Raw genomic sequence first — 137,768 nt, forward strand, 5'->3', positions numbered from 1 at the left:
TAAGATTTAGAAAAAAGAAAAAGAATATAACTTTTAGTTTTTTAATAAAAAATATTTAAAATTATTTTTTTTCCTTTTTGTTATATTCTTATCGGAGTCCTTTTAATCAAATTAACACAATATTAATTGATAAATTAAATTCCACAATAATATATATTATCACTAGTGCATAAAGAACTTTAGATGTGTTATTTTGGACTTTTAATGTTAAATCTCGATTCGACGTCTTTACGGGTGACGTTAATGGGATGTCGGACTCTATAGAGTCTAACGTCTATAAAAGACGTCAGATTACACAAAAACCGACGTCTAAGGGCACTATAGACGTCAGACATGTCATTATCCGACGTCTACTGCAGCTCGTGTCTTTGGGTAGCGTAGTAGTACCTTCTTCCTTTGCTAGTTTCGTCATAGAAAAGGTTGCGTCTTTTGGACCTCTTATGACATTTCAACCGAAAACTGAATCTAGGTCCTAGCCTAGTTCCATTCCAACCAGCAATGAAAACGAATACGGTGACTTGAGAACTAGGCAATGACCCAGGTTCGGTTTTAGGTTGAAACGCTATAAGACATCCAAAAGAAACAAGCTTTTTTTTACGAGGAAACTGGCAAAGGAAGAATGTGCTACTATGCTACCCAAAGACACGAGAAAAACTACACCAATACACAACAAAAACTCATTTTAATCGGTTAAAATGGAAGATAATCAAAATAAAGACTAATTTAATCAAAGTAAAAGTAAGTTTAAACGGTTCAAAAGAGATAAAACGCACCTGGAAATGCAATGCCACGGAGAGAAAAGGCGAGGAGAGAGACGATGAAGTGTGCGTAACTGCGGGTTCGCGATTTCTGATTTAACAGGAATCTAGACGTCGGTGCCCTAGTGCTCGACGTTTATTCTCGACTAGACGTTAGATGTGGCGGATCCGACGTCTAAACGGCGAAAAAAAAATGACTTTTTACATTCTAACGCATATAGACGTCGGTTAGGAGGGTGCCTGACCTATAAGGTAACTTTTCACCTACCTTGTCAGCCATATAGACGTCTGTTACAGGGGGCGATGTCTATAGTCGTATATAGACGTCAGACTGACGGGATCAGACGTCTATATGGCAGAAAAAAATGACTTTTCACCTACCTGTCAGGCATATAGACGTCGGGTAGGGGGATCCCGACGTCTATAATATTATAGACGTCGGGGCCCCTCCTAACCGACGTCTATATGCCCAACTTATTTACGAAAATGCCACCGATAAATAATTTACGTTTGTTATTTTGTGATCCGACGTTTACGAGGTGACGTTAAAAGCCAATTCTGCATTAGTGCACATTGATGACATGGATTATTTATAAAAATATTAGTTTTAAATTATTTAAATTTAACTTAATTTTATAAAATTAATCTGTAAGATGTTATCGTTATTTATAGGCTTAAATGCTTACTTTGTCCTCATGTTAAGAGGTGAATTTTTGTTTAGTACCCGATTTTAAAAATGCATCTGGTGAGTCCCAAAGTTGTAAAAATTGTATAAATGAAGTCCCCTCTGTTAAATTGGCTTAAACGGAATTAAGTCCACGCTAACGTGGCTATAAAATCTGACTTTTTTTATTCTCTCTCGTCTGTTCTTTCTGCAACTCCGTTTAAGTCAATCTAACGGAGGGGACTTCATTTATACAATTTTTACAACTTTGGGACTCAATAGATACATTTTTAAAACCGGATACTAAACAGAAATTCATCTCTTAACATAACATGGGGATGAAATAAGTATTTAAGCTTTATTTATATTTTGTTTTAGTCATATTTATATATAATATAAGATCTTCAAGACATTGAACATGTGATTACCTATATTTGTGAATGATATGTGACAAACTTCAAAAAGGCTTTCTATTATAAACTCTAATATCATACTAAAATAGGAATTGTGAGTCCATCACATTTATGCTAACAAACATTATCAAGATAAATTAGCCTTTTTACTTTAACTTATAAGAGCATAATAGAGACACGATCTTTTTAATAAGTGGGCCTATTGTTCTAAAGGAAATTTTTTTATGCACTTCATAGTACATATCTGGTTCATTTACTCTATAATCTGCTATAAAAAATATACAATTTGATGAGATGTATGAATGATATGTGTATACACATTTCCTTTTTAAATAGGGTTGATCGATATGATCTTATATTCATGTGTGTATATATATATATATATATATATATATATATATATATATATATATATATATATATATATATATATATATATATATATATATAATGTTTTACTTTGATTTAATGGTTTGTATAATTTTTTTATGGGTGAAGGTGAGATATTTAGAATAATATTATAATTTAGATAATAACTCACAGTATTTTGACTTCAATGATGATTCATTAGTGCAAGGTAAAAAGTTGGAAGAAATTTTTATTTGATTGATGGCATGTATACTTTTTGATTTAGTAGTGAACACTTTGTGTTACCATGAAATCGAAAATATAGGTCAAAGTGTTAATATTCCGTGAGGCTTATTTATCATTTTATTAGTATATTCGATAAAATACCTTACATTTAATTAAGATATAATTTGTATTTAAATAAAAATTCACAACATTTATGTTATAATGCATGATTGTTGATCATAATGTATAATTATTTATAGTGACGTGATATTATTTATTTTTTCGGGACAGCCCTAGCGGATAGTAGGATTTGGCAATCCCTTGAGCGGATGAGATATACTTGAATCAATTGATAAGAGAAAACCAAACACCTAGCCTAATCTATTATACCACAATTAATTACGTTATTAAAAAGGGACATAGTTTAAAATGTTTTTTTTTATATATATAATCGATTAAAAAATGAAAAGTAAATAAAATTGATTTGTTTTAATGAGTGATGATAATCGAAAGACGAGGGACAGAGGTGGATTAAAGGGGGCCAATGAAAGAAGGTTACGTTGCAGTAAGGCATTTGTAATTTATTTCTTATCGAGTGAGAATCTCACTGAGACAGTGTTCTACATGTACGTACGGCCTACACTCACTGACACTACCTACACCATCATGCACCCACATGCTCAAATCACTTCACTTCACACACTCCAAACTTCATCCTTTCGCTTATCTCTCTCTCTCTCTACTCTCCTCTTTTGTTCCTTTCCCGGCTCTTCTTGGAAAAGAAAACTCTTTCTGCACTGCACCTACCTAATACTCCAACTCTTCTCTGCACTTTCCTCTGTCATTTTCATATTTACCTTCTTATTAATCTCCAAACCCTTTCAAACTCAGCTCTTTTCGTTTATCTCAGTAATGCACTGTTCATCCACTTTCACTACACTATTCACTGGTTACCCTACTTACACAGCTCCCTCTCCATAATAACTTGGATCATATATGCTCTAATTACAAAACCTCATGTATCATATCTCTACTTGAACTCTGCTTTCTCCTAAGAAACTTACTTGCTTGGGTGTAATATACGTCATATCCAGACCCCACTTAAGTTCACCAAGTCATGGAAGCAGTTTACAGGTTGAAACCCCTTTTGCCTTGTGTTGAGGATGTGCTTAGAGTTGGGAACGCTGCCGTTACTACTACTTCTGATATGCGTCTAGGAACAACAGCTAATTGTTACCTGCAGCTAGAAGCACCTGAACCCAACGTAACCGAGTTAGATATGACGGATCGGATGGTCAAGATCCAGATCGCCGATCACCCTCTTTATCCAGATTTACTCTCTGCATACATAGAATGCCGAAAGGTACTGTTTCTTGCGCCTAACTATCGGGAGAAAACAACCAAATTTATGTATAATGACGGTAAATGGTAATTCTTTTGAAAGGTCGGAGCGCCGCCGGAACTGGCGTGCCTTCTTGAAGAAATAGGCCGAGAAAGCCACCGCATGAATGTTCGCCGTGAGAAAGGGGACGGTTCTGAACTTGACCAGTTCATGGTATGTTTTAAATTTTCTCTTTGGATGTATTTATTTTGCTTGGTTTCCAAATTCACTGGAGGGAAAGTCGAGAGATTGAAAGCAAATCAAGGATGAAATCGTTGTGACGGTTTATTTATTTTGGTTAAATTTCTGGAAATCAATCGGAGGGGATACTTGTTCTTATTTTTCCTATAGATAGATATATAGATACATGCATACATGCATTGCCGAGGTGTTTCTGTGGTATCTTTGAATTAAGATTTGAATTGTTGATGTTGTCGTTACCCGAAAGGAAACGTACTGCGAAGTGCTTCATAGATACAAGGAGGAGTTGTCCAGGCCCTTCAATGAAGCGACTTTGTTTTTGGGAAACATGGAATCACAACTGAGCAACCTTTGTAATGGAACACTGATAAAGTCACCCGATAACAACCGCTCCGGTAAATACTCCATTCATTTTCATGCTTATTCCTTTGTGCTGTGTTGTGTGCTTGGTTAATGTTATCAGTGTGACTGCTGAGTCATGGATGAAACTCTATAATTCTCAAAAACTAACAAATAGCTAGATTAAGGAGCCTAGTGTATTGTGGATTTGACTCCGTTATCTTTCTTTGTTCTAAGTTGTTATTATTGATTATTCTGAAGTCTGAACATAGATGGTCCCTTTTTGTACGTTAAAGATAGAGTCAGAAATGTTTAATTTGAACACATCCACTCCCCGCTCCCACTGCTAATTCAGAGACATGCTAAAAGAGAACTTACTATACTCATCTCACGAAAGAAGACAAATTTCGTTTTTGCAACGGTAAGATCTGATGAATGATGCGATTTAGAGAGATATAAGAAAGAAAAATAATAGTTCTATAAAAGTGTCATCTGTATGGCGTATATTTATTATTAGTTTTGGAAAACAACGGTGGAGTTATTCAAGGCATTTCGTAATTCACAGCTACCAATCTATAGATGGCTTGCAGTCTATAAATTAATTTTATATACATACTTATAAATTCTTTTTTAACTTTGACCTTTAACCTGTATATGATGTAGTTAATTTTAATTGAATAGATAAATCATTTTATTTTATTTAGATATTCTTATAGAGAAATGGATATGTATTATTAATTTTTGAATGACATTAGTTTTTTCGAAAATTAAAAATATTTTACTAGAATTAAAAATTTTCGTACTCTGTGTGAATTTTTTCGTGAATATTTTGTGGGATTATATGTAATTCATAGAAAAATACACAGAAAATGTTTCACAAAGTGAGAAAAGTATTTAATCTCACTGAAATTTTATAAAACTGAAATTTCAAGGTCACATTTAATTTTTAAGGAATTCTTACTATGAGTGGTCGTGAATATTATAAAGTGATTCTGGGGTGTTACATTACATAGGGTCTTGATCCTTAGTTTGTTATTATTAGCATCTGAAATAGAAGTTCCACATATAACGGTGATATTTTACCTTCGAAAAGTATTTTGAGAATCAGAAAAAGAGAAGAAAAATGTGAAAAGGAGCATACAAATTAGTTTTTTTGGCTAAGGAAGAATAGAGAAGAAACAGTTGAAAAGTAAAAGAAAAAAAAATTGTAAAGGTTTTTTCATATTCTTTAAAAAAAAAGGAAAAAAAAAAGAGTTTACTCACAAGTTAAAACTTGTGAGTGAATCATTCTGTAAAAGCTTTTTCATGTAACTTTTATACTTATTTTTAATGTGTATAAACTAAGTTTAGTGTAGAACGAAACCCATATTTTCTGTAAAAAAATTAGGAAGAAACTTGTCCAAATTCACTCCTTATATATTATTATGTTATATTCCGCATGTTGTAATCAAACAATCTCCACACAAATATGTTTGATTCTGCAATGAAATAAAAAAATTAACGTTCTTTCTGAGCACACTATCTTCTGTCCATACCATTTGGTTGTTTTGTTCCCTCATTACAACCTTGCTATATTAAAACACAGTAAAAGATTTTAGATTGAGAGATAAGAGATCTTGTAGGTTAAATGAAAATGCTGTTCAAGAAGCTAATTTAAAACGAGATGAGTAAAGTTTCTAACAGTAACAAATTTTTTTTAGTATTTTTCTTATAATTTTTTTATCGAGATCTTAAGATAAAGGATGGAAAATGTAAGCTATATAAGTATGTAATAATAAAAAAGAACATTAAAAGATTTGAATAAAGTAATACGCATTAAAGATGAACACAATTTTTGATTATATAGATGAACGTATCAAAGAGAGACCAAAGAATAGATATATTTATATGTATCTATTTAGGTAAAGATAGATAAATAGAAGTAGTAGATATCCATGAAGACAGAATTGCGATTTTGCTTGAAAATGAAGTATTTTTTAGGGTAACCAAGTGGAGTTGGAGTTGTATTCTAGCGAAAGAGGTTAAAGCGTTACTTTAGCATCTAATAATAATAGGGTTTATACGTACATGGTCATCTCTTTCAACAACGGTATGTTCTCTTCAGCAATATATAGTTGTATGTGTTGTGAATGAGAAAAGTCATTTGAATTTAATTTGTGAGATGAAGTAGGTGGTGGGGCATCAGAGGAAGAATTAAGTTGTGGAGAGATGGAAGAAGTTGAAGGTCGTATATCTTCTTCTTTAAGTTGCCCAGGTGATCAAAATCTCAAGGAGATGCTCCTTCGCAAATACAGTGGCCATTTTAGCACTTTGAGAAAGGAATTTCTAAAACGAAGAAAAAAGGGTAAGCTACCAAAGGATTCAAAGATGGCACTCATGGACTGGTGGAACACCCATCATCGATGGCCATATCCTACGGTAATTTCCATCATCTATCAGTCCAAATTTATGTCTTCATCCAATTCTTAATCTTGATTTACGCCTTTTCTTATCTTTTATCGTATATTAGCCTTTTCTTATCTTTTATGATACGCTGCTTGCTTCAGAAAACGGGATGGAATGATTTTGGGGAATTGGATAGTAGCCTTTTTCAGTACTTGTTCATCTGAACCATGTCTTTCTGTCACTTTTACTTATCTAACTCTATAACATGCATGAAATTTTATGACCGGCCGCACAAAGTCACTTGTCTATAATTGAGCAAGCATGGGTACTATTTTAAATTACAGAAATAATAGTTCATTTACCTGTTTGGTTCATGTACCTCTTTACATTACGAAATTTCTTGTTTCAGTCCTTACTCCTACCCTTTTTAACTTGTTCTAGCTTCTACACATCATCATGTTAATCTGATTGGGTTTCCCATTTTGGACAGCAAAACAGATTAAAAATGCATGTTTAGACTACAATGCTGTAATGCACTGAAAGCTCCCATGGAAAAATAAATCAAAAGGACAATTAGTTACTATTTTGATGAACATATGGTGGATATAAGTTACAGGAATTGCATGATTTAGCGGTATGAATTGTTTGAAAGTTTATGAATGATACAGGAGGAGGAGAAAGTGAAGTTATCAGAAGTGACTGGACTGGACCAAAAGCAGATAAATAATTGGTTCATCAATCAGAGAAAACGGCATTGGAAACCAACTGAGGACATGCGATTTGCCGTCATGGATGGGTTAAGTGGTGTTGGTGGAGGAGCTATGTTCATTTAGTTCTGCAACTTGCAAGAGTTCTTCAACCATCTCACTTCACAATGTGCTAAATTTTGGACTTTTTGAAGTATACGTTTACATAATATAATTATCAAAGTTGTAGTTATGTCAGTGTAATGCATCATTGTTGTCCAGCATTCCGGAGTTGTTCTTTATTTTATGCCAATATGGCGCTGAAGAAAATGTCTCTTTTCGCTAGAAATTACTGAGCTTAGTGACTGTTAATTCTTATGTATGTATGAATGGCGATAAATATTATACTACAGAAATGTTATTCTTGATTGAAAGAGAAATTATTGCTATAGCTAGTTCTGAACTACAATTTTCAGGTATGTAAACTGATAATTTCTTTACATGTGGAGAATTTGTCATCTCATAGACACCATCTCACGGATTGTCTCATAACACCAACTTAAAGAAAACAGTAAAAGCAACGCCTTTTTAATTCTCATCGTTAAAAGTAAGAAAAAAAGTTTGTTAGAGTTATGATGAGCTGACAAAATCTTTGGATATCAAGAGTTATTGGTTGTAAACGGGACGGAGATGGTAGCCCAATTGTAAAATAGTTCTATGACGATGCAAACACTGGGCTAAAATTTCCCAAATTTTTAGAATTGTTTTAGTAGGCTTTTACTATTTTTGCTAAAAAGTGAGGCCCAAGCCCAATCCAATAATCACATTAACAGTCACGTTTTAGACCTCACTTTTAAAAACCATAGAAGTAGGACAATCGATGAAGAGAAGTTGCAACCCATTTCTTGAATTTCTATGGGCATATTTACAGTGAAATCATCAAACAGGTGGTGGTCTACCTACTATAGTTCGAAATTTAGGCATCTTCGTTTTGTGTTCAGTTGTTAAATTGATCTTATTTAATTGGTACAAAGGCATAAATCTCAAATAACTAGATAGAACAGGGGATATTTGTGCCTGTATATCAACTTTCAACTACACAACTAATAGTTTACAGGTAATGTATTTATAACGAATAAGAGTATTTAGTGAGTTTATTTCAGCGAGTAATTTATTTTTTATATATTATGGTTAATATATCTGAATATGTATTCAATGTAAGTTGTTTTAAAATGAAACGAGTGTTTTTTTTTTATCAATTCGCCGTGAGGAGTTGTTGTAACTTCTCCACGTACAAAATGATCTGTATTAAAAATCGTCACATAACTAAAATATTTGAAGGTTTTTATAAGTGGGTAATCTCTTAGAATTAATGAGTGTGCCCTTGTTTTTATTGTTTTTAATCGCATGACAAAATAATTAACTAATAAAAAAATTAAATTATTCCCGTAAATAAGTTCATTTCAGTAGTTCATGGACTATACTTGACCAAAACCAATTAATAAATTAGTTAAAATCTGAAAGATCATTTTTATCAACTAAAATTTTAAAATTAATGCTTTTGTTGAGTTCTTTTTCTTAGGCGAGTTGAACAAAATTAACCATTTATGTTAGATGTGAACTTTCATGGAAAATTAGACAGAAAATATTTTTATATTTAGCTATATCATTATTTTTTTGTGGTTAATTATATATTCTTCTTATTACTTAAAATATTTTAATACAAATTAAAATAAAATATAAACCATATAATAGTTAAAGTAAATACTACTGCATATGTATAATATATATATATATATATATATATATATATATATATATATATATATATATATATATATATATATATGTATGTATGTATATGATAAAGATTATTTTAGTTGTTTTTAAAATGATGTTTTAGTGAAAAGAATTCAATAAAGATTTGCAATCGACATTAAGATAACCAAATGATTATCTAAATGTATAAATGTGAATGTGTATTTTCAAGGATTCACAATAGAAAAGAAAATTCAATCAAGAAAAATAAAACACACAAATAAACAAATTGAAACATGATCGTGAAACTTTTCGTATATGAGGAGTCACGAAATGTATATTTCTTATATTTTTTTAGCTTTGTAATCTAGTATTCTCTTCCTCCACTCTATCACTACTAGAGTTATTCTCCTTTGTCGTCATACCACCATTGTTCATCTCTCATTTTATTATTAATTAGTTTCATCATTTTAAGTAACATTGTCTTTATATACTTTTGTCATCATTTTCTTTCTCTCTTTATTTGCTCTCTCTCACTTTTTTCATTGGGTGCTCTATTGATAAACTTTGTTTGAAATATCCTTATATCTAACTTGCATACGGAATTTTGGTTCAACTAGGTTCTGGATGATGGTTGATGGTGGCTTGTTAGTTTGCTTTGGTTTCTATTTGGGTGGTTGAGATGGAAAAGACAAAATAAAATGTATTTCTCACTGTCACAAAAATGATACTACATTGATTCTCTAACAAGTGATATAGTTCATACAACTTATAGTTCCATCAACCAATTAGAATATAAAAGCATCTTACAACATCAAAATCTACATCGGTTAAATAATTTTTAATTGGTGTTATATATATCCATTGTGTAATAATGAAAAAAATGAGTGACTGAAGTAATGAATATGATAAGAAAAAGAGGTGATTAACCCTAAAATCAATAATTCACGATGAAGAATCAAATAAAGAGAAGTCTATAAAAGAAAGTGATAGTTACAATTTACCTTTGTTAGTAAAAAAACTTGAATTTATGTTAAAAAAGAAAATAAGGAAAAAGAAAGTGTCCCATAAAAGACAGAGGTACAATTGTAAAAAAAATATAATTATTTTTCATTTAATTTAAAACTTGTTTGAATGTAGTAAACATTGACAAATCAATATAAAAAATATCCAAGTTATCAAAAGAATGGACTAAAGAAAAAATAATTTTGTATTTATTTTAAGTAATCAAGATATTGTTATAAAATTTTAAAATTGTAAGTTATTTTAAAATTTTATATTGAGGCAATATCCTTTATAATACAATATTATAAATGTTTTGATAGAATAAATCATTGTGATGGAGATCCTTCTGGCTCTTGCATGTTTAATGGAGGAGGGATGTAGGAGATGTTGCGGAAGCTTGTCGAACAAGAAGAAGAGTGACAGAAATGAAATTGGTGGAAAGGTTTCCCTAAGACAGAGGAGAGGTTAATTCTCAAGGAAACATGCGTCACTCTCCCAAACCCAATTGAAACCCTAACTAGGTTGCTCTAACCCTAAAAAAGTTTACACTACTTAACCCGAATGTCTTATATTACTTGACCCGAATACTACTTTGTACATATATCTCACACTAGAGTTGTCTCTTGTTCATAATAGTTTGAACTTTATCAGATGAGACCCAATTTTCTTATATTCTCCTAACTATAACCTTAATTATTGATCCCTTAACTAGAGGTCTTCCATAACATTATGTACAAAACTTTCCATTTAAATAGACTATAAATGAGTTTTTATATATATGAGTTATTGTTATATTTTAAATGGTTTCCATTAAATGACTTGTCATATAATTTCACACGGTATCTTAGAGTGACTTTATTTCTTTTCATGACTACCTACATGAATTTTTGTCCTTATACAAGAACACATTCTTTGATTTACACGTTTATAACTTATTTGCACAAAACGATGTTTATATATCTATTGAGTGAATCCACACGACTCTCTAAATGGAACCAAAAAGCAACTGATAAAAATGAATGAATAGAACTCTTTATTTTGAATATAAAACAAAACAACTCTTTTAATTTAAATGAAACTGTACAACTATTTCACATATTGGCACAACCATGTCGCTTGTCATCAAAGTTTGACTATGTATATGTAAAGCAATGAAACATTAATAATAATTTTTAAACTTATATCCGAAGTTTTCACATTTCAATATGGAAGTCCTGAAAGTTTTGTATTTAGCATTGACATAAAACATTGCCATCAGCTGGCTAGATTTTTGTTAAAAACTGAGAAAATATCATCAAGATTCACCTGTGAAGTATATAGGCCAATATGAACAACTTAGGGATCGTATATTCTAATTCTACTAATTAATAGACCAAACAGACAAAAGGAGACAGTTACAAAAAGAATAACTTTCAGAATTGTCTTCTGATAAACTCAAGGCATACAAGATTAAAACCCAATAAAAGTATTCTGTCTTTCCATTTAAGTGGACATCTTTTCATTCTTCGTTGATTTTCTTTTCAATTAGCATTGACATAATAGATCATCATTAGTATAAGACTAAATAGTGAATGAATCGAGTAATCCTTGAGATTATGATTATATTCAAACTTATTGCAGTCACCCCACTCCCACCACAGAAAAAAGCATTAATTCGCATCTTAATTATGAATATATGCTTGGGTAATTAGTGATCAGGTACAGCGATGTGAAGATATATGCTTGTATATCTTTTACTCTCTTCAACTTTTCTGAGGTCAAAGACAAAGTGGTATCTCAACATGTCATCATCAGCATATGTAAGTATTAGACCAAAGACAAACATTGATAGATCTAGGAAAAAGGCAGATAAGTTGGCATCCTTTAAAAGCAAAGTAATCTTTGATTTGAAAGGCAATATGTCTGCTAATATCAAAGAGAGGAATTTTTTAGGACTTCTCTTTTTGAGTGATTGCGATTTAGTGGATAATGAAGTACACGCAGCCAAACCAGCTCTGTGATATTCAGAAGAGAAAAAAATTACCTAAGAATCTAGTACAATTAAGCACCAATCAATACAATTTAAAGTTAGGAAAACAATTTTCAAATCAGGGACTGCATTGGAGTTATTTCATTTGAATATTTTGATGTTTAAGTTCAGCATGTCACATATTTTCATGAAGAAAATGCCTGTATCTTAAAAACAACATATTTCATGCTTTCAAGTAAAATACTTTCATTCTATTAGTTTTCACATATTTCAATCAATTTTAATGATTCAAAATTGATTTCACTGTACTGTTTTGGGATGGAAATACATATAAAGAAGAAACAGAAACCTCTAAAAAAATTAGTCCAGGTCATATCAATTCTTACATCATGAATGGTAGAATCCAGAACAACATCAAATACTTGAAAAATGAAGATAATCCCAAGTTTGTCAAATTGTGACCACCTTCACCAGTTTCCATCATATTTTAAATCAAACTAACATTACTTGTGTGTTTGAATTTACATTCAAGCTGGCATTCTGATGTGAGTTCATCCAATCATATATCAAGAGAGAAACTTTTCTGTTTGAACGCCTTGAAAATTTATAAGAACAGCTATTCAATCACACTCTCCAGCAGTTCAGTGTCTTTCGAAGTGATTCAGATTAAATTAAATGTACATTTCAAACTCACCAGCAGATTCAAAATTAATTTAAGTAAAGTTTAAACAAGACTAACCCCAAGTTAAGCAGCTCCTGTAGCAATTCCATGAGCATCCTTTGATATCAATGCATCGTTACATACGCATGTTAATTTTCCTTAATTAGAATATGAAGATGAGCAAAAAAGTGTAGAGGAAAGCGTAAACACAGTATGCTAGCATGCATGTGGTTATGGCTCGGTTGAGGAAGATAAGATCTAAAACACAGAATCTCTTTCATATAATTTATTGCAAATTCAAGAACAACAATATGTAAAACACTTAAGTTTTGGTGGATGAGATACAAAACAGTGGGACATATAAGTGAAAATATTAAGTAAGTAACTTAGTTGCTATACCACATGACCCAATCTTCATCTTAAGCAGAAATAGATAACATGAAATTAGTTGGTTGACTAGAGCTGTTCCTCAATGGCAAATTCCTCGATCATGTTCCCATGGTTGAGGGGGTTGAAGGCTTGAATCTCGGAACATTTGTTGGGAAGGATCTTGGAAGCAAGGCCTTGATCCAGTGAGTGCATAGGGACAGGATATTTACGTGCGATGACAACCGAGTTGATGACCTCATCGGTGGGGTGGAAGACGGTGAGGACCTCAAAGCCTCGAAGATCGCAAGGCTCAATGACAGGGTAGAGAAAAGCCCTTGCCCCATGAGCGCTCCTTAGCATGAGAAGTGCTCCAGGGTTCATGTGCTTGTCCAAGTGATCGATGATGCGGTTTTTGCTCTCCTTGTCCATGCCCACAAGGGCTGCCAAGTAAACAACCTCGTACTCCTTCAAAGCGTTGGAGACATCCAATATGTCAGTGGTGTGAAAAACCATGCGGTTGGACAAGTCAGGGTGAGAGGAAACCAAGCGCATAGCGTTGGAATTGGCTAAAGGGTCCATGTCATAGTTGTGAAATGTGGTGGAAGGTAAGTGGTTTGATGCCAAAACAATCGAGGTGAGAGGGAGGGGTCCAGAACCCACGAAGGCGATTTTGCTGGGGACATGGGTGCAGTGTTGGGTGAGGATAGTGAACTCAAGGAGACCGAGTTTGAGGTAGTTTGAATAATAAGGAAAAATATGAAGGTTTTGAAGAGGGTTGTCGTATGAGCCTAGGAGGGTTGAGTAGTGGGTCTCTAAATGGCCTTCGGCTTCACCACAGAGTTTTATAAGGTGAGATCTAATCTCTTGCACGTTTTTGTTTAGGTTTGTGACATCTATTGGGCTAGGGGGTATGCATGTGAGGACTAGTTGGGTGAAAAGCATGTCGACATTTTTGCAAGGTTTCAGACTCTCGAGGCTCGAGATTTGTTCATACAGCCCGCAGACTTTTTCAATCAGCAACTCTTCCTCGCAAACCATGTCGACACTATGAGGTTATTGTGATGCTGTGTTATGGACAGACTCAATCTCAAGATAGATAGATAGATAACACAACAAGCACACCCTTTGCAAAAGCTCAATGGGGTGATCATATTTAAGCCCAACTGTGGGGTCCACTCACTTCACCCTTTGGAATTGCCTTGCTTTTTTATTCTATTTTTCGGATATTGTTATGCCACCAAATATGTTGCTTCTCCTCTGCTCTATCATTTTTCTCAACATTATCATTCCCATTTTATAGGTCTTGTAAACACGAACTCATATCTTTTATTAAATATGCCTGTAATTAATCACCTGTAAAAATGGCTTCCTAGTTTTCTTCAGTTTTTTTACTAACTATTATTTCATACACTCCACGACAAATGATGTGATTTTTGTTTATATCTTCACCAGATATAAGAGAGGGTAACACTTCAGTTGAAACTGGAAACAACTTCTAAGGTCTCATACACACAACTATATGGTCTTATCTATATTTCAATAATAAGGCAGTGCCGCAGCAACTTATACTCTTCTTCTTGTTTCCTATAATTAAGAGGATAGGCCAAAAAAGCACACAAAAAAGAGAGAAGATACGCAAAAGAAAATATTTAAATCAAATGCAAGTATGCTGTTTTGAACCTTTCCATACCGCGACAGGGATGGGGTATAATGACAAAAATACAATGCACTTTCTAAACTAAATTTTAAGAGAAAACTCTTCAGACTACATAAATTTGTATGTTCATTCAAGACTTCAGAAAATTTAGATAAGATTGAAAGATAATATTAATAACATAAAAAAAGTATAATAATATTGTTGTTGAAAGGTTAGTAACAAATATCAATAAGATATAAGTCCAATAAGTCGAATTATATAAGTGATTGATATCATTATCTATTCAAAATCTAAATACAATGAGTTTTTCATTTTTATATAATGTTTTATTTTCTTATTTCTATCTAACGTGAGATTTAAACTCACACTTAAAGGTGTGTCAAATATCAAAGTTTAACAAGAAATAGTTTAAATTGAGTCAATACTTTTTTTTGTATATTTATTTTGTACAAGTAATCATCAATAGTAAACAATATTTGAAAGCATTTGACATTTTTGAAGTAGATTTATAATTTATTTTGTCATCCTTCTCACAATTATGATTATGTCATGATTTTGAGGACTATTTAAACAACATTTTGTATGCAGACATTTTTTTTATCAGTAAAAGATTTAAATTACTCATTACTATAAATAAATAACATATACTCTTATAAGTGTGTCAAAATATGAAAAAAAAAAGTATGGGTAGGGTATGGAGAGGTACAGTTTCGATAAGTGACTCAGTCTATGATTCCAAAATGTTTTTGTTTTCACACTGTCACGTTTGCATTTTGGTTCATTACAAGGAATCCATCCCCTTATAAAAGTTTGAGTACATGTATGGTTGTCATTATAAACACTCAATTCTATTAATTTTCTCTATAATAAATATATATTGTCTCTGTCAATGTTGATTGGTAACATAAAAGAAAGATTTAATATATTTTTATAAATGATCAAACTATGCCAGTAAACTCTGTCTATATCTTTAAATGGTCTGATATATTTCAAAAATGTCAAAGAAAATCTTGAATACTTTAAATTCGTTTTTCTGATGATGATTTCCATCAGTAGGGACAAAAATTGTCAGATACAGCAACTATCATATAGAGGTATAACTCTTCTCATTCGATCATCGCTATTTAAAAGCTGTTGGAAGAGTTTTTATTTCATATGCAAAGTGATTGCGTCTTCATGACAAGACATTTTCAATAGATTATTACAATAATCTTTTGTTAATTTGTACGAAAGAGGACTATTTGCAATGAAAGCGGTAAGTGATAGTTACTACCACCGCCATATGTTTTTAACAATAAGAAATAACACACACATATATTATATTATATTATATTATATTATATATATATATATATATATATATATATATATAATATTAAATATATTTCAAATATATTTTAATAAAGATATAATAATTAAAATAAATCTAATAAGACTTGAATATAAAAATTTATATTATACTAAAATGAAAATGAACTATTAATTCTAATAAATTCTTTCAAAAAAAAATTTACTAAAAAAATTAATACCACAAAGACATAGGTTCAAACCCGCATAACAAATTCAAAATTTTAAAATAATAAATTTTAAAATCTTCTTATTTATATGTTAATTAAAATAAGTGTTTTGATTTAATGTTCGACCCAAGTTTATCATAATGGTTTTCAAATTTTAAATATAAGTAAGTTTTTATTCATTTCACACACGTTGTTCAATTGAATTGGGGTGTTACTTGCAAAAAACACTCTAATGCTAAAGTAAGTAAATGTCTGACAATGGTGGTTGTTGGAGTGACGGTGGTGGCTCTATGTGCTATTGGGTGATGTGGCCACTGCGTTACAGTGGCTGCTGGCAGTGGACAGTTCGTGGTTGTCCAAAAGTCATAAACTAATGATGGGTCTGCTAGAGGTAAGCTTGTGTTGAATGAATTGTCTTCTTGTTTTGGTTTCGTAATGGATTACCTTATAATGATGCTTGTTGCCAATGATGCTTGCTGCCAATTTGAAATTGTTTTTGTTTAGATATGATATTACAATGATACTTGCAACCAAATTGGAATTGTTTTAATACTTGCTGCCAAATTAGAATTGGTTTAATGGATTGTCTTAGCTTACATGTGTTTTAGTAGTTCTTATAGGTTTGGTTTTCATAGCTTTCTGTATTTTGGTGCACATCATATGATGACATTGTTCATTCTAGGATTATCATTCCATGCATTGCTTCAGTTTTCTCATGAATTCAAATTTGTTTTGCACTAGCTATCATTTCAATTTTCATTTCAACATTTTAGTTATCATTAGCCATTATAATTGTAATCTAAACCCATTTCTCATGAGTTTTTCTGTTGTCGAGGGTCTATGCATGTTATAACTTCACCGAGGGAGAGTTTGTGGTTGTGCAGAAGTCCTAAATTGTTAACTGCCGCACGGATTATCGAGGTAAATTCTGAGTCATTCTTTGTTTGTATTTGAGTTCTTTTATTTAAGTACTCAAGGTCTAGGTTTCTATTTAAATGCTTACACTGAAACAATATAAGGAAAATTAAATTTGAATTTTGTATAAAGATGGATCTCCATATATGCCTAATTATCTAATTATCTAGATATGGATTGTTTATTGTGTTATGCAGGTCTGATAATTATGTGAATGTTGAATACATAAAATACAAATTGCATTGGTCTTTGTCTAGCACTTACTGGTGAATAAACTAATGGATATATATTTCGGTAATTATCGACAGTGAAATTACTAACAGATTTTTGATCGTCGGTAAATCGTCGAAAATTATCTATTACTGATGGATATTGGTAGTTTTCGATAGATTTTGTCCGTCGATATTTTATGTTTTTTTAATAAATGTGAAATCAATGTAACCAATTACTTGAAGACCATAAACCTGTATTAATAAATTTCGAGATAAACTTCTGATTAACACTAATCTAATTATGACCTAACTGGTAATAGTCTAATTTAATATTAACATAATTATCCTTAACGTTATCTCCGTTTTTAATCACCATTTAATCTTTTGACCGATTTCTATTAATCGTGGACTAATTAATTATCTGATTATTAGGGTAACCTAACCATTATACTATATCTTATACCTTAATATTTGAACTTATACTTAATTTTTTTTATCATTGTAATAACAAGTTATTTATCTTTGGAAATAATCTAGATTTGGTGTACAATTTTATTAAAAATGACTTAGGGTATTTCGCTCTTACACTATTATATTTTTTTCTCATTATATTCACTTTGCCTCTAATTTATAAGGACATTCTGATTGTCATTTTCTTACATCATATATATAGTTCCAGTTATGCAAATCATGAATAACGAAATTTTGTTTTAAGTATTTTTTTTTTCTTTGTTCATGTTTTGGACATGCTTTAAAGGATACTGTTTATATTATTATTGTTTTTTATTTGTGTATTCATCATTATATTTTGGCTCTTTTTTTTTATATCTTTGACTTATATTAATTGTGTAGTTAAAGTGTTTCTTGTGCTTCCAAAACTCAACTTAAAATTAGATTGTAATCTAACGGAACGTGTACACTGGCTCATTACAAAGCAAAATTATTTAATTTTTTAAAATAGTTATACTACTCTATACAAAATTAGAATTCAGTCACAATTATAATTCTGAAACTTGCGAATAACTTATTGACATTATCTTTGTTCTATCAGCACTTGTTTGATAGTCCGACACAACATGATAACCAATCATATTTTATTTTAATTTAATATTTATTTGACCATAAAAATGAAAAATTTATCCAATAAATAATAATTGTGATTTCTCTAATCAATCAAATGAAATTTATCACCGTAGAAAAGTTTACTTTCGTAAATTTCTTTATTTTTCAAATATTCAAAAATTTTATTTTAGTTGCACATGTTTTTTAATACTTATATTGTTAAAGTACATTTGTTCGCTTTGGAATTTATACGATTTTCTCTTTTAAATTTTTTTAGATGATTGAAGGAAAAACAATATTTAAACTGATTTTAACTTTGACTTCTACTTTAAGTTCGTTAAAGTATTATTTGTTTTTGAGTTTGAAACTTTTACCACAGTTTTATTCTTGTCTCACACGATTGAAAAAAAAAAGTATTTAAATTAACCTCAAATCCTAAACTCTTTTCTTATAAGAACAAGTTGTTCATGTGTTTAATAACATTTAAATGTACGGTGAAAAATACCCTGTGATGAAGTTAATCGTATTCAATTTGTAAAATTGTTAATATAGAAATTTTGTAAAGATGAATTATTTTATTTGAGTGCGTGTCTTGAGATTTATAATACATGTTACAGGTTATTTTATTTGAGTGCGTGTCTTGAGTTTTTATAATGCATGTTACAAGTTTTTAAAAGTGTATTTGTCATTACAAGTGGTTAATTAAAATATGAGGGAACATTTTTCTTATATATGTTATTAAAAGATAAAGGATTAAATTTGTTTATATTAGTTATTCTTATACTTACAAGTGAAATTGGAATCCAGTCTTATTTTAAATTTTGATATATTTTGGTTTCAAGTTTTAAAAATTAATAAATACAATTATTTTAATCTAACTGTGTTATTTTTTTATTTGTTAAACGAGGTTGCATATTGATATTTGAGTTAAACAATTAAAGTGTTATTAGGAAAAAACGTTTGACATGTACAAAAAATTAATACAGTTAAATTAGAAGATTATATTTATTAATTTTTAAAATTTGAAGAACAAACTATATATATCAAAATTTGAGAGATTGATAAATTTAATATTTAAGAATTAAAAACATATTTAACTAAAAAAAAAATCAATTTTACTCACTTTTATTTGGTCAAATAATACCTTTTAATGTAATTTATTGCTTTTCAACCATGTCAATGTTATGAATATTTTATCTAAGAGAACTTACTCTTGATATTTACTTGAAATAATTTTAATACGTATACAATTTTTTTTATATAATTTTAGTGAAAAAAATAGCATTATCATTTAAGCATAAAATATAAAATATACCATATCATATTACTATACAGTACATGTTAAAGATAGGAGAAAATAACACGATGTTATTTTATATTTATTTTTTTGTTCAATTATTAATTTTACTAAACAAACCAAATTGAATTAGCTAGCCCATATATTTTTAAGAGCATGTTGGATGAAATTTTAAATAAATTCCTTATTACAGAAAAAAAATGAAATTAATTCTCCAACATCTAAAGGTAAATTGTGTATAGATTAATTTGAAGAAGTTTTCTTGACTTCTCTAAATTTGTATTTCTTTACTTGTTAATTTTATAATTTATGTATAGATTAATTTGTAGACATTTTCTTGAGATGTCTAATTTTTTTTATTATTTTACTTGTTAATTTTAGTTTATAAAGAAACTTATTTCATTTTTTTTTCATCTTTTCCCCCTAAAATAATTCAGAGAAAACTCATCCAATTCCTTCATCCGTCATCTTCGATATGTTCATCCATTATGGATTAGCCTTTCCTAAACAAAACATAATAGAGATTTAAGGGTTATACAATAATTTAAAATACTTTTTTTTTCCAAAAAATACAAATAAGTAGAAAAAGAATCAAAGAGTAATTTTAACATAATTATTTTCATCAGTTTTTAAAATCTAATGGTTAAAACTATCAAATAAGAAAATAAAAGTAACACAAACTATGCAATAATGAAAAGTATATATTAACAGAAAAATTTGTACCGTAAAATATTATCCTATAATAGAGTTTCTATTTTATTTATTCAACTGAATTAATTATGTTGTTAATTTTTTTTTTAATATTTTATCTCGTCATGTTACTTATCACTATAAATTAAGAAATGTATAATTTTGTATAATAACACATTTTTTCAATAATTAGTCAAAATAAAATATTCAAACTACTTTTAACTTTAATGTATAATGACTAATTTTTATGTAAAGTTATTAAACCATTTTTTACATGTTGTAATAAGGTAAAAATGAACATTTCTTATTGCATCACTTTTATATGAACACCTATGTAATTACCATTAACACTTATCTCTGACTTTGGCACATTAAATGATGATAGGATTTGGTACATTAACTATAATATTGTTTAATATTGATAGCAAAACTTTATCTCAAATATATTAGCCTATAGACACAATTAAAACGATGGGAAAACATGTCACTCAGATAATAAAACAAATTAAACAACATGAACTTAATTAAAAAAAATTAAATACACAAAATTTAATTAAAATTACTGAAATACCCAAAGTTGTAGGAAACTTTAAACTTAATTAAGTCTAAAAATACATATTGGTTAAAATAATTTAAAATCTTGAGTAATAGTTGAAATTCAAATATTGATCGAGTAGTGTATGAGAGTTGTTGTAAAGATTCAATTTTTTTTTTTAAAATAAAAGAAGTTGAAAATCAAATTTCATAAATTCTAAAAGAATATATTGTATCATAAAAGAGCTCCGTCATGTTGATTCATAAATATCTTATTGAAGAATTAATATATTGGTCCAGATTTTAGAGCAACCCATGATGTGAAAAATACTTCAAACTTTAGTTGAATTACTTTTCATTATAATTAATGCAGTCAATTCATAAGTGTTATTTTTGCATGATTTTAAAACGACTAATATTAAAATTAAAAAGTTATCATGCATAATATGCAAGATAAATATAAAAAACTTTTATATTCTTTTCCCTTTTTACCTGTCTTTAATTTTGCCATATTCCTATAGAATGTTGCATATTAGCTTGATGACTTTATACTATTAAATTTCTGGCTTTTTATGTCGTGTGATAATCGAATTTTGTGTCTTCTTTCATTTGTTGGACACGCGTGTCATGATTTGCATTTTTTTTTCTTTTACTCGATCACTTGATTTGATCCATATAAAATGTGTTCATAAGATAAATATTTAATTTGAATTCAGTAGAAAAATAAACAAATAAACCTAAAAGTACCTATTCTACACTTTAATATTCGGTTTCCATTACTTTTTTTTTTCATTTCTTGTCAATATTTTTGCCACTTATACAGAAAATGTCGTTACGAACGCTGTAAGGACACAGTATGGGCACTAACAAAAAAAATAAATGAATCTGATAATGTTGACATTATGATAAATATTTATATATATATATATTAATATATTAATTTATCGTAATCTCGATTCCTTCGCTTTTCCCCCTCCATTTGAATGGTGCGAATGAGACGTTTTCATTCCCTTTATTTCGTGCAAGCAAGTTTCATTAATAACGCATTGCCTTGTACGGTTGAAGATGAATTTCTCTCGTATTGCCTTCCTTACACGAAATAAACAAATGGTTTTTTCTCTTTTACTTTAAACAATGAATGACGCAAATGAAATAATAAAAATGTACCAACTGAGTTATTGGAGAATTAGCAAAAGGTAGTAATTTTTTATATGATAGATTGGATCTAAATTCAAGTACATGATTAGTGATGCATGATGACGCACGATGGTTATATTCTTCCCCAGCCGTCCATGGGTTTTGGGGACCTCTGTGGCTGAGAAATTGAAAACTGAAGGAAGTGGCTCCTCAGATATAGACATCAGATATAGATGTCTGGGGTGGGAATAGGGTTTGGGAATGTGCATGAGTGAGAGATATTACATAAATCTATATTCTTTATTGCTATTTTAAAAATGTTATGGCTGCCAAATTGGCCACTTCCACTTCCACTGTAACGGCACCAAATGCGATTACTCGACGCTGAAACTAAAGCGGAATAGTGGAAATGCTTTTGTTTGTTCTTTTTTAGTGTGATTGGTGAGTTGAGGTAGCTTTCGGTTGGTGGGGCATGAAGAAAGTCAAATATACTTGATAATTTGTTTTATACAGTGAGATGTGTGGCAGCCACGAGAAGGCGTGTGGCTGAAGGAGCCACGCAACACTGCTTCTGCTTCATTCGTTCCTTTCATCATCAACTACCCACGCAACCTCTCACCAAAAATTAAACGTAGAGCTTTCAAATTCTTTCTCTCAGCATCACAGATTCCATAATTATATAGATATTTTTTTATGGTTTGAATATTTTGCTTCTATCAACCCATGAAGGTGCATGCACTGTAGCTATAGAGTGGTAAGGAGGAGCGGATGCACGTTCGACGAAGGAGGAAGAGACTGCTCGGCTTTCAACTGTGGAGCAGAGTGATTTCCAAACTACAGTGACGACGTTGACCAGGGAATCAATATTATTCACAAACAAATTTATTTAAATACATGTGTACTGTATAATTCAAAGTAACTTAATTATTTGCTAATTTATTATCTTAAAATAATTTTAATTCAACAATAATTTATACTAGTTTATAATTAAGAAAAGAGGATATATTCAATTTCAAAATAATGACATTATATAATTCATATAAATATTACTATAACACAATAAAAAATCATTTTTCAAGTTGTTTTTTATTTTGTTTTATTTTTGTTAAAGAGTAGTATAAACTGTTACAAAAATAAAATAAAAGTATAACGTAATTTCAAAATGTTTTAATTCTTATTTATAGATTTGTTGCCACTTAAGTGATGGCTTGAACAAGGAGAATCACCATTATATTTTTTAATTGGTTTTTCGTTTATCAATGCGATGGACTTAATTGGAATTTCTCGCTCAAGCTTCGTTTGGTCGTTTGAGTGATCATTTTGAGTAGCATATAAATGAGAAATTGTTTAAGATTAGAAAAACTTTGTTTCTGTTTAATTGAAATCAAAAACTTGATTTGTATTGTTCATCTTACTCAAGCAAGTGATATATATTTTCATCAAGTATGACCATAAGTTCATGAGATTTTGTTAAAATATTATTAATTAGTAATATATAATTTTAAATAATTAGATTTTAATAATTAGTAATGCTATAATTATTATTTTCTTAATTATTTTAGGCCAATGAGGTAAAAGTTGAAAGAGAATTACAATTCAACTTTAACAACTTTAACAACTTTAACAACTTTAACAGACAATCTTGTCATTATTGAAGAAACATGACCTGATAATTTTTCTCTCTCATGTAATTAAATCTTATCATTCAAGAAGATGAAAGAATGCGAGTCAAATACTATCATTTCTTTACATAAATTATCTACCCTTAAGAAACCTTATATTCAATGTTAACAAATATGATCGAAGGTTGACCAAGAAGTTAGAAGGGAGAAGCATAGTGCAATGCAATATAGAGGAAATACATTTTATAAAGTGAAACAAGTGCACAACATGTTCGACAGTTGGGCCTGCTTTATACAGTGCTATTTTTTCTTGTTCAATCATGTTTTGAAACATAAGATTGGAGCATAAACGTTGAAGAAAATCCAATTTAACAATGTTGTAAACTTACGACTTTCATTTCACTTGAGAAAATGTAGATATTTAGAAGTTTTGGTAGAAAGTAGATTCAAACATTGTAAGCTTTCCATCTAAAAACATAAACCGAATACGTTTGACGTAAAAAGAAAATATTGTATGTTCATAATTAATGTTGTTGTTGGTTAGTTAACTGAAGCCACTTAAACTTTTCTTTCTAGAGTCGAAGAGAATGCAACAAGAAATGAAGTCCATTAACGACATCGTATAGCATTAGCCCTACTTTACCTCCAAACCAACTACCGGTGTGACTTCCGACAAGGTAACCAAGTCTCCCAAGCTTTTGCTCCCCAAGGAAGCCTCCAGCATAAGTTCCAAACAAAGTGCCACTTCCCCTAAAGAAACCCTCCATGAAAGTACCACCATAGTACACAGATTCAAAAAAATCCCATCCTGAAGAGATCATAGGACCCAATCTGTGTTTGGCGTTACGAGAAGCCAATTTTGCTGCCTTTTCACCTTCTTTCTTGGCATATTTCACAGAAGCACTTTGTGACAATCCCTTCTTCACAACATCAACAAGTGCAGATTGAATTGCACCTTGCTTTGCTTTTTCAACACGAGCAGCTCTGATATTGTAAAAGTAGAGCTTTGCACCTTCCTTCACTGTACATGCTAACGTTCCAGAAGTCATGTCAAAGCAATTTAAGATCGTAAACTTCCCACTATGGGATGATGCATTCTCACCAACAAGTTGTCTGCATTGTTTAGCTAAAACAAGGAGCACCTGGATATTAGTAAATAATGAGCAACAAGCTCAACCTTAGCAATTATTTGTTACTACTGATGAGTAAGTAGTAAGAAACTGGTTAAGGATGAAAACAAGTGTACTTAAACTGGTTAACCATGGAGATTACATATTGTATCTCTCCAAAATCCACCACATTAATGATCACATATAAAATTAACATATGCACATAATACTCAAAAAAATCCATGATTAAGAAGACATTTTGTCTCAATTTGTAAACTTTCCAAATTTGTAAGAAAAACTAATTATGCAAACTCTGCCAGATTAAGATCAGAACCAAATTGTTCACGAAAAATTAGTAAGCAATAAATATTCACTGTCCAATCGTGCCAGATGCAAGATTACGAGTAATTCACATGAAATTAATATAAAGGGATCCGAATTTTTTTTCTGTTTTCCTTCCTTTATTCTCTACACATTAAAACAAAGTAGAGATGCAATGATCATTGATGTCTGATACATTTTTGAATCTCATTGATGTCTGTGACATTTTTTAATCTCATTGATGTCTATAATTAGATAACATCAATCTCAAATGCTTCAAAAAAAAGAAGAAAAGGAAAATCAATTCTAGTCACATAAACAGAATACATAGAATAGGAAATGAAAAATTCGGTACCTGTGACGCTAAAAGCAACGATGGCAGTCACTATGGTTAGAAATCGAACTTTCTTCTTCTGGAAAGCCAACGGCATGGCAGTAACGGAAAACGAAATGTAACGAATTATTTGGAAATTACTATAAAGTAAACAATGATAAATTAAAGAGGCCTTCAAATGAAAGCTTCCAAGAGAGAGAAAATCTTAACGATAGATTCTTGGTTAGTTCAGGTAAATTATTGTTAGCAAGAGAAAAAGGCTTTTGCGGAAGTGCACAAGGTTAATGATAACGGGCTGTCTAATCGGCCCAATTACACTGTTGAAAGCGGGCTTGCTTTAGGTCCAGTCTTAATTATTAGGACAACATTAATGTAAAATGCACTAAACAATATAAGTCTCGTTTTTTGTTTAATGGGGTCTGTAAAAGGTTTATGTAATAATAAAATGATACTAAATTAAAACTCTGTTTAATTATATTAACCTTACAATTATCCTTGTTTTATTTTTTTTCTATCACAATATCATTAAAATTGTTTCATTTTTAGCCTATAATTTTATTTTATTTTATTTAAAAAATTATTGAATGCCAACCACATGTTATATTCTCTTCTAGAAGCTTTACCTTCATCCTTTAACATTCAATCAATTAAACTTCCATAATGTAGCACCAATACCACAGGATATAGTGATTGTAATATCTAAGAACAGGATTAGCAAAAATATTATTGCAACTTAAAATTTCGAAACATCGAAAGAAAGAAAAAGAACACCGAAGGAATTATTTGTTACAAATTTGTCGAAAATAACTTCCTCCAACTGAGATTAAATAAACAAAAGGTACTTGCAGTTAACACGGTTAGACTCATCAGTATGGCAAGAGAAAAAACACAAATTCCAGTAAAAAAAATCATACTATATTCCCAGGAGATAAGGATGCAAATCTCACGTACCATCTGCTAGTGTCATGTGTAAATAAATGAATCTTAAAAATAATCATGGTTTACTGCATCAAAGGTCATTGGGAAGTTATCCGACTCCGCAAGGCAAATAATATCATGCTTTTAGCTTCATACTTGCACATTCATAATTCAGTGGCATTTGTCACGGAAATTTGTCACGGAAAGTATACCATAGGAAGCCAAATATGCTTCCTTACATTCTAGGATAAACCTTAATGAGGAACGACAGTTACCGAAAGGACAGAGGACTTAACCTCGGTCTCGGAAAAATTACAGACTGAAAATGCACAAGCATATATACCCATTTCAGAACTGAGTAGGCAAATGTTGCCATAGCTGAGAATTTAATTGATTTAAGCATCATTATCTTTATCCAAAGAAGCTGATAGATAGCTCAAGATGAATCCGTCTAGGTCGCCCTCAAGGACGGAGTCAGGGTCTGAAACCTCATAGTTAGTTCTAAGATCTTTCACCACACGGTAAGGCTGCATTATATACATAATATAATATTAGTTACAATTATAATTAAGACAGAATGCCTAGATCATGACAGACTGCTAAAAAAATGGGAAGGGGGAGACATGTACAATCTCCAACCTACATGGAGAACATAACTGCGAATCTGACTGCCCCACGTTATGTCAGTGAGAGACTGTGTATGTTGTGCATTCAACTGTGCTTGCCGTGCCATCTCCAGTTGGTCTAACCTTGACTGAAGCACAGCCATGGCTGAAGCCTTGTTCTGATGCTGCGATCTGTTTTTAAATCATACCCAAAATCAAAACCTAAGAACACAACACAATCAATGCGTGAATATGAGGACTAATTTCTTACCTTTCGTTCTGACAAGTTGCAGTAACTCCGGTGGGAATATGAACTATTCTTACAGCGCTCTCAGTTGTGTTAGCATGCTGGCCACCAGGACCACCAGCCCGAAATCGTTCGATTCGAAGATCAGATTCATTAATCTGTACATGGGTAGATCCATCACCTAGGATTGGAATCACTGCCACAGCAGCAAATGAAGTATGTCGTCGCTTATTGCTATCAAAAGGTGATATGCGCACCAGCCTGTGCACCCCTATTTCTGCTTTGGCATATCCAAATGCAAACTCACCATCTACTTTAATGGTAGCTCGCTGAAAAGGCAAGTAGACCCATATATTCAGAAACTAGCAATCCCCTTCAATAGAAAATATAACATAAGGCAAGAAATGTCAGAGGCAAAATCTATGTTGAACTAGAGGCTATAAATGGAAATGGACTCCAATTGGGAATCTTGCTTGTAGTTTAAATGCTATCCAAATTAAGCAACACAGAACATGACGGTTGAAAATCAGAAATAATAGTCACATTAGAGGGAGGTGGTCATGGGTCATGCATGCAAGACTTTGTGGAAAATTGCAAAATAATTTTAAAGTAAATAATTCTGAAGATGGTATGAAGAAGAACCTTGATTCCTGCAATCTCACCAGGCATTTCATCCATTAAAGTTACTTTATATCCACGCCGCTGTGCCCATGACTTATACATCTGCATGACCATTGATGCCCAGTCCATACTTTCCGTACCCCCAGCCCCAGCTTGAACCTATATTAATTATATAATAGTAAGCTTCAAAAGGCACACTGATTCACAACCACAGCCCAAGTTCACTTCTTTATAATGAATAAGGAAAAAAATGTTAGGAGTCTAGGATATATTGTATTGCAGCATATCAACATCATGCTCTTAGACCTAGATTGATGGCTTGGGCATGAATAATAATAAAAACAGCAAGGCAGTAATAGAACATTTTAATTCTATGACAGCAACCTCAATGTAACAAGAACAAGAATCTTGCTCCCCAGCAAGCAACGCCTCTAGCTCTTTCTCTTTTGCATCTCTTCTCATGTTAAGCAACACTTTTAATGATTCCTGAAAAGGGAATACTCAATGCATGAATATATAAATCTGCATGTACTAGTAAGAAATGATCAATCTAACTCTTCTCAACAAACCTTGAAAGAGAATAAACTAGTTTTCAACATCAATATATGTTTCCTACAAATTAGATCTACCACATAAGACGTTCAGCCCTATAGATTTTCAGACATTGCAGTATGCTGTTAAACAATAGTGTCTACTTAAGTTTTCTTTCTTGAGATAATAAATTACCAAGTCCTCACCGGCTTAAATTTAGTTCTTTTATTCTCCTTATCGCCACTCTACTTTGCACACCAAATCAAAGGAACACAGGTCAGATTATTGAGCATCACAGCCTTTTGTATGTAAGACTATTACAAAAAAAAAAAAAGGCGAATACATGCCTAGGATAAGATGAAGCGAGTCCCCACCAATTCCAAATCCGCATCATTCTCTTCGCGGGCAAGCTTTATCATGTCGATATGCTCAAGTAGTTCTTGTTCCAATGCATTTACTTCTTTCATTTTCCCCAGGAGCGAACCATGCTCTCGGCTTATTTTACCTGCGCGCACCGGATCATCCCAAAGGTCCTCCTTACCCAGCTGGAATGATAACATATCCAACCTCACCTTCAATTTTTCCCACTGCCACAACAACACATACGATCAAGTTCTAACAACCCAAGATAAAAAAAAAATTGGAAAACAAAACAATCACACTTATGCCCTAAAACAAAGACCAATCAATAATAATTAGTACATAACTACTTAATAAGTTACTAAGCGGTGATTAAACAAAAGCACGTTTAATTTAAGAGAAAACAGGGTAGTTACCTGCAAGCGGCGTTTGATCAAATCAATAGATTGAGCTATAGCGGTGGCATGACTCTTCCAATTGCCTTCGTTTTCGTCTAGAATGTTCCAATTATTGGCCAGAATTTGTTGGACCGTGAGCCCATCAGAGGTTGAGGCCTCAGAGGCGGCGGCCTCAGAGGCCCAAAAGCGAATTTGGAGAAGCGCGTTAGAAAAGCTGAAACTTGGGATCGAATTTGAAGCGAAGCAAGGAGTGGGCTTCTGTGGAAGGGAATGTGATGATTGGCGACACCAAAACCAGCTTGAGTAAGCCAGAGTGTGATGCGACTCGAACGAGTTTCCGACTTGTTTGTGCAGAAACAGGGATAAGGCCTTAGTCCTAAGGGATTTTCGCAATAAACGTGACATGTTGTAGCCCTTGTGTATTACAAAACAATGTAAACAGTGAAACTAACAAGTCTAAGAGGAGAAGAAAAGAAACAGTACCCCACCTTTCAGCTTCGGGAGCACTCTACGAAGATGATGAAGATGCTAATGCCAACGGGCCTGACCCGTTTAACACCTTGATTTGTATTTTCATCATTATGGGCCTACCATAGCGATGTGAGTGTTTCTTTCTGCACAACCCCACATTTTTTCCTACACACACATATTTTAAAAATCTCAAAATTATTTTCTATATTTCAAAAAAATTTATACTCCACTTCTTCTTCTTTTTTCAACAGAATTAAATTTTTTTTCTTCATTTTTTGAAAACTTTAACAGATTTCAAATTCCGTAAAAAAATTATTTTTAGAATATGGAAATGCAGGAAAAAAAAATATGAAGTACAGAAAAAAAAACACTAACGATTTATGTCAAGTAAACCCAATTATTGGGAGTAAATGATTGTTGTTTACGCTCATTCTTTTGTTGATATACTCATTTTTGCATTTCCAAAAAAATTCTAAATATTCTCTTTCAGAAACTAACCTCAGGGAATAATTAATAATACCTTCTAAAAAGTAATCTCTTTTCACTTGTGAAAACTAATTATTTGATCTCTTTGTCTCGTTACTGCAGTGCTTAATTTTTTCAAAAATTATAACATTTTAATGGTTTTTTTTAACAAATTTCAAAATTGTTTAGTGCCTAAAACTCATTCTAGAAAAAGAATTTTTTGATGATTTTGCTTTAAAAAAGAAGCCAAACATCAACGTATTTACAATGCCGTATTTTAGAGAACTGTAAACCCCCTTGTATTAAATACCTCCTAAAATTTAGGTGAAATGAATTGTAATTCAGCTCTCTTTTAGAAACATTTAAACTAGTCTTAAAAACCCACAATAGAAGATATACTTTAAGAAATAAGAAAACAATCATTACATTTTCTTTCTTATATATATATTTCTATTTCTGACAAATTCTACTCGTAAAATTGAAGTTACTTAAATACCATTAACATTGTTGATAAAAAAATTCTCACAAAAGATTTTTCTTTCAAACTAAGCTTTACATTTAAGGGATGGAAAACGACACATCATTGCTTCAGAAGATTCTTGGCAAAATATAATTCGAGTTAAAAAAACGAGTTGTTACCCTTATCCAGATTTTTGAGGTTAAGTGACCAATTTTCTTGCTCAAACTATATCAGACTTGCATTCACCAGTAGCCCACCAATGGTCCGAATTTATCCAAATCAAGACTCTACAAGCTACGACAATCACAGTTCTCAAAGATATTTTTGTCCAAGACAAAAAATAAAAGCCTTTACGTGAAGCTTTAACATCAACCACATGACAAGATCTTCCTACAAAAAGCTACTCTAAAGGGAAAACTGACATATTAGTTCCCAGAACCTGCATGTGGTTTTCGCTTCCTCACAATCAGAACTGGGCACTTCACGTTCTGGGAGCAGTATTCGCTCACACTATCAAAGAAAGCCCTGAAATTCAAAAAAGGAAACCTCAATTTGTTATACTACTCAAACATAAATTGGGTACTAAGAAGACTCGTGCATCGCAGAATGGTCAGAAAAAGTCTCATTTATAATTTGCCTAATTGGAAAACATAATTCTGAAATATATACTCGACTTTTTTATTTTGTTGCAGTTTACCTCTTCATAGCTGCATAGTCGTGGCTACCCATAACTAGCAAGTCAGCATTCAACTTCCGAGACATCTCACAGATCACGTCCTTTGGGTTTCCGCTCTCAATCTGTGTCTCCACCTTTACCTATTCAAGACCCACACGTAGACCAACAAGAATTAGATCAAGAACTGAGTATAATGATAAAAGAAGGAAGCAACATACGTTTTCAAGATCTTTACACATTCTCTTCGATTTCTGTAACACGCAATCGACCACATCTTGACTATACTTCTTTATGGCTGCGCTTGCTTCCGGAGAAAGCTCATGTCCTGAAATTACCGATTAATCCACAAAAACTGAAAAACAGAAAAGTATGTAACAATCTTGATTGAGACGAACAAGACTAATATGATCAAGAAAATTTTCCTGAATAGGAAAAAATTAGGTATTGATATCAAACTTCAGAAACCTAATCAGACGAAAACTATGTTTGGTGCTGATCATTAAAAAGGAAAGAAAACCTGGTGTTTGAGGATCATCCATTATGCCTGTGGAATCAAAGGTGGAATAAATGTCATGATGATGGGGCTTGACGTATAGAAGGATAAGGGTATCACTGGAATTCTGGAAAATTATGTTCTTGAGGCTCCAAGAAAGAGCATACATGCTCTCATCGCTTTCGTCCACGGCCACCAGGACCCGACGTTCCTTTCTAGATTCCTCACTCATTTCAAACTTTCACTAACACAAGAACAAAGGACAAACAGATATCACTGACTCATAACACTAACTCTTTCACCACTGTATTTATAATCCACACTAACCATGATTACAAATCAATTATTGCTACTATAAAATTTATTCTTTAGTTTTTCCTTCTTTAAAATTTAAAACAATTTTTAAAAACTTTATAAAATATTTGAATTTTTATTTTAATCTCGCTTTAAATATTTTTTTTAATTTTATGTTTCCAAAATTTAAATCACTAATCTCTAACATTAATTTAAGATATAGATAAATAACATGTATTTTTATGTATTTTAAAAATTAATGCTGACACTAGGTACATAACATTAATAGACACAGAGCTTAATTAACGAAATAGTTTTTTTTCTTTTTATTACTGTAACGTTTGTTGTGTAGGCGTACGGGTTTGGATATTATCCATTAAGAATCTGTTGGCGTGGTCAAAGTTTTGACTTCTGATTTTCGTTTTTTTATCTAGTGGGAGACACTCTTTGTCTCTATATTTTAAAAAAATAATATTAGATATATAAACAAGTGATTGGTTTGTATCATATTATATATTTTTTTAAATTATGAATAACTGATGATAGTGTGTTATTCTTATAAAATATTTTTTAAATCTTAATTATAATTAAAGTAAAATAAATTCTTTTAGGATTAACTAAGTGGTTTTAGTTTTAATTCTTATTTTAAGTTTGATTTAGATAGGTTTCTATTTATTTTTTTTAATGGAATCGGTTCTTAATGGTCAAGGATGTTATTAATTTTTTTACGTGTTAAACTGACCATTTCATTTTAAGACACATTTATTTATGATCCATGACACTTAAAAAATGATAAATAAAATGTGATTTTTTTCATTTTGTAAGTATGAAATTAGTTGACGAAACCTTCAATCACCAGAATTCTCAAGGATTGGGTAACTTCCACATAGATCTCCCAGATGATTTGGTTTCACAATGAAGGGAGAATCGCACTTTTAACAAAAGGATTTGACATTTGAAGGTCCTCATCTACCCAATGCAAGCATCGCCGCTGCTCGCCCTTACCGTTCGGATTGGTAGCCCAATTGGAGTCGGAATAAGTCTGAATATTCGATTAGGATTGTTTGTAGGATAGAATAGACCCTGACCAGGAGCATCTTTTAGATATATGAGAATGTGAAAGGCGGCATTTAAATGAGGTTGACGAGGTTGAGGCATCTATTGACTAATCTGCTGAACCATGAAGCTTATGTCTGGACGAGTACTGGTTAAGAAGATTAGTTTCCCAATCAAACGTTGAAAGTTTGTGGGATTAGGAAGAAGGTCACCAGTATCATCATTCAACTTGACAATAGGTGTGGATGGTGTATCAGTTGGTTGGTTTTCATGCAGTGAGGCCAAATTCTGATAAGATTTCAAGGCAGTACTTGCGTTGATTCAGCACAGGACCTTGTTGTGATCGGGCAACCTCAAATCCTAAGAAATACTTGAGTTCACAGATCTTTTATACGGAACTCATCATTCAGATATTTCTTTACTTGAAGTATTAATTGGAGATTATTGCCTGTTAAGGCAATAACGTAAACCAAAAGAGCTATGAAAGATTGATTATGACGCGTGAACAATGAGTGGTCAACATTGCTTTTGAACAAACCCAAAAACAATTAAAGCTTATGTCAGTTTAGCATTCCACTGCCTGCTAGCTTGTCTTAATCCATATAAGGATTTGTGTAACCTGCAAACCTTATTGGAAGACGATGGTTGAAAGCCAATGGAAAGTCGCATATACACTTCTTCATGTAACTCACCGTGTAAAAAATATTTTATCAACATCAAGTTGATGAAGAAACCAACCATATGAGGTAGCAATCGACAATAGAAAACTTACTATAATAAGCTTGATAACAGGTTAAACGTTTCAAAAAAATCAAGACCTTCTCTCTGGATGAAGCCTTGCACAACAAGCCTTGCTTTATGTCGTTCAATAGAACCACCAACACAATATTTGGTTCTGTAGACCCATTTACGTCACACAATCTTCTTGCCTGGAGGAAGATCAACTAGAGACCAAGTTTGAATTCTTTGAAGAGCTTGTAACTCAACCAACGTAATTAATTGTCCTCCAAAACTCAAGTTTACTTGCATCTAGTAAGATGTACACTAGTGCAGAAAGGGTTTTAGACATCTGTTATTTTGGGCTTTTAACGTTTGATCCCGATCCGATGTCTTTATGAGTGACATTAAAGGGACGTCGGACATGCATTAACTGACGTCTAAGGAAACTATAGACGTCGGACATGGCATTAATCGACGTCTACTGCAGCTTGTGTCTTTGGGTAGCATAGTAGCACCTTCTTCCTTTGCTAGTTTTGTCATAGAAAATGTTGCGTCTTTTGGACCTCTTATGACATTTTAACTGAAAACCGAATTTGTGTCATTGCCCAGTTCCATTCCAACCGACAATGAAAACGAATACGGTGACATGAGAACTAGGCAAGGACCCAGGTTTGGTTTTGGGTTGAAACGCTATAAGACATCCAAAAGATGCAAGTTTTTCTTACGAGGAAACTAACAAAGGGAGAATGTGCTAACACGCTACCCAGAGACACGAGAAAAATTGCACCAAAACACAACGAAAACTCATTTAATCGGTTCAAATGGAAGATAATTCATCAAAGACTAATTTAATCGGAGTAAAAATAAGTTTGAACGGTTCAAAAGAGACAAAACGCACCTGAAAATGCAATGTCGCGGAGAGAAAAGGCGAGAAGGAAGACGATGAAGTGCGCGTAACCACGGGTTCGATTTTTGATTTAACAGCAAACAAGACGTCGGACACAGAGGGCACCGACGTCTATTCTCGCCTAGACGTCGGGCCCTCACTAATATGACGTCCAAAACAACTTTTCACCTACCATGTCAGGTCATTTAGACGTCAGATGGCGGGATCGTCTATATGACTGAAAAAAAGAACTTTTCATCTACCTGTTAAACATATACAGGTATGTTAGGAGGGACACCAACGTCTATAATTGTATATAGATGTCAGGGTGGCGGGATCAGACGTCTATATGGCGAAAAAATATGACTTTTCACCTACTTGTCAGGCATATAGACATATGTTAAGGGGGCCGACGTCTATAACTGTTTTAGCAGAAACGTTAATGTCCAGACATACATCTTTGATAAAAAAATATATATTTTTTGTCTTTTAATTACCAAATTTAAAATAGTATTTTTATTTTGAAGCAATAATCTTTATAAATGATTTTATCTTTTTATTTTTTACTAATTCAAGTCATAAAACTATTTTTTTAAATTTACTTACGTAACATTTTGGAATCAAGTAATATTTGGAAAAAAAAAAACACAAACGAAGTAAAAGTTATACGCAAAAGTGAATATAGCAAGTAATTACAAATTTATGGTATTTGACTTTTTTTATTATTCATGTTATTTTACATTAAAATTATACGCATTTTGTTTACGAGTGAAAAACACATATGTTACAAGTAAGTGTTATTTTTTTGTATAATTATAAAAAAAATTATAAATTTTTTTTTACAATTTAATTATATATAATTTTTATTTATTTAATTTAGAAAAATAGTTAAATTTAAAATATTAGGTAACGAAAATAAAAATGAAAAATAAAATCCCATATATATATATATATATATATATATATATATATATTCATGCATCATAATTTTCATATAAATAAATCTAATAAAACAGGATTCGCGTTTTAAATAAGTAAAAAATAAAAAATTGTATCTCAAAGGCAGAAACAATCAAGGTTTAAAAAGACATTATTAAATAAATTTAAAATTTAAATACCAAAATAAATTTTAGTTTTAGAAAAAAAAGAAGTAGCAAAAACATTTTATGTTACAAACAAATAGAGTCCAATCGAATGTAACGAACTACTTTCTCTCTCCTCTGGTTTTGGGGTTAGGTCTTTCTACTCAAAACAAAACTTCAATTTCTGTTTCAGTTGGCGAAGATCGATATTTATCGGTACTAGTAATAGAGGTAATTCGTAGATAAAAAAGAAATGTTTTTGGTCGATTGGTTTTATGGGATTCTAGCGTCGCTTGGGCTGTGGCAGAAGGAGGCCAAGATCTTATTCCTGGGTCTCGATAACGCTGGCAAAACCACCCTGCTCCACATGCTCAAAGACGAGGTTCCTCTTCGATTTCATTTTTTTCCCTTTTTCATTCCAATCGTTACCGATGTGTAGTGTTGTTTTTTCTTTTGATTGGATCTTTGCCCTTATTTACTTTTCCTATTCCAACACTGGTTTTAATCTTTACTGGAAAAATGATATGGGTAGTGAAAAAAGTTTATTATGTTATTTATGTCTTTCTGATTTAGCGGTGTTACTTGGATACTCAAATCAACATAATTTATTTGCTATTTGCTGTGGGGAGAAGGAGGGGTCGGGGAGCTTACGACTTTTCCTTAGTATTGATGGATTTGTATGTTTCCCCATGTGGAGCCTTTCTTTGTTTTAGCAAGAGAAGGTGACATAAACTTGTTGAAGTGCTCAGCTTCCTAACATTAACTTGCTCTCTGCACAATTTGCTACGGTGTTGACATATTTTGGTCTATTGGTTTCTCTTGACATCGAATATTGAATGACTAAGATATGTGTATTTCTCAGTCTGTAGCTTCTTGCAATTGCCATATCTTGGTCTGATGTTTTTATTATGTGAATTGGTTTTGCAGAGATTAGTCCAGCATCAGCCCACCCAGTATCCTACGTCAGAGGAGTTGAGTATTGGAAAGATCAAGTTCAAAGCTTTTGATCTAGGGGGTCATCAGATTGCTCGAAGAGTGTGGAAAGATTACTATGCTCAGGTCTCTTTCTTTTTCCCCTCAACATAGTTTTGTTGCAAGACGGATAATCTTCATGAGGCATGGTTTTAAACCAAGTCGAAGTAGTCATGTGATCCTTATAGTTAATCTCAATTAGTGGAATAGGAATTTATTGTTGATGTAGTATTGGGGTGATCGTAATCTCTGAGATTATCTTAATCACACATTGTGTAAAATCATATGACTGGGTGCCGCTAAACCTTCTCTAGATATGTGATTTATTTTCTGTCTTCTTTTCATGGTTACATGATTTGATCTTAAACAGAGCCAAACAGCACTGTGGGATTCATGCAGGCTATCTCACATAATTAATGGCATAAGACTTTTGTTGTTGTTAACATGGCTACACATGCTAATATGTGTTGATAGTAGTTGCAGGAATAGAGCTGCACGAGGTATGTATGGTAGGTGAGAAATTAGGAGGAGGAAACTAAATGAAGTTGCTGAATTTTCTGAAAGATTAATATGTATTTCATTATATGATTACTTCTGAACCAAAGAATTTATATCTTCCTATTTTATATTGTTTGTTACTTTATTTGATTCATGTGTAGTGGCAGAAATGACGGTAATAGCTTGCTGATGGCGCACTTTAGAGGATGTGCTAATCATACATATCTGCTTCCGAAGCTATATCTTATTTGGTGTTATGTGACATTTTTTTAACTAGGACCCATTTTTTCTTGCCCCGGATCTATTATTTTATTGTTTATTTATCTTGTGACGATGATCAAGTTGCATCCTTCTTTGATACAGGTAGATGCAGTGGTGTACTTGGTTGATGCGTATGACAAGGAAAGATTTGCTGAGTCAAAAAAAGAGCTGGATGCTCTACTCTCTGATGAATCTTTAGCCAATGTCCCTTTCCTTGTCCTTGGGAACAAAATTGATATTCCATATGCTGCCTCAGAAGAAGAGCTGCGTTACCATTTGGGCCTGACTAACTTCACCACAGGCAAAGGTAAGGTAAATTTGGCCGACTCAAATGTCCGTGCCATGGAGGTGTTCATGTGCAGTATTGTGAAGAAAATGGGTTATGGGGAAGGTTTCAAATGGCTTTCTCAGTACATCAAATAGTCCATTACCAAGAGATAGTCTGGTATCTCATTTCTAGAAGTTTGTTTCTGTAGTTACGATTTGGAGGTGTTGATGGTACGAAATTGCAGTATATTTCAATTTTATTTAAATATAAAATGACTGAACCTATTCCTCACTTCCTTTCTCCGTTGTGTGCTGATAAAATTTCAGATAATCTGTGGTGAATGATGAATTTGGTCCATGATTTTTACACCCGCTTATTCGTCTTTCCACTTTACTTTTGTAATTCCTATTCTACTCCTCTCTTACAGTCTCTTCAGACAGAATTAGGTATATTTGCGAAGGCCCGTAGGCAGCCCGTTTAGCCCACATGGGTCTCTATAGATGGAAGCAACTTTTTCACACCCCGTAAATTCTTGAGCACCTCATTTCATTCCAAATGGATTTTCATGGAATGCAAACCTATCCTGAAATAATTAAAACGTGTCTCAATGAATTTATTATGTAAGAAAAAAGAATGGATTTTCTTAAATTAAAAAGAATACATTCTGGAAAACCTATTCCCTTATGCGTGAAACTTTAACGAAATTATATATTAAATAATTGAATAAGAAATAAAATTGGATTTTAAAATATTTTTAAACAGATATGAAAATATTTATTATCTTCATATAATAAATAATTATAATATCAACTATCCTTATCATGTATTTTTTTCATTCCTATTTCAAAGTTAAATGTGGACTGAAGATCATGGGTTTCAGTTTCTCAGTAGCATAAACTGAGTTTTGGTTCTGCCAGACATCATTTGAATAAGCAACATCAACCCCACTGATACCGTATTCCAACACGGTTAAATTCCTAGCTTTCGGTTATAATCATCATCATAAACTCGAGGTCCTACACGGTTAAATTCCTAGCTTTCGGTTATAATCATCATCATAAACTAATTCCTAGCTTTCGGTTATAATCATCATCATAAACTCGAGGTCCTAGCACTGTTTTGGGATACAAGTAACGTAGAAATGACTTTCTTAATGCACAGCTACGCAAGCCCTGGAGGCGCAATTTGATGGCTTCGACAGTGGCAGCAAAGTGCAGCGGGCCATGCATGAAACCTTCACACCAAAACTTCATTATTGTAATCTTGTTTGGTTTTACATAAAAGGTTAAACATAAAAATGTTGTTTGTCTTTGGCTCTTGTATTTGTTTCAGATTCAAAATGAAATTACTTGCTTAAACAAGGACCAAGGATTAAATTACCTCATGCAAAAACTTGCACTGCATGCATAATGGAAACAGTGGCATTAACAGATACAGTGCTGTTTCAGATAATTATCAGTGGCCCTACTCAATTACAAAAGTTCTACCCTAAATATATTTATTATATCTACAAATAAAATTAAGATATAAGTTTTACTATCATCATATTCTGAATCAAAAGGATGACACGCAAATAATCTACTAATGATGACTATGACTAACTTCATATAGGACGGACTTTCTAAAACTATTAAACCTCTTAAAATCTTTAAAAGTTAAAATTGAAAATAACCACGTATATTATCCATATTATAAGTAACCTTTTTCAATTATTACAAACAAAAGGGGATGTAGCTCAGATGGTAGAGCGCTCGCTTAGCATGCGAGAGGTACGGGGATCGATACCCCGCATCTCCAGAGTGTTTTGAGCTTCTTTTTCCTCTCTTGAATTTTCTTTTTCTAACATGTGTCCAAATAATTATGTTATGAAATCATCTTCTTTTTTCATAATCAAAATATTGAAAATTTAATGGAAATATTTTAGTTTTAATCATTTTTTTTATTATTACAAAAGGAAATATATTAAACTTAAAATATATATTTTTAATTTTATGATCTTTTAAATAAATTTCACTATTATTATTCTTTATTCTTTTAGTAAATGGAATAATTAAAATTTCAGAATATGTATTTTTCTTTCATAAAATGAAAATATTTAAATTATATTATTACTCCCTTCTATACATCTCTTATCTAACAATATTATTGATATTGATGTAAAAATATTCTGTATTAAAGATTATTTTACAGTAATTTTAATTATTAATATTTAAAATTACCTAATATTTATTTGCACAAGTTTGAACATTAACATTAAAATTTAAAAATATATTCTATTCTTTTAATACAATAGAAATTAAAATACATTTTTCAAAAATTAAAAATTAAAAGTGTATTCAAATATGGCAGTTAAAAAGCCAAAAAATTTAAAATAGTATGTATATTTCAAATATTTAAAACTTCAACTTACCAAAATTTCTCATCCGGACTCCATCTTAAATTAACATTTACTGTCCAATTATTTTACTAACAATATACAGTTTTCATTAAAAAAAAAATGCAGTTGTTACAAATATAATTATCTCTGTTTTCCACTTAGATTTTTCTTTACAAACACATTAAAAAGAGAGAAAAATTTACATATACACCTCTCTTTTCCTATCACTTTCCCACACTTCATAAAAAATAGTATTTACACTTTGTTAATTACTTTATCATAATTTTTTTTATATTTTAAAATAAAAATAGTATGTTATAGATGTTACAAGGGTGTTAAATGAAAATTTTAATGTTTGTGTATGATCACCCTAAAACGAAAAAAGAAAGCTCCCCTAAATTGTCCCGCTTTAGATGTAGTTGTGTACCAAAAGTCAATGGAATTAGAACGCATAACCATGGCAAGTGCATGCAGGTTCGAGTATCCTGGCAACAAGTATTGTATAACCAAAGATAATGCAGAAAATTGTAGTTATATTTCTATTTTCAATAAAAACAACTACACTCAAAAAACAGTAACAACCCAGATTGAATCGAATGTCTATATTTAATTTCGTTAGCTACGGCAGTTGACTCCCCCACTATGGTTGGAGCTCTGTATAATACATCAAGTTAGCCATCAGAAGAAATGTACATGAATCAACCGAAGCACATGATCGAATATCACCAAACATACTACTGTTTGGGATCCACTGTTCCATTATTCCGCTTATGCCTCTCAGATTGAGCATGGAAGATATAGGATTCAGCTTACCAATGTGAAATAAATATTCCAAATCTCATACAATTCATTCTGCATGCAGAATGTTATCACTTCTTGGATGACCGGAAACCTCCAAACCCCATCATGGCAGCAACATCAGGATCAATTTCAGGTTCTTCCACTGCCTTTTCCTTCTGAATTCAAAAATTTAACACGAGTTGTGAGAAATAAAAAGCAATATTCATTTGTTAAGATAACATTATAAATCATTATTAGAAAGATGGATGTAATTATTAAATGCTAAAACAAGTAAATGACAAAGAAACATTTACTTTGATGGTACGGGGAGGATGACAAAAAGGCTTATTCCAATCTATTGGCTATTTCTAACTAAAAATAAGCAAATGTACACAGAGTCTTACCTTTTCCTTTTTCTTTTCTCTTCGTAGACGTTTTTTTTCTTCCTCTTCTTGTTGTTGTTTTAAAATCCGTTCATCAAGATCTGTGAAAAAATAGAAGTTATTTTCCATATTCAAGAATCAAGTCCATCTTAAACAGTGCTGCACTATGGTGTGGAGAAGCTGCCAAATCTTTTGACAATTTCACATGAATAAGTTTAGAAAACATATTACTCTCCTAAAAAATCAGACCATAGAATACATTAGTATTTAAGGAATCATATGTTTAATCATTTAAAATTACCACATTGTTATATGATTCCCTCAAGTTTAGTTCAAAACCCATCACTGAAACGAAAGATCAGTTAAACTTCTACAATTTCAGGCCATGCAGAAAAAATTAGACACTGACTTTAAAGTTGCCTGGTTCTATGGAAATAACAGTCAACCCTTCTCCAATCCAATGTCTTACCTTGCTCTGTGAAGCTACCAACATCTTTCCGTTTCTTAAGAACTTCAAATCTTTCCTGGACCTGTTCCATTAAAAGATTTACTAGTCGTGCAGAGGAACATATATAACTGTAGAAACTAAATGACACACAAAGGTATGAAATTTATCATTTAACTTCATAGCTAATAGAAGGCAATCTTAATTTGCACCTGTTTGAGAGAAGCACGTTCTACTCGCATAGACATGCCCAAAGCTCTTTGATCTAAGGGACAACAATATAATAAATATGAGCGAACAACAGGCACTTAAAGCAATTACATAGAAAAATTAGAGGAGCATGGCAAAAAGACTACATACGTTTCTTTCCATTAATATGATCCAAGTAGTTTGCAGAGTCCTTAACTACACACTCACAAACTGAGCAGTAGTATCCAGCCTACAATAAATATAATTAAATCCAAATATTGTAAATCATCGGTGAAACAAAAAGGTCATCCAGATAGCAAACAAAAACTGTGAAATCATTTAATAAGTCCTATACCAAGTATCCCTTGGCACATATACACAACTAACAAACATATATACAACTAACAACCACATCACAAGGGTGAAAATTTCCCTAAGCAAGAGGCAGTGAAGATGTCCATTTTCAGCGAATATGTTTTATTTAACTAAACCTGGATATCATAGGCAAATTGTGCACCACAAGGCATTCGCATTGGTGATGGATCAAAGAAAAAAGAATGGGAATCATTTGTGAGTGTTCACAATTGCATAGATTTCTAAAAGTGCTTTACTAAGGACAGTTCAGTAATGTCTTGCTCTCCTGGAAATTAACAGCCAGATTATGGCAATTATTAATTTTTAAGAACATGTCAAAACACACGACTTATGCATCACTAAGCATGAATGAAACAAAAACGTTATCACTTAAGTTCAACATGTAACTAGAAAATTTTGAAATACATTTTAAAAAAGTGTACCTGTGTGTAACTAAATGACTCTCGTCCTAAACACACAACATATCCCCTAAAAAAAGAAACTAAGATCAACAAGAAGAATTTAAACTTGGCCAGAAATCAAAATGAGCAAAGAACAACCTTTTTTCTAATCCAAAAGTGCCAGAATACAAATACGAAAAAGTTAAAAGCAAGTACCTGCTGACTTAGTGGTGCAACCGGTGTAACAACCTGCAAAGTTTGCAAGTTGTCAGTACAGCAGAATAGCAGGATTATGTGATAAAATTTTGGTACCAGTGGGTGTTACCCCTGGTGACCTACAATATGCAATGGTTATATATTTAACAGAATACTGTATAGATGTTTGAAACTCATTTAGATTAGAGCATTGAACTTAGTAATCACTGTTGACACTAACATACCTGAGTCTTGCCCAAGCGAGATTCCAGGTCCACTTCATAATCTCTGTGCTTCAAGGGCTTCCTCTGCACGGGAGGACCTTTAGCTGCACCAATAGGATGTTGTAGTTGTCACTCAAGCAAACATAACTCCAACCTCAATACGAATTAGGTAACTTACCTTTAGGTTTCGATCGACCCTCCTCCTCCTGTTCAAAATCAAACACACAAACACGAAAAATTAAGCAACCTAAATTATTTAAAAATCAGAAGCATAAAAAAGGGTATAGAAGAAACACCAACGCACCTCTCTCTCGCGCTCCCGTGCTCGTTCCAGGTACTCTTCTCGATCAAATTTTCTTCTGAATGTGTTGTCAACTCCAACGACCTGATTCAAGTCAAATATGTAGACAATCAGAGAAACAAAAAATAATCTTCCGAAACCATCTACGGATTGCGGAGATGAAACGGGGAGATTCCAAAATTCTGCACTTACATTGTTGCTGGTGTTAGACATTGATCCAAGCAAATAAATGAAAACCAAATGCAGAGGCAGTTACAATGATCACCGAAGCTATTTGATAATTGATTGAAATAAAGGGCATATTACGATGATATGAAACCCTAGTTTGAGTGGGGAGAGGAAGAAGAAATTTTAAATATAAATTGTGAATAGCCAAAAGGAGGGTGTTTGGTCTAGTGGTATGATTCTCGCTTCGGGTGCGAGAGGTCGCGAGTTCGATTCTCGCAACACCCCTTTCAATTAGAAGTTTTACGTTGTCTAATCAATGATTAAGCAACGTAATTACATTTTAAAAGTATAGAAAAGTGTTGTATGGTCAAATATTTAAAAATTATTATTGATATGATATTTTTACAATTAGATGATAGGACAAAATTTGTGTAGATTATTTACATTAAAAAAATATTTTGAAGTATAATATTGGGTGGTTAATTACAAATGTCAAAAAAAAATCATTTTCTGAATTTTAGAAATTTAAAAGTGATCTTTAATTTAAAGGACCGAAAACAAAACACTCAAAGAGACTTAACGAATATTTAAATCATATTTAAGATTAAAATAGTGTAAATAACACAAAATGTAAATAATATTTTCCTTCGTCTTACCACTCATAAATTGCACATTTATCATATTTTCGTTCGATATCATTGTGATTCTACATGTAAATATTATTTAGTTCCTAAAATTTAGATTAAATCTTCTTTTATTTCTTCAAAATAAAATAAAAAATCTATTTCGATTCTTGAATCTTAATTTAATATTTTAAGGTCTTCGAGATGACTTTCATTCATAGTCTTCCAAAATTTATAGTATTTGTTTAGTCTATAAACTTAAAAGTGTTTTTTTAAGTGTACTTTTAAAATAATTCATTTTTATTTCTCAAGTCTAAATTAATGAAAATTTGTTGACAAAAGAGAAAAAAAAAAGCAAGAGTTAGTTCAATATTTTTTTCTTTTTTATAATGATATGATGAGCACTAGTGATATTAAAAGATAATATTTGATTATTTTATTATTAAAAGTAAAATTATAAATAGAATTTTTTATTAGTTGAATTTTATTTTATAAGGATTGTTTTTTTTTACAACTTCAAATTTTTATTATTATTTTCTATGTGTTCTTGACTTTATGTTTTATTTGTTTGAGAATCGATGTACATTATATTACTCATGGCGGTGATGTTTATAATTCTACTCGATCAAAGTTTTAAGCATAGTAACTTTATCTTTTACTCTTCTTTTGAGTCACATTAGTGAATTTGTTGCTTATGGAGGGATAAGGGTTTTTGCATAAAATGTTTAAAGTGCTCAAGGTGAATATATGTTAGGTTATGATTATAAGAGTGTGTTATGATTCTTGATCAGAGTTCTCGGTGTGTAACTAGAACAACCTTTGTAAGGTAGAGTGTAAGATTCGAGAAAAAAATAAGAATATTGGAAATAAGGTAGTCTTGTGACTTTGGTGTTTTTGTTTGTAAATTTGCATTATTGACTTAGGGGCAAAAAATGTCTTTTACTTTTTTCAGGTGCAAAAAATCAAAATAGGGGTGTAGAAAGGAAAAATATGTAAATTAAATAATGTGGGAATTTAATAACAAGATATTATAAAAATCTTTTTGAAGATTTATTTGTTATTTTAAAATGTAGTTGAAAGAAAATACGGGATATAATATTTAGACTAAAAAAATATTATTATTAGAAAAGGATATTATTAGATATTGTTATATATTCTAAAAGATATTCTTGAATATTATTATATAGTTAATTAAAAAGATATATTGAGATATTATTATATATAATTAGATATTATGGTTAGATAATAATAATATATATTATTGATAGACTTATCATAATTAATTAGAATAAAAATATTAAGATATAATATATTATATAAGGACTTATCAAAATTAATTAAGTTAAAGATAAATTTATTTTATCTTATCTATATCTTTTATCTTAATTGGTTGTTTTTACTTCTTATGTGTTTTATTATAAATAGAATACCCTATGTGTATATTCCATGCAAGAAAATTAATCTCACATATAGTTGTGACTATATTAGACACCTCTTATTTATATAGAAACTCTCGTTATTAGAAAAATAAAAAGAGAGACATTTTTGGAGAGAAGAAAATGATTAAAGGTAGAAAACATTAGTGCAAAGGGAGATTTCTTGCGATCCTTAGGGTGTAGATAAAGTCTTAGTATTGGCCAAGGTAAGAGGAGCTTACATTCATGATTGGTTACATCCTTGATTTCTTTATTCTTGATTCTTGATTTATTATTTTCTTATTTTCTTTCTTATCTTGTTTGTATATGTCCATGATTAATTGTGTTAAATTGGTGTTTATTTTGGTATTATTCTGAATGCATTGATCAATTTATGATGATATTGTAAGGGAAGTTGACCTTGCTTGTTTTGGTTGATTGTGAGATTTTGTATTGATTTGTGATGCGATTATGAAACTGTTATTTTCTTGTACTGTGTTTAGTCATGTTTGAGCTTTTTATACTACGCTACGTTAGGGATGTTGAGTCTCGCGTAGAGACACAGATTCGAGTGTCATCCTTCCTTTTGCGCGAGGACTCGAGAGGGTTAGATGTTTCGCCCAATGGCTTCGGCTCGTGTTGAGTATTAGTGTTTTTACTCGTTAGTCCTTGAGAAGTCGGGAAGATAGGTTCGAAGTTGCGATGGAAGATGACTCGAATCGCCCTATTTTGCGAAACAAGTTATGACGACACAATGCAAGGAAACGACATTAGTTCATGAATGATTTGGTTATGATGTTAATGTTGTGATGAAATATGTTTTTATGGTTATCTTACTCTTTGTTTAATATGAATATGTTATGTTGTATGTTATGATATTTCTATTAGCTCACCCTTACATGTTGTGGTCGTGGTTTTCACCTACGATGATCATTTTTATATGGAAACAGATGATCATGCAGTTAGTTCGAATGTTGTATAGCGTGACGAATGGATTGAGAGAGTTAGAGAATTTATGGTTGCTTGAATAAACTATTTTATATGGAGTTTTATTTTATAATTAAATTAGAATTTTGGTTATTTTTCTTCAATTGTAAAGACTTGTTGAATTTGGATTTCCGCAATGGTATTATGATTTTAAAATTTTTAAATTTTCACTCATAATCATGGCATCCCAAATTTGGGGTGTTACATAGAGCATCTGTTAAATACAATTTGACTTTAAAAGCATGTATCTAAGCAAGGAGAAGTAGATATTTGAATTTTGTTATGATTGTTGAATGAAATGGATGATGAATTTTTGAGTGTGGGTGGTTGAATTGTGCATATGCTTTGGTTTTATTTATTATCGGTGTAAATGGTGAAATTATTAAATTGGTAAGTGAGGATAATTATATGTGTTGATTGATGAGCATTTTGAGTATAGATATGTAAATTTAGATCAATTGGATTTAAATTTTATTATCTTAAACTCATAATTTGTTTGGACTTGTGAAAGGGAAGACAAATACTCATTGAGGCCAATTGAACATATTTAAATATTTGTTACGACCTCTAAATATACAAACTCATTAAGTGAGTGTTTCACTCGATGAGCGAGAGCATAATTTATAAAGTTGTAGATGCAAATAAGGTATCACTCACTAGATGAATGATTTAGTCGTTGAGCAAGAACATTTCAAATTAAAGCCATAGAGGCAAGGAAGTTTCACTCGTTGAGCGAGATAAGGCTCACTAGACGAATTTGTGAAAATTGTTTCCAGAGGTTTTATTCATTGACTGAAACACTCGCTAGGTGAATTTTTGAGAGAGCAAAGGTGTCACTCAATGAAAAATGAGTTTTAAAATGCATGTTTAATTGGTTTTTGAGAAATATTGGTTTGTCAAATTAAAGTGTTTTTATATGATGGCGAATTATTGAAAATATATGGTAAAAATGAATGAGATTGAATTGCTTCAAGATGACCATAGTTTTTTATGAGTAACATGATGTATTTGAATGTAACATGATAAAAGTGAAATAACTTTATAGGATGAAAGTATTTTGTCTAGTTGAACTTAAGGAATATTAAACGAGGATTCAATTAAAGAATTATCCAAACTCTACTTACTATTTGAACTCTCACAAAGGAAGATATTTAAGTAGTGAGAATTGATTAAGGTTCCTGTTGTGAAATTTGGTTTGGAAGAAAATATAGCAAGTCATGATGAACTAATATTATCACATGGAATGAAGATAGATTCTATCATGAGATGGATAAAGCTCGAGTATTAAAAAATCAAAATTAATAAAGATTCATTTAAGAGATGCAAAATTTTTGAGTCCAATTCAACCATATTTGAATCTAATTCAATGCACAAACATTTTGAGAGTAAAAAATTTATAATTGGTCTAACTAATTGTATGGAGTAAATGAATTAATACTTTAAATTGTTTACGAATTTAATTTTTTTTAAATGTATTAGTTTATTCTGGTTTGTGGATGTGTTTTTATTTACTATGATATTATATTTTACTATGTAATTAAAATTATAAATTTAATATTTTATTTATTTTAATCAATTAACTTTTTAATAGATTATAAGATTACTTTAAGTTATAAATTAATATTAAATTTACAAAACTCAACTTTTTTTAAAGAACAGTAAACTTTATTTAATTTTTATTTGATTTCTTTTATATATTTAAAAAAAATGGAAATTGATCATTCAATACCTAAAAATTATTAAAGTTGCGATGGTTTTTTCTGAAAAAGAAAATACTAATTTTGTCATTATCTTTTGTTACACACAAGTGTGTGAAAAGTGTGGTGAGTAATTTTTTTTTTTTGTTTTTCGTACTTTGATGTATTAATTTTTAAAAACTTGTTCCATTAATTAATGTTATAACAATCATTAAATCACCCATTAAGCAGTGAGACATAAAAAACTGAATTTGCCCACAATCTAAATATTAAAGAAAAAACAAAAATTCATCCCAAATTTGCATAAAGAAAGCACAACGCTAACAGGAAACATTTATTTTAAGTACTTAAATAATTATAATCTAACTTTAAGATCAAAGTGTTTATTCAGACCTTCTAACCCATTTAGAAACGGTAACCTCAAGGAAACAAAAATCATTCGATACATACGAAAAATCTAGTAAAAAATTAAAATAGTAAAAATCATATTCATTATTGCATTTATGCAAAAAGTATTTTAAAATAAATATTATCACTGGTAATTTCATAAATCGCCAACACTTTAAATTATCATAATTATCAACTTGAAATTAAGACATGCTATATGAATACATAACATGACATGTTTTTATTGAATCAATTATATGTGTATCAAACATTTAAGGCAGATTAAACATGTATATTACTAGCAAAAATCTAAAGCTTTAGTTATTCAATCATAAAATGTACTGAGCCTAACATATGTCTTTAGGTCTTACATATTTATTCATTTTTTATAAAAAAAAATATAGTCACATTAAATAAGAAATGAATATATTTATTTTCTTAACATAATAAATTATATTTAAGTTTTTTTTCTCTTGATTTAATTGTATTTATTTAGATGGAGAGAAGAAAAAAAAACAGAAAACTTAGAGAAAAGCAAATCCGAGGGGAGAAGAGGGGAAAATGAAAAGTTGAGAGTAGTGACAGAGACAGGGTAGCGAGAACTTTCACATAGTTACGAAACACATAAAAACATCATCAGAGATCGAAGAGGAAACTGAGCGAACAATGTGGAGCTCCACTAAGAGGATGACGGTGGCCGTTGCCGCCGTAACGCTCATGATTTTTCTCTCATCGGCTTCAGCCGACGACGTCGTTGCACTCACCCAGAACACCTTCGACAACGAGGTTGGCAAGGATCGTGCCGCGCTCGTCGAGTTTTACGCCCCTTGGTATGTGTGAATCGCGATTCTCTAACCTCATGCACCTCCATTTGATTGCTTATATCATTGTGAATTGTGGAATCTAATTGTGTTTTCCATGTCAGGTGTGGACATTGTAAAAAGCTTGCCCCGGAGTACGAACAACTCGGAACGAGTTTCAGGAAAACGAAATCGGTTTTGATTGCGAAGGTTGGTTGCTAGCGTTTTTCTAATGTGCTTTAGATTTTATTGTCTTTCGTTTTATTTTAGAATCAAAAGTTTATTTATATAGTTTGTATCTTTTGATAGGTGGATTGTGATGAACATAAAAGCGTTTGCAGTAAATACGGGGTTTCTGGTTACCCTACCATTCAATGGTTTCCCAAGGGATCTCTACAGCCAAAAAAGTGAGCACTTTGCCTTTTTTGACACTTTTTTTCCTATTCCATAGAAAATGTCAGAATATTCTTGTTCTTAACTCATGGCTATTCATTGCATTTGATATCCGCATTTGATTGACTTCTCCAGGTATGAAGGTGCACGGACTGCGGAAGCCCTTGCTGCGTTTGTGAACCTTGAAGCAGGTATAAATAATGCCTTGCAGTGTCCATTTTCTAGATGTAAATATGGTTTGTAACGAGTTAATTGATTCAAATGCTGATGTCGAGGTTGTGCCTTTAGAATACTTTGAATTATTTTTGTTATTAATTTGGCAAGGTGATTTGAAGATATTAATGAACTTGCTTTTCCTGGATTGTTGGACTTATAAATATATTTTTTCAAGAATGTTGAAGTAATATTTTTTTGGTGCACGTGTTAAGAAAGCTACCCCTTCACCCCATTGCATCTGTTTGTAACTAAATGAATTTGTTTCATTCATGCCTTACTGAGTGACAGTGGTTGAAATTATTATCCAGAATTATCATGACTTTGGGTCACGCTACCTAATACAATGAGAGTCTATAAGGTAAAAGTGTTTCTGAGAGCTTGTCTACGGGAACGATAAAGTTTTTTTTTTTCTTTTTTCTTTTTTTTCAGTACAAAGGTTTTAAAACACTTATAGCTTTGTATTGTATCTGAACTGACTCTGATATTTGGCAATACAAAATAGCCATCTCATGTTTTTTCCTCTTTTATTGCTACAGTACTGTCTCTATTGTTGTATGCTCTCACGATGTTGTCTTTCATTCTTTTTCTGCATTGCATTTTTAGAAATGTTAGCAACATACAATCTTGAACCCACTCTTTATTATTGGCTAAATTTTATTGAATTCACACAATTTTGTGGGTTTCACACTTTATTTATGGAACCCCACTCATGGCTTACAATTTTCAATCAATTTTCACTAATAGTAAAGAGAGTAAGAGAAATAGTGTGTTGCTTGAACTTCTCTGGCATTTTTAGTGTCTCTATATTCTTGTATCATTTCTTTGCATAATATTAACTCAATTTAGCATTGATATCAAATGTCTTGTTAATGCAGGTACTAATGTGAAGATAGCTTCTGCCCCATCCAGCGTGGTAATTCTCTCCCCAGATAACTTTGATGAGGTTGTCTTGGATGAAACAAAAGATGTTCTGGTGGAATTCTATGCACCATGGTAAGTATACCTAGATGATCTGCAAAACTTTATTATATCTGTAGATTTTTATTTTTTTTTCATTTTAAATTTTTATTTTCAATATTTTTCTTGATAAATTTATAATGTTTTACAGGTGTGGTCACTGCAAGGCTCTTGCCACTGTAAGGATGTTCTTCGGTCCTTAGACTCCTATTATAGCTTATGGTTATTGTATCTTAATAAGCTTGACCTGCCCGTGATTATGTCAAAGGTCTACCCTGTCCTGATAAAGTTTTTACTATTTTCAGACTTATGAAAAGGTTGCTGCAGCATTTAACCTGGATGAAGAAGTAGTTATAGCCAATGTTGATGCTGACAAGTATAAGAATTTGGCTGAGAGGTGAGTGCGGTGGCATTTTGATTTATCTCCTATTTAAAATAGGTTGATATTGTATTTAAGAAATACACGTGCCTAATTTGGAAATTTTCCAATACAGATATGGTGTTACTGGCTACCCTACGCTGAAGTTTTTCCCTAAGAGCAATAAAGCTGGTGAAGATTATAGTGGTGGTCGTAGTTTGGATGATTTTGTAGCCTTCATCAATGAGAAATGTGGTACATACCGTGATGGGAAAGGACAGCTTAGTTCTAAAGTTAGTTAATCACATATGTTAATTAAAACGAAAGAGACTGGAATAATATCATTATAATGACTATCTATTCTTAGTGCAGGCTGGTATTGTAGAATCTCTGGATGGCTTGGTGAAGGAGTTTGTGAGTGCTGATGATAATGACAAGAAGGCAGTATATTCCCGGCTTGAGGAGGAAGTTAAGAAGCTCAAGGGTTCTGCTGCCAGGTTTGAATGATTTTATGGTTCCGTTCCGCTATGTGATGGTTTCTCTGGTTTTATTTTCAATTGTGATTATTGTGAAGCCATAATTGTTTACCCACATTTCTTTCTTTAATTATAAAGATTTACTTCTTTGTTTTTATGACATTTGTCCTCTTCTGTTATGGCCAGATATGGCAGCCTCTACTTAAAACTTGCCAAGAAGAGTATGGAAAAGGGTACGGACTATGCAAAGAATGAAATTCTTCGTCTAGACCGCATGCTTGAAAAGGTAATCGATGACTTTCTCATGTTTGATATCATAAATGTTTTGGAGATTAATGTAATCAAGTGCATATCATAATGTATTATTGAGCATGTTCCACTCCATGGAATGGAATAGAATGGAAACAATTTTCTTACTGATTTGTCATTATGATTATGACATGAGATTCTTGTCATGTCCATGCTGCATAGCAGAGCAAGATAAAGATAATGAGTATATTGGTAGAACCCTTTGCTACTCTTATTTATTAAATAAGGTGACCAAGCCTTTCCTTGTACTTTCCGTTGTTTTGCTTCAAAAGAATTTGATATGATGGAAATGGAATTCTCTTGCTGGAGTCTTCAACGGAACCAAGTTTTTTAATTTCAATTATTCAAATGCTTATTACATTTTCAATTTACAATTAAGACATCTTTCATTTCACTGCACTATTGGTGATTATGCAAATTGTAAATGATGTACTTGGATTTTGTTCATTGAAGGTTTAGGTAAGAGTGTGATGGTCTGATATGTAATCAATTGGTCCAAATCTGTCATTTTAAACTATAGTTAGTAATTTGGGTTACTCCTCTGATTGAAGTTTTCTGTCTTTTGAAGCAGTCAATCAGCCCAGCAAAAGCAGATGAATTCACTCTGAAGAAGAACATCTTATCAACGTTTGCTTGATTTTACTGTGATAGAAGAGTAGTTTATTTCAGTTATTCAGGGAGACATAATTTGTAATTCCCCAGTTTCTAGGTGTTATCACCCTAGTTTTCTAGATGTCCCACTTCTTATAAATAGTATTTCAAGAACATTTTTGTACTGATCACTTACCGTGTCGTAAAATTAAAACAGAAGTACAATTTTCATTAAGAAATCATCATACTCTATATGTTGCTCAGGCTAGATTGTTATTGTCTTTTGCTTTTGCCTTCAATCTGCCTACAACTGCAATCTCTTTTAAAAGGAATCTTTGCACAGTATGTTGTGTCATCATTTATTTATATTATTACAAACAAATCAATCACAGATTGCTGAATAGTTCACTTAAACTTATAACATTGTCGGTTGAACCTACCCAGCAGTTGTGTTTTTTTTTTTTTGTAATTTATTTAATTATCCGTTTTATTCCTTTAGTTACGATTTTTTTTGTCTTTTTTTTTTTTAAAAAATTTTGTATTCATAGAAAATCTACTTACTTTTTTTAAGACAATTACTGACTCATTATCTTTAATCTCTATTAATTCTTGTTCTAAAAACCACAATATTAAATGATGTGTTAAGATAAGACTAAGTGATTAAAAAGGTCTTAATAACGAATTTTAACATAACTTTAAAGCAAAAATATTGTAACATAGGATGAAAAGAGTATAACTTTCATTGTATTCATGATTCACATAGCTTAGACATTCTATACTAATTGGTAGTGAGAATCATTCATGTATCTAGAAACCCAATACCTTAAAACCAAAGGGTTTACACAATCCTACACAAAGTAAAAACAAATTATTTGACATTTTTTTTTCAATATTAGATTCATTTCCCTTATTCTGTTGGCACATTGCCCGCTTTATGTTGTCTTTTTGTATGCAGAATACAGTGATTACATGTGGAATAGCGTGTGTGAGTTCAATGGGCAGGGGCCTAGTAGAGCACCTGAATGTAGTGTGGGGAGAAAAGCTGACATGGACTTAGGGGAATCCATGATTTTCAGACCAGAAGTATCATGTTACCATGTTTTTAGTATTGTTTGTATAAGGTCCACAGAGAAGGAGGAAGAGGACCCCCCACCTTTCACTATTCATGTTATGAGATTCAACATCACACTCCCTTTTATCTTCATATTCCTATCTATTGTTTCATCCCAAACAAACAAAAAGGAGTTCTAATTTCATCATTCCCAGGCTTTCTTTTGCTACACTAACCCCATTCCCACAACAATTATTTTACTCCTTACATTTTCTAGGTTATATGGAGAAATTAACCAATCTGATATCATAATTCAACTGCTGTACTTTAAAATGTCTAAAGTTACCAACATGGTTAATACTCAATAAAGAATGTGATTGTGAAGAACATTCTAAAAGTGTACATTCTTTAAAGGTTTTCTTAGAAATCTTTTATCATTAATATGTATAATTTAAATTTTAATGTATTTATAAAATATGAAATTATAATATTTGAAAGAATGTTACTAATTCACAAGAATTTAAAGGATTTCAATTATTTAAAAATAAAAATAGCAAATAGTATGAATGTTTGCTTCCCACCCGTGACTACTAGCATTACAGCAGATGAATTAAATATTAGAAACATTTGATACTAGTTTATAACTGAAAATATTATATATATATATATATATATATATATATATATATATATATATATATATATATATATATATATTAATGTTGATAATTAATTTTTTGTTAAAAAATGTAACTTTGAAGTTTTAAAAGCATTGAACATATTAGTTTAAGAGTATAAGAATTAAAATAAAAAATATAAATTGAACAAAAATATAAATTTTACATTATCATTTAATTACAAGTTATTAGTAAAATAGTATAGCATACATAACCACTATTAATTTATGAAAAATTATTCTAGTTTATCATCATTTTCCTTTTTTTATTTATTGCTTTTCATATAATTTCTAATAACAATAACGGGCTAGTATTAAACAAGTCTTAGATAATGGTATGGTTACAAATAATATTTAAAAGTCTCAACGTCAAAGTAAGCTACAGAATATTAATTATAGAAAAATAAATAAATAAATAAAAACCTCATTTTTATTTATTGAATAATCTCATATAATAATAAAAATAATTTAAAAATGGATAATATATCTTTGGAATTAGACGAAAGTATAAAAAAAACTCTAGCATATTTTAAATAAAATTTTTGCACAATCTAACAAATAAAATAATGTATTAAATTTTAATTAGTAGATAATTCTTTTCTAATATGTTCGCAGACTTTAGAAAAATTGTCTTGATTATTGATTATCATAGCCTTTTTTAATTTAAAATTATTATTTTAATTTCACAAGACTTTTTATATATAAAAAAATGAATTTTGTTAAACTTAATTCAATATTACCCTTGTATTTATATTTTGAAATTCATTTGAATATTTTTTTTCATCAGTTCATTTGAATATTTATAATTTTCAAACAGCAACAAAAGCTGCATGTAATTTTTTAAAACATAACCCAAAGAAATCAAAACTAAAATTTAAGAACAGGTATGATAATCAAACAATAGTGACAGATATAAAAAATCCTAGGCAGAGGAAATATAGGTAGCGGTAGGTCATTAGATTGGAACCGTGAACACAAACAGATAGAATCGGTTTAGGTGGAAAACACGTTTTAGTGTTTTATTGTTTTATGGTTAATATATTCTGCATACAGTATAATAATATATGTAACTTTAGAAAATGAATGCCTACCTGATTTCAAATAGTAAAATGTTCCTAGGCAAAGTCAGTGCAATCACCAAATTGGAACCAATGAAGAACATTATATACTATTTTTATAAATTGAATTCAGACCAATTCTGATACTGAATCCTTACCTACCAATTCATTCAACACGCTACAAGGTTCTGATTTGTTGCTTGATCCTTTCAAAAACTCTACTCATAATATTTTGTTAAAAACCATATGATTTCAAGTAACTAAACTAAAAATTTAAAAATTTAATAAAAAAAGTTTATCCTTAAAATCTAAGACTTAATTTTTAGTGAGGAAAATGGAGTATGATTAACAAATATTAAGTTTTGAAGGAGTTAAAATTTGAATTCCACCATCTTATCAAAGACTTAGATTCCGATTTATTGACTCATACCTCAGTTGGTGGCTATGTAGTTAATATAATAATTTATAGCACCGAATGTTTGGTAAGTCGAAGTTACAACAACATTTTACCTCTCTTTTCATTTTTTTCCTTACTGAGAAGACTGTGTGCACCAAACATCAAAAGGACAAGAAATATAAATATTAATAAAAAAATACAATAACTTCAATTAGGGTTTATTCATGACATACCCAAATGTAAGTTTTCAGAAACTCATTGAGAATTCATTACTAGGTCTGATTCATAAGAGATGGATTTCATCTTATTTATAACTAGCCAAGGGCAAAGTTGGTGATTTCATGTATTTGCCCTGCTCCGAGTCCCGACAGATATACAATTTGCATAAGCAACAAAAAGTTTAGGACACCTAAGATACAAACAAACATAAGCATCTTTCAATTGTGGGTCTCCTTAGAGCTACACTAGAAACATCTTCCAACTGTGTTTACACTGTTACTATGGGCCTCATACCTAAACCCACCTCACACCCTCCCACACCACGTGGATTCTGTCATTATTCCCTTTTATATATTTTCAATTCATTTTGAATCCCTTAACATTGTTAATTAATATAACATACAACAACCCAAACGCTGTAACCCTTATTTAGGTCTAATCTAACTGCAGAAAACATGCACTCAAGATAGTAAAACTTAGATGAAATCAAGTTCCAAAACTAGAACCAGCGAGTGTGAATATAAACTCAGACTCAGTTACTGCACGCTGCACAGCAAGCATAAACAGTAAGACAACGTACTGTGTGTGAGTAGCAATGAAATATTGTACACTGTTTATGAGCATCTACAAACACATGGATAGAAGAAAGCTCAAGTTTCATCAATCTTGTGAAATGTAAGATACAACAATAGGAGGTGGTCGCAAAACTTCCACAATCAACTACGCCATTCCAGAACGATACAAGAACAAATAATAATGATATCTGTACAACTTTTTTTTTATATATAAATATTGAAAGGAACAGGAAAGTTTACCTGGAAGAGACAGGGTTTAAGGCTCTGGCAAAGCCACTCATAGCACCATATCCTTTGGAACTAAATCCTAAACACCCAAGTAAGCCTTGTCTATAAGGCAAAAATGTTTTCCTTCTCAACTCCTCCGCTTGGGCGCGGTTAGCTTTGTAATGCAACTCGTGGGGTGATGCCGGTAAGCGCCTCTTTCCGACGACACCGTTAGTGGGCTTTTCTGTCACCTTCTTGGACTTTGGCTGCCCATTACCCTGGTTTTGGGCCTTTTTATCTTTGGCTGGGGAGAAGGAGATAGTGGACCAGAACTTGTTGTTACTTCTTCCTTCGCTTTTACTTCTGAGAAAATCTCTCAAAAAAACCCATCTCTTGGAACTCCTCCCTGTTCCACTTGAAGGAGTCAAGTTTTCCTTCTTGTCTGTTTTTACCTCATTCACCACATCCTCGTTTTCTGTCCACTCCAGAGGCGTGTTCCTCAGAGGTGACAGGGATCTGGTCCTTCTCCGGAGAGACTTGTCCCGCAACCTCAGATCTCTACCTCGTACACGCGCTTCAACATCTTCGTTTTCTACTTTCTCTTCATCTTCCAGATCCAGCAACGGGGCCAGAACCTGCGGACGCTCCAAGTGGGTCGAAAGTTTCATCGGTCGGATCTGCCCGTTGAGGAACAACTCATCTGCCGAACTCATTGAAGCTGAACCATTAAAACCCGTCAAACTGAACCGGGCCGAGAACTCAAACTCGCAGGAAGAGGAGTTTTTCTCAAAGGAAGAGGAAGAGGGTGAGTAAGTGGAAGCTGCTGTTATGGTGAAGTGCATTGGACTCGCCGGAGCACTGTAGAAGAAGCCTCCACCAACGACTGGTCCCCGGCCTGGACTGGAAGGGGCACTTACGTAGGGAGTGGAGCAGTTGCTGTCGATGTCTTCTTCTGTGTTTGCTTTTTCGCCATTATTGCTCCGGGTTTGGAGCTCCATTATTCTGCTATGGTGTCTCAAGAGAGAGAAAGGTGCAAAACCTGCAACGGCAACTGCAGGAACAGCCAGTGCAGAAAAATAAGGAAGACAAATGAATAAATAAATACTGTAACAATATTAACAGAACACAACAGAGTTGTCTTCGAAAATTGCCCTTCCCACTCTCTTTTATATCCTTCCATGCCATTGTGGAAGAAATCTAATATGCAATTAATTAAAAATTTACAATAAAACAGTGTATGAGATCAGAGTATCAGATTTTTTTTATACATCATTCTTATAATCTTTTTGCACAGTATTGTTGTAATAATTGTCTTATTTATTATAACATTGTTTTTAAAGAAAATATAATAATATGAAATATATATGAGAGTTCATAACAAATGAAAATTAGACTTAAATCTAATAAGAAATATAGTAAGTTGTGTTTGGTTCCATCCGAGAAAGATGAGTAAACCAAATAAACAAAGGAAAGCTAGAGATAATTAATGGCTATAGAAACAAACTATCATCTCATCAGCATTGAGCAGTTTCTTCAAGTTATTTTGAGATCTTAAAATCCAACCTGAGGTTGTATTTAGCACCAATGTAGTCACGAAATTAGCTTATTGTAGTTTCCTTCCTAATGACATGAGATTTTTAGAAAGAGATTCCAATTAGTCCATGATGAATATATTAAAATAAGTTAAAGGTAATTATTATAAATATTATTTATAATAAATTATTTAATTTTTAAAAATTAGAAAAACATTAAAAAAAGGAAATTTGTTTTTGGTTGGAAAAAACAAATGTTAATCTGAAGTGGATTTTAAATATTGTAAAAGTGGATTGACTGCAATTAAATATGTGGTGAATAGATTTTGAATGTATTGACTAAGCTTATGAATTATAAAAGCAATGTCTAGTCTAAACATGATCAAATACACAATTCTTCTAATTAATCTTCTATATTAAGAACAATCTTTTATAAGGTTACCATTACTGAGACTAAGTTTACATAGAATACATACGAGATTTATTACCTAACAAAAAAAGATAATCAAACAGAGATAGAATATATTTTTTCTTACTTAAAACACCTTTGTTATAGATTTGACCATTTCCAAATTTAAAAAGTATTAGAAAGAACTAAGATTTTTAGTTTAAACAAACAACTTAATATTAATTATACATTATAAAAATAAAAAATAAAAAAAATTCTCTTAGAATGATATCATCCACTTACATTTAAAATTGACTAATGAATAACAAAATGATGAGAAATCAGAAAGTAATACTTTTAGACAGTATAAAATTGTGTTACAATAACATGAAAAAAAAAACTTACAAAATCATTGTTTAAAAAATTATCTCAGTCCATATGCAAATTTATTTAACTTATAAACCAATCTTTTGTTTTTGCTTTGTAATCCTAGAATATTAATAACTCACCAAATATTTTTTAAATAACTCACTAAAAAGTTATTTGACATATATTTTTTAAATAACTCACCTCAAATTATTTAACATATATTTTTTAAATAACTCACCAAAAGATGTATTATTAATATTTAACTCTTACATACTCAATTTTTTTATAGGACCCTGATAAAATATGATGACAAAATATCTAAAAACATATTAAAATAAAATATAATGAAATATTATACATATTATATAAATTAATTATTTAATTTCTTGATATTATATATAATTAATTGTTTGATTTTTAAGCATTATAAAAAAATATATATTTATATATATATATATATATATATATATATATATAATCATTTTATTCTTATTCATTTTCTATGATTATCATTATGTATAACTTTAACTTTTTTTATAAATTAAATATCTTAGTTTAATAAATGAAATACCTTTTTTTTTCTCAGGTGCATAAACCTCATTTTTTTTTCAATATAACTCTTAAAAGTGGAAAAAATAACAAAAAATATCCTAAAATGTTATAGATAAGGTAACTCTGAAAAGGCTTGACATTGGCCAACACATCATCAGCCACAAGCCAAAAATATAGGTGCAACAATGTCAGTGTCTTTTTCAAATTCCACGTTTTATTTTATTTATTTAAAAAATATTTATGGATAAACCAGTTCAAGCAAATAGCTACTTACTGCTAAAAAACAAATAGACTTTATGTTAGTGAAAACTTTCAAATTGATGTGAAGAGCAAACTGTAGTTCATTAATTGATTTTGGACGGGTTGCATAAAAAAAACAATTAGGTTTATGAGGTTGACTTCCACCTTCATAGTCTGTTATAAAATTATACTCATATTTTTTTATTAAATATTACATGATAACCTCATAAAATATAGATACATATTAGATAACTCAACCAAAAACATGTAGTATTTCAAAAATACAATTTAAACATGCACAATAAATATATATAAATATCAATATCTATGAGAATTTAAACAATTTTTTTATTCTCTATCAGATGATGTTGTTTCTGCACTTAGATTTATATCTTCTCAAGTACATAATATAATTAAAGAGATCACCACTTATACAAAGATAACTTATTAAAATAAATTTTTAATATCAGAAATATATGTGAAAAGAAAACAATTTAATTAGCAATCCATAAATAATTTAATTTCAATCAAACCAAAATATACAAAAATCATATAAATTACGTATGAATCTATACATTAATTTTTATTGAACCAATGAAATCAATTGATGAATTTTGAAATACTTATATTAAATATGTCTAGTAAAGAATAATTCTGATCTAATTCAAAAAGTTTAAATTTACAAACAAGTCCAAAATTAATGGATAAGTTTATTATAACCCAAATTACAAAAGTATAAGAACTCTCACTTTAATACTAATTGATATCTTAGATTATCTGATAAATAAGATGATCTTTATTAGAGATAAGTACTTAATACACAATTCAAACAAATGTTTATATATTATTATGGATTTGTGATTCTAAGTTCATAAAACTCTCATAACTCAGAATAAACATTATCACATAATACAACTCATTTAAACAAAACCATAAATCAACAAAATATACAAATTAATATTTATTTTGTATTTATTAAATTTTATGTACACTAAATACATATATTTAATTATTTTGGATTTTCAATATTTTTGAAAAAAAAATATGATTTTAAAATGAATACCAATTTCTATAAATATGTAAACTTTTTTAAGTATAGATTTGGACATCAATTCAATTATTTGTATTTAGTACAAAAATTCTATCTAATTCTTTTTATAGTAAATATAGATTTGAATTTAGTTTGAATCTAAATTAATTGACTAATGTAGTACTCGATTCATCCCTTCTACGAATACATGCCCGTCCTCTCCTCCTTTATCATTTCCTCAATTGACATGACGTATCTTTGATTAATCAATTGAAGTTGTTATGCTCATTATTTTCTATCACCTTCAAAGCCTCTTTGTTTTGTCACAAACATCATTATTACACTTCCTATCTCTAAAATCCGAACTTTGTTTGCTCCACATTTTCATTCTTCTATGTTTCAATCTAAAACAACCACCACCATCCTTTATCACCACATTTATTAGGAAAAAATGGTTGGATCCACACAATTAAACTAAGCTCTCACATTAGTTATTTTAATATAGAAATGATTTTTTTTATTTAGAACATTTAAAATTTTCATATTGTTAAACCTCGAATAAGTGCATTTACGGTTAAAGCTGTCAAAACGAGTAATCTGGTTCGACTCGGTCTGGTTCACCACGGGTTGGTCATTTAGTGAGTCAACCAAACCCGACTCACTTATTAGCGAGCTAAAAAAATTCGAATCCGACCCGACCCATCACGGGTTGGTGGATTAAACGGGTTGACTCACTTACTCACTTAATTATAATTTTTTTAAATAAAAAAAATTATAATTTTTTTAATTCAAATCTAAATAAATGTCACTCTAAAATGATGTTAAACTCCAAAAACAATTCAAAATAAAATAACAATATCATACAATTCAAGCATAATCCAAACATAAGCACAAAAGGCGAACAAATAAGTTTTTAATATTGATAATTTTTGTATCACTTGTTGATTTATAATATTAGAGTCTTGAATAGATAAATTTATAATATTTTTCTCTTTTGAAACATCTTTTTTTTATCTCATCAACAATATAATAAAAAAATGCTAACTAAAAATATTGAAACACAAAATAATAAATAATTAAATTAAATTAGATGGGTTGATGAGCCAACCCGGCTCACCACAGTTTCAACCCGCATGAGCCGGGTTCTGAGTGAGCCCAAGTTGAAAACTAACCCCCATAAAAAATTATATTGTTTTTAAACCTAACTCGGCTCAAACCCGTTGTACGCCGGATTCACTTAAGGTTACAACTCATTTTGACATTGGTAATGCTTAAAACATCTCTTCATTAATTTCTCATTCAAAACTTTGTTTTTCAAAAAGAATGAATTTATAATCAATATTACATCATTTACTTTAGTCCTACAATGTATTAAATAAGTTATTTAACTTGAAACAATATTTGTAACAACTAAATAACAATAATAGCCATGACGATAGTAATAATAATTACAGCAGTTTAATGCCAATAGTATTTTTCCATTTTGCAAGTGAAGGAGCGATATGAAACTGCAAGTAACAAGGATGTGATATAAGTAGAAACAAAGAAATAATGTAGAAACCACGTGGTATGTTGTTATATCCTTTACTGTAATTATTGCATACGAGGCTCGTTAAAATGATAGATCATTGTAGAATGAAACTTATACCATATACCAAAAAATGTGGATTCTCTATTTCCCATCCTCCTACTCCTCTCAATGCAAACATCAAAGTGTACAAGACCAGCTCGCTTTAACCACAGAGAAACCATGTGCCAAGTGCTCCAATTGGTCCATTTATGATGTCATTTTCGATCAAAATGAAATCTTAGCCTTTATATATGCTTAATAATGTTTGAGGCCAGTGAGCCATGGCCCATTTGGAAACATGATATGTTGGTTGGTTAGTCCTTGTTTGATTTTGTCTTTTTCTTGCTTTGGCAGTGACAAGGCAGCATGTATAAGTTATAAAGACTAGAAGTTTGTTCACACCATTCACAATAGGTGTGAAGGAGTGTACACAAAATAAACCAGTCAGAGGAAATTATTAGGTTGATTTGATGTTGCCCAACTAATTCAGATATTTTCATCCATATAATAAGTATATGGGATAATACAGCCACAACCTTGAGGCCTAGCAACAGACTACGGTCACAATAACAAGTTGATAGAAACAAGACCAATTCAATTCTTAAATGACTGGAACAAAAGTTGACAAACCAGAACCTAGTTGCTCATATGAGAGATGCAACTAGTGCTAGAACATATTTTGTTCTCTGTACTCATTCATTTATTAATGTTTAGAGTGCATCCATGAATATCATCACATATTCACACTTTTTACCATTGATTTATAACTAACTAACCCTACTTTATTTCCATGCACCGATTGTATTTCTATATTCTCAAACCCGTGTTTTTGTGTCAAATACTGACATCTGTACTGTACCGTAAAGGATTGAGACTCGCAAAGTGACGAGGGAACTCAAATTAACTTCAACATGAAAATTTTCTAATGCAATGACTATACTCACCATTCAAGTACGGGAATAAAAGGTTCTAAAAATATTACTGTCAAATAGAAAAAAACTGAAGAGAATTTGATTGAATGATATTCTACGGACGCTTTGGCGTTACCTTTCAAGAATTTTAATTACACCAATGCTTTTTGTTCATACTCATAATATGTATAGCACACACAGAAATCATCAAGGGGTTAGACCGGTAACAAATCTGAAACTAATTCATTAATCAAATAAGCTAGTATGTCCCCTTCAACCTCTAAACCCTCTTCAAATGCTTCAACATCAAAGTCAAGCCATTTCCCACATCCGGAGCTCATGTCCTTTGTGACAAGCTCATCCACCATTACCTCTTCCATGCTTCTAAAATTCAGCATCTCCTTGTACAGTTCCTCTGCCATCCAGTTCTTCCTCTGAACTGCCATCATCCATCCAGGCCACACTTTGCACGTTCCAATGAAAGCTTGCTTACATCTTAACTCCAGGAACTCGCTCACACAATCAAATATAGCCTTCCTTTCAAGTTTAGAGTACTCTTCTCCGTAGTTTTCTGTTCTACTATTCTGATTCTCCAACAGTTCAAATAAATTTGGCATAATGACTGCACTAGTTTGACCCATGGCAAATTCTTCTGCCATAAACTTTGCATTACCAAGAATATCCTGTACATATTCAAGTTCTGTGTTACTTGATCTCTTAAAATCAACTGAACTAGATATCCCATTCATTTGTTTGACGGTCATATTTCCATCCCCCGATATGGAAGGGCTTTGCTCTGGTCCCTTCACCTCACTTTCAAGTGATACAGATTCGCTTATCTGGGAAAAACTAGATGCTTCTTCGTCTTGCATTGAAGAATAGATTGTGCTGGCTGAAAAGAGAAAAGGGAGAAACCGATGGCCCTTACAACTTTACAGATAAGTCCCTTTATAGTGAGGGAATGCAACGAATTGTAACTTCTATAACCCATTATTGATGAATGAAAAAATATTTAAGTTGTAATATACGTGTTCAGCTAAAATATATTTGACATTTTGTTTTGAATAAATAATAGAAGACTACAAAAGTATGCCAAACAATCCAGTTTTGAAGAATAACTTAACACCATCTGCAAAGAATGTTCTACAGCTAATACCTTCTCCACAAAAAACCAACAATGCCTCAAATTTCTTTGAGAGCATGGTGCAATTTCTTACCAAATAAGTAAAAGAGACAGATTGTGAGATTTTGTTTTTACTTTTATTTTTATAGTTCGAAACAAATTTGGTTCATCGGCAGTGAAAAGATAAAGATTAAAACATTACCGTAAGCGCTGTCTTCACTATCCAAGTAACTTTCGCTGACAAGAGTTTCAGACCCCGCAACAGAAGTTGAACGACAACAAACTATATCATTTCCACTTTCACTATTGCTGCTACAGCTAGGATCTTGATTTACTTCAGAAGTCTGCACAAGTGATTGAATACGAAGATAATCAAAGAGACTATTCTCAGACTAAATATTATTGCAAATTGCAGATAATCTAATTTGTAGAAGCAGATACTATAAATTACGTGAGAACCATCTCAAACAAATCACCGGAAAATTTTAATGTGCATTCCAAACATTTTATTTCCCAACCTCAACATATTCTCTTCACTAATTGATGGCAGGAAGAAAGCAAGATGCTCTATCAATAATTAACACTTGAACTGAAAATCATAATAGATGAAGCTGAAAACATAACGAGTTGAGATACCTGAAGTTGCTGATTCATGCTAAGCACGGGATCATCACTTGGACGAGAGTCAAGAATGCTGTCCAGTTTATCACTAAACAGGTCAGAGAAAAGGCTTCTGTCTTGTTCCTTAGGCATGGTGCTTGCTGCACTGGGAAAGTTGTCTTGCACATTAGATCCCAAACCAGAAGAACTTCCCTCTGCGGCCAAGGTACATTGAGGTAAGTTAATTCTGGATGTCAATTCTTGTAACTTTTTGTCCAACAGGATACTTAGAGCATCACTGTCTATCATATGTTTTCCTTGTGGAGATAATGACAGTTTTTTGGGATGAAGATTATCACTATGCGCAAGAGAGTTTACATCAATTCTATTTCTAGTTCCGTTGACTTGCTCGGTGGAGGAAGATGACTCAGGCATACTTCTCCTCAAGGGAGATGTGAATGTAAATGAAATAACATCCTTGCTTTCTTTCATGTTAAATGCATCCTGATCAAAACTTCCATCAGTCGTAAAATTGCATTTGATGGACTTACTTCCAAAATTATTTACTGCATTATCAGGACCTCCAGCCTCATGAACATCACTGCTGATATATTTTGTCTTTCTCGAAGTACTTACTGATTTGGATCGTGGAAACTCCTTTTGGATGTCAGTTGCCCTGATGCTTGACCTTCTAGGATGAACATTGGCATTTGTAGCACCATTGTTTGTTGTCTTCCTTATTCCAAAAGTTTCTGAAGGTGAAGCTCGTGTTGTTGGCTTATTGGAATCTAATTTTGAAGTTGATTTACCCTTGACAGTCATGCTATTTTGTTTTTGATTATTCTGCCCAAGCACATTGCCATTCCGACTTGAGCAAGGTCTCTGCTGCATGGCTTTTTGCGTACTTGGTTTCTGGCTCCTTAAGTGCTGATTTGACTTCATTCCATTCTTCTCTTTCTCTCTCATGCATTTCATGTCACCATTTGAAATCAATGTATCTCTACTATGAGCGTTGTTTTTGGCGTGGATTGCAAGTGAAACTGGTTTTCCTTTACTGGCTAAATGGCAAGGACTATTTTTTTCTGAACCTCTTGAACCCTTGAATGCTGAAGTGCATTTGGATAAATTACTACTCCTCTCGCTAAGCTTGCCATTTGCAGGATAGGTTTTGCTCATATTCGCAGGTTTTCCAGTCACTGATGTATATTGTGCAGCTTCCAATCTCTCTTTCAAATTGAGAATTCTCAAGGGAACAGAAGAAGACCCAGTAGATATTCTATTCCTCAAATACGGCTGAGGGCTCGCCTCAATTATCTTAGCCGCTGCCTCCATTACATGAGCAGCATTTTTTGGTGGCAGAAAACCAGGACTCTTGATAGGAGACAGCAGTTTATTATGAGTAACTGGAATGGACTTAGCTGACTTTGGAGGTAACATTTCAGTTTGAAATCTCTTTATTGGAAGGTTTTCCACTTTTCTAGCCCTTGACTCTATGGCACCCAATTGAGACTTTTCCAGCTTAAGCAGTGTATTTATGTAGTCTGCAGGGAAAAACTCATCCACTGAACGAAGAGCACCTTCATTATAGTCAGAGACTCCATGAGATGTAGAGCCGTAAAGTGAGGTGCAGGAGGGCTCAGTGACAGCCGAAGCTGGCAACGAATCCAAACCCATGAGTCTCGCTACTAACCCAGGACCTTTACTCCCACATCCTTCATCACTACAAATTGAGAGGGTACTGTCAAAATCACAACTTTGAATGTTACTTGGACTTGCTCCAATTTCATCCACCTTTATCTGAAACAATTGCAAATAAAACCAAAAAAGAAATTAACATCAAAATACATAAAAGTCCTGTTTAGATTATTTTTTTCATAAGTACTAGCATGAGTAAAAAACAAGCTAATAAAACTTACGACAAAAGACTAATTTATTTTTCCTACTTATTTTCTTCTCCTAATAAGTATGTATAGAGAAATTTATCAAAAAAAAAATACTAAGTGTAAAAAAAATAAAACAAATAACAAGCACAGTACAAAAAGAGGGGAAAAAAATTCACACCCTAGTGAGCTGCGACTTGTGTAAGTTCTCCACATTTCCCTTCCCTTGCTTTGAAATCTCTACATTGTTGTAACAGAAACATTTAAAATAGGCACGCGAGAGAGAGACAAAAGCATTGAAGAAAAAGATTCACTGTTGAATCAACAAGTGTACATGGCATGTAAACAATGAAAACAAAAATGAACATTAATAATACCCGGATCGCTCCAAACCAGCTTCTTTCGAGATTTGGAGTTCCAATCAAACAAGCTTAGGAAGCTTCCCTTGGAACGCCTTTTCTCCATATCCATTTCTCGTTTTCCTATCTCAGGCAAAATACAACAACATCAACCCATTTCCAGAGTTAGGTTCCTTCAACTCTAGAACCCAAATTTGTAGCCCCAAAATCAATAAACATTTTGAATGAAACTAGCAATAGAAAACAGTTAATCGAAATCTTACCTAGCTTCAGTAACCCATTTTTAAAATCAAAGAGCTCCCTGTTGCACGAGAATCAGAAAACACAATTGCCTTGAAAATAACAACTTGTTGAGTTATTTTCAGAGACCCGTTATCCAATGCATATACTTTTCGTTATTAATGGAACAATTTGTGAAAAGGGGCAACCCTTAGTTGCGATGCCTCAGTATTCCACCGAGAAATAAATTAGAGCGTCGAAGGAAAAGAAGATCTGGGAGTTGGGTGTGGGAGTGAGAGTGAGAATGAGAGTGAAATACAAGAAAAGTAGGAGAAAATGAGAAATCTGCGATTCTGGAGAGAGCGAAAGAGAAGGCTGTCTCTGTTGTGGTATGTCACTTTGGTCTTGGCCGAGGGGTCAAATTAAAAACAAACAAATAATGGAGGGATAAAAAAAGGTTTTGCCTCGCTTTTTATCCAACCGAATAATACCTATTTCTTACTGAAATTTTTACTTTTTTTTTTCAATTATGTTTTCTTCATACATGAAATTCTATGCTCAATAATCACAGTTCATGTTAAATATTTATTTATTCAAATAAAAATTACTTCATTAATTTGTAACACCTTTAAATGCAATTTTATATTATGTTTATGCCTTATTAGCTTTTAACTTTTATTTTTCATTTTTATCACATAGTTGTGTTAGAATTCTTTACTTGTTACAAAAGATATATATTACCATTCCTTACTTATCCCTTTTATGCTTAAAAATCCTTAACACGTAACTTTCATTAAAAAATGGTTTTTCAACGTATATAATGTACGTTATAATATGAATTCATTTATATAATATTTTATTAAATAAAATGTTTTAAATAAGATTTTAATGAAAAAAATATGGTATCCTAATTTTTAATAAGTTGTTAAACAATGCTTTCATTACTTCCCCTCTCAATAAGTTCCCGTGTAAACATGTGGAAATGTATGGTCTCAGTGTTCCAATGCTAAAATGTCATAAAAGAAATTAATGTTTGAATGTGTGTGCTTGGTAAATAAATTTGGTCTTTGAATAAATAAAGCTAATTCGTGAGAAGTCATATTTTGTTGAAAAATAAATTATTGATTTTAATATTTAATGTATTTCCTTAGGACTTTTAATATTTATTGTGATTGGTGAATTAGAGCTGTTAGATTGTAAATATTTTTCTCGCTTTTTTTGTTCTTTTACTTATTGAGAGTATTTATTAATTAATTAATTTTTATTTTATTAGTTCATTTATCGTATTATTAGATCTAACTAATTATTAAAAAAAATAGTTTGTTTCATATTGACTAAATTTTTAACGTGAACTGAATGAGTGCATGATCGAACATACTAAACAAAAATTAGTGAAAGAAAAAACCAACCACGTACTTATAAGTGGGATGTATGGTAATTATAGTTATTATTATTATTAAGAATAAAATATTGATTTACCGTCTTATAAATATTATAATATTTATTTTAATTATTAACCTGTTTACACTGTTTATTTTGATTTGAAAAATTATTTGATATAAAAGAAACAAAAAAATAGACTAGTGTTCAAAATCAACTAAAAAACATAAAAATATATCTAAGAAATCTTGAGAAATAAACTCCTATTATGTTCTATTATTTGTCAATGATATATGTAAGAAACTCATATAAACTTATCAAATGTTTTAATAATTTTAACAAAATGCTTCTACTTTAATAACTTTTGTTTATCAAAGACATCCCATTTAACTTTCATCTAATTTTATACAAAATAACCTTAGAAACTAATTTAACTTTCTTTTTAAATAATAATTTTGTAAAGTGGTTGCAAAAAATAATATAGCATTGAGGGGCTTTAATGTATTCTTATTGCATGATTTCGTAAATCTTAGATTAGATTCGAATTCATATTTAATTTCCGTTGACTACTATGTGCCATACTTCTTTAAGTCATTTAATCAGTTGAAAATAATCATTGAATGATAACCAGTTTGATAATCTGAAATTATTGTTATGTTATTATATTCTTATATTTCAATAATCTTCACTTAGTTTATATAATATTTATATACTATGCTGTAAAAATATAATATTATATAGTATGTACTTATTAAAGTGAACAAAATGTATTATATTTTTAATTTTTTTAAATTTAATCGAACACTTAAGAAACATAAAGGGGAGAACGTGTGAGGGTAAGATAGGGTTTGGAAATTCTATAGAGCAACAATGAATGTTAGTATTGTCCTTTCCAATTAATGAATGGAGAATCATTCTGTGTCTGGTTGAATTTAACTCTAATTCGGTTAAATGAAACTGAAAAGCTATTTTTAAAGTTGGACAAAACTTTTATTAGATGTAATTAATGTTGACCTCCGATTAAATTCAGAGTTTAACTTTTGGGAATTTATATTTTATTAAATTTCAAATTAATTACAGTATGACGCCAACTCGCTTTTAAAGTTTAACACGTGACTATTGAATAGTTTTTTTTATATAATTAATGTGCATAAATGTTATGATTAAAAAATACAAGTATATTTAAATGATAGGTGTGGTTATTCAATTTCTTCAAACAAAAATAAAAGATGAATATTTTTTTTTATAAAAAAATATTTTAGAGAGATAAAGTTATTAATTTTTTTGAATATGATAAAATTATTAAGACAATTATTATATTTTTTAAATAATTTTAAATAAAACTAATGATTGAAACATTGGTTATAATAAAATTTATAAAAAATAAATATTTTTTGGAATTTAAAAACTTTTAAAAAATAATTTTATACAATTTTTAACATCTTTTAAACCTTTAAATAATTATAAAATATGATATATTTTTGGGACAATTTTTAATTATCAAAATATGATAAAATATAAAAAATAAGAGAGAATTTTGTAGCGGTTCTTATCTAATAAAGTATTATTTTTATTTAGATGTTTTTCTAATAACAATACCAATGGTTAATTTTTTTTTATACGAGTAATTGTGACAATTATTTTAACGTCATAATCTTTACTTTGTGATGGTTTTTAATGGCTAAAACCTGTAATTTTAATCTTTACAAATGTCAGTTTTTTAGTTAATTAATCATAATTATCTTATTTTCAACATTAATTATTGTTTATTTAATGTTTATTTTTATTTCTTTATATTTTGTTCAATAAAAAACTATCTAACTTGCTAATATTGTTGAATTATTTGATTTTATTATGAAATTTTTTTCTCATATTCAATAAATACTGAATAAATATGCTTTTTATTTATAATATAAGTTGAGTAAAGATCAATATATAATTCTAATTAAGAAAATACTATGTATTATATTGGTTAATATCAAAATTGATGTAATCTCAACACTTATAAATGAAGTGACTTGTTACATTATCCTCATAAAAGAAATAATGTAACATGAACTTTTCAAATCAACATGAATGTTACATCGATTACCTGTACATAATATATATTGATCTTTTTTCCTCATTTAATTCACATTAAGATATCTTGACATCGGTTGTTATTTAAAATCGTTATAATATTTACACACTTTATACGACTTAACAATGTAATATGTGTTTTACTTTTGACATCATTGTTATCTACATAGACATAATACATAGACATAACTACCAATATAGTAAAGTATACATATTAAAATTATTATTATGACATGAAACTTGTCATGTGTTAGATACCTAATTCGTATTACATAGAATATGATACCAACGAAAACACAAATAATATTAAAAACTTTGTTGAATGCGAGACTTCTTTAGTGTAAATACACTAATTTCTAAAATATTTAACTACAATTATATTTTATTTAACATGAACGACTATTTTTGTGATTCGTATTTTAGTAACAAGAGTTTCCTACCAGCTCTAAACAATTATCAGGTTTACATATTTTGGGCTCCTATTTGTTGGTATTTATATAATACAATGCACCTCTTAATCAATTATTCTATATGCTCTTATACTTATGTTTGATAGTATTTGATGAGAAGTAATTTGGAAAAATAGCAGCACTTCAAACACTCATCTTGAACAAAAAGTTGTTTGGAAGAACATTATAACTTGGAATGATTTACATGAGCAAAATATTTTAATATCATAGACAAAAAGGTAACGATCATTAATAACTTTACTTCTGACATACATGCCGGAGTTGCTACAGCTATTGTGTAGGTGATGATAAGGAAAATGTTTAATTTTGTGGGTTGAGATGACTTCCACGCTGTCCTATTTAATGCAGATGACCGTACAATCAATCTAAGACATGTAAAGAGGGAAATTATTATTATAATGATTAGGTTTATATGCCAGTATTTAGTTTAGTACAGTAGTTTGTACTGTATAAAGACTGAAAGGTTTATCTAATATATTGGTTAGACCGGTTGAACTTATATGTCTGATATATATCCATTCTTTTATTATGTATATATAGTATTCAATGAATTAAACCTATAATCCATAACACAATATACATTATGACATATATGTTAGTAAAAATATTTTTGTATTGAGTAAAAATATTAATATAAGCTATAGTTATACAAATATATGTAGTTAAATTTTATGAAAAAAGGTGACGTGTGTGGGGTATATATAAGTTCAAATAGGCCTATAACCATGTAACATAGAATTAAGGTAGAAAATGATCTCTCTGCAAATCAAAGACCCGACAATAATTAGACCTAGAGACATCTCATTCCTAGCATATTCCGAAAGTGTAGAATGATTTGTATATTTGGTGGCGCTAACAAGTCCCAATGTTATGTGAAGCAATAATTGTATCATCAGCAAATGCTACTCATAGAAGGATAATAATAATATCCACAACCTAAAATTTGACCTATGATTCGTAAAGAAGCTCTGCAACAACCTAAGAGAGCTGTCATTGCCAATAATGTTATATAAGTAGAATCCGGAGATTTTAATAACTTTTAAATTTTTTAAAAATCAAAATCAGTTTTTAGTTTTAAATCTGTAGTCTTATTTTAGTTTTAATTTTTTTTAAAAGGTCATGCAGCGTAAAGGCAACTAAAATAAAAAAGAGGAAGAAAGATTTACCCAGCAGAAGGTAAGAAAACATACGCCTACAGATTTTCTAACTTGAAACTCCATAGGAATTTCTACAGAAAGAAAGATAAATTGATTTTAGATTACTTTTAAAATAATTTCCTTGACGTGGCAGATTCTTCTACTTTTTTTTTCATCATTTAATCTATAGTATAAGCAAATAGATGATTATTTTATTTTATCGTAAAATAATAAATTTACAATAAATTATAAACTTTAACGTTTAACTATTAACTAATTAAACCGTTAAAACATATGCTTTTACTTTTACACTTAATTAAGGCATTTTAGAAGAAAAACAAATTAAGAATTTAATAAAATTTAGTCCAACTAACTTATTCAATTTATACTAGTTAAAACATATGCACTGGGTATCAAACATATAATTATACTTAATTGGGAATTATTTGATCTTAAAGAAGATCTTCTATATTTAGTATAGTCTAGTCATTAATAACTTTATTATTTTTAGATAATAGTAGATAGAATTTCATACTTTTATACTTAAAAAAATGAATTATAATTATAAAAATAAATATAAATAATTTTACAAATTTAATAATCTTGATCAAATATATGTTAAAGGTTAATTTATTTTTGAAAATGTAAAGATTCTAAACAAACAAATTTGTTTTTAGTCCTTAGATTTATAATTAATCTTTATTTCATATATATATATATATATATATATATATATATATATATATATAATCCTAAAACTTTAAAAATGAATGATACATTCTAACTCAGTTAATTTTTTTAGATTTGTTAGTGATCCAAACTGATATTTTTGAATTGGAACATGTCCAATGATGTAAATAACTAAAAGCACGTAAATAACTCAAACAATACACTAAAAAAAATTAAAGTTTGAATATCAAAAGGTATACAAGTTTAAGATTGAAAACAATCATTATTTGATGTAAAAATTTATAAACTATAAATATATTTAATCTTCAAATTATATTTAAATGGGATCGTCAATATATGTTTTTAATTATAATTTTTTAAAAAAAAATTTAAACATACCAACTCCATGAATTGATCCATCCTAGATCTGTTTTTGAAAGTTAGACCAAGTCAACCTCATTTTGTCTATATTTAACCTAATAGTCACCATTCATCATCAATTTGTTGCTATTCCATAAATTAACCTATCCTAAAATGAATAAAGTTTTATATGCAATCCCTTTCCCTAAAGTAACCAATAATAAAGAATACAAAAAGAAAACTCATTTTATCACTAATAAAAGCTAATCAACATAACTTACTCTAATTAATCAGTTATCAGGATGAAGGATCAACACAAAATTTAACTTTGAAGAGTATACTACACACCGAATTGTTTGCCTTTTGATTTGTGGGCTGGGGTCTAAATTTCATTCCTTTGAAGAAAAGAAAATTACTTATGAGATATTTAATCACTATATACAAAATTATAATGATAAATATGAGATAAGATAATCTGCTATAACCAAGGAAAAGTTAAAAACGACAAAATAGATAGAGCCCATAATTTTTATAACAATGCAGACAATACAGAAAGTGAGCAATCCCTGCATGCGTGCATGAATGAATTAATGCATTTGAAGAACTAGAGATTGGATACGATTTTGATGCATTTGATCTTGAACCAGCGAAGCCCTTTCTTGAAAGAATGTTTGATTTTGCCTTCGGTGGCGTAAAGCTTGTATTTAGCCACTCTTCGCTTTCTCTTCCTTTCGGCCTCATTCCACCACCACGAGCTTTTTGACTTGCTCACCGCCATATTCTCGCCATTACATTCTCGAGGTGGTTCATGAAAATATGAAGACGTCATTTTGTTGTTCTTCACGCTATTCCCATTCACATCGTGTAGATAAGAACACGAATGAGCGTAATGACTCTGAAGCCCATCCATCGCTTTCTTCTCCCTGTTCATGCTTTTCAATTTCCTCTTTTCTCTCTCAGAGAGAGCAAAAGAGGAAATTGAAATTCAAAAAGCTTTGAGAATGTGTTACATATATATAGGAGAATATTCAGTATAAAACGGGATCAGGTTTAAAGGTAGAAACATCTTCCTAGCCTGGAATGAGTGTGAAAAGGAACACAAAACTAATGATTGTCACCATGCTAATGCAATGCATGCTTTATTTTCCTTTTCAACCGACTTAACTGTAACACGCATCGCCACTAAATTTTCATCTTAATTTAACCTTCCCTCCACTAATTATAGATGTATAATATAACCCCTACACGAATGACGTATTTTCCAATCTTTTTTTTTAATATTAATGTTTTCATTAAAATTCCGAGTTTGCACCGAGAAACCTAAATTAGTATGATAGTGAGTCCAATTTTTCTTATTTTTTTAATAGATCAAACATGAAAGAATGTGCATGTTTGTCATCCTTATTCATATTTTGAACCCAAAGTCCAAACCAAAGCTTAGAAGATATAGAAGAAAGAAGGAAATTTTTTATACCGATTATAATTTTAACAGACATAAAAAAGTTTTATAATTTATTAAAAAATTACCACCAAATCATTTTTTATATAGATTTTAAGTTTAGTATAAAAGATCTCACGTTATTTATAAAATTGTAATCACGTTCTTTTCTATTCTTGATAATTCAGAATCAATATCACATATATTTTTTTACCAGTGATTATTCATCTATAATACAAAATGCAAATAAACAATTACTTTAATTCATTGAATCAGTGTTCACGAAAACTATACTGGTCAGATATGTAATTAAGAGCTTGAAAACTAAAATGGCTTTTTTAGATCATATGTGGAAGGATGTTTTCATATCACCCCTATTAGGTAAATTGAATAGCCTTTGAGGTGTATGCAAAACCTTTTTTATTTCTTTCTCTTCCTTAATTATGTTCATGACCACAAAACATTTCAACTTTTGCGTGCCGCTTAATTTGAAAACTTAATCCTCTGTTGCTATCCCATATTCCCAGACTCCCAGTCTTACTTCTACCTATACTTTGAATACTGCACGAATCGTTCCAACACCTATCATAAATCCATTCCCCTTAATCATCCCAATGTCCTCATTCATTTAACAAACATCAACAATTTGGAAAACACGGCCACTAATTCAAACAACAGATTTCTCCGAATTATTAGATCCAGACATTGAATCACCAGCAGAATGAACACAGTACCCAGTATTTAATAATACAAGGTCATGGAATTATGGTCACATCTACTCTCTCTTCGCGTTGCGTCCAAACGTAACCTTTTTGCGTTCACATAATTTAACTTTGACTTCGTAAACATGAGACGCTGACGCATTTAAGCTCACGTTTCTTAATCCAGAATTAGCACCAAGTCATCCCGACACATGCTTCATTATTCCATGTGAGTGATTCATCTTTCACGTCTTCAACCACGACCAAACTTTTGGTTAGGGCATGACAAGGTTGTTGCGTAATTTTGTCGATTCCAACATTTTCAAATCTATGATTATGTTTTTAGAAAACTGTTATCAGCTAATAATCAGTTTGACGGAGAATAATTGTGATGGAAACTGTTTCTTTAAACTTAAAAAATAGTTCATATACTTGCAAACTGTTTTCATTGTTACAAGTGTTAAAAAAATTCCTTACAGTTAATTCAATTCTATGAAATCAACTAATAATTTATCTTTATTTATATTATAAAATTATTTGATCTATAATAAAATAGTTTTTTCCTTTTAGTTCAACTATCATTTAGCATTCTCTAGAAGCGATAGATTTCAAAATTCTACCTCAAGTATTAAAAAAAGTAGTTTAATCTTTACACGAAAATCTGAAACTACAATCAAACTGATTTGATGTCTATTTTATGAGTTTATCTTGTATATTGATCATTTTAGTGTAAAACTATTTTTAAACTTCTGAACGTGTACTAATTTAGTTCAAATTTTTAATATATTGAAATGATAGTATTTAACTTAGTTCAGTTTTACATTTCAATAGTTTAATTCAGTTATTTGTAATTGTATTTTCAGTTTAATAGTTTAATCCAATTTTCTCTTCCACTCTAAAAAATAATCACAAAATTGAATCAAATAAATAAAATAAATTAAAGTTATATTTATTTTTAGATTAATTTTATTCTCTAATTTTAATTTTAAATTTTAAAATAAAATATAAACTTGTTATATATTTAAATATAATGATATATGTTTTGTTTAATTGAAGTATAACTGATATATTTATATTTAAAACATTTTTATCGTTTAGTTATATTTTTTTAATAATATATTTATATTTATATTTATATTTAATAATATATTTATCAGAATATTTAAATTGAATAGTTTATTATTGTAAAGAAAAAATCACTTTAAGAAGAGTTGTTGAAATAATGGATTATCACCTATAATAATCAATTATTAACACAAGTTCAGTTTAAAAAATGCTGCTAAAATGCTTACAATAATTAATTATTCACAAAGGTTGTGACTTAACTATTCATATTCTTAACCTAATTCGAAATAACTTCTATAATTGAAAATTATAGTTCTCTTTACATGTAGCAAAAGTTAGACCAATCTTAGAATTGAAAAATTCTCTATGAAAAGTTTTAAAACCTAGTGTGGGTAGATTATGTAAATTTTACTAAATGTGATTTTAGTGATGAGGTGTTGTTGTTGTTAGATAACATTGACCATCTTTTTGTGTGATTCAAGAATATGTTCAGTGGATTTCAAGAAAGTTTTTTTTCATCTTTTATGTGATTTAAGAGAGACGTCTTCATCTTTTGTAAAACTAAAAAAAAATTATATTTTGTGGATTTCAAGGAAAATGTTTTTCATCTCGTGACTTCAAAATAGATACTTTCTTTACTAAATTGTTCTTACTTCTGTTTGTAATATTCGATTTAGTTTAATGTTTGGTTAATGTTTCTTTGAAGAAAGATTACCAACTGAACATAAGATTTTTTAATCTAAACCAATATAAAATATCTTGTACAATTTTTTTATTTCCATACTTTATTTATTTATATATTGATATTATAAAAAAATAATTTTTATTGTACCTATAATATTAAAAAGAGGAATTTTTTTTAAAGGCGTAAACTTTTATTAAGAACCAATTCATCCATTTGTTAGCTTTTGTCCAATGTAAATATTTCGTTGTGTAAGAATCCTAAGATTCTTGTAATAAGAGTTAGGGTGGTAGGTAAAAAAATTAAGAAGACTCAAAGATATTTTTTTCAATAAAATATTTGCTTACTTGTTCAAAGTTTAAGTTCATTGAAAAAATTCAGCACTAAAGAATTATAAACAAGTACATATAATAAATCATGACACAACTTTCAATAAAAAAAACCTAAGGATACTAAATTTATGATTCTTAAATATTAAATTTTAGATTGTGAAAAAAAGAGAGTTGTTTTCACTTGTTTTTTACTAAGTTCACATCCCGCTAATGTTTTTACTATTTATAATATTTTATACTAAATTTAATATGTGGGGAAGAAAAGACTTATTAAAAGTTGTCAATCAATTTCTCAAAGATTTTATACACTACTTTATTATTTCATATTATATTTTGCTATTTTACGGTACAATATATATATATATATATATATATATATATATATATATATTTTTTTTTTTTTGCTAACTTATATAAATTATATGTTTGTTAACTTATTTAAACTATTAAAGTATACTAAATTTTGGTTGACAAAAAAATCTCTATACATAAAAGATATACTTTAAATACAAAAATATTTTAATAATTTTTATTTTTAATTTAAAAAAAATTAAAAATTATTCAAATATCTTTAACCTTAAAACTTAGAATCTATAAAGCTATTTTTATCCACTAAAATTTAGTATAAATAAGTTAGCAAACTCCATATATATATATATATATATATTTGTTTATTTATTTATTTTTTATTTATTGTTTGATGGCTAAAAATTTATTGCTTATTGTACAAAGTTAATTTGTGATAAAAAGACGTGTTTGCTAATTAGGAAAGGTCCTGTGTGGAGCATAGTATTTTCTTGGAAACTAGTTATGGCCTTGCTTACGGTGAGTTGGAGATGTAGTTAGGTTTTGCAAGACTCTTACTACAATGTTGACAATATCAACTAAACACAATTTAAATAAAAATTAAATACCTTTAAGATGTACAACTTCATCTTCCTACTCGTTGCTTAGAATAGAAGCACCCAATTTTCATATAAGGGAAGACTGAAATTCAAAATTGAAATGCGTCTGTTTTTCTAGAATTCAATTTTTCATCACTTGTATTAAAATAACTTTAATGTTTCTGTTTTGTTTCTGGTAGTTTGTTAGGAAAGGAGCTCTTTGGGCTTACCGGAACCCTATATAAGGGATTCCAGCTTCTGTATTCAACTCTAATATTCATTCAAACATTATATACATTTTCATTTTCTCTTTTCTGCAAATACTGATTAAGGAAGAAGTTCCTACCTTTGTCACGCGTGACCCATTCCGATCTTCTCTTTCCGATCCATCACCATCGCCGCTGGTGGCTTTGTCGGAGCTGGTCGAAGATGCGTTCTCCCTCTCGCCCTTGCAGCTGATCGTGTTCAACAAGCCTCTGAAATCCAGAAGCTTCTTTCGAGACTTTTGTCTCAGACGCATGTGGGCCAGGGAGCTTTTGGGCCAGCTGTTTTCCTTTATGGTACCAGAGCAGGTCTTGTGCCTGTTCTGCCACTCATTCCGCTGCAAACTCTCCCTCTTCTTGACTCTTTTCTTGTTTCTTTAATTTCTTTCTTGCCCTTATGGAGAAAGTGGATCAAATCAACAATCCTGCTAGTCCTTACTACTTGCACCCAGGGGAGAATCCTGGTGCCTCCCTTATATCTCAAGTTCTAAATGAGTCAAACTATACTTCATGGAGCAGAAACATGAGAAGAGCCCTTCTCTCCAAAAATAAACTGAAATTCATAGATGGAGGAATCACAAGGCCAAGAAATGATGACAGCCTATTTGATGCTTGGGAAAGAAACAATATGATGGTACTATCTTGGATTACTAAGACACTCTCACCCCAAATAGCAGAGAGCGTAATATATGTAGAAAATGCACAAGAACTATGGGAAGAATTGAAAGAGAGATTTTCTAAGGGTGATCACTTCAAGTTTTCAGATTTACTCCAAGAAATCCATTCCATTAAACAGGGTGAAAGAACTGTGAACCAGTATTTTACAGATTTAAAGACTTTGTGGGAAGAATTAGAATTTTTAAGACCCATTCCAAGCTGCAGTTGTAAAGTTCCTTGCAGTTGTGATCTATCCAAAAACTCACACAAGTACAGAGACATGGAGCATGTTATATGTTTCTTAAAGGGCTTGAATGAATGCTACAGCACTGTCAAAACCCAGATATTGCTTATGGAGCCCCTACCCAATATTAATCGTGTTTTCTCACTCATCATACAACAAGCAAGACAAGAGAAACATGATCTCAGTCAAAGCGACAGCAAAGTTCTTGCAAACACCACTGAGAGACAAAACCAGTGGAAGAATAATCAGGGATCGAAGGCCTATGGGCGTGGAAACCCTCCCAGAAATCAAGGAAGAGGGAGAGGGAGAAACCCCAACTACGGGAAACAGTGTTCCCACTGTCATAAGATGAACCATACCATTGATGAGTGCTATTCCAAGCATGGATACCCACCTTGGTACAAAAGAAATGACAGCAACAGTGAGAACAGCGCTGGACAGAATGAATGGGGATCAGCCAATACTTGTTCGACCTCTACAGCAACACAGAACAATCCACAGAGTGCCATTCAAAGTTCTTTCACCCATGAGCAGATGCAGAGGATACTACAGATGCTGGAAAAGGCTGACAGCCCATCCCACAGTATCAGTCAAATTCAAAAGGACAGTCCAGAGGACACACAAGGTATGTTCTCATGGATCATAGATACAGGGGCAACAGACCACGTGACTCATGATAAAAACCAGTTTACAACTTTCTATAAAATAAAACCTATATCTGTCAAACTACCCAATAACTCTGTTGTTACTGCTCAGTATGCTGGAACCATACATTTTTCCAAAGAATTTGTGATTTTCAATGTTTTATATATCCCTGAATTCACTTTTAACCTCATATCTGTTCAGAGTCTTACTAGGGATATTAATTGTACACTAACTTTTACTTCTAAGATGTGTGAAATTCAGGACAACTCCACATTGAAGATGATTGGATATGCTAGTGTGTGCAAGGGCCTATATCATTTGCAATCCTTTGGAAGAAATTTAGCTCCTAGTTTTACTTTTTCTTATGAACATGACAATGTAAATCTATGGCATTATAGACTTGGCCATCCTGGACATAGTATTCTTGAGAAAATGTGTAAGATTTTCCCTTATATTCAGACTGCTAATGATAGTGCTTGTGATATTTGTCACTTTGCCAAGCAACACAAATTACCTTTCCCTAAGAGCACTTCTTTATCTAATAGTTGTTTTGACATGATTCACTGTGATATTTGGGGGCCTATATCTACCCCTTCTGTACATGGTCACAGATATTTTTTAACTGTTGTTGATGACTATAGTAGACATACATGGGCTTTCCTCATGCTTAATAAGGGTCAGACTAGGGACATCTTGCAAAATTTCATTACTAAGGTGAGAACTCAACACAATAAAGTCATTAAAACCATTAGAACAGATAATGGACCTGAATTCAATTGCCCTAATATCTATAACTCTTATGGAATAGAACATCAGAGAAGTTGTGTTGAAACCCCACAACAAAACTCTGTTGTGGAGAGAAAACACCAACATATATTGAATGTGACTCGTAGCCTAATTTTCCAATCTAATATTCCCCATATATATTGGTCATATGCTGTATCCCAAGCTGTTTATTTGATTAACAGACTACCATCCTCTATAATCAAGGATAAAACTCCTTTTGAACTCTTACATGGTGATCCACCCACTTACCTTGATCTAAAAGTGTTTGGTTGTCTTTGTTTTGCCTCTACCTTAGAAGGAAATAGAAACAAACTTGACCCTAGAGCCAGAAAAGCTATTTTCTTAGGATACAAAAATGGAATAAAGGGATATGTTGTTCTTGACATTAATAGCAGAGAAATATTTGTTAGTAGAAATGTTGTGTTTTATGAAGATATTTTTCCATATAAAGACAAACATAAAGAAAAAAATAGTAGTAATACAGGAGAAGAAGATTTTTTTTTTCATGGTGATATTACCAGCAGTTCTGAAGAGGACTCTGCCGGGAATGAAAGGGAGACCTTGGGTCTTACTCATGACAATCATGTTGGTGAAGGACCTGTTGAGGAAAACACTACCACTGGAGACATTAATCCAAATGAACAGGGACCAGGTAATGCTTATAGGAGATCCAGTAGAATTAGAAAAATTCCTGAGTACTTGAAAAATTACATACAACAGGGTGATGAATCTCCATCCACCCAGTTGTGTGCCAAGAATAATTTGATTACACCTTATCCGATTGAAAGTGTCTTATCTTACAAGTCTCTTTCTGAGAAACACTTGAAATATACTCTTGCTATAAATGTCAATAAGGAGCCCAAGTCCTATGAAGAGGCTAAGACCAGCCCCGAATGGATTGATGCAATGAAGAGGGAAATCCAAGCCCTCCAAATGAACAAGACCTGGTATTTAACTCAGCTTCCTCCTGGAAAGAGGTCCATTGGATGCAGATGGGTCTATAAGATAAAACATAAGGCTGATGGCACTATTGAGAGACACAAAGCTAGGCTTGTTGCCAAGGGATATACCCAACAAGAAGGGATAGATTTTCTAGACACTTTCTCCCCCGTTGCTAAACTCACCTCTGTTAGATTATTGCTTGCTCTTGCAGCCTCTAAAAACTGGTTTTTACATCAGCTGGATGTGGACAATGCTTTTCTTCATGGGGATTTAAATGAGGATGTTTATATGGATCTCCCTCCAGGTCTAAATGTTGACAATAAGGGGCTGGTTTGTAAGCTGACTAAGTCTCTGTATGGACTGAAACAAGCCAGCAGGCAGTGGTTTGAAAAACTCTCCACGTTTCTTATCTCTTCAGGATATGCCCAATCTAAATCAGATCATTCCTTATTTGTTAAAAGAACCCCTTATAATTTTACAGCTTTGCTTGTATATGTTGATGATGTCATTCTAACAGGAGACTCTATGAAGGAGATCAATCTCATTAAGACTCTGTTGGACAATCAGTTTCGGATTAAAGACTTAGGAGAACTCAAGTACTTTCTTGGTTTTGAGGTAGCTAGATCTAAGAGAGGAATACATTTGTGCCAAAGAAAATATGCTCTGGATATTCTGGAAGAAACAGGAATGTTAGGAAGCAAACCTAGCTCTACACCCTACTTAAGCAACACAAGCTGTCTATACAAGACAGAGGATTATATGAACAATCCCAGCGATTATAGGAGATTAATAGGCAAACTATTTTATCTTACTAACACTAGACCTGATCTGTGTTTTACAGTTAACCTTTTAAGTCAGTTCATGCAGGAACCAACTAAGTATCACTATCAAGCCCTACAACATATTCTCAGATATGTCAAGTTAAGTCCTGCTGAGGGACTCTTTTTTGCTGCTAATTCTAACACTCAAATAAAGGGTTTCAGTGATTCAGACTGGGCCACATGCCCAAATACCAGGAGATCAACTACTGGCTATTGTATCTTCTTAGGTAGCTCTCTTATCTCTTGGAGGTCAAAGAAGCAGAGTACGGTTTCAAGGTCTTCTACAGAAGCAGAATACAGAGCTCTTGCAGCTACTGTATGTGAGATGCAGTGGTTGCACTATCTACTCCAAGATTTGCATATTGAACCAATAACAACTGCTGTCCTCTACTGTGACAACAACTCTGCAAGGCACATTGCCCATAATCAGAGTTATCATGAACGCACCAAACACATTGAGCTGGATTGTCACGTCGTTCGTGAGAAAATCCAAGCTAAGTTTCTACACTTACTCCCCATCCGATCAGAAGAGCAACTCGCAGATGTTTTTACTAAGTTTCCTCCTCGGAATCGATTCAAGACTATCATTCCCAAGCTTGGAATGGTGAATATCCACCATCCAGCTTGAGGGGAGGATATTAAAATAACTTTAATGTTTCTGTTTTGTTTCTGGTAGTTTGTTAGGAAAGGAGCTCTTTGGGCTTACCGGAACCCTATATAAGGGATTCCAGCTTCTGTATTCAACTCTAATATTCATTCAAACATTATATACATTTTCATTTTCTCTTTTCTGCAAATACTGATTAAGGAAGAAGTTCCTACCTTTGTCACGCGTGACCCATTCCGATCTTCTCTTTCCGATCCATCACCATCGCCGCTGGTGGCTTTGTCGGAGCTGGTCGAAGATGCGTTCTCCCTCTCGCCCTTGCAGCTGATCGTGTTCAACAAGCCTCTGAAATCCAGAAGCTTCTTTCGAGACTTTTGTCTCAGACGCATGTGGGCCAGGGAGCTTTTGGGCCAGCTGTTTTCCTTTAACTTGCCTTAATAATTCACTTCCAACTTTTACTCTCATTTTTTCTTAATTATAAGAAGAGTAGTGTGCACATAATCTTTTTACAATAAAATATTATATTATGTTATTCTCATTCAATTTGACAACGGACAGCCCAGTATATAAATCAATTTTCACTTAATTAGTTAATCAAATACTAATTAAAAATCAGTTTAAGTGATGGTTTGTAAACGCGTTCGGAAAAACTTCTCTTACAAGCGTGTCTGACGATAGGAGGGAAAATAATTTTTTTTTTCATGTTTTTGTTGTTAGTTGAACATTCTTTGGTGGGACCGATCCAAAATAAGGATGAACATAACGAATTTTAGTCTTTTAGTAAACTTCTCAACTTTTCAACTTCCCAAACTTTCCAATTTCATCCTCACTTGGGGTGTATCAGCACAGTTGTAACTTGTAACACGCGGCAACCTAGTACTTTTCTTGGATTTCATGGGATCTTGTAAGATACATGCTATCAAAAAATGATTTAGTTTTAAAGTACCAGTCAATTATAAACTCTTTTTTGGTTGTAACTAAATTACGGTATAAATTTGTTTTACATTAAGACTGCATGTCATTGTTAAACTCAAAAAGTTTCAATAATATTAATAAGTAAGATGAATGAACAAAATGTTGAAAATCTTAATATCTGTTTTAGTTAAGAACAATCTATGTCTTAATTAATAAAATGTCGGTTCGATCAGCAGTTTATATAAGTTGAAGATAACTATATTATATGGTTTGCATTCAACTGTTTTTGTTATTATAGTAATTGTTGGCACTTTCTGGGAATTTTTGGAGCAAATGCGAGATTGACTTTTTGGGATTAACGTGTCCTTTTAGATCACTGCAGTTCAAGAAGCATCCTTCCTCCTTCCGTGGGTATTATAAATACAGGTTTGGGTTGAATCGATAACACTAGTTCTTAACTACCGCTCAGTTTAGTTTTATACCATTCAGAGTGCTTCTGAGAACGTTGAATTGTTCTTTTGCTTGAAACATTTTGGATGGTATCAAAAAGGAAATCTTTTGAGAGGCAACGCAGTGGCAAAGTTCCAATTCAGGACCATAAACGGAGCTATGTTGATACCAAACAAGCGCCAATCAGGTGCTTATTTGTTATTAGTATACTTTGTCGTTTTGGCCTTTTGGGCTGTGAGGTCTAAGTTTGAGTTTCTGCTCATTATGCAGTGCCCTGAGAAATGTGATCAACGCACTGTGGCTGAATGACCACTCATCCTATTTAGAAACTTTTGTGCGAAGAGTGGTAAGGAATGATTGAGTCTTTTATCTTGGTGGTGTGATGTTGAGAAAATTTTTTGTTTTGTTTTGTTTATTTCAGCTAGTTTTGGCTTTTCAAAGTACCCATCACTTCACCAGCACCGGTTCTAATGTACCTAGTATTCCAAATCCACCCTCAATGTTCCCCAGGTCTCTCTGCAATTGCTTAGTGCTCATATTTGTGATTCTCACATTGATTCTGAAAGGAAAGGACAGCATTGGTGATTAGCCACCAGATTATTTGTGTCTCTAAAATTTGCCACTTCTTTTGTCTCTGTTGCTCTTGTACTCTCATCGCGTGTTTCCGACTTTCAAGTGTCCATTATCATTAATCTAATCTGTTTTGAAGCGAAAATCTGGTTGATTCATTTGTCTTCCCCAAACAGGTAAGGGAGGAGTTAGAAAAAAAAATCCAGGACCAGGTTCATCTATTTTCAAGGTTAGTTCATCATGTTCAGATTCTGTGTTAACAGTGAACAACTGTTGTTTTCATTTCCTAATGTTTTGAAGCGAAAATCTGGTTGATTCATTTGTCTTCCTATGTTTACTGTCCTCCATTTATTTGATTAATTCTTTCTGTTTACTATTTTTGTTTTTCGAATTTGTTGCAGAAAAAAGGTTAATGAGGCTGGAATATCCGGAGCCAAACGCTTTAAGTTGTGCTTTCTTAATAAGTTACCTAAGACAATCTATACTCGGTCTAATATAAAAGCAGAAGACGAATCAGTTCTTCAAATTGCTTTATTTGATGTTAGAACGAAGTCTGTAGTAGAGGAGGGTCCCCTTTCCTCGCTAAAGATAGAGATCTGTGTTCTGAATGGTGAGTTCGGATCTGATGGCAGTGAGGAGTGGACAGAAGAGGAGTTCAAGTCCAATATCTCACGTGAAAGAGAAGGTAGAGAGCCACTTTTGATTGGAGAGAGGTTTATTACTCTTAAAAATGGAGCTGCTTGTATCACTAAAATTGCCATATCTGATAACTCGAGATGGCAAAGAAGCAGAAGGTTCAGGATTGGAGTTAAATGTGTGCCACCAACTTCCATTGGAGAAAAGATTCAGGAGGGTAGAAGTGAGCCTGTTATTGTTAAAGATAACAGGGGAGAGTGTGAGTCTTATTACTTCATTTCTATTTCTCACTGTCTGTTTCCAACTTAGGACATCATTATTGTTTCCATTAAACTTGGATGGTTCATGGATTCTGTTTTTCGATATAATTTTTCCTTCAGTATAACTCAAAACTGACATGTAATCTGGTGATTTAAGGCTACAAGAAACACTTCCCTCCATTCTTGGATGACGAATTATGGCGTTTGAAGAAAATTGCCAAGGAAGGAAGAATCCAGAAGCAATTTTCTTTACATGGAATTCACACCGTGAAGGATCTCTTGCGGCAGTACATAACCAACGAACAATCACTGTATAAAGTAAGTAAAACTTAGTTTCTTTTACTTTTTCTCTTTACTTATGATGCCCTTCATATAAATGTATCCATGCTTAACACGAGTATATTCATTGGATCTTTTCCTCTGTCGTGGTAGATGCTTGACCTTCCAAAGAAGTCATGGTTAGCGATCACTGACCATGCCAATACCTGTGTGATCGATGATTACAAGCTTTACGGCTATCAGTCACAAGAACCGGAAATAGGCCTGCTATTCAATTCCATCTACATCCTCGTGGGAGTGACATTTGATTGGCAAAATTATTATTCACCGGATATTCTCACTCCCCATGATAAGGTATGGATTCGTAACCTATTCGTAATTGGTTGTGGAATAGATTTTCAAGAAACAGTTCTAGTCACATCTTTGGTTTCTTTAAAATAATGATTCCTGTCTTGTCATTGTAATTATATCATACGGTACCCGTGGGTCAAAAGTGATGAGGTTCCTTCTTCCTTGGCAGCATTGGGTGGAAATAGTGAAGCAGCAAGCTTACAAAAATGTCAACAATTTGAAAATGATTGATGAAACTAAATTGAACAGTTTAAACCTAGACGCATGTCTAAAAAAAGCAAGACAGTCCGACACTCCAGATCAATGTCTGCTACACATGGATATGTCAACTGCACAAGGTATATGTAATGTAATGGCATAACTTTTGGGCATTTCATTGTTATATAGATCTTTGTCCACTTTTATATAATCGTTTAACCATGTCTTGTGCAGGTCAAGCAGAAACATTCCCAGGTTGTAGTCAACCATCTATCTCTACTTCATATACTGATGAAGGAATGCATGACGGCCAAATTTATGCCGATCCACAGCCAGGCACGAGAGAAATGCCGCTTAACGGTTATGTGTTGGATGAATTTTCCTCTGAAATGTACAATGACGAGGATGGTTGTCACTTTGACGGATCGTGTTTACCATTCCCTGAAGGTGGATATTCGATGGAGAATGAAAGGTCAGATGTTGAATTCATATATGGTTGTCCTCCTTGGGCAACATGGGAACCAAAAAGTGGTATTTTCTTTGGTTCTTGTGATGGAGAAGAATGTAGCCGTTATTCTACTTTCACAAATTCTGCTGTGGACATATCAAGTAGTGGCAAATCCAAAGCAGCGTGGTGTAAGATTGGTTTTGTTCTGAAATGGGTCATATCAGTAAAAAGGCACGCAACTGCCAAAAAGAATGCTCAGCTGTTTTACCATAACTAATTCGACTCTGTTTTATGTATAGGATATTAGTTTCTGAATGCCTTTGTTTTTCTGCAAGTTTAGCTTCTTTAATTTCTACTGCACTAAAGAAATGTGTAAGACGGGTTCCTCGTCTACATCTGTGCTGGATTGTTTAGGTACAATTGTTGTTGTTGTTTCTAATATCAAGTTTTTTACTTAAAGATTCGTGATCAATTCAAATTTATTCTGTTCAAAGCAGATACTGTACCAAATTTATAGACCCAATTCATATGTAATTTTTTATCTTTTTCTATTTTATTATATGTAAAAAGATTTATTTTTGTGATTAGTATGTTATCCTTAAAAAAAAAGGTACAACCTAGTGACTTTGTTATATCATTCCTTCTCCATATCTTTTTAGTTAAACATTTCCTTTTCTTCTATCAAGTCAATCCATTTTTGCAACCTGAATATACTTTCACTCACTAATCTCAATCAAAATCTCACATATACACATTCTCTATGTATCACAATAATAATACAAGTAATCACAACTAAAATGATTTATAATATGAGGAGATGTAAGATTACTTTTTCTACTTATTTGTTGAAAAATACTCAGTTTAAACAGAACATAATGATGTGTAAACATAGTAATTCCTATGAAAATAACTTTTCTTCTCTTGTATAGAGCACTCATTAAATGTTGAAGGAGAATATTAAGATTGAGAACAACTAAGTCACTTAAATTAAAATACGTTTTGCTTGAACGGGTTCAATTAATGTACCCTATGAAATACTTTTATGTTTGATGAACAAGTAGGGTAAGCCGAGTAATGAGAAAATTTAATGTTTTGGTTGCTTTACGTACTTTCATTATTGTTGGTTATGATAGTCATTGTTGTGTACTCACATAACGAATAGTTTAGCTAATTACAAATCAACCCTTATTACATTAAACTCACTAATACATTCGTATAACTATAAATTCAACTTAAACCTTACTTTTAGATGCACCTTCAGTAGTAATAAAATGAAAAAGTAAGCTATTAATTACATCACTTAGAATTAAACTTATTAAATATTTTTTATTTAAATTATATATATATATATATATATATATATATATATATATATTTAAATACTAATCACGTAATCTACTTTTGCACATCTACACGTATATGATTGCTTTAACAACATACTTCCGTTTTTCAGAAAAAAAAAAAAATTACAACAGTAGCTGAATATGTCTGAGATGTGTGATACAGACCTTTATATGATATTTAAGGCTAAATAAAATAAAGAAATGAATAAAAACAACAGGAAATAATATAAAAAATGAAAATAACAAAATATTGTTTATACCTCCCAACAAGTGTAGAAGAAGAAAAGTTGAACACGAAATGATGAAATTGCAAATGTTTTTCTATGTATTTTCACCAAAAATACCAACGACGCGGTTTTTGTTTAATGCAGCGCGGTTATCTAATCTTAAGTGATCTGAAGGAAGAAAAGTCCGCGTGGAGGATTAGCACCAGTCTTCTTGTACCACTCAGTGAACAACCCTTATAAAAGTGAAGTGAGGTTTGTTTGTTGTATATAGTTAGAGTCGCAGTTATAGACAGTTGCTGGTTTTTTTGTTGTTGTGAACAAAGATTCGTTTGGTTGGTAGCGAGTGTTTGAAGCTTGTGAAGGGAAAATGGCACCAAAAAGAACCTTTGACGAGGAGGATCATCACAATAACGACGACACCCATCTTCAAACTGTTGCTAAAAGAAGACGGGACGAGACCATGTCAGTGTTTGTTTCCATGTCTGTTAACTCTCTTCGTTCCAAGCACCTTCTTCTAAACTTTTCCTTTCTTTTTGTGGTTATTGTGCAGTGCCGCTTTGGAACCTGTTCTTCGCAAATTGGTAAGCATACAATAAGCTTCTATTCGTTATTGACTCAAGTACACTAGAAATTTAAAAACTGTGTAATTTGTGTCGTTAACCTTCCTATTACAAAGAACCAACCAGGCTTTTTATATTAACTCTATGTTGTTCCGTTCCCCTAACTAGATGGAGGAGTTGATTCCACCTATGCTAGAGCGTCACGTGTCTCCGTGGTTTGTTTCTCTTGTCACATACTTTTTCTTTCTCCATGGACACTCTATTTTTCTACACATAAACTGATTGTGATTAATTTTTTGTTTCCAATTTAGTTGTCGATTTTGCCATAACCATCAGGGTGGCAGTTCTGGAGGAAGAGCTTACCAATTGTGCTTCGTCAATGAATTGCCTAAAGTAATTTTCACCATGGCCAATCTCACAGCTGAGGACGGTGGTTCACTTGAAATTGAGCTGCGGGATGCTGCATCGCAGCAACGCGTTGACACAGAGGAATTTTCCAGCATGAAGGCTCAGATCTATGTGCTGGATGGTGCTTTTGAAAGTCAGGACTGGACTGCAGAGGAATTTGATGGCAACATTGTGAAACCAAGAGAGGGGAAGGCACCATTACTCAGAGGACACACGGTTACTAAAATTGAAAAAGGGGTTGGTTTTATCGATAAGAAGAGGCTTAAGATTACTGATAATTCTTTCACCACAAGAAACAAAACGTTTCGGTTGGGAGTTAAAATCGTGGGATCTAACTCCCATGGAGTAGGAATCAAGGAAGCCATAAGCGAACCCTTCAGGGTCAAAGATAAACGTGGAGAGTGTAAGTCCTTTACCATAATCATTTTCATATTTTCCGGTAAATAATTTTTTAAATATTTTAATTTTCGATGTGTATTTGATTATTTCAGTGGCCAGGAAATCCGAGCGTCCAGCCTTGAACGATGAAGTATGGCGTCTGAGGAACATTGGAAAAGCGGGTGAGCTTCGCAAGCAGCTTTCAAGGAATAAAATAAAGACTGTGAAGGATCTTTTGCGGCGGGACACAATCGGTTTATTACGGGAGGTAAATAAAACTTTTTAAACATTCTTACGTGTGGACAAATGATTATGTACTTTGGTTCTTTTTTGATGATGCGCTTAACTTGATAGTGTAGTAGTTAGTACTGACATGTATATGTGTCCATCTGATATTCACATGTGGAAAGTAGAAATTCGGCAAGATTAATACATGGGACAAAATCATTGAACATGCTAAAGAATGTGAACTAGATGAATCTGAGCGCTACTTGTACACGTATCGTGCCACGGAACCAGAGAAATCTGTTTCCCTTGTCTTTAATTGCATCTATGAGCTTGTGGAGGTCATTATTAACGGCCAACATCGTTCTCTGAAATCTCTGAATTCGGAGGAGGAGGTTTGTAATTTTATATCCTATTCTATGTGTTGGTTCCATTGGCTTGTGCAACTTTCTGGAATGAACTTTACTGCCTTATTCAGATTTTTAACTTTAACGATTCATCTACCTCTTATTGGAACTGATCAAGATGCATTGTAACTGCCAGCGTTTTGTGGGAAGAATGAAGGTGGAAGCATACTCAAATCTGGAGGATCTGGAGCCAATTGCTGCCACACCAACGACACATGACATAGTGTCGAAGTTAGCAGGTACACAGGCGGTGTCATACAGTGCTCCATATCAAGGTCTGCAACTGCCTGATCACTTGTATCTGTCTTCTCTTTTCTTTTTTATGTCACTCAAAAATAAGAATTTTGTAGGGAAATGTTGACTATTTATACATGTTCTGTCTTAGCCTTGAAATTTTGGTTTAGTATGATTGGTAAGTGGTGATCATTATTGACTCATTGTATGCTTATCCTATGAATGTGCAGGTCAATTGGAAACATCAACATCAATCGTAGATGATAGCTGGCCGGCGTTCTTCGACGAATTTGAAACTTACTTTACTCCTAACCCTGACCAGTGGGAGCAACCGAATTTTTTCCCCTTACTATGTGGTGACAATGGAGCATCATGTAGCCAAGACAGCCCTTCCTTTTTGCCCAACACTGCTGAGTATATGGCAAGCAAAGGGAAAGCCAAGACGGTTTGGCAGAAAGTCAGAAATGCTTTCAAACTCCTCATACATCCGCATAGGGCTTAAAGGAAGAACCAATTTTCTTTTTGCGGTCAGAATTGGATTGAATTCGTTTTTCTTTTGATTGCTTCTTCAATTGCGTTTTCCCAAGTCAATTTCTGTACTTCGTTAATCAGCTATTAATTTATAAATGTCATGCCAATTTGTGACATTAGACAAAATGACAGCAGACAAAATGACATGACAAAATGTTTTTTAACGATATCGCTGCGTTTTTTGGAATGTTCTCGGTTAAGACTGCTTTCCATTGAGGAGGTTTGAATCTTTTAAAATATTCTAAACATATATTACAAATTACATACATAGTTTTATTTTATTTTTATCCTCGTAATCCTCTTATTTGCCTGTTCGCGCTCAGAACTAATTATGGGACCATAAATCATAGGGTAGTTAAGAAAAAAAAAACAAAAACTAGTCCAAGCTATTGTGTGAAAGAAGGTCTTAATCTGGGGAATCCAGCTGAAGAGATAAGAAAAAGAAAAGGACGGAGAATTAATTAAAGAATGAAGAGCATTTAAAAATAGAAATAAATAGCTGAAGTTGACCGAGCAAGTCAAGCTCCTCAGAATATCATTATACCAGATCTCAAATCTTGAAAAAAGAAAAAGGACACAAATCATATTTTGCTGCTACCTTGAAAAACCCAAACCCTTGGTTCTTTCTTGTTCTTCTCTCCGGTGCGTACACAAGGCCATGAAGAATTTTCTCACGTTCAATCAAAGCAGCAGCTTCTGCGCAGGTCAGTTACCATTCATCTCTACACTCTATAACGTTCAGCTTATAAATCTTTTCAACTACTCAAATTTTCTCTCTTCTTCGCATACTTTTTTGTAAATAAAAACAGTAACGAAACTTCAAGGTTTTTACTCCTTTCTCACCACTTCAAGTTACCATGAATCTAAAGACAATCCATATTCTTTTCAACACCTATCTGCATATCTATTTTTTTTGTTCTTTTTCATTTTTCCTTCAAATTCAAATAAGAAATTACTTGGACTGTTGCTCTCTTTTTTTTTCCTTTGGGTCAAACGTCAGACTGTCTTTAACATGGAAAATGATGAATTTCAATTCAAGGAGAAAAAACAAAAAAGAAAAATTGGGTGGGAAATTTATTGTACGAGAAAATTAGATATGCACGGTATACATAGAGTAGACACTTAGAGAGAGAAAATAATAAAAAATATATAATATGTAACGTAATGTCATAAAGAAAAAATAGATGAAAAAAAATATTCTGTTTCCAGTCATGAATTTCCAAAATATTTTACCCTTCAACAACCCGTGATTTAAATACCAGCTCATAATTTTCTTTATAAGCACTCGTTGACCATAAATTCATGATGGGTCTGGGCCTCCTCACCAGAACATATCTGTGATCATGTTATGCCTTTTGTTTACTCATGTATGAGTATCGCAGTTTTTTCACCGTCCTGATATTCCTGGTTCATGAAACCTTTGCAATACTGTATATCAAATTGAAATTATCAAAATTTTGTTAATTGAAAAGATGCCATATTCACCTTGAAATTGATTACTTGTTAGGCATTCGTTTCTGGCATTGATTTGCACTATTCGTATATTTTCTACCGGCAATGAGTATATATTGCGAATTATGAAAATCTTCTCCTTTGATTAGGTCAAGATGTAAGGTCACATGATTGAGTTTGGTAATGGTTTTCAGTTTTATAATTCTTTTTATGTATTTGTCCATGTTGTCATGCTTACGCTCAATACCGGGTTATGCATTCCTAACGTATAACTTTGTCATTTTGAACTGATCATATATTTATGTTTCTATTTAAAAGTATGATTCTTAATCAAGAGTTCAGAATCATAAAATGAATCAAGTGGAAACCTTGGCCATCTTGTTACCTATTCTGTCCTGAGTTGTCTGTCCTTAATTTATTTAATAAAATTGACAGAAATGCACGATAGCTAAACCAAACGAGCACAAATTCATTTAATGGTAGGAATTTAAGATGAGTTAGAAATCATGTACCGGATACAAATAAATTTATAAGTAGAAGAATCATAGGTTGAAGGTGTCGCGATGTCTTATTTGAAGTTCTTCACATTTCATTGGTGCCAAAAATTTTAAGTGTTTTTTCTCAAAAAAAATAATTCCAATTTATATCATAGTCGAAGATTTATTTTGGTGATAGAGTGAAAATGATATAAAATAGGTGAATAATCCAAAGTTTAAGGACTTCTTGTATAAAAAAATCTTCCATTTTAAAAAAAAAAAAACATGTCCTATTGGAGAACACGATACAAAGAAAAAGTTATCACTAATTAAGATATTCATGCATAGTTATTACTAAAATACTCACTTTAGATGCGATGTTCTAATATGAATATTGAGGATTTCAAATCAGTTAGAGATAAGATAAGCATGATTATCAAACTCTCTAGTTAATTCGTAAACTCGTACAAGTTTACGTTTTCACACATGGCTTCTGAGTTAACTCGAAAGTAAACTCGTTTTTTACATAAACTCGGTAGAATCAACTCTGAAATCGGTAGGATCGTGTAAAATTGCGAGTTTGCAGCGATTTAGCGAGTTTGAAAGGGGAAAAAATTAAGAAAAATGAGGTTGTTTGGGGTTTAGGGTTTCATGACCTGATTGTTACTATCTCTCGCGCCCCTCTGTCTCTCTCCATGGTCATCGTCATCGCCTCACCTCCTTTAGGTCGTCGTCGCGTGCGCTCGATTGCACTCTGTTCATGCTCCATTTGCGCTCCATTCGTGGTCGTTGTCATGTCTGTTTCGTGCTCGCGTTGCGCCTACCGTCACGCTTGCCGTCGCGCATACTGATCTCGCCTCCTTCCCACTACGTCACTCACTGTTGAGTGAAGTTATTTTTTTTTAACAAAGTCGTGAGCTGAGCATTGTTTTGGTTTGTAATAGGAAAATAAAACTTAAGTCCTTGCTAGTGCTTTAATTCTTTCTTTATTATATATTTTATGAAATGCATCAAAATTAATGACAATAATCCAAGTATTTATGTTTTACAATATTTATTTTTATGAACAATATATCTATAAATTTTATTTATTTAAAGTTATATCATTTTGTAGACTTATTTGAATTAAGATATTATTTATATAATTTTTTTTCATCTGAAATAAACTCTTATGAGTTGAGTTTACGAGTTGAGTTTACCAGTCGAGTTTATTTTACTCTCACTCTCGAGTTTGATAACCTTGAAGATAAGTTTATAATATATAAATGAATACAAATTTTATTTTATAAGCTAATTTTGTGAAATAGTATAAGATTTTAAATTTATTTCTTAACATAATATAAGAATTATGATATGAGTATGAATCTAGAGAGATTTCTTATATCTTATACCTATTGTTTTATCCACTATCAAAATTAATTAAGATTAATATTTAGTCTTACATTTCGTATATGCACCATATTAAGAGCTCTCCAAACTATTATTCAAGTTTACACTTCACCACTACAAAAATAAGCCAACAGTTTTTATTTAAGTCAAACGATGTTGATAACCGTATGTAAATAGATGCATGAAAACATAAGTAGCTGAATACGAACCCAATAAAATAGTGACACTTAATTTATTGTAAAAAATTGTTTAAAAAAGTTGTTAAAATATTGAAATGCTTTTATTTACAGAAGTACTGAAACCAAAGCATCAAATTTTAGAGCTGTAAAACAAGCACCTCCAACAAATTCCAAGATCAATCTTCAATGATGGTTGTGCGAGTGAAACCTAAGTTTGAGTGATAGTTGAAAAATATTGTTGCTGAATAAAAATCTGATTTCATAAACTTTACACGAATGGGAATGGTGGAAAAGTTAACGCGTGACAACTCTTTCCACAATCAAGTTCAATTAACGAAATATTGCATATTAGTTTTGAAAGCTTTGAAACTGTTATGCATCTGGACTTGTACGTGCAAAATATTCGACCGTCACAGTATTACGAACTTCCCCAACAATTTTCTCAGTAAAGAATGATCTGGAAATTGATCAGTTTTCAGCTATGGAAAGTTTTTCTGTGTTAAATATGATCCTTCGTTTTGTACACTGAAGGCGTTACACAATTAAAGTGTCGCAGTTTCTCTAATATTATCAAGACATTCGACCGTAAGAAATACTGCAAATTACCGGTCCTTGGATTTCGTACACGCTTTTGTGAAAAATCGCGTCCCCACTACTTCGCAGTACTCTTAGTTATTACTACCTGTGCGAATCTTTAATTAAGTATCATAACAGTGATAGTAAACACCTTTTTTTTCTGCGTTTACCAGTTTTTCTAGCCAGTCATTTTCCTTCATGCAGCCACAGCCACGAGTAACTGGGATAAATTTCTTTAATCTAAGACTCATATCTTACCATCCCAAAACGCGTTCAGCAATGCGTGTCTAGGATACAAGGAGGGAAAGAGAAGAGAGTAGGAAGCGTAACAAGCATTAAAAAAACACCTTCTAGGAAATTATCCTTGGGAGAAACATTTCCTCGAACCTTCAAAAAAAACCTTGAACCTTAATATAAACCTTTCTATTTTGAACATACCCCATACCGAACTCCGAGATTCACTTAAAAGATTATCTTTAGTGATTGAGTATCTGATTTTATTGTTGTTCTTGACGTCTTTGTCTTGAAGCCGATGGAATCAAAAAGACAATCCCAAGAGGAGGACAAAAGGGGTGATCAAAAGCGGAGTCGTCAGAATTCACAACTATCGGAAACATGGCGGTAATATTATCTCAACTGATGTGAATTCTTTTAACGAATTCTGCAACATTAATTAAAAATTCCTTTGCATGATGTTTTATTGTTGTTGTTAGTTACCGTTACTTTATTCATCTGCAGCATCACTCGAAGTTCTATGTTTCTGCTTCTCAATTGGAATGAACTGATGCCCTACTTGGAAGATTCAATTCGAAATATAGTAAGAATATTATCAATTTTTCTTTGTTAGGGTATCGTATGTTGTTAACGACAACAACTGTCATTGATTCATGTCGTTATTCCTTTACCAGACACGAGAGGTGGTTGAACTCCAACTAGCAAGGTTTGTTTCTCTTTTTGTCTTGATATTAATTGTTTGTGTGCTTTAATTATGATTGGTACGTCTTTTAAATTTGTTGCAGACTAATAAGTAGTACTCAGACTGAAATATCTGGAGGCCGCAGATTCTTGAAGCTGGTTTTTAGGAATGAATTGCCTGATACAATTTATACTATGTCCAAATTGAAAGCTAGAGACAACAATCCTCTTGAGGTCGCTCTTTTCGATGTTGAATCTCGGTCTATAGTCTCTGATGAGAATGATCCACTGTCTTCGATCAAGGTAGAGATTTGCGTCCTTAATGGTGAGTTTGGTTCAGATGGCAGTGAAAATTGGAGCAAAGATGAATTCAAATCCAAAATCTTACGTCAAAGAGAGAATAAAGGGCAGCTACTGAAAGGAGATACGGTTATTGCGCTTAAAAATGGAGTAGGTTTTATCCACAATGAATTCACTGACAACTCATTTTGGATAAGAACAGGACGTTTCAGATTAGGAGCGATGGTTGCAAAATCAAATATGAATGACGCATTAATCATCAGGGAAGGTATAAGTAAACCTTTTAGAGTCAAGGACTACAGAAGTAAGTGTAAGTATTCACCCTTGTGTCACTTCTTTCGTTTTTTACTTTTTCTGCAAATCATGCCGGAATTATATGTTAAATTTAACTATATTCCAGCTTTTAGATTACTCATTCATTAGGGTTTAAATGTTCATTAATGGGATCTTGTGTAATCCCAGATTAACTTCGAATTTATTCGCTGTAAATATTATTCATTTTAGGTTATAATTCGTGCGACTCACTCGTGGTTTGGTCATTGCAGTGAACAAGAAAAAGGATCCAACCCTCAGTGATGAAATATGGCATTTTAAACATATATCAAAAAAAGGGAAAATTTTTGAGCTGCTTTCTGAGGACGGGATACATACTGTTGGCGATTTTTTGAAGGAGCTTGAAACCGATCCATTATCTTTGGAAGAGGTATTAAGGAAGAAAACACTTTTAGGATAGAAAAGTTAAAACAAAAAGATAATATATTTGTATTGTAAAATTAGTTTAAATAAATAAAAAATAAAAACCCCAAAAGATAACTTATTGGAATCGTTTATATACATAGACAAAATTATTTCATTCTTCTTTCTTTTGGAGCCAGCGTAATTTAATTTGAATATATGGTTATACGACTTGGTATGTAAAATTTCATCTGATGAATCTTTTCTTGTGCAAGCGTAGAAACTCGGCAAGATTTCCTCCAAAACCCGGGAAGAAATTTATAAGCAGGCTAAGAAAGCAAAGCATGCTGAGACTGGTGTTGCTGAAACCATATTATTTGAAGGACAAAATTATCTATCAGAGAATAATACTTTCAACTCCGATCAGACGGTACATATCTGCATATCATATTTTTTCTCTTTCTTTTTGTGGTTATCATCTTTCTCTATCAGTCAAAAGGGTATACAACTTTTTTTGTTTCTCTCTCCGTCATTTTCCTTTTTTTTTCTTCGTATACTTTCTAGTTTTTGTCTTTTGAATCAGACAGGTCGATTGCATAAGAGAATCCAATTTCCGAATTTAAATTTGTTCATGATGGTTGGTTCAACAATTCCACGTATAACTGTTTGGAGTGAATTCACTGCTTCACAATCTCTTTTCTATATTTTAATCTTATTGCTTCATCTCTTGATTCGTATATATATTATCATAACAAACCTAGCAGTGTATAGCTCTTAATGGAATGATCTTTTCTCAATGGCAGCAAGCATGTGAAAGTTCGAGAGGTCTGATGCAGATTGAGCTGATAAATGGTGCTCCAGATCAAGATGTTCAACTGCCTGACTTCGCAATTGCTCAGCAAGGTACTACCATGCATTAAGTCCATCTGTCAATTTCCATCAACAATTTAAAAGCGGATGTGTTTTACTTTAATACATTTATTTTTCATTTCAGACTGGATTGATGAATTATCACAGAACGATGAATTTGATCCATTCCACCTGACCTAAACCCTTTGCTCCCTCCATGTAATAATGATGAAGCAGAACCTGACAGAAACCGTGCTTTGAATTCATCAAACAAAGGGAATGTAAGTGCTTTCAAATGGGTCACATTGCATGCAGCTAAGGCCAAAGCTTTCTCGCCGCCAGTGTTGACTATAACTCTATTTCAAGGACAATACTCAATTATAGTATATTTCTTAATTCATTGATTTGATTTCTACTTATTATGGTTGCAATTGGTCAGATTAATTCTTTCCTGCGAATACTGAAGCTGGAATCTAATGGTTGCACTTTAACCTCAAGAGTTTTAATATTAATGTGTAGTTTTGAAGAGTATTCGTTTTAATTTTTTAAGTAAAAATCTGTTCCATTCTTTGCTTTAACAGTAACGCACAATTCTGTAATAAAAATATGGCAAAATGTATATGCTGTGTTTTAAACTACGATTTTCTGATAAAATCTATTTCGACTTTTATGAGGCTTTAAATTTTATGCCTTGATTTTTTTGGGCAATTTTATAACATTTAATTTTAAATATGTTTTGAATTTAATTAATCAAATTAAACAAATCAAATTATGTATCGTTCGTCTTGTTAAGCCAACTTAGCTTTCTTAACTCAACAATATAATATTACTTTTATAAGTAGTTGCATGACACACTAAAACGTGATTGTTTTTTCAAATGATCCTATATATGAATGTAACCTTTAATTTAGCAAAGAGTAGTTTTTCTTAACAATGTGATACTGTTGAATTAATTTAGAGTTTTCAATTGTTGAGAGTGCCCCATGTTTGGAAACGTGCCTAAAATATAATATACCTCATTTTACCAAGTAGACTTATGAGATTAAATTAAGTTTAATTCCACCTTTATACTATAAATTTATAGTTTATTTGGATGGAAAATTCTAATTGGATAATTAATTTTTATAAATCATTTAATCTTTTTATGGAAAAAATATGTTATTTAGATAAAGAAATTAAAAGTTTAGAATTTTATTAAAGTAATTTGATTGTTTTAAAATTAGGAAATTTTAAATTTTATTCAAAAGATACGAATTCGAAAATTTCCATCTTTTCATATTTTTTTCTTCGGTTGGATTTTGATTTTGGATGTTATCAACTTGACTAGTCAAATCAAAATATCATCAGGATACTAATTTTTTATTGATGTCGTCTTAGATTTGTTTTATTTATTGATGATAATAAAAATTATATTGTGATTTGAGTTCTTAAAATATTTTTTTTAGACCAATATTATTTTTTTCTTGATATTAGTTAAATTTTTCTCGAATTAATTTCAGAGAGACTATTTTATTGTGGATTGGTATTATATTTTTATTCAATTATGTCTATTGCAAAAAAGAAAGTTATATCAGCAATGATTTTTTATGAACTCATATATTATTTTTTGTCAATAGTCTGTTAATTTTTTTTTCTAATGTTAATTGAAAAACTTTTTGTCAATATTAGCTAGGACTGCTATTTTCTAAATGCTTTAGTAACAAAATTTAAAATTCACATTTGTTCTCTGGAAATAGGTGTTTGTTTCTGTTAATTTCCTGTTGTGAAAAAAGAAGATGTGCAAATCAAATTATATTATTTTAATAGATGATAAAAACGTGAGGATCGTGGGTCCGACATTTTTGTGTTATTTCAAAGCTGGTGAGTTTTGGGGGAAAGCGAGTTAGCACATGCAATTTTTTCCCTTTCACTTTCCATGTCATTGCACAGTGTGAGGTTGAACCCAGCATTTTCAAATGTGAAGACAAACAAGTGATTCTGTTATGGTATTAGAAATAAGATTATATAATTATTATAAAATTGATGTTTTCTTTTTTACTTTTTCGCTTCTTTTTCCTGTTAAAGAAGTTTTTTTATATAACTAAATATTTTATTATAAATCAGTGAATTAATTAATAAACATTTTCTTGAAATATTATGTTTTAATTAATAAACATTTTCTTGGAATATTGCGCAAACAAGTTATTATGTTATGGTATCATATATAGGATTATATAGTTATTATAAACTTGTTTTTTTTGTTACTTTTTTTGTTTTTATTTTCGGTTAAAAAGAAGTTTTTATTTCTGTTTAATTCTATATAACTAAACATTTTATTATAAAACAGTGAATTAGTTAATAAATATTTTGTTGAAGTATTATCGTTTTTATGGTTTTCAAATCAATAATCCACAGTGAGTTTTAATTTATATTTTTTAATCGTTTTTAATATTTCATTATTATCTGTGACATCCCAAAATATATAGCAATGTATATATGTAGAATGTATCGATTATAATAATAGAAAGCAGTTAAGAGTACACAATAGATAGGATTAAGGAGTACAGTTATCCAAGTCTGGGAAGTCTTAAAACTTAAGAACAAGTTCATAATTCTCCAAAATACAAGATTGAATAAAGATTCAATGGGACCTAAAGAGTGTTTCCAAAATACAGATCATGATAAAATGAAGGCTAGAAGTCTTCCAAATTAAAGAGCTATTTAAAATAAGAGCTAGTAGAAATCCTAAGCACTAGGGGTTGGGTCTTCCTCAACTTCCAAAGCTTGCTCCAATGGTACATCATCACCTACTGCTCACATCCAAAGGATTGGATGATCATCGCAAGAGAGAAGACAAACACATGCAACACATACAATGCAAGGGTGAGCTAGATATAAAAAGCATGTTATCTCATAACACAGTTAATTCATGTCATCATACATAGATACATATACAAAAAAAATTAAAGTATATTTACACTCGCATAGTTCAGCCGGATTTGTATAACTGTCGAACTATTGGTCGTCTTTGCACTTGCGTAGAGCACTCCCCAACACTAGCAAGGTAAATCCCCCAAATCTGTCTATGTCTAAACTCTAAGACTATAGACGAGGACCTCCCTCTACTCTCACCACTCACATTGTCCTTCTCTATTTGAGCATGAACGATGCTTTGAGTTTAGGGATAGACATACCAGTTCAAAGCTCCATACAGTTATACAGAACAACATCATCACCCCACACATCACTTTCATCCATCTCTCCCCGAGATGTCCTCTTCATATTCATTTACATCATCATACAACATCAACCATGTCATAAACACAACTCATAAATTACATACTTTCACAAAACCATCACGTATTAACACAAACTTCTTTAGGACTTTTAATGTTCAATATCTAAGTAATTCAAACAGCTTGGAGACCCTCACCAATGGATCCGGAAGGGTCAAAAACCCCCAGAACGAACTAAAGAACGTCCAAAACGGACATTCGGAACTCCCAAAACATCAAAAACACCAAAAACACTCAACCTGCGACACATAATTCGCTCAGCGCACCCCCCCTTGTGCGCTGTGCGAATTTCCCAGACAAAAGGACCGCTAAAATTCGCATAGCGCACCCTATTTCGCATGGCGAATTGATTCGCAGCGTACATCACTTCAAACCTCTCGCTATGCACCTCACTCGCTCTTCGAATTAAATAGGCAGTGATCCTAAACCACCACCAGTCGCATAGCGACAGGATTCGCCATGGCGAGTCCAAAAACAGTGAGCATCACCCTCTGGAAATTCGCACAGCGCACTAACTCGCACAGCGAATTTCCAAAACAGTGAGTACCCCTTTTCAGGGTCTCGCTATAGCGACACTGCATAATTTGCAGTACGTGAATTCTGCATAATCACTCACTTACACTAACCCTTACCATTTTTAGGACTCTTGGTTAATTTCTAAGACCTCTTATTCGATTATTACTGGTAATTCTTCTTGTCTAGATGATCCAAACCCTCCCTAGTATTAATGTAAAGTGATTAAATTCAGTTTTACCATTTAAAGCATCAATCCTTGCCACTTATGAACACATTCTCATCTCAACCATTATCTCATGACTTACTCAGTTCTCTGACCCCTCACTAGTTCTGTTGACTCAACTAAACTATCCCAACTGCCCAATTGGTCACCGGAGAAGAATCAGACGTCTGAACGCATCAGTCTCACCTTCGCCGCCAACACATATGACTATTCACAACGTACTGGACCAGGCCAGGACTGCTCTATCATCAGGGATGTGCCAACTCAGGTTTTTAAGATTCTTCTATCCTACCAACACAGTGCTCTCAACAAGTCCTAATTGCCTTATAGTACTCTAGACCCCATTCACCCAATTTTAGTACTCCACTTCCCTCACAGTAACCTAAAGCAGTACATGTATCCACTAACCATCCATTTTAATTATTTCCCAAAGATCTTACTCAAATCCAGAAACCCAGTACAGCCAACGTAATGCTCATTCAAGTCAAACAAAGTTCAGCACACTATGGTTACATAACTTCCACACATCCAGTAGATACAAATCAACATGCTCATCACAAAACATAATTAAACAGTACATAGCAGTTCAAGTCAACACACCAATTCAGGACTTAACATGCAGATATCTCAAAATAATTTCAAACAAAGAACTAGCTCCCCTTACCTCAAAGTCGAACTACCAAGCTCACAGAGACGCTCCCTCACGGTATTTCACTAACTGAGAACTGAATCAAACCTGGTCCAATCGAAAATGCGATCGGTTCAAAAGGAAGCCTTCGGTGAGATGAACGCCTGAGCACCTTCCAACCCAAGATTGAACGGTTCAAAAAGCTGAAAAATTTAGAGAGAAGGCAGAGAAGAGTTTAGGGCAAAATGTTTTCTTTTTAGAGAGAGAAAGGGAAAGGCAGAAATGGATTTACTCTAGCTTTTGGGGAATGACCCTGGCTAAGTTAAGGTTCCCTTAGTCTGGGCCTGACTGCCTCCAACTAGGGCCCAATGGCCTTATAATTTTCCAGGTCCTCACATTATCCATTTTTATATTATAATAAATTGAATAATTAAAATAACGAATAAAATTAAATAATTTAAATATTGATATTTTGTGAAACGGTTTTGATTTATTGTTATAAACTATAATTATTTTAAAGATCTTGTGATGATTTTTCTTCATTTTAATTTATAATTAAATTTGTAAAATGTAATTAAATTTCATTTCTAATTTAAGAGGAATTTACTATTTTCTAAATATATTAATTAATAATTTTTATGTCATCATATAAATCAAATAACTTATAAACATTTTACTTGTTTATTGCCTTTTTTTTACCTCATTTTCTTTGATTTAAACAACAATATTTCCTATTTTCTTTCTCTCTCTTTTTCTTTTTAATTTTTAATTTTCATCCCCCAGTTTAAACTAAGCATATATAACTATGAGTGGATCGTACAATTTTAGCCAATTATCGATCTATTACTTTTGTACTTTGAGGGTCAATAATGAGCAAATTTTCTTCATCATTTGAGTGCAAAAAAAGAATTAATGTAGTTGAAAATAATGTGATTCTACTATGAAGAAACACACCACTAAAAAATAATTAACTATAAATATTTTTCAATTGTTTTTTATGAAACGCACTCAATTATCTATGAAATGAGTAAGAGAATATAAATTTTCAAGATATATATTTTATAGGAAAGTAATTAAAATAACTATGGATAAATTGGTACCATAATATAATATTTGTCACGCATAGTGAGGCATGGAAAATGTAAACGATGGCTGCCACATATCTCAGTTCAAAATAAAATATTATCGTGAGGTCTTATATGGAAAGAGAATGAAAATGTAATAGAAATCAATTTATTTATACTTAGTTGTTCTTCAGTCATGACTTAATTTTTATTTTCTATTATTTTTTGAAAATTTTTGAATATTCTTTTCTTCTGTTGCCTTTTTTTTATATTAATTGTCCTATACATAGGTAGCCGACCATCCGAGGAGAGGGACATCTACACCGACCCGGTAATTCAATGATTGTGAGTCAGGTAAGATGGATGTCATTAATGACTAATTAATACATTTATTGACCATATAAGTGGGAAATATACGGTATTTATGGATAATTAACAGGTATATTATTAAATATTAATGGTTTGATTGTTGTATCAAATATGAATATAGACGTTATTGTCATATCCAATATTAATTAATGATCTTGATTGTCATAAGTCCTATAAATATAGGATTAATGTCCAGGTAAAAACATCTTAATCTATTATAATAAAATATAGACCAAGATATCTCACTTGAGCGTCCGAAAGTCTTCTATAAGTCAACCACCCATCGGAATGGATTACATCTTCAAAGAGTATTGAACAATCAAAAAATAACATAACAAAAAAGGACGACCGACCCTCATACAAATTTAACCGAAAGATTACTGTATATATCACAATTGCTTAATTGAAATAATATTTTCCTAGTGTTGTTTATTTTCTTATCGGTAAACTATGTTGTCTAAAATGATTATATTTTGTTTGAACAAATATTATCTCAATTTGTTTTCAGCACTTCCATGTTTTAAATTGGGATGGTGCTAAATTATTCGTAATATTGGATTAAAAATTTTGACTTGTTGCCCACAGATTTTTTTTAATAGTTGTGAGAAATTATTGAATAAAATTGAGTTCAAGTGAAGTTGCGACCAGCTCAAAAACAAGATAAAGCCAGAATTTTGACCCTCCAAAAACACAATCCTCAGTGATTCGGTCTACTTTGAGAAATAAAAGAGGTATTTTTGTTTTAAATGTGTATTATTGAGAAGATAAAAATTACTATGTTGTTTGGATTAAAAAAATTGAAGAGATGAATAAAGAAATTTAAAATAAAAATTTGTGATAGTTTATTAATGACATTATGAGTATAAATTAAAATATTTTTTTAATAGATAAAAATAAATGATCATTAGTTTGTTTTTAGGAAAAAATTTGATATAAATTTAAATTTAAGCAGTGAAAATTATATTAAAATAAAATTAAAATTGTTAATAATAAAAATATTAGAATTAAAAAAGTTTAAAAGATAGTCGAAATAAATTTGAAATACATTTTCTTAAGTAATAATTTGTATATTATTATTTAAATTATTGTTAATAATTATCTTATACTACTTGTTCCAGTGATACAAAAGTATTCCTAACACTGAGTATAATTATAAATATAAACAAATTTTATTTATTAGGTCAATTTTATATTTTTTTATTAATAATAATTTATTTATTTAAGAAAATATATTTCAAATTTATTCCGATAAATCTCGTTTACAAATTTTCCTTTTAATTTTTTAATTTTATTTTTTTATCATTGATAATTTCAATTTTATTTTAATATTGTTTTCATTACTTAAATATAAATTTATATGAAATGAATAAATTAACAATCATATATTTTTATTAATTAAAATATTTTTTAATTTATTATATCATTAACAAACTTTCAATAATTTTCAATTTATTCCATCCTTGAAATTCTTTAATCCTAACAACAAAATTATTCCTCGTCTTCTTAAATTTATTTTATTAAATATATAGGCTATAATATATTAAGAACTTTTTGATAAAAGATTATATATTATTATTTTATTGGTTGATTTGAAACAGGTTATTATAAAAAAAACGGTTAAAAGAAGTGGTTAAAAAATATTTTCCAAAGTATATACATTAGACACAAAAAATACTTTTGTATGAAATGGAATGTGTTGTTGTTTGTTAATGGGGACACATGTAAAAGTGAAACGAAATTACTCATTAGAAGAATTCGACGTAGCAATAATTATATTTGATTGAAAAAAATAAGAAGGGATGAAATGATGAGTGGCACGGTGATGTAATTTGCGGGAATTGAGGTGTCATTTGCACGAGGGAGGGTGAAAATATCTTATTCTTCTTTCTTTCTCATGGCCCTGGGCAGGGGGTCTGGAAGTTTCTTCCGATATATCTTCCTATCTATCTATCCCCACCAAACAAAAAGGCACCGCGGTCAGCACAAGATATTTTTTTCTCTCACTTCCCCGCCGCTGCACCACAACTCTCGCTCATCAATTTACCCTTTTCTCCTCCCCTTTCTTTTATATCCCTCACTCCCTGTTTTCTCCATATTATTCCCATGTCCTTCACCTTCTATCCGTTCCAACCTCCATTCCTCCCTTGATTGCGTCTTCTTCTATTTTCATCTCTACTGCCTTCATCTTCTCTTCCCTTCCATGGATCGGGAAGGAGGATCCAACGGCGGATCTTGCTACTACTCCGTTCTCGGGATTCGTAGGGACGCCTCCTTCTCTGATATTCGCACTGCCTACCGCAAACTCGCCATGGTCAAAAAAAACATAAACCCCCCTACCGTCTCTTATTCTCTTTCTAGTTTAATTCTTTTCTCAACTATCACAAATTATGTTTTTTCTTTTTTAATTTTGGCCCTGACTGCGCAGAGGTGGCACCCGGATAAGTGGACTCGGAATCCCGCAACCGCCGGAGAAGCCAAGCGGCGGTTTCAGCAAATCCAAGAAGCTTACTCAGGTGAGGTTACATCATCACCGTAATTATCTTTTTAATTGTTGCAAAATTGATTAATCGGTAATGATGATTTTGGATTCTGTGGATATGCCGTAACAGTTCTTTCCGATCAATCTAAAAGATCAATGTACGATGCTGGCCTCTACGACCCTCTGGAGGAAGAAGACCAAGTCTGTATTGTTTTCTTTCATTTTTGTTTGATTATTGTTCTAGTATAATTTAGCCACGCAATTTGTATTTGTATATTATTTGTTTCCAATGCGCAGGAGTTTTGTGATTTCATGCAAGAGATGATATCGATGATGAACAATGTAAAAGATGAGGTAATGATTTTAATGATTGATTGAGTTGTATTGTTTTTTTTTTTTCTTTTGGAGTGTCGTAGGTAATGTGTATGTTGTGTTTGAATGTGATGCAGGGGGACAGTATGGAGGACCTACAGAGGATGTTCGTGGAGATGGTGGGGGGTGATGGGATTGACTTGAACCAGGATCAGATGGCTGGGAAGCGAGGACGTGTCAATGGATCAAGAGGCAATGCGGCCAAGCGCAGCAACTCTCGATCTTAGTGCGTCACACTCAATCCTTTCTTGTAACTTCCCACACTTTTCTTACTGAAAACTAGATCATTGAAATGAAAATCCTTACAAGGGTTCCTTCTAGACATTTATATCTGTGATGCCTCCTAATTTTACTTTTATTTGCACTTTTCATTTCATTGTGTTTTTTCATGACACCACTGAAACATAAGCATAACACGTGTATGTCATGTTAAAACTATTTAATGAAAAGTACCATTGTCGGTCTGACATTTTGAATTTTGAATTTAAGTAATGTAAAAATTAGTATAAGTACTTTTATTTTTTTAGACTATATGCCAAGAGGTAACTCATTCTTACTATTTTAAGATACATATTACATATGCAATTTATTCTCAAAGATAATATTGAAAAGGTAGGGTCAGGGACAAGTAGTTTCCTATTTATCGAAATCATTTAGTTGGGTATAGGAGGCTTCTAGTTCTTGTCCTTGTGTTATGGGCTTATATAAAAAAGTTGTGTATGTACGCATTAGTATTTATCTTAGTATAGATGAAAGAAAATATTATAATATTCAATTCGTTTCAAACTTATCTTAATATTTAGTTTTGGTTTCAAACTCGTGCTTAATTTAATTCTTTCAAACTTGGGAATAACTCAAGTCTTCAATTCAATCACTCTGAGCTAGACCTTGTTATAACTGAGTTAACGTTCTTAAACATATGTGAATTTGTAAACAACCATGAAATAAATTTTAATTTTTTTAATATGTAGATATTGCAAATTTACATATGAATACTAATACTGAAATAGTTGTTTATTAGTTTTAAAAGGAGTTAGTCTAAATGTTTTATTTTGTTGATGGCTAATGATATTTAATAATGATATTTAACAATATTTTTTTAACAATATTTTATCATATTTTATCAATATTTTATTATATTTGTTTATAATTATTATTGAATGTAGAATAATTTTGTACCAATCTGATTAAAATGTTGTCAAATGTCAAATATCATTATTCTTTGTTGAATTGGTTAATATATCTGAGTGTTGGAACTTAATGGATATTTAAGTGTTATATCATATGAAAACTATTTTCTTATTTGTGCAGCATGTGATTATAGCTTTAAAGTTTAAGAAGTTTGGTTATATCTTTAGAACACTTACAGATTTAGAAAAGTGTCTTTGGTTTAATATGTAAGAAAATATAAATAGAAAAAATATATAAAGTGAAAATATAAATAAGAAAAATGTTAACTTTGGTGAACTAGTTTTGTATAACTCTTTCAGTGATAGGTAATGTGTAGTTCCAAATACGCAGGAATGTGAAGACCTTTGATATGTAAACCCAAAACTATTATTACAATTCCAATTGATCAATCAGCTCGGTTGTTACCAACTTTTTTTTTTGTCTCATCAACTTTTTTCATTATCTTGATTTTCTAAAGAGTGTATACGATTTCTTTGTTTGGGAAAATTTTCATAGCAAAATTAATTTTGATAAAAAATTGACATTTTAATAAAGTGACAAGTATCTCATGACAATGATAATTTATGTTTTTAAATAACTTTGTTTCAAATTAGTATAAATGATCTTTTATCATAGAAAAAAATGTCACTCATACAAAGGGTTAATCACTCAATAAACGAGCCAATACTCGTGACAAAATAAAAAATGTCACTATAAATCAATATATCACCCAATCACTCGACAGAAATATATATAATAAAGAAAAAATTACGAATTAATTGTACAAATATAAGTGTAATTACCTTAATACTGTCTTTTATGAAATTAATAATTGTTTAATAATTTTAATTTGATATTACTTATTTCTTTCTCACTATTTTATTCTTAGCTCTCTTTTTAAAAAAAAATCTATCTTAGATGTTGAAAGATATGCCAAAAGTTATGCAATCATCTAAACTTTAACTCGTTAATATAATTTGTCCCATGTGTTAATATTAACATGTATCCGATAACATAAAAACAAATAAATTATAGTTGGTTTAATAGAATAAGTATTAACATTTCATTCATATAATAACAAAACTATATCATTAATACGATAATTTAGTTATATTCAAGTTTTGTTAATAATTAATGTAACTAATTCTATAAAATTTCTACACGCTTTTATTAAATAGAAAATTAATGGTAGCATGCAATTAACATGAAAAAAATATCAAGGATTTCAAATTTACTTGCACATCAATATTTTTTTTTCTTTTTAATAAATATAAGTGACAATCAATAAACGTTGAACTTGTATTTAATTATCTTAAACATTAACGTAGTTCAAACAAAATTAAGACAGAAAAATGTTGCTTTAAAAATGCACTAAAAGAAAATTTTCATGATAATTGTTATACTTAACCGATTATTTATTCAAAATTGTGTTATATTTGACTACTAATTTATATCCAAAAATATATTCATTTGGAGAATATGTCCATTTTCTTAGGTCTACAAAAGTATAAAGTTAAATAGAGTGGTAAAGTGTCTGGTTGAGTAACGGGAAAAGCTCAATGCACCAATAATATTGCTTACTTTTTGGGCCAACCGTGGAATTGAACAGTCCAAGTATTTGAGGCCCAACGAGGAATAATCACAGAGGAGGATTTTTGTTGGAATGCAAACAGCGTGTTGGTAGCCGTACGAAACAAACCTTTCCTCCAAAATTAAAGTAGCTTTTTCCCTCATCTTTAAATTCAAAAACGAAGTGGCATTTCCGTAAATGCACGCCGATCCAAGTCCTATTCCGTCACGCTCAATAAACCCTCTCGTTTCGCTTCTCTTTTCAAACTCCTAAACCATAAAACCCCAAACCCACTTCATCGTATTCTTCCTCTATTCTCTCACTTTGCAGTCTCCAACCCTACGGTTCGATTACCCAATCAATCCAATTCCATATCCGAATCCTTCCATTTAAACACCATGTCGTATCGGCCGACAGCAAACTCCAGGACCGAGCTTCGTCGGAACCGTTACAAAGTCGCCGTGGACGCTGATGAAGGTCGGCGGCGGCGAGAGGATACCATGGTGGAGATTCGAAAGAACCGTAGGGAGGAGAGCTTGCAGAAGAAGAGACGTGAGGGTCTCCAATCTCAGCAGATTCCTGCGTCAGTTCATTCTACTGCAATAGAAAAGAAGGTCAATCTTGATCAACTTTAGAATAAAGTTCACCTGATGTTTTGTTTCGTTATTTCTTTAATTTTTGAAACACTTTGTGCAAATTCAAATGATTATAAAAATACTCATCTGACTCCTCCAAGTTCGACAAGTGATTAGGGTAGGAATTCGATTGTGCTGGTAGAATTCTGGTTTTTGAGTTTATATTGCATGTTTCATTTGACGTGTTTCGATGCACATTTATTTGTTTGTCTGTTGTAAGGGAAATACTATGATGTAAAGCAATTCATAGTATTCGTTGATTACGAAATGGGGGATAGTCTATCCCCTCTTTCGCTGGTTCTTTTGTGGTGTGCATGTATCTATACAGAGCGATACAGTTGACTGTACTTGTTAGGGAAGTTAAAGTTGGTCATTATTTAAAGCTTCTGTTAAGATTTCAGTTACAAGCTGTTGTGCTTGCAATTTGTGTTTGATGAATTCATCAACACTTTCGAATCATTGATTTTGCCACTATTTACTTGATTTTGAAAATGCCTTGTTTGATGAACGCTAGTCCTCCGTCTGCAAGTTTGGTGTTCTCGCAGTGGAATATGTATTTTCAAGGCCTTCAGAAAAACACATAATCTATTCTGGTCTGACATGCGTTGCTTCTTCACAATCTTGATCAAGTCACAAGTACATTTAACTTGGATGATTAACTTGGAGATATCCCACAAGGCAGTGTCTTCATTTGTCATTGTGATGGCTCCAGTCACAAACTGCAGCTTGTTCTCTGATTACAAACCACTTTTCATTGCACTGTCCGTCTCATGAATGATAGTTACTAATATTCATCGGTGGAGGGAAGGGGATCATCCGTGGGTTTTATCCAGGATACTTACTAGACTAGAGTGATTTAGATCTGCCATAGTTGAAAGGATGAGCACAAATAACTGAAATGTAAGTTAAGAAAGAGGTCAAAGATTGCAATGACGTAAGATGCATGAATTTGGGGAAATGATCTTTGCTGATGAATTTGATTGGAATAACATGCTTATACTTTATATACAGGAGGATAAGCAAAAACTGACTTGTAACAAAAATCTTTAAAGAAGCTTTAAATAGGGACCAACCATAACTGTATTAGTAGTACATAAGTCGGATTGGCATGAACCAGAAACAGGATAGCCTACTGAGATGTTTATTTTCTATCTTGCTGTAGTTGGAACAGCTACCAGCCATGGTTGCAGGTGTTTGGACTAATGACAATAACATGCAGTTTGAGGCCACAACTCAGTTTCGGAAGATGCTTTCAATTGGTTAGATATTGGTCTGATATTTGCTTTTGGTTCCGAATGTGAATGGTTTTTGACAAATTCTGTTTTTGTCTGGTCAGAACGTAGCCCACCCATTGAGGAGGTTATTCAAGCTGGTGTAGTTCCACGGTTTGTTGAGTTTTTAACGAGGGAAGATTTTCCAATGCTGCAGGTTTGTTATTATGTTTTACTTTGTGCAGTCAACATTCATCTCTGCTTATATGTTCCCTTGACTCTATTTAATGTTGTAGTTTGAGGCAGCTTGGGCTTTGACAAATATAGCTTCTGGAACATCTGAAAATACTAAAGTGGTAATTGATCATGGTGCTGTCCCTATTTTTGTAAAGCTCCTTGGTTCTCCCAGTGATGATGTCCGTGAACAGGTATATTCACGTACCTTTTCATTTCTTTTTTATCACTAATTAATGATATATAAATTATATGTATTCTTAAAATGAGATTAAATAACTTGTATGTTGTTCAACCAGCAAATGTATTTGTTGATTTTGGTTTTGGATGATGTGCTATATGCTGGTATAAGGGTATCATGTTTGTCCTAGAGTTGTTACTTGGTTTCTTTTAGCTATGATTTGCATAAGAAGATAGCAGTAGCTGGCAGTTTTTATCGTTTAACATTTTTGTGTGTTTTGGGGATAATCAGGCTGTTTGGGCATTAGGAAATGTTGCTGGAGATTCTCCTAGATGTCGAGATCTTGTTCTTAGTCATGGAGCTTTGCTTCCTCTATTGGCACAATTAAATGAGCATGCCAAACTTTCTATGCTAAGAAATGCTACTTGGACACTCTCAAATTTCTGCAGGGGAAAACCACAGCCTCCTTTTGATCAGGTATTAAGTTATGTTTTCCATGGCCAGAAAAAAATGAAATTTTGGCACCTTCCTATTTGTTGTTAAATTCTCTACCATTGTGAAATGATCTGACACAATTGTTCTGTTCTTTTTTAATTTTCTTGTTGAATACCATACGCATGTATTATTACCTGGGAAAAATGCTTGCTCTCCACTATATTGAGTTATTTTAGAGTTGTTACTTCAATCTGATGGACTGCTTCCTTTATCTTTTTATTCTTCATGTTCCTATAAATTGAAACCTTTAATGTAGGGGTGTTCAGAACAGAATCAATAAAGACAAAAGATCGAAAACCAAACAAAACCAATATTTTTCTGGATCTAATTTTTTCTCAACCAATTGGTTTGCTTCAATTTTTCGGGTTGGAAGTCAAGAACTAAATCAAACTGCATATTGAATTGAAATGTTGTGTGATATATTTCAAACTAATTAGTAAGTACTTAAGTATGATTCTTTTTAGGGATTGTTGTATAGTTTGATTGTATTGTGATTGGAGTACATAGATTTATATTTATCAAAACATGGCAACTCGTCAGAGCAAGTTAAAGATATGATTATCAAATTTGACAGCAATTCTCTTTGACAAATTTTACTTGTTAAATGTTTAACAATTTTGTTATAACCAAAACCGCAAAGAACTCATTGTAACCAAACTGCAAAAAAATGGTTTGATTTGAATTTTATATCAAATTAAAACTTAACCAAACCAAACTATACTTGATTTTATGTTTGGTTTGGGTAATTTTTAATAAAGAACTGAACAAAATTAAGATGCAAATACTCATAATTTTTTTGTGATAACATTGTAATATTAGGAAATTGTACTGTGACATTTTATTTTCTCTGTGACAGCTATAGCTGATTAAATTTTATCATTTGCTAATAATGGCCGTATTGTTGAAAAAGTATGGGCATGATTCATACTGAATAGAAAACTTGTAGATCTAATTGTTGGTTCAGTTTGTTGCTGGTTTTCTATTAATCAGATATGTGGTAGGTGTATTGGCTATATATATATATATATATATATATATATATATATATATATATATATATGTCTGATATGGTGATATGATTATTGTTAAAGTACACGGGATGTGCTATTTCGAGGATATTACATACACATAAAATTTATATCGTGTTTGTGCCCCTGTTTCTTTTAGTCATTTTACTCCATCCCTGTGAAGTTGTATTGTGGTCTTTGTTATTTTAGAAACATCAGACCTGTTATCCAATTTCACTTAGTCGTGAAATCACTCATTGGTAAACTCCTAATGTCATGGACTAAAAATGGTTGAGTAAATTATAACCTTCACCCATCGAGATTTTGTGAGATTGCACAATCTCTTGGGTAGTTTGTTTAATCACATGAAACCCTTGAAGTGTCAATTTAATTTTCTGAAATAATTAACAGGGTTGCAAATATGTTTTCTAAGAGAATTAAAATGAATGTGCTGTTAACGGGTTATTTAAGCCAATGTAGTAAATATATAATTGCTTTTAATGTTGAAACTAGAAGCATACTTCTTGTACATTCTTAACAAAATAGAAATTATAAATAATTGTCATCATAATTAACACTTAGTCTTTTACAATCATGAATGGTACTAATCTTCCCGTGAACATCATATGGATAATTTCCATGCGTCGTTTATCTAAAGCCAATGCTTCTGTCTTATGCATGCTTCATCTTTAGCCATCTCAAATTTCGTATCTGTCTTGTAAATCTTGAATACTTATGTGAAGCAAAATACATTTTGTTCCCAGTTTTGATTGAGGATTTATTAATTCAGGTTAAACCTGCTCTTCCAGCTCTTGCCAATCTTATCCATTCAAATGACGAAGAAGTCTTGACTGATGCCTGTTGGGCACTTTCTTATCTTTCTGATGGTACAAACGACAAAATTCAGGGTGTAATTGAAACTGGTGTTTGTAGCCGTCTTGTTGAGCTTCTGACGTGAGTAGTGTGAACTCAATTATCTATACGGAAAAGTATATACGTTTCAGTGTTGTTTTGCTGTCAAATTCTAAATATTATTTTACTCTTATTCAGGCACACTTCCCCCTCAGTGCTTATTCCTGCTCTTCGTACTGTTGGAAATATTGTCACTGGAGATGATTTGCAGACCCAGGTATTAAGTTCATTAGTTTATTATGACTGTGTTTGGCTATATCATATACAGATTACAATGTCACTGGCTCTTTTTGTGTTAATACTAGTAGTAGCAGGAAGCAAACTGATAAACAAGAAGATAAATATTTTAATTGAATTAAATGGATAGTACAGAAAATAGGAGAGGTATGTCCTCAAAGGTATCACAGAGGATTAGTCCTTTAAGAAAGACCAAACTCGACCCTCAAATCATATAAGACGAATGCCTCGTTCTATGCATCATCCTCCTTTATTTGCCTCACAACACAAGCACATAGTATGTTGTTGTGTTCAACACTTGTTGGACGCACCTCCTTCAACATGTGTCTGAAATTTCTCAACAGTGTCACAATTAAAAAATATCCTTTTTAGCTCATACACGTAAAGAAAGTGAGCCAACACCTATTCTTGACTAAACACTTCTTAGACACTACTATCATAAAATGGAAAAATAATGTATTTTTCTAGTCTTGTTTAGTTATTTGAATTATTAACATACAGTTTTCTACCAAACTCCTGACAAACTGGTACTATGCTGAACCCGAACTGTACTCAAGGAGGAAATCTCCTTTAAAGAAGAAAAATACTGCAAAAAGAGAAAGAGACAGCATAATGGAATAAATGCTAGGTACGTCAGTCCTTAGATTCAGCCCCCAATTTACTAATTTCCATCCGATCCTCACTCATGTTTTCTTTCACCTCCCAGTCATTACACCATCATCGTCTCCAATACCTTACTTCCATATGAACATTCTGTGTAACTCTCCCACTCCGATTACTGTTTCATATCCCACCTTGTCATAAAAGAATAATTTTCCATCATCTAACACTTTTGTGCAGCACTAGTTACTAAATGACATCGCTAACTTTTTGATCAGTCATGGTTGTTTTAGTGCTTTCTGAAATTATCACTTGTTAACAAGTCCTAGGTTCTTGTTAGACTTCTTGGGTTTTCTTTAAATCGGGTAGATGTTAAGATGTGTGCTTATGTTAATTGGGCTCAGCGCATTCTATATTAAGGGCCTTGGCCCATATCTTACATTATAAATAAACTACCCTATGTGTATGCAAAATACACAAGAGAGATTTCTCCCAATCTTCTCCATTATTCACATGGGTATCTAGAGCTTAGGATTAGTTCTAGCTCCACGGTCTCCGGCACACATCACCACTGTTGTATCTGCCGTCGCCGGAGTTCCAGAATCGACCGACGATCACACCTTCGGAATCGTCTCGGCCGGGCGACCACCGTGGTGCAAAGATCGCGGCGAACGACCACCCACGCGCTGCCACGTGCCGACGCGTCGCTGGTGATTTCCGCTGCCAACCAGGACTGTCGTGATCGCCTCCTCGCCCTCTTTCTAGATCTGTGGTCGTTGCGTCAATCAGAGCACTTTGGATTTTTAGGGTTTCTCCTTCACCATGGGCATCCGACATCAAACTTTGGTTGAAGAGTCAGGGGTGCGTAGATCACCTTACTCAAAATGTGAATACTGCTACCACAGATGACACTTCCCGCTAGATGAAAATTGATGCCCAGTTATGCATTGTTATTAAGTCCACCATTCACTCCTCACGGAAACAAATGTTTTGATCATATGAAACATGTTCAGAAGTGTTAGATGTTAAGATGTGTGTTTATGTTAATTGGGCTCAGTCCATTATGTATTAAGGGCCTTGGCCCATATCTCACATTATAAATAAACTATCCTATCTGTATGCAAAATACACAAGGGAGATTTCTCCCAATTTTCTCATTATTCACAAAATCCTTTTACTATGTTAAGTGCCAAGGAGAGGTGTTATTACTAAGATCAGGCTTAAACCTTTTTTCAGACTGGATTGACTTGTTCAGGATATGCAAAAGGGATTTTTGTTAGAGTACAATATAGTGAATTCTCTTCATTTTTCTGTAGAGACTTTATTGCTGGGTTGTGTGTAATCGTTGTATGTAATGCTTTGAGTAGTTAACTCTGCGTAGACACACAAGCACAGTAATATGCAATTTTTGTTTGTACTGATTTTGTACTTTCTTGCTTAGGTCATCATCAACCATCAAGCTCTTCCTCGTCTCTTGAATCTCTTGACCAATAATTATAAAAAAAGCATAAAGAAGGAAGCTTGCTGGACTATATCAAACATCACAGCTGGGAACAAACAACAGATTCAGGTATAGACTATTTTGGGGGTCTTCATTGTGTTGTAATTGTGCATTTATGTTAGTTAAATTTTAGGGGTCTTCTTTTTATCCTTAATTTCTGGATATCTGCAGGATGTAATTGAGGCTGGTCTAATTGCTCCTCTGGTCTATTTACTTCAAAATGCTGAGTTTGATATCAAGAAAGAGGCTGCGTGGGCTATCTCAAATGCTACGTCAGGTGGATCTCATGAACAAATCAAGTATGGGGATATTCTTTTGTTTAGATTTTAGAATGTTCCCTTGAGATTTATTGGTGTAACAAGGTTATGAATCTTTTTCCCTGGTTGGCAGGTTCCTTGTAAGTCAAGGATGTATTAAGCCCTTGTGTGATCTTCTCATATGTCCTGATCCTAGGATTGTGACAGTTTGTTTGGAAGGTCTTGAAAACATCTTGAAGGTAGGAGAAGCTGAGAAAAACGTGAGCAATACTGATGGTGTGAATCTATATGGCCAAATGATTGATGATGCTGAGGGGTTAGAGAAAATTGAGAATCTCCAGAGTCATGATAACACTGAGATTTATGAAAAGGCAGTAAAGATTCTTGAGACATACTGGACGGAGGAAGATGATGAAACTGTGCCTCCAGGGGATGCTTCTCAGTCAGGCTTCAACTTTGGTGGCCACGAATTTCCTTCAGTGCCTTCTGGTGGATTCAACTTTATTTAGAAGGTATTCTTGCTTTATTATAACAACATTAGGTTTTGTTGTGTCTGCAAATTTTTTATTTGAACTAGTAATGTTTAGAACGTTTGCTTTTGTGTGCTGTCCTTTATCGCATGGGCATTATTTTGAATTTTGTTAACTGCAGGCGTTTTGGTTGGTCTATCAGTAAAGTCTGACAGCCCAGCAGTCGGGGTCAAGTCAATGCCTTTTCACTGTACTTGGATCCCTCAAGTTCAGCCTTGGTAAATAGAGGGTTGCTGGACTCGCTTGGGTTATGGCTGGGTTTACATACATCATGAGACAGATGAGTTGTGGCTTGATTTTCTTAGCCACTTTAGATTTATAGATACTGGAGTTTGCTTTCTGCCAAATGATCAACTGATCATTCCGCGAGTGATTTGGTTTCTAGAAAATTTATGTTCAGTCGTGATATTTTCTGTCATAGATTGGAGTCAGTAAGCACCATTTGTAACTCTGGATGTTTTGGCCCGATACCATCACAAAAATGCCACTATCTTTCCTTCATTTTATGATGGAGTTTTTGTTTTACCGTTGTAATTTCTTTTGAAGTTTACCGTGAAGTTCTATTCATTATGTTCTCTGTGGTCCGGTCGAGGTTCGTCAGGGTTTAGGAAAAAAGTCTAAAACAGAAAATTCTTTGCAACAATGTCTTTTTTTCAGAAATCATACTTTGTTGCTTGTTGAGATTTGCTCACATTGTTTTTTCATTCATGCATTCTGTCATATGTGCACATTTAATATAAGTGTACACCCGTGCCCGCACGTTGCAAATATATAGTATAGAAACTGGGATGTTGTCTAACAATATTTTTAGAAAAGAGAATAATAAGTGTGACGTAGCTATTTAATTAACATGAAAACATGAGGTTATCACTATCCAAATAGAAAAAATAGAAAAAAGTCCTACAGACGTCCTCCTTACATTAATTGATGTCCATAACTAAAATTATGCTTCTTTATGAAATCCTCTATCTGTATAATATTTTCATTTATGAAATATTTAGATCCATATCTGGTGTTCGGTTCGGTGTATAATTCTAATCGATTCCTATATGATTTTTTAAATTTGAATCTAAATGAGGCTTGACCTTGGAAATGTCAGCATTACAAAAACGGCTTCTGCTCGTCTAAATAACTTTCCATTTGAATTGAGAAGATTTCCCACAATGTACACAGAAATTATGTCACCTTTAGCAAGACAATAAATTTAAATAAATGAAAAAAAACACACACACACACATCGTTTTAGGCTGAGTTCAATTTTTTTACTAATACTTGAAAAATATAATGTTGGTTTAATGAATCTGGAAAGAAGGACGAGAGAGATCATGGATTTAACTCCTCCCATTAATAAATACTAACCATTAACGTTGCCAATTCAAAAAAGAAAAAGAAAAAAAATCTAACAATAACATTTCACTTAAACTAAATAAAGTATTCATATGACTTTGTACAAAAAGTAATTTTTATAATCATTACCTTTTAATTTCATAGGACGTAGGACACAAATACTCATTAGTTATATAAGGATATTTGTTAAATTAAGTATTATCTTATATTTTCAAATTAATTTTAATTTATTTGGTGATGTTTTCACGGTTAATTAAAATATATTCTCAATTAAATATGCTTAATTATATATATTCTTTTACTCTTGTAGAAAGCTAATTAACGAATATACATTATTAACTAATTCTTATTAAAGTTTTCACCTTTAATTAAAGTATATTATTAATTATGTAAAAATTCATTCAATTACATAATTTTTTTAAAATTTAATCAAACTAAATTGTAAATTAAAATTAAAAATCTTGGACTCATACACCATGCTAACTTTGTTGCAATGTAAAAATTATTACTTTTACTTGATTTAGAAGCAAAATATGTAGATAAAAGTAAAGCACAACAATAATAAAAAAGAACAAACCAATTATTGCATTCTAACATTAAAATCCATTAAGAAATTACCAAGAGGCTTGACACTCTATTGAATTGGGATAATAACAGATCGGGTACGAATAGTGTCTATCTGCTACTCGATTCACCGGATAAAATTGTACTCATTATTCGCCCACTACCCGCACGGATACACATTTAAAAAATACCAGCGGATACTTGCAAAAAAAATATTTTATATATTTTTAAAATAAAATTTAAATAAAATTACAAATATATATATATATATATATATATATATATATATATATATATATATATATATATATATATAATAATAAATTAAGTTAAATATAAATTAAAATTTAATTTTAATTAAATTTAACCTAATAAAATATACTTTTATTTTATTTTTAATTAAATTTAATTAAAAAATATATAAATTAATATTTTTTTGCGGGTAACGGGTACCCGCGGGTTGAGTAGTATATTACCCGTACCCACTCGTTTAGAAGCGGGTATTAAAATATCCGCTACCCGTTACCCACAGATAGTAACTGCCCGCCACGGATTTTACCTGCGGATACTTATGCCCGAAAATTTTTTTGCCATCTCTACTATTGAATGTAGAAATAAAATAAAAATATAAATTAGGCTCCCCAAAGGGTTCCTAAGCACCCCCTAAGGTGTTTTTCTAAGTCTTTTTATATAGAAATTAGACTGCACTTTGTTTTGGTCTTTTTTAATATTCTTTCTAATAATGTAATCTCCTCCCATCATCTTTTAAATAATCTAATATTTTCAAGATATATTTGATTGTTTTTAAGATCTCAATAGATTTCAGAAGATCTTACGAGATTCAAAAGGATTTGACAAATATTACTTTTTAATATTTACTAGTATAGTTAAATAATGTAATTATTTAAAAATATCAAATAAAATATCTAAAGATATATTTTCTCTAAATTATTGTTTATCATAAACATTTATTAATTATCAAAGCCTTTTGTTAAAAAAATTAGAGAAAATCGCAAGGTCCAACTTTTGTTTCTTGATCCCTCTTCTTGCTTAACCAAATTTCTTCACTTTTTTCTTGTCTTCTTCATGGAATGCTTGATTGACTTCTTGTAGTTTTAATTATTTGTTGTTCTTGGATTTGTCATGAAACTTTAATCAATTTATCCACACCTTTATTAACTCAATTTAGCTGCATCTGTTCTAACACCTTAAAATATCCAAAAAAGAACATTTATGTAATGCAAAAACTATTTTTAACATGTTTTTATATCTCATGCTAAATAAATTTAGTTATAACAAACCTTAATTAAAAGATTTTTTAAAGCATAAAAACCAATTAAGGATCTAAGATTAAAGGCTTAATGAGAATATAAATATGCTATCATTAACATTGGAAATCTCACATCGACTAGAGATAAAATTAATTTGGAGTGTATAAGTGGATGAAAATCTCACCTTACAAGTTGATTTTATAAGATTAAACTAAGCTTAAAATTCACTTTTTAACATAAAGAAAAGGGATAGAGGGAACACATGTCTCCTCACCTTGCAAAACCTCGTCGTAAATGAAGATGAAAGAACTACATAAAAAAAGAGGGAGTAAGATGCTAGGCACTGAAACATGGATAATATAGGAAGAGTCATGTAAGAAGGGTTAAAAGTTTTGTCGATTGGTGGAAGACTCGTAGAAGATATGAATTGATCTACAAAAAGAATGATGACTTTTCATAATCTCTTAGAGCTTACGTGACCAAAGATATGAAGAGCATGATATGAATGATTTTCAACTATTCTCAATGAAAATTTTTCAATGAGCTTGTATCACAGCACAATGTAACAACCAAACAAATAATGTTCATTTTAATTATAGGTGTCCACGACTGCTACTTACTTCAACCATAATAGCTTATGATAGTCTTAACACCCTATTATGACGTACATAATTCTTAGTGTTTTAATTCCTTATTTTTGTCATATGATCTTACATTGGTTATAACACCTTACATTGACCTTAAGAACTTATTTTGGACATCAATCCTTAGATTGACCTTAGTGTATTTAGCCATACTATCTTATGTTATGTTGATTGTTGCCTTATTGTTTGATCTTAACATCTTATCATACCCAACATGAAAAAATGATGACTCATAAAACAACTTATCACATATACAAAGATTATCAACCTTAGACTAAGCATCCAACATACAATATTAATCGATGTTGGACTGACATGTAACTCATCATAAAAACATATTAATATTGTTGCAAGAGATATGATCGAGATCCATAATTAAATGTCACCAAACCAAGAACTATCAAATTTCAACATTGACAAGTTCTTTCAATATCTTTAAAAATAATTTTATAGCTTAAAATTTAAGAATTGTGTTCTGATAGGTTTTAATGGTTACAAATACTCTTTCATTCAAAACTAAAAAAGGTATATCCTGATAGACATTATATAAAATTAAGTGACTGATGAAAATAAATAAAAAATAGTCTAATAAAGGTAGTTGACTTCCCACCATAATCTTTAAGAAAATATAAGATTTGAGTAAAACTGAAATACGATCCTAATTCTATAATGAAATGAAAATAAATTTAACAAAAAGTAAATTTATTTCGAAAGAAAAAAGGCATAAATATTTATGTTTTATATTTTATTTCCAGAACATTATCCAAAACCTGATTTAGTGGTAGTTGTGTTCCTTCAATTCTGTTTAACTAAATTTAAACATAATGTTTAATATGATGTGAGAGATCGGAAAGAGCACAGATCTACTCTCCCAATTCACCGACGCCTTTTTTTGTTCTCCTTAATGATTAATTGCCCATGCGTATAGCTCTGGAAATTCGTTTCAGTTTAGTGTATTAATTATCAGAATAATTTTTAAATTATTTACAGTTTCTCATAGTAAAAAAATAATTACTTAAAAAAATAAAGTTAGTTCCATGTATACAAATTATATTGTTAAAGTCTTTCCTTTTTAAATTCAGTTTAGCTACTAAGTTTCGCAAATTAATTTTATACAAGCCGACCCCTTTATGTTTTGATTATAAAAGTTTGTGAGGTTTTTAACTATAGAAGATAATAAAAAATTAAATATTAATGAGTTGTTATTAAAAAAATTAAGGAAGATAAAATATGAGCTTGTTTTATATAGTAATTGTAATTAATCATGGTCAATCTATTAACTAGATAATATTTTTCCTTTTTCACCTCCACCTTGAATTCCTATTTTTTTTTTTTTTGTTTCGAAGAGTTTGATAATATCGGAGTGTAACTTAGACAGGTCTTTCCATTATTTTGATATCTTTTTTCAAGAAAGTTGGAGAAATGTTTGGAGTATATTATACATGTAAGTTAAAAACTGCAACAAATTGGTGATAGAATCATGCACGTGATTCGTACATTCCAGCCACGTGTTTTATTTTTAAGCTCTTTCATACCATGACCTCCCTCTGTGCTCCTTTGTAATGTTGTTTATCTCAGGTTGTTGTATGTGTAAAATTAAAAGTCTTTTACTAAATGAATAACTTATCCATCTGATAATATATATACAAGGTTTTAATCGTTGTATTTGTACATAAAGAACATAAATTATCTTGTAAAATTTGAAAAGATTACAGTGACTATTGCATTATATCTTGGAAAATGGTAATGGTAGCAGAGAAAATAAATAATAAAGTTGCTACTGATTACAAATATTTTGGGTCCCATGCAAAGCCAAACCTCATCTCTAAGACATGGTTATGCATAATCAGCTTCTGCTTTAATGCAATCTCCTCAACCAATCATAATCCTTCATTCTCGTTGTGTATTCCTGAGATTCATAATACAATCGTACAACCCTCTTGAAATTTCCATTCACCCACCGTGCCAGTGTGAGTAGGGGAACCAGACACGTCACACGGACACGTGCCAGGGTAAAGACACAAGGGCATTTCGGTCATTCAAGGGTACCACTAGGGTTTTTCAGGTACATTCACATAGTCGGTTGTTGTGTTGTGTGGCCATTTTCCTTTTTGCTGCATGCGATTCGTTTCGGTATTAGTAAGGTGCCTCACTCATACTCTCTGGCTCATCCATTCGGTTACTGCTGTTTTTTTTTATTCATTCATAAATTGAGTGTTGCATTGCAGATTGGTAATGATGGATCTGAAGGAATGGTCTTCTCCAGAGCTCAACGAGAGCAAGAAATGCTGCTCCGATTGCAAAACCACCAAGACTCCTCTGTGGAGAGGAGGACCAGCTGGACCTAAGGCCCAACAACACTTATTCCTATTTCATGTTTTTCATCCTTCTCTTCGTTATGGCCTCAATTATTGATTGATTTCTTTTTTATTCTGCTGATGCAGACTCTGTGCAACGCCTGCGGAATCAGGTACCGGAAGAGAGGGAGTTGTTCGAGGAAGAGAGAGGAGGTGGTGGTGTTGCACCGGACATCCTCTGTTGTGAAGAAACAGAGGTGGAAGATGTTGGGAGAAGAGGAACAGGCGGCTGTGTGTTTGATGGCCCTGTCCTGTGGTTTTTTTACCATTCCTTCACTTACCGCATTCCAGGTAACCTAATTACCAGTAATCCACAATCCGACAATCCTTTTTTCATGTCGTATTATACCTAACCTCGTATCTCTGTTTGTCTTTGAGCTTTGTAAAGGTCTTATGTATTGTTGATGATGTTAGGGCCTAGAGGGAATTGTTTCCCCTTTTTCTTTTACGCTGTTAATAGATAGGTTGAGTTAGTTAGTTAGTGATGTAAGTATTCCATGATCAATGGCTGCACTTTTCTCTTCCTTTCTGTTCTTCCATTCTCTCAATTCTATGTTCACACAGTTTTTTTTTTTTGTTTTTTTTTCTATATAAACTATGCTAGTCTGGATTGATACTTCTAATTTCTAAATTCCTGTACCATATCTTCTTACTTTCTAAATTCCTGTACCATATACAACACTAAATATTATAAAATATTACATATATTTATTATATTTATTGATGCAAGGATATTTATTCTGGATTAGATTAGTTAATTTCGTCTTTTGAATAAAAAAAATGTGTTTAAGTTATTTAACGATTTTTGTTACTTTGTTGCGTAGAGTGAGGAAAATAAGGGCTGAAGTTGTATTGTGGAATCCTTTGTTTTAAAAATTTGTGTTCATCTACTAATTTCTTAACCAAAGGATGATATCTTTTTATTTACTGTTTGTGTAAATTATATAGTTTATCATTTTTTTAATTCTTTATTTTAACTTAAAGAGTTTATTAAAATAAAATGAAAATTATGAATGATTAGTTTAATCGTTTATCTCATAAAATACCCTTAAAGATAGCTGTAAATTAGTACGACGAGTAATGGAACTTTTTTTTCTTTTAAATGGATCAACGGCATGTTTATTTTGTATTGAAACAGGGGAATTACAAATTTTGCTTTTAGAAAAGAAGCAAAAGTATAAAATAATAGGACAAAAGTATGAAATAATAAGACGGAATTAAGATAAACCTACTGTGCAGTTGGAAATCCTAAATTTGCTAGAACATGAAAAAAAAAGTATTTAGAACTACTATTTAAACAACGATAATTATGCAAGACTTCTTGATAGAATCGATTTTAAATGTAATTTAAAAATATCTATGATAAAAAAAATTATGCTTGCTGAAGAATTTTTTTTAAAAGAAATGAAAATATTAAAAATTTATAAACGAATACTTTAATTATTTAAGATTAAAACATTTTAAGTATGTAATATAATCTGTCTATTGAAATAAAATAACAGTACTTGTAATAAAAAAAACAATTGTCTCCTCCTTTTTCGTATAAATATTTTAATTTCTAATTAATATTAATTAAATATTTTATAGCTTTAGATATTTTTTAAATTATAAGATATTGAAATATATATTTTATCTAATATTATATTATTTATGATATTATTTTAAAAATAAAATTTTCCAATTCAATCATCAAATTGTAATAATTTATGTTTAATTTTGTTAAAATTACTAACAACAATAAAGGTATAAGATAATTTATGTTATAGTATATTTTGCAAAAATGTATTTTATATTGATTTTGATTTAATTAAAATAATATATAATGGAATTGAAAGATATTTAATGTCACACGAGAATAATGTGTAATTTTATCACTTCATACACACGTGTATAGGTATACATACACACACACACACATATATATATATATATATATATATATATATATATATATATATATATTATTTCTTAAAATTCACGTGTATATATATATATATATATATATATATATTATTTCTTAAAAATGTGAAATTCTTAAAAATGATAAAAGTTCTCATCAACATTATTTCTCAAAATTCACGTTGTTATTATATATATTACCCAATGTCTACGAGTAGAATTATTCTAACTATAATAGCATGTTAAACCATATAAGCTTATAAGAGATTATACAAATCAGACTTTCTTAAGAAAGTAAAAGATTACTTAGAAATAGAAAAAGGAAGATCATAGAGATTTGAGAAAATTAGTAAACTTTTTAATTATGAAAATGTTAATGTTATTTATGAATTTATATGAAAATTTTGGTTTTTTTTTTGCTGTATATCTTGAACTCAACACTATCATCATAACCAGTTTGTGTTGTTAACGCGCTGAAACTGTGAACACAAGTAAGTAACAAATTGTTTTCTGAATGTGATACTTTCTTCTGTCAATTCAAAAACTGAAAAAGAATACATCTTTATAGGTGAAATTATCACCGTGGCACACAAAAGAAAACAACTGAACTGTCCACTAAATGTGAACTGACAGAAACTATTAACACTCAGCTTACTTCTCTTTTGATGCAAAGAAACAATTTTGTTGTTGCATAATCTTGTTATAATGATTTGAGCCTAATGGTTACAATGATTCTAATATGCTTCGAGCTCATTTTTTAAACTATATGCACAAAAGAAAGTAAGTCCTAAGACACACATATTCACACACAACACACATAGTTTTCTTTTATATAGTATGTTGGAATTTTAATTTCTTGTTGTATTTCTTAGGATTCAGCAAAGTTTACCTTAACAATTTCGTGTCAGATTCGTTTGATTTGTTCATTTAGAAAATTTATTTACTAAGGTTGGAAAAATTACAAAGAACTTATACTTTTATTTTGACTTACTTACATAATATTAAATTGAATGTGAAGTTATAAATTATTTTTAAATTTAAAGAAAATAAAAATAAATAAAGAATTTTAAATACACTTTGAAATTTAATTACATTACTATAGTCTATAAAATTTGAGTGTTATTTACCTCATTATGATTTAGATATTACGTAATCAAGTTATATTAATGAGTTAAATTTTAATCTTTTATATTAATTTTAGTTTTGTATACTTTTTAAATAAAATATAAAATATAGTGTAAAGTTATTTTTTAGGATATATGTGTCTGTTTTTTCTTATTACTTTTATATTATCATTATTCAATGCATTTAATACATTTTTCTTCTTTTTCTTACTGGTTTATTTAAGTTTTTATATTGTGAGTTTTGTGTGTTAATAGGGTATAAAGGTTAATTTTATTTTACGTATTATAAAAAGAAATACAGTATTATTAATGATAAACTAAGAAAATGATTTCTTTATATTGGAATACTTTATATATATATATATATATATATATATATATATATATATATATATATATGATTCATTAATGTAAAAATGGTTGATCAAGGTTGAATATATACCTAAAGAGAAAATAAAAGTTATACGTTTATAAGATATATGATTTCATAAGAAAAAGAAAAGATAAAAGAAAAAAACAAATATGTGATAAATGTACATAAAATCAAAGTGTGTTATTGTTCTTTAAAAAATGTATTCACTAAAGTCCAACAAATTTGGATTCTTTTTTTAATTTCAACATGAATGGTGCAATTGACTTTCAAAGTGTGTTATCATTTACTAAAATTAAAATAAATTTTATTTATTATTTTGTTAAAATTGTATCTGTTTTAAGTTGTGTAATAAAAGTCAAAATTACTAAGGTTAAGTTTCAACTAGGATTAGATTAAAATATACAATAAAGTGTTTGCAGAAAAAATAAATCCTCTTTTTCATTGGTACAGGAGTAAAGTTTAACCGTATTGATTTCAGTTAACAATTTATTTGTAAACAAGTTTAATAATTATTTTTTGGTTGAATTAGCTCATTCATTTATATTTTTTTTTAAGAAAAATCTCAAGTGTCTGGTTTCTATTTTGAAAATTTTGATATTATTATGTCATTTTTGTTAGTACTATACTAACAACATTAAATAGGTGTCACATGTTAGTTTATCTTTTTTTAAAATAAAATATATTTCATGTCATGTGATAGTAACTCTATGATGTGGCAGTGACATTGTCTTATCACTGTCATGCTAGGTGTAATATGATATTAGAGCCAAGTTTAGTTCCTATTTTCTCTTTGTTTTTGTTATATTTATTTTTAATAATCGGTTGTATAATGATAATCGTCTTTCTTAATTCTTGTTCTGATGGATCAAATGGACCAATCTTTAAATCCCTCTAGTCCCTTCTACCTACACCTTTGGAAAAATCCAGGTCCACTCTTATTTCTTAGACTTTAAATAAAAATAATTATTTTTCTTGGAACAAGACATGAAAAAAGTTTTTCTATCCAAGAATAAGCTCAAGTTCATAATGGAGGTTTCAAGAAGTCTCAAAGAAACTGCGTAATATGATAGTTCTTTCTTGGATTATCAAAATTCTTTCTTCATAGATTGCAGAAAGTGTCATCTATGTAGAAAACGCAAAAGATTTATGCGATGAGTTAAATGAAACGTTATCCAAAGGAGATTTCTTCAAAATTTCATATTTGTTTCAAGACATTCACTCGATTAAATAAGGAGACAGAAATGTAACTCAATCTTTTACTGATTTGAAAATTCTTTGGGAAGAACTAGAGTGTCTTAGACCTATACTATGTTGTACTTATGATGTTCCTTGTAGTTATGATTTATCTAAGATTCATGTCAATTATAGAGAAATAAAACATGTATGCATTCTAAAAGACCTTAATAACTCTAAATACTTTAAGAACAAAAATTCTTTTAATAAAGCCCTTTTCAAACATCAATCGAGTCTTCTCCCTTATCGCGCAGTAAAAAAGGGAAGTTATTGGCATCATCAATCAAAATATAAAAACAAAAATATTGGCCAACAGATAAACAAAATCATTGGAAGCAAGAACAAAGTTGGAGGTCTCAAGGACGTAAGTGTTGGCTAGCGTGGTTTGTGAAGAGGAAGGGAAAGAAATCCCAATTATGAAAAACAACTCCTATTATCACAAAACGAACTATACTATAGATAAATGTTATTCCAAACATAGATACCCAACATACTATAAGAAAAACAATAATCATTAAAATCAAGACAAAGAAATTCACTCTCTAAGAATCAATTATTTTTCTTATGCTATTTATATGTTCGATTGATTATGAATAGAAAATGTGTCTTCGCTGGAAGAAATGTGCCGCTGCTGGAAAAGATGCAGGGAATGAAGAAAAGGGCATAATTATAATTTTGTTAAGTTTATATGGGTGCAGGAAGAAAAAAGAGAGAAGCAAGAAGAAACAGCCCAATGCTCAACAAAAGAGCTGAAAAATATACAATTAGCAGAATTTGGATGGAACATTGAAGAAAAGTAAAACAAATCTGTTAGCAATGCAAACGGATTTGCTGTAATTGTGAAGCAACACGTATCAACAACGTAGGTAAGCATCTCAAGTCAAGCAACGCATATTCTCACATGATTCTTTTCCTCTATTTGATAGCGAGAAGAGAAACGCACACGATTTCTTAGCAATGATCCTAAAAGAGGAAAATATTTTTGAAGTATACACATGCATTACTTATAATACCCAAAAGAAAGAGAACTACCATGTGTGAATTTCCTTCCTAACCCTATTTGCTTATTTAAGTAGGCCAAGTAAAAGTCATTCTTGAATTTAATTTATAATAAGAATTTAAAAGTAATAAAATAAGTTTTTTCATTTATGTTGCAGTCAATAATTCTACACTTAGTTTTAATAAATTTCTTTCATTTATCAAAAAACATTGTTTATGTTAATTTATTAGCTTAAAAATATAACTTAGCATAATGGTATAATATTTGGAGTTAAAATTTTCCCTGCGTCACACGAGACTTAGGATAATATAAAAAGAGGGAAGTTGAGTGCAGTTACAGGGAAAACCATAGGCGATCCGTAACTTCGGTTGTTGTTGAACGGAGCACGTTCCCTCTCTCTTGTCCGAATCTCTCTCTCTCTCTCTCTCTCTCTCTCTCTCTGTATCTTTTTCTTTCGCACACTATAACATAACTACGTCCTCCAAATTATTTTCTCTTCAATTCAAGTCACACCCTTTTTCAGGTAATTCATATTCTCTGCCCACTCTTTCAATCCTTCTTCTTCGTTTCCTCTTTTACCTTCAAATCTTTTCCAATACTATGCGACTACCTCTCGGAAAATGTTTATCTTTTTTGAGATTTCTTGGAAAATGTATTTCTTTTATTTAAACAGGTGCCATTTTATACCTTCTTAATCGTGCTGCTAGCAGTTTGTTGCTGTTTGAGATTATAAGCCACAGAAAATGTCTTGGCGTTCTTTTGTCTGATTACCCGAGATATTGTTGTATTTGGTTAGAAAAGTAATGTATGCATCCATCATGATTTCTGTCTCGTAAACCCTTGTTAAATTGATTGGTGTCTGTTCGAATAATATAGGTTTAATTGATATAATGTAAGCTTATCGTTCATTATTTTCGCTTGAGGGTTAAACACTGTTGCAGTCATTCTAATCGCCATTCCAATTTATTTCGCATAATAAAATGCATTATTACCTCACCACAGTTCGCTTGTGGTTACAAACAAGTGTGCCTATCGTTTTGTGAAGTGACACCGGAGAACTTTCCTTTTTAAGACAGTTTTAATCCTCCTCGCTGAATGAATTCAAGCGATGATGATAAACCTGTAGGAGCTTTCCCTGTCAAATCACCTGAATTCATTTTTTAAGTTCATTTATTTTGTTCTTAAGCAGTGATACCTTGTATTTTTCAGTGGTATTTTGTTGCTGGTCCTGTGTGAAAAAATCCATGCGTTATTGTAACTATGCCATTTAGTATGTGGTGGTTGCTTTGCCAAGGTTTCTATGTAATTCTTTATTCAAAAGGAACTGCGATTTGATATATAATTATATATGGGATAAATCCATTGGTCCAATCCATGATCTTTTCTTTTTAATGATATCGTTCTTAATCCTTCAAAAATTTGCAAGATGTGACTACCAACTATATATTTATGACACGCTGTTATGTTGGATTTAGCATTAGAAGATCAGACTTATATGATAACGTATGCCTCTAGAGTTTTATTTAGGTTGTGTTTTACATTTGTTGTGTTTTTTCTTCTTTCAGGTTGTAGCTTCTGACTCATTGAATGAAGAATTCTTGATCAAATAACTGCTTTAGTTGTCATAGTTGAATTCAAATGAAGACGGGCTCCATGATTTTTTCATTATTAAATCTACCTAGATGTAGAATACAAAGATTAGCTAATTACTGGGGAGAAACCTTCCACAGTTTCAGTACGACTTGTGGGAACAAATCTAGCATCAGGCCGGTTGGTTATAGAATTCATGGTCTTCAGGGAGGTCAGAGAAAGAAGTGGACAAGACCAATATCCACAAATTCAGAAGGCAAGGGGAGCACCAAATCAAAAAGTATCAAGCATGAAATTTTGAGTGAAACCATTATAGCAGGTGCTACAATAGATGTAAATAAAACACAGCTTGATCAGTTCCAGGAAATTCAGTACCGTGACATAAAACAAGAGATTGCCCAGAATAAAGACTTGTCTAGTTTAGTTACTGTTATTGTTTTTGATATCGAAACCACAGGGCTTAGCAGAGAGAATGAAAGGATTATTGAAATTGCACTTCGAGATCTTCAGGGTGGTGAGAACAGCACTTTTCAGACTCTAGTCAACCCTCAACGCGAAGTTCCTAATTCACGTATTCATGGCATTACTACTCATATGGTCAACAAACCTGACGTTCCAAGGTAACCTAAACCTCTAGTAGTCTTTTATATCTTGGGTCAGTAGATCAAACTTGCGTTTACTAAATGAAGCATTTCATCATGTCTTTACAACACAGCCACATATTATGTGTTAAATTTTATTTGATTGAACAATCAGCAATGGTGAAAAATTTTAAAATTAGCAGAGGGAAAGTCTCAATACCTCAAATGAATTAGTCTACACCCAAAGGATGAAACAATACCTCAAGCGAATAACACCCCTACCCTAAAGAAACTTGTAAATTTAGACAAAAATGTTGGGAACCAACAACAGGCTTTAACCGATAAATCCTTATGGTCTACTACTGAAGGGGAGGTTTTATGTATGTAGAGACAGGAGATTAAAGGGTCATGTGTATATAATTGTTAGTTTTGGCCTTTTGTTACTCTTCTTGTTTCTTCCTCGTTACTTTCATGACTTTATATTTTAGTTATAAGTTCCCATTTCAAATTGAGAGATACACTTTTTGTTGCTTTGGCCCCCTTATCTTTTTTACGGCCATAGCATGAAGCCTTGAACTTCTGTGACCAAGTTTAATCTCTGTATTTTACTTGAGAAGTAAAAAAAAAAAGCTAAGCCCTTCAGTTTCATTTGTTATCATATATTCCGTCTTATTTCAAGCCTATGGCAATTTCACATAACAGTAAATTGGATTCCTGTCTACTACTAAGTGTTAGAAAACAGTTCAAACTTGAGAGACTAAGGCTATAAACTGGAAAAGCAACATATTAAATTATCTCGTCTATCTTTATCGGAAAGGCATGTGAAGTATGTTAGGGTGGTTATTGGATCATTATGCATTTTTTAAACATTCCCTCCCAAGTTATTCATCTTTCACTCTGACATAGATGTAGAATTGTCCTGAAGTTATTTATGGCCACTTAACAATTCAATATATCGGGGTTAGTGTCACTGTCAACTTTACATTTCTTTTTCCTTGTTGATAAAGCACATGACTGGGAAGAATCTACGGTTTAAACTGACAAGACAACTACTGGAGTTGTTGAATAAGGTCTTACTAACCATTTACTTGGTTGGAATCGGCTACCATCACTTGTTCTATAGAGCGAGTTGATTTTCCTTTTGGAAATTATCATGGAAAGTTCACATTTATGTGTTTTGATTTTATGAGAAGTTCATGTTTCCATAAACTTGAAGATCAGGCGGTGGAAATATGAATTTTAATTGTTGATGGATAACAATTTTACGCCATTAGTTAATTTTTTGAAGGAAATTATTGAGTATTTTTGCGCTCTTGCAAATTTTTTGTAGGATGGAAGAGCTCATTCCTATCTTATTGCAATATGTTCGAAGTAGGGAGAAACCTGGGGGATATGTGTTATTTGTTGCTCATAATGCTCGTTGTTTTGATGTCCCTTTCATCATCAACGAATTCCGACGTTGTTCTGCGAACATTCCTTGCAATTGGTTGTTCTCAGACACCCTGCCTTTAGGACGTGAACTACTAAAATCTGAAGGTCTCCTTCTCTTGTATTTGTTTCTCAATACACGTGCACACATGCAGCGTGTGCACAAAACTTGCTGTTTCTCTGTGAAAACCTTAACTGTTTGATGTGTTTACAGGAACTAAACTTTCTTCATCTTCCCTTGCTGCCCTTCGTGACCTCTACGGAATTAAAGGGGATGGACCAGCTCACAGGGCTATGGAAGATGTGAACACATTGTCCTTGATTCTTCCCAGGTTGACCAGTGATCTGAAATTGACCCTATCTTCTCTTGTCGAAAAATCATTCAAAGAATCAGATATTATCAAGAAGAAGAAAAATTCAGACTAGTTTTCTGTCTGTATTTTGCATTGATGTTGTGGCAATAATTATTTATGACAAAAAATTGAACTCTAGATTTGTACTAAAAGGAAAAAGGAAATTTGAAATTGTTGACTATCAATGGAATCTCACCAATTGGTACCAAGTTTTGAAGCTTTTACATCACTGCAAGAATTATTGATTTGGTTTTAATAGAAAGCTAGCCAATAAAACAGGACAATAGTGCATGTTTAGAACATTGAACAGGATTGTAGAAAGAAAAACTGGGTGAAGTCCTAATTATTTGATAAATGAAAGGGAAAGGAGATAACATGAATGAGTAATAAAAGGTGTTGGAAATCTTACTTCAAATAATACAACAATTTACACTATATAAGTAGTCTAAATTTTATTCTAAAAACTAACTTTATATGATTAAATTAGGTTTAAATTCCAAAATATGGGGCTAAGAGTGTGATGATTTAAAATAATATGATTAGGATTTCGTAATTTAAATTCTAATCAATGTACAAAATTATTAAATATAATCTGTAAAATAAATTTCTGAATAAGGATTTCACATTTTTTTTAAAAAAATCTGTAAATTTATTTTTTCTAAGGGTGAACTATATTTTGTCTATTATTTTACTCAGTAAAATTATGTCAATTAGAATACATTTTAATGATAATAAATGTTTATATTATTACAAACTATTCAAGATACAAATAATATTTGATACTAGGGAATTTTGTTGTTTGTATGTTATAAAATGTTAAATATCAAGTTAAAGAAACATAAAATATGCTACATGTTCAATAATTCTAATATTAGTATTTCTAATATTTTTAATTTTTTTAGATTTAAATGTCAATTTTTGAAATATTAGTTTATTTAGAATATAATTATTAGCATAAAACACTTAATAATTATATTCTATTTAATAATTGAATCCAATAATTATATTCAATTTATAATTAAATGTAATAATTTATAATTGAATTTAAAAAAAAATTAATAAAAATATCAATTTTAATAAAAATAATAGTAGAATATTTAGATAAAAATTAAATTTGGTTTCAATATAAAAGTAATAAAATTATTTTATTTTAAAAAAAATTTGAGATTGAATTGAATAAAATAACAAAAGATTAAATTGAAACAAAGAGAAATGACACAACTATGAATTGATCCATGATACTAAGATTCACACGTGACATGTATTAACTTGATACATGATCATTTGTTCATAAACATTATTGGAAAAATTATCAAATTGATAAAAATTAAGACTTAATTGAATGCTTAAGAAAAAAAGAAAATCACATAAAACTAAAATTATGAAAATAATAAAAAAAAGTATTTAAATTAGTAAAAAATTATCATTGATGTTCTTAATAAAATGTTTGAATATGCTAATACAAGGTTTTACCTTTGTTTAAAAAAAAAAAAAAAACTAAGGTTCATAAATGTGAAAATAAAAATAAATCAATTAAAATATTAGTAAAAAAAGTATATAAACAAAGAAGAGAAACATTTTATGTCGAGATTGAGAGATGAATAAACACATTTAAATGGTCCCATTTACAGCTTCATTTAAAATGATAAAACTTATGTAAGCACTCTATACTAATTTATTACAAATGAACTGTTGTATTCTACAAGTTTATTAAGGAATTGACTAATAATATATATATATATATATATATATATATATATATATATATATATATATATATATATATATATATATATATATATATATATATATAAGAAAAGTAAGAAAAGAAAAATTAAAACAATTAAAATTTATGACTTGAATAACGGATAATTATATTTTTAATTTTAATTGAATACTTTTATTCTTCAAATTTTTTTATTAATACTAGAAAACATTTTAGAAAGAAAAAAAATCTCAAATTTTGAAATTTCGTTGGACTTGGGATAAGAAAATGCAAATACCGGGCCTCCTTGATAAAGAACCAGTTTGCTACAAAAACAAATAAAAGGAAAAATACAAAAATTGCTTTCGTTGAGAGTCGAACTCAAGACCTCCCGCTTACTAAACGGGTGCTCTAACCAACTGAGCTACGAAAGCAGATGAAATGACTATCATTAATAGTATATCTATTTTTTATTTCTGGACTACATGCTTTGCTTCAATGATTTGAATCCTCCTATTTTTTTTTTTGTAACAAAAGCTGAAATCAATATTAAAAGAATATATGAATATATTTTTTCATGTTATAAAAAATTTTAATATCAATTTTAACGTGTTTAATATTAAAAAAACCATGTTACATAACAATTTTTAATTGAATCACTATAAAAAAAATTAAAACTCCTACTACAAAATTAAATATAATAGTAATCACTAATTACAAAATTAATAGTTAAGAGTGACAACAAAATTAAATAAAATACACATATAATAAAATTCAAAAAAATTTGATTTAATTAATACTTACGAGCGTAATTTTGTTTTCTAAAATGCAATATTTTATTTAAAGAAACCACATCCATTGTTTACAATAAAATACATATACTAGGTGTTCGTTAACACAGATCATTTAGATAAAATAACCAGTGTCAAAAGTTAAACTTTCAAACAAATAACTTGTACCAAATCTTCCACATATTTTTTTTTCCAAAAAATGAACTTTATGTATTATCCATAAGTATTTTAACAGATTTTTTTATTTAACAATTAAAATAACACAATGGCTTTTTAATTTTGTTTCTTCGACACTAACAAGTTAGTTAGGACAACCCTTTTGTTTTCCTAATCATGTATATGCCATTTTACATAAACTACAAATGACATCCATAAATGAAGATGTATATATATAAGTATTTAAAATGTATTAAGAGTTTTGTTTGATGTATTGGAGCCTCTAATTTCATTTTTGCATTAGGATTTCTTCACAATGCACCAGTACTTATGTAAACACGCTCACTTATAAATAGAAAATGTTACATACATGAAACAATTCGCAATTATACTCAACTCATCATTAAAACTAAATTTGTTTTTTACAAAATTAAACTGTCTCCAAAGAGGGAAAGAAAGTGCGAAATAGTTACTTACATAAATAGCATTTAGTTTCTTAATTTAGGAATTCATTTAATTGTTTGTGAAAGTCACACAATCCATTAAAACAATATTTAATAGTTATTCTATATTTATAATTTTATCTTTTATTTTTACAATTTATGTACATAATAATCTGAGCTGTAATGGTAAATTATATTGTACCTCATTTGGATAAACA

At 31.3% G+C, this 137,768-nt stretch overlaps 18 protein-coding genes and 3 non-coding genes across 27 annotated transcripts; 13 read left to right on the forward strand and 8 right to left on the reverse strand.

Moving 5' to 3' along the window:
• The first annotated feature begins 3,079 nt into the window (after positions 1-3,079).
• LOC124838974 (homeobox protein knotted-1-like 1) lies at positions 3,080-7,851 on the forward strand. 3 transcript variants are annotated; one of them, XM_088091524.1, is made up of 5 exons: positions 3,080-3,771; positions 3,853-3,963; positions 4,238-4,385; positions 6,491-6,747; positions 7,383-7,851. In XM_088091524.1, exons 1-5 carry the CDS (start codon positions 3,526-3,528, stop codon positions 7,545-7,547), a joined length of 927 nt encoding a protein of 308 aa, XP_087947650.1. In that variant the 5' UTR covers positions 3,080-3,525; the 3' UTR covers positions 7,548-7,851. The 3 variants fall into 3 exon arrangements, with proteins under 3 accessions (XP_087947650.1, XP_047170661.1, XP_047170663.1); XM_047314705.2 differs by having other exon boundaries at positions 3,082-3,771; positions 6,497-6,747; XM_047314707.2 differs by having other exon boundaries at positions 3,084-3,771; positions 6,500-6,747.
• Positions 7,852-13,052: 5,201 nt separating this feature from the next.
• On the reverse strand, positions 13,053-14,300 carry LOC124838978 (nicotianamine synthase). Its single transcript, XM_047314712.2, has one exon. The coding sequence runs from the start codon at positions 14,198-14,200 to the stop codon at positions 13,250-13,252; it is 951 nt and encodes a 316-aa protein (XP_047170668.1). The 5' UTR covers positions 14,201-14,300; the 3' UTR covers positions 13,053-13,249.
• Positions 14,301-24,349: 10,049 nt separating this feature from the next.
• On the reverse strand, positions 24,350-25,666 carry LOC124838963 (uncharacterized). The gene is made up of 2 exons (XM_047314692.2): positions 25,591-25,666; positions 24,350-24,931 (listed from the first exon to the last, which is right to left on the reverse strand). The coding sequence occupies exons 1-2, from the start codon at positions 25,664-25,666 to the stop codon at positions 24,378-24,380; spliced, it is 630 nt and encodes a 209-aa protein (XP_047170648.1). The 3' UTR covers positions 24,350-24,377.
• Positions 25,667-26,462: 796 nt separating this feature from the next.
• Positions 26,463-30,960, reverse strand: LOC124838961 (peptide chain release factor PrfB2, chloroplastic). 3 transcript variants are annotated; one of them, XM_047314690.2, is made up of 9 exons: positions 30,825-30,960; positions 29,268-29,885; positions 28,866-29,078; positions 28,698-28,736; positions 28,345-28,446; positions 27,982-28,119; positions 27,364-27,668; positions 27,131-27,284; positions 26,463-27,014 (listed from the first exon to the last, which is right to left on the reverse strand). In XM_047314690.2, exons 2-9 carry the CDS (start codon positions 29,652-29,654, stop codon positions 26,883-26,885), a joined length of 1,470 nt encoding a protein of 489 aa, XP_047170646.2. In that variant the 5' UTR covers positions 29,655-29,885; positions 30,825-30,960; the 3' UTR covers positions 26,463-26,882. The 3 variants fall into 3 exon arrangements, with proteins under 3 accessions (XP_047170646.2, XP_087972630.1, XP_047170647.2); XM_088116504.1 differs by lacking the exon at positions 28,698-28,736 and having other exon boundaries at positions 27,145-27,284; XM_047314691.2 differs by lacking the exon at positions 28,698-28,736.
• Positions 30,887-32,109, reverse strand: LOC124838979 (universal stress protein A-like protein). Its single transcript, XM_047314713.2, has 4 exons — positions 31,839-32,109; positions 31,540-31,646; positions 31,343-31,461; positions 30,887-31,170 (listed from the first exon to the last, which is right to left on the reverse strand). Exons 1-4 carry the CDS (start codon positions 32,044-32,046, stop codon positions 31,071-31,073), a joined length of 534 nt encoding a protein of 177 aa, XP_047170669.1. The 5' UTR covers positions 32,047-32,109; the 3' UTR covers positions 30,887-31,070.
• A 3,837-nt stretch (positions 32,110-35,946) lies between these two features.
• On the forward strand, positions 35,947-38,219 carry LOC124838960 (small COPII coat GTPase SAR1A-like). The gene is made up of 3 exons (XM_047314689.2): positions 35,947-36,234; positions 36,780-36,911; positions 37,686-38,219. The coding sequence occupies exons 1-3, from the start codon at positions 36,106-36,108 to the stop codon at positions 38,004-38,006; spliced, it is 582 nt and encodes a 193-aa protein (XP_047170645.1). The 5' UTR covers positions 35,947-36,105; the 3' UTR covers positions 38,007-38,219.
• A 1,356-nt stretch (positions 38,220-39,575) lies between these two features.
• On the forward strand, positions 39,576-39,648 carry TRNAA-AGC (transfer RNA alanine (anticodon AGC)). Its single transcript has one exon. It is a non-coding gene; the product is annotated as a tRNA-Ala (tRNA).
• A 1,093-nt stretch (positions 39,649-40,741) lies between these two features.
• On the reverse strand, positions 40,742-43,844 carry LOC124838977 (C2H2 and C2HC zinc fingers superfamily protein). Its single transcript, XM_047314711.2, has 10 exons — positions 43,693-43,844; positions 43,504-43,584; positions 43,378-43,405; positions 43,221-43,303; positions 42,997-43,029; positions 42,197-42,275; positions 42,049-42,101; positions 41,861-41,921; positions 41,413-41,492; positions 40,742-41,184 (listed from the first exon to the last, which is right to left on the reverse strand). The coding sequence occupies exons 1-10, from the start codon at positions 43,711-43,713 to the stop codon at positions 41,098-41,100; spliced, it is 606 nt and encodes a 201-aa protein (XP_047170667.1). The 5' UTR covers positions 43,714-43,844; the 3' UTR covers positions 40,742-41,097.
• A 37-nt stretch (positions 43,845-43,881) lies between these two features.
• Positions 43,882-43,953, forward strand: TRNAP-CGG (transfer RNA proline (anticodon CGG)). Its single transcript has one exon. It is a non-coding gene; the product is annotated as a tRNA-Pro (tRNA).
• A 5,352-nt stretch (positions 43,954-49,305) lies between these two features.
• On the forward strand, positions 49,306-53,145 carry LOC124838949 (putative protein disulfide-isomerase A6). Its single transcript, XM_047314680.2, has 11 exons — positions 49,306-49,607; positions 49,703-49,787; positions 49,887-49,984; positions 50,106-50,161; positions 51,062-51,179; positions 51,295-51,322; positions 51,449-51,540; positions 51,638-51,794; positions 51,874-51,998; positions 52,164-52,263; positions 52,858-53,145. Exons 1-11 carry the CDS (start codon positions 49,444-49,446, stop codon positions 52,921-52,923), a joined length of 1,089 nt encoding a protein of 362 aa, XP_047170636.1. The 5' UTR covers positions 49,306-49,443; the 3' UTR covers positions 52,924-53,145.
• Positions 53,146-56,791: 3,646 nt separating this feature from the next.
• On the reverse strand, positions 56,792-58,201 carry LOC124838950 (uncharacterized). Its single transcript, XM_047314681.2, has one exon. The coding sequence runs from the start codon at positions 58,056-58,058 to the stop codon at positions 57,090-57,092; it is 969 nt and encodes a 322-aa protein (XP_047170637.1). The 5' UTR covers positions 58,059-58,201; the 3' UTR covers positions 56,792-57,089.
• Positions 58,202-63,730: 5,529 nt separating this feature from the next.
• Positions 63,731-68,249, reverse strand: LOC124838965 (uncharacterized). Its single transcript, XM_047314696.2, has 6 exons — positions 67,878-68,249; positions 67,633-67,737; positions 67,437-67,495; positions 65,412-67,172; positions 64,978-65,119; positions 63,731-64,544 (listed from the first exon to the last, which is right to left on the reverse strand). Exons 2-6 carry the CDS (start codon positions 67,724-67,726, stop codon positions 63,868-63,870), a joined length of 2,733 nt encoding a protein of 910 aa, XP_047170652.1. The 5' UTR covers positions 67,727-67,737; positions 67,878-68,249; the 3' UTR covers positions 63,731-63,867.
• Positions 68,250-79,689: 11,440 nt separating this feature from the next.
• On the forward strand, positions 79,690-81,134 carry LOC148198157 (uncharacterized). The gene is made up of 2 exons (XM_088116325.1): positions 79,690-80,818; positions 81,100-81,134. The coding sequence occupies exons 1-2, from the start codon at positions 79,690-79,692 to the stop codon at positions 81,132-81,134; spliced, it is 1,164 nt and encodes a 387-aa protein (XP_087972451.1).
• A 4,239-nt stretch (positions 81,135-85,373) lies between these two features.
• On the forward strand, positions 85,374-88,720 carry LOC124838945 (calmodulin-binding protein 60 B-like). The gene is made up of 8 exons (XM_047314675.2): positions 85,374-85,546; positions 85,630-85,705; positions 86,106-86,158; positions 86,331-86,824; positions 86,983-87,143; positions 87,258-87,458; positions 87,625-87,793; positions 87,888-88,720. The coding sequence occupies exons 1-8, from the start codon at positions 85,446-85,448 to the stop codon at positions 88,376-88,378; spliced, it is 1,746 nt and encodes a 581-aa protein (XP_047170631.1). The 5' UTR covers positions 85,374-85,445; the 3' UTR covers positions 88,379-88,720.
• Positions 88,721-89,725: 1,005 nt separating this feature from the next.
• On the forward strand, positions 89,726-93,569 carry LOC124838947 (calmodulin-binding protein 60 B-like). 3 transcript variants are annotated; one of them, XM_088116766.1, is made up of 9 exons: positions 89,730-89,923; positions 90,012-90,133; positions 90,222-90,252; positions 90,400-90,446; positions 90,543-91,042; positions 91,131-91,285; positions 91,431-91,637; positions 91,786-91,924; positions 92,114-93,569. In XM_088116766.1, exons 2-9 carry the CDS (start codon positions 90,039-90,041, stop codon positions 92,383-92,385), a joined length of 1,446 nt encoding a protein of 481 aa, XP_087972892.1. In that variant the 5' UTR covers positions 89,730-89,923; positions 90,012-90,038; the 3' UTR covers positions 92,386-93,569. The 3 variants fall into 3 exon arrangements, with proteins under 3 accessions (XP_087972893.1, XP_087972892.1, XP_047170634.1); XM_047314678.2 differs by having other exon boundaries at positions 89,730-90,133; XM_088116767.1 differs by lacking the exon at positions 91,431-91,637 and having other exon boundaries at positions 89,726-90,133.
• On the forward strand, positions 92,982-99,756 carry LOC124838970 (calmodulin-binding protein 60 B-like). Its single transcript, XM_047314703.2, has 9 exons — positions 92,982-93,118; positions 97,016-97,107; positions 97,225-97,303; positions 97,395-97,426; positions 97,506-98,011; positions 98,247-98,404; positions 98,657-98,806; positions 99,180-99,279; positions 99,371-99,756. The coding sequence occupies exons 2-9, from the start codon at positions 97,019-97,021 to the stop codon at positions 99,424-99,426; spliced, it is 1,170 nt and encodes a 389-aa protein (XP_047170659.2). The 5' UTR covers positions 92,982-93,118; positions 97,016-97,018; the 3' UTR covers positions 99,427-99,756.
• Positions 99,757-107,458: 7,702 nt separating this feature from the next.
• On the forward strand, positions 107,459-108,677 carry LOC124838973 (Chaperone DnaJ-domain superfamily protein). Its single transcript, XM_047314704.2, has 5 exons — positions 107,459-107,611; positions 107,726-107,813; positions 107,910-107,980; positions 108,077-108,133; positions 108,229-108,677. Exons 1-5 carry the CDS (start codon positions 107,501-107,503, stop codon positions 108,376-108,378), a joined length of 477 nt encoding a protein of 158 aa, XP_047170660.1. The 5' UTR covers positions 107,459-107,500; the 3' UTR covers positions 108,379-108,677.
• A 2,429-nt stretch (positions 108,678-111,106) lies between these two features.
• On the forward strand, positions 111,107-119,192 carry LOC124838951 (importin subunit alpha-like). The gene is made up of 11 exons (XM_047314682.2): positions 111,107-111,505; positions 112,689-112,785; positions 112,863-112,954; positions 113,034-113,165; positions 113,444-113,629; positions 115,445-115,608; positions 115,705-115,783; positions 117,845-117,973; positions 118,076-118,203; positions 118,295-118,673; positions 118,813-119,192. Exons 1-10 carry the CDS (start codon positions 111,290-111,292, stop codon positions 118,668-118,670), a joined length of 1,599 nt encoding a protein of 532 aa, XP_047170638.1. The 5' UTR covers positions 111,107-111,289; the 3' UTR covers positions 118,671-118,673; positions 118,813-119,192.
• Positions 119,193-124,509: 5,317 nt separating this feature from the next.
• Positions 124,510-125,398, forward strand: LOC124838980 (GATA transcription factor 16-like). Its single transcript, XM_047314714.2, has 3 exons — positions 124,510-124,661; positions 124,746-124,866; positions 124,962-125,398. Exons 1-3 carry the CDS (start codon positions 124,636-124,638, stop codon positions 125,172-125,174), a joined length of 360 nt encoding a protein of 119 aa, XP_047170670.1. The 5' UTR covers positions 124,510-124,635; the 3' UTR covers positions 125,175-125,398.
• Positions 125,399-130,825: 5,427 nt separating this feature from the next.
• Positions 130,826-134,664, forward strand: LOC124838968 (exonuclease DPD1, chloroplastic/mitochondrial). The gene is made up of 4 exons (XM_047314699.2): positions 130,826-131,026; positions 132,069-132,713; positions 134,005-134,210; positions 134,317-134,664. Exons 2-4 carry the CDS (start codon positions 132,142-132,144, stop codon positions 134,526-134,528), a joined length of 990 nt encoding a protein of 329 aa, XP_047170655.1. The 5' UTR covers positions 130,826-131,026; positions 132,069-132,141; the 3' UTR covers positions 134,529-134,664.
• A 1,856-nt stretch (positions 134,665-136,520) lies between these two features.
• TRNAT-AGU (transfer RNA threonine (anticodon AGU)) lies at positions 136,521-136,594 on the reverse strand. Its single transcript has one exon. It is a non-coding gene; the product is annotated as a tRNA-Thr (tRNA).
• Positions 136,595-137,768: the final 1,174 nt, after the last annotated feature.

The sequence above is a fragment of the Vigna umbellata genome, chromosome 5, assembly GCF_029865625.1.
Source record: "Vigna umbellata cultivar VRB3 chromosome 5, Vumbellata_1.0, whole genome shotgun sequence".
In the NCBI taxonomy this organism is placed as follows: Eukaryota; Viridiplantae; Streptophyta; class Magnoliopsida; order Fabales; family Fabaceae; genus Vigna; species Vigna umbellata.

Bases quoted from the DNA above. Each gene is read 5' to 3' on its own strand.
- LOC124838980 (XM_047314714.2), top strand. From the start codon at position 124,636: ATGCGATTCGTTTCGGTATTAGTAAG. The intron at 124,662-124,745 runs GTGCCTCACTCA...GTTGCATTGCAG, and splicing joins TTCGTTTCGGTATTAGTAAG to ATTGGTAATGATGGATCTGA. The intron at 124,867-124,961 runs GCCCAACAACAC...CTGCTGATGCAG, and splicing joins GAGGACCAGCTGGACCTAAG to ACTCTGTGCAACGCCTGCGG.
- LOC124838970 (XM_047314703.2), top strand. From the start codon at position 97,019: ATGGAATCAAAAAGACAATCCCAAGAGGAGGACAAAAGGGGTGATCAA. The intron at 98,405-98,656 runs GTATTAAGGAAG...GTGCAAGCGTAG, and splicing joins ATCCATTATCTTTGGAAGAG to AAACTCGGCAAGATTTCCTC. The intron at 99,280-99,370 runs GTACTACCATGC...TTTTCATTTCAG, and splicing joins CTTCGCAATTGCTCAGCAAG to ACTGGATTGATGAATTATCA.
- LOC124838961 (XM_047314690.2), bottom strand. From the start codon at position 29,654: ATGTCACGTTTATTGCGAAAATCCCTTAGGACTAAGGCCTTATCCCTG. The intron at 28,447-28,697 runs GTGAGGACTTGG...TTCCCTTTTCAG, and splicing joins AAAGAACTAAATTTAAGCCG to GAATCATTAAAAGTGTTGCT. The intron at 27,015-27,130 runs GTAGGTTGGAGA...TATATAATGCAG, and splicing joins TTCGCAGTTATGTTCTCCAT to CCTTACCGTGTGGTGAAAGA.
- LOC124838945 (XM_047314675.2), top strand. From the start codon at position 85,446: ATGGTATCAAAAAGGAAATCTTTTGAGAGGCAACGCAGTGGCAAAGTT. The intron at 86,159-86,330 runs GTTAGTTCATCA...AATTTGTTGCAG, and splicing joins CAGGTTCATCTATTTTCAAG to AAAAAAGGTTAATGAGGCTG. The intron at 87,144-87,257 runs GTAAGTAAAACT...CTGTCGTGGTAG, and splicing joins ACGAACAATCACTGTATAAA to ATGCTTGACCTTCCAAAGAA.
- LOC124838968 (XM_047314699.2), top strand. From the start codon at position 132,142: ATGAAGACGGGCTCCATGATTTTTTCATTATTAAATCTACCTAGATGT. The intron at 132,714-134,004 runs GTAACCTAAACC...AATTTTTTGTAG, and splicing joins AACAAACCTGACGTTCCAAG to GATGGAAGAGCTCATTCCTA. The intron at 134,211-134,316 runs GTCTCCTTCTCT...ATGTGTTTACAG, and splicing joins TGAACTACTAAAATCTGAAG to GAACTAAACTTTCTTCATCT.
- LOC124838963 (XM_047314692.2), bottom strand. From the start codon at position 25,666: ATGCCGTTGGCTTTCCAGAAGAAGAAAGTTCGATTTCTAACCATAGTG. The intron at 24,932-25,590 runs GTACCGAATTTT...TCCTTGTTTTAG, and splicing joins CGTTGCTTTTAGCGTCACAG to CTAAACAATGCAGACAACTT.
- LOC124838974 (XM_088091524.1), top strand. From the start codon at position 3,526: ATGGAAGCAGTTTACAGGTTGAAACCCCTTTTGCCTTGTGTTGAGGAT. The intron at 3,772-3,852 runs GTACTGTTTCTT...TTCTTTTGAAAG, and splicing joins CATACATAGAATGCCGAAAG to GTCGGAGCGCCGCCGGAACT. The intron at 4,386-6,490 runs GTAAATACTCCA...TTAATTTGTGAG, and splicing joins ACCCGATAACAACCGCTCCG to ATGAAGTAGGTGGTGGGGCA.
- LOC124838960 (XM_047314689.2), top strand. From the start codon at position 36,106: ATGTTTTTGGTCGATTGGTTTTATGGGATTCTAGCGTCGCTTGGGCTG. The intron at 36,235-36,779 runs GTTCCTCTTCGA...TTGGTTTTGCAG, and splicing joins TCCACATGCTCAAAGACGAG to AGATTAGTCCAGCATCAGCC. The intron at 36,912-37,685 runs GTCTCTTTCTTT...TCTTTGATACAG, and splicing joins GGAAAGATTACTATGCTCAG to GTAGATGCAGTGGTGTACTT.
- LOC148198157 (XM_088116325.1), top strand. From the start codon at position 79,690: ATGGAGAAAGTGGATCAAATCAACAATCCTGCTAGTCCTTACTACTTG. The intron at 80,819-81,099 runs GTATGTTCTCAT...TGTGAAATTCAG, and splicing joins CAGTCCAGAGGACACACAAG to GACAACTCCACATTGAAGAT.
- LOC124838950 (XM_047314681.2), bottom strand. From the start codon at position 58,058: ATGGAGCTCCAAACCCGGAGCAATAATGGCGAAAAAGCAAACACAGAA.
- LOC124838951 (XM_047314682.2), top strand. From the start codon at position 111,290: ATGTCGTATCGGCCGACAGCAAACTCCAGGACCGAGCTTCGTCGGAAC. The intron at 113,630-115,444 runs GTATTAAGTTAT...TTATTAATTCAG, and splicing joins CACAGCCTCCTTTTGATCAG to GTTAAACCTGCTCTTCCAGC. The intron at 118,204-118,294 runs GTATGGGGATAT...CCTGGTTGGCAG, and splicing joins GGATCTCATGAACAAATCAA to GTTCCTTGTAAGTCAAGGAT.
- LOC124838947 (XM_047314678.2), top strand. From the start codon at position 90,039: ATGGCACCAAAAAGAACCTTTGACGAGGAGGATCATCACAATAACGAC. The intron at 90,253-90,399 runs GTAAGCATACAA...TCCCCTAACTAG, and splicing joins AACCTGTTCTTCGCAAATTG to ATGGAGGAGTTGATTCCACC. The intron at 91,043-91,130 runs GTAAGTCCTTTA...TGATTATTTCAG, and splicing joins CAAAGATAAACGTGGAGAGT to TGGCCAGGAAATCCGAGCGT.
- LOC124838973 (XM_047314704.2), top strand. From the start codon at position 107,501: ATGGATCGGGAAGGAGGATCCAACGGCGGATCTTGCTACTACTCCGTT. The intron at 107,814-107,909 runs GTGAGGTTACAT...ATGCCGTAACAG, and splicing joins AATCCAAGAAGCTTACTCAG to TTCTTTCCGATCAATCTAAA. The intron at 107,981-108,076 runs GTCTGTATTGTT...TCCAATGCGCAG, and splicing joins CTCTGGAGGAAGAAGACCAA to GAGTTTTGTGATTTCATGCA.
- LOC124838977 (XM_047314711.2), bottom strand. From the start codon at position 43,713: ATGTCTAACACCAGCAACAAT. The intron at 43,304-43,377 runs GTAAGTTACCTA...CTATTGGTGCAG, and splicing joins GGGTCGATCGAAACCTAAAG to CTAAAGGTCCTCCCGTGCAG. The intron at 41,922-42,048 runs GTGCAAATTAAG...TTAATGGAACAG, and splicing joins AACGTGCTTCTCTCAAACAG to GTCCAGGAAAGATTTGAAGT.
- LOC124838949 (XM_047314680.2), top strand. From the start codon at position 49,444: ATGTGGAGCTCCACTAAGAGGATGACGGTGGCCGTTGCCGCCGTAACG. The intron at 49,608-49,702 runs GTATGTGTGAAT...TTTCCATGTCAG, and splicing joins GTCGAGTTTTACGCCCCTTG to GTGTGGACATTGTAAAAAGC. The intron at 51,323-51,448 runs GTAAGGATGTTC...TACTATTTTCAG, and splicing joins ACTGCAAGGCTCTTGCCACT to ACTTATGAAAAGGTTGCTGC.
- LOC124838978 (XM_047314712.2), bottom strand. From the start codon at position 14,200: ATGGTTTGCGAGGAAGAGTTGCTGATTGAAAAAGTCTGCGGGCTGTAT.
- LOC124838979 (XM_047314713.2), bottom strand. From the start codon at position 32,046: ATGAGTGAGGAATCTAGAAAGGAACGTCGGGTCCTGGTGGCCGTGGAC. The intron at 31,462-31,539 runs GTATGTTGCTTC...GGTCTTGAATAG, and splicing joins TGTGTAAAGATCTTGAAAAC to GTAAAGGTGGAGACACAGAT. The intron at 31,171-31,342 runs GTAAACTGCAAC...TTTGAATTTCAG, and splicing joins GACTATGCAGCTATGAAGAG to GGCTTTCTTTGATAGTGTGA.
- LOC124838965 (XM_047314696.2), bottom strand. From the start codon at position 67,726: ATGGATATGGAGAAAAGGCGTTCCAAGGGAAGCTTCCTAAGCTTGTTT. The intron at 67,496-67,632 runs GTATTATTAATG...ACAACAATGTAG, and splicing joins GCTGGTTTGGAGCGATCCGG to AGATTTCAAAGCAAGGGAAG. The intron at 67,173-67,436 runs GTGTGAATTTTT...CAATTGTTTCAG, and splicing joins ACAAGTCGCAGCTCACTAGG to ATAAAGGTGGATGAAATTGG.